Genomic DNA, 144179 nt, shown 5'->3' with positions numbered 1-144179 from the left:
TCAGAAACAATAAAAATATAATAAAAAAGAAGAAGCTATGACTTGCAGGTCAAATATTGCCAGCTATCTGTTTTTGTACTTTAAAACATTTTAATACATTTTTATGATATTTTCAATGAAGATTTTATACATCATTTCTTAGATTTAATCTTAAATACTTGTTTTTTATGCTATTTTAAAGGGATTTGTATGTCATTTTTCTGTTTGTGGTTGGCATATAGAAGCACAATTGATTTTTGTATATTAATTTTGCATATAATAACTTTGCCAAACTTTAAAATGTTATCTTTCTATTTTGTAGATGGTCTAGTCAGGCAATCATATTATTTGTGAAAAATTAGAGTTTTGTTTCCTCATTTCCAAGCATTATAGATTTTGCATCTTTTTACTATCTTATACTTCAGGCTAGAATTGGCATTACAGTGTGGAATGAAAGTGCTGATAATTGGAATCCTTGTCTTATACTTGATCTCAAAAGGAAGGCTTGTTTTTTATATAATTCCTATGCAGAATGATGCTTCTGTCATAACTATACTTGTCATTATACAAAGTCCCAGACTACAGTTATTATTATGTAAACTATCTCTAATTCCTTTATATTTTGGCATTCTCTAAGACTCTTGTTACTTCTCACAGACACATAGGGCAATTGCATTTATTCTTGAGGCTTCAAGCAATATAATTTAAAAATTACAATAGTAATTTAGTCTGGACTTAAAGTCCAGACAGGATGGCATAGATTAATCTCTACATACACTTCCCTACTAAATAACACAGGAAGTTACCAAAGGAGAATCCTTAAAGGTAGTAAGAAGAAGTTGAACTGGTTTGGGACTCCAGGACTAGAGAAACAAACATCAGCAGAGCATCTTATGAAACGCTCCCAACAGAAGAGGGTGATACAGGCCTAACCTTTTCCAATCATTAACCTAGTGACAGAAGGTAACCCAATTATGCTTATTCCTCCCCTGGATCAAAAGGAAGTCCCACTGACACCACCAGAGAAGCCTATCTATCCGAACCAGAAAGGAGATGATCAGAAGCCCCACTGACAATATGCAGTCAGTAGAATCCCTCTCCTTTCCTGCTAGGCCTCAAACTCAGTTCCCCCTCTCAGAGAAATTGCATTCTGGGGTAGTAACTAGAAGATCCCGCCAAACCTGTCTGAGAAGTACTCTTCTTCCCCCCCGGGTCTACAACCCTTCTTCCACCTAGAGACACCATGTGCAGAAAACATTAGAAGGGAGAGAAAATCTCAGATCAATAATTTTACTGCCTACCTCAAAAACTAGAATAAGAGGAGCAAAATTAACCCAAAGTAAGCAGAAAAAGGAAATAAAAAAGAGCAGAGATCAATGAAATTGAAAATAAGAATACAATGGACCCTGGCCAGTGTTCTCAGTGGTTAAAGCATCAGACTTCACACTGAATGGTTGTGGGTTTGATTCCCACTCAAGGGCAGTACCTGAGTTGAGGGTTCGCTCCCCATCTCTGGGTCAGGGCATGTGCAGGAGGCAACAATGATTGATGTGTCTCTCACACATCTCTCTTCACCCTCTCTTCCACTCTCTCTGAAAAGCATTTGGGGAAAATATCCTCAGATGAGGATTGACAACAACAACAAAAGAATACAATAGAAAAAAAATCAATGAAACAAAAGCCCAGTTCTACACAAAAAGTCAATATACTCAATACATTTCTGTCAAAACTGATAAATCATATATATTAAAAGGCTAATATGCAAATAGACAGAATAGTGGAACAACTGACAAATGAACAATCAGTTGCTATGATGTGTGCCGACCACCAGGGGCGTGTGTGGAACATGGTGGGCATTGGCCACCACCGCGAGATGGTGGAGCAGGTGAGCGGGAATGCCAATCCAAGGTGGGGCACCAGTCGCTGTCATCGGGGCGAGCCTCTGGTGGTTACTGAAAATTCTTTGTTCCCGCATGCCGTGGTCCAGCCCGGCACTTGCACATGTTGCTGGCACCAGAGCCACCGCTTGCACCCACTGCCAGTGCCAGCCCTGCTCCCACACACAGCCCATGCCTGAGCTGCCGCTCACACCAGCTGCCGGTGACTGGTGCTGGTCCCAATCACTCGGCGCCATCAGTGGGTGCGAGCAGCGGCTGCCGGCCCTGATTGCTCCTGGGGGCTTCTCCACCTCCCCCTGCTCCTGAGGGGTGATTGGGGCAGCAGCTGCTGCTTGCACCCGCTGCTGGCACCAGCCCCAGTTGCTCTGCGCTGTCAGCAGATGCGAGCGCGGGGGTGGGGGGTGGGGGTGAGGAGGGGGTGTCAGTACGTGGGAGTGGTGGTGGCGGGAGCAGGGCTACTGGCAGACAGGGGACCAGGGCTGCAGCAGGAGGGGTCAGGTAGGGTCGTAGAGAATGGGCTGAGACCCGCCCCTATGCCTTCTGCAGCCTCGCAGCCCACGGTTTCTTTCAAGGTGCATGAATTCGTGCACTGGGTTCCTAGTATAAAAATAAAGACATAGCGCCCTGGCCGGTTTGGCTCAGTGGATAGAGCGTCAGCCTGCGGACTGAAAGGTCCCAGGTTTGATTCTGGTCAAGGGCATGTACCTTGGTTGCGGGCACATCCCTACTAGGAGGTGTGCAGGAGGCAGCTGATCGATGTTTCTCTCTCATCAATGTTTCTAACTCTCTATCCCTCTCTCTTCCTCTCTATAAAAAATCAATAAAAATATATATTAAAAATATAAAAATAAAGACATAGCTCTGGCAGGGTAGCTCAGTTGGTTAGAGCAGTGGTTGGCAAACTGCGTCTTGCGAGCCACATGCAGCTCTCGAGCCACGGTTTGCCAGTCTGTTGACTAATGAGTTTGCTGACCACTGGGTTAGAGCATCATCCTGATATGCCAAGGTTGCGGGTTCAATCCCTGGTCAGAGCACATACAAGAAACAACTAATGAATACATAAATAAGTGGAACAACAAATTGATCTTGATCTCTCTCTCATCAATAAATAAAAATGTAAAAAAAGTCAAATCAGCAATATCAGGAATGAAATAGGAGGTATCATTACACATCCTGTTACCCATTTAAAGGATAACAAGTAAATGTTATGAACAATTTTACACTCATAAATTCAACATAGGAGAAATGGACCAATTCCTCAAACTGCAAACCACAAACTATAAAACCACAAACTATCAAAACTGAACTAAGATGAGCCGGGCTGGTGTGGCTCAGTGGTTGAGTGTCAACCTATGAACCAAGAGGTCACAGTTCAATTCCCGGTGAGGGCACATGCCCAGGTTACGGGCTCAATCCCCAATTTGGGGCATGCAGGGGGCAGCTGATCAATGATTCTCTCTCATCATTGATGTTTCTATCTCTCTCTCCCTCTCCCTTCCTCTCTGAAATCAATTAAAAAATATTTTTTAAAAACTGAACTAAATGAAATAGATATTTTGAATAATCCTATAACCATTAAATAAATTGAATTCATAATTATAAAGCTCCCAAAAATAAATCTCCAGGCCCATAAAGTTTCACTGAATTCTACCAAAAACTTAAGAGTTTGCATCAAATTACACAATCTCTTCCAGAAAATAAAACTTTCCAACTTATTTTATGAGGCCACTATTAATGTGATACAAAAGTTAGAGACAGTACAAGAAGAAAGAGAGAAGATAGGAACGAAGGAAAGAAGGAAGGAAAGAGAAACAAAGAAAGAGATAAAGGAAAGAAAGAAAGAAAGAAAGAAAGAAAGAAAGAAAGAAAGAAAGAAAGAAAGAAAGAAAGAAAGAGAGAGAGAGAGAGAGAGAGAGAGAGAGAGAGAGAGAGAGGGAGGGAGGGAGGGAGGGAGGGAGGGAGGGAGGGAGGGAGGAAGGAAGGGAGGAAGGAAAGAAAGAGGAAGGAAGGAAGGGAGAAAGGAAGGAAGGGGGAAGGAAGGAAGGGGGGGAAGAAAAGGGAATAAAGAAACTACAGGCCAGTATCTCTAAGGAACTTAGACAAAAAAATTATTCAACAAAATATTAGCAAATTAAATACAATAATTTATATAAAAAAAACCCAGGTATATACCATTACCAAATGAGGTTTTTTCCAGGTATTCAAGACTGGTTCAACACTCAAAAAATCAATCAATGAAATCCACCATATCAATAGGTTCAAGAAGAAAAATCTTATAGGAACATAAAAATCATTTGAGAAAATTCAACACCATTTATGATTAAAAAAACAACAATTCTCAGTATGTTGTGATAAGGGAATTGCCTCGACTTGATAAAAAATATCTACAAAAAGATGACAGCGTACATCACAATTAATGTTGAAAGACTGCTTTCCTTCTAGTCTACAAATAAGCCACAGATGTTCATTCTCACCATTATTGTTCAACACAGCACTGAAAATACAACACATTAAGACAAAAAGATATAAAACGAATATAGTTTTAAAAGGAAGAAATAAAATTGTCCTTATTTATTTATTTTAAAAATGTATTTTATTGATTTCAGAGAGGGAGAGGGGGAGAGAGATAGAAACATCAATAATGAGAGAGAATCATTGATCGGCTGTCTCCTGCACAGCCGCTACTGGGGATCAAGCCCACAACCCAGGCATGTGCCCTTGACCAGAATCGAACCCGGGACCCTTCAGTCCGCAGGCTGATGCTCTATCCACTGAGCCAAACCAACTAGGGCACATAGTCCTTATTTAAAACAAACATGCCTGTCTATACAGAAAATCTCATGGAATCTACAAAAAATCTTCTAGAACTAATAGGAGAATTGAGAAAAGTTGCAAGATACAAGATAAGTAAAATTCAAATGTATTTCTATATATTAATAAATATGTGGAAACCAAAATTAAAAATACTCCCCTCCCTACCCCAACTGTCTCCTTCCATGATACGTAATATGGCCACATACTTTACAAATAAATATTCAGAAATATTCTTTTGTTTCTCTTTCTCTATTATATATTATTAATAGGATAAGAAGTTTTAAAAGTTGTACAGTCAGCCCTTAAATGTTTATTTGCACACTACACATGTTGATTCTTCATATTCACATCGGTCCTCAGTCAAAATTAAAGCAGACATACTCTCATGTAACATCTTCTTCAAATAATAACTAAATTTAAAATTTTCAGCTTTTTTATTGTTTAAAGTATTACACATAGTAGTACATATATTTCCTTTTTCCCCCATTGACTTTCCCCCAGCCTCCCTTAACCCCCGTTGCATGCCCTCATCCCACCCCCCCCCCAGTGTCTTGTGTCCATTGGTTGTGCTTATATGCATGCATACAAGTCCTTCGGTTGATCTCTTCCCACACACCTCCACAATACTCCCCAGCCTTCCCGCTGTAATTTGACAGTCTGTTTGATGCTTTACTGCCTCTGTATCTATCTTTTTGTTCATCAGGTTATAGTGTTCTTTATTTTCCATAAATGAGTGAGATCATGTGCTATTTTCCTTTCACTGCCTAGCTTATTTCACTTAGCATAATGTCCTCCAGTTCCATCCATGCTGCTGCAAATGGTAAGAATTCCTTCTTTTTTATAGCCACGTAGTATTCCATTGTTTAGATGTACCATAGTTTTCTAATCCACTCATATGCTGATGGGCATTTAGGCTGTTTTCAAATCTTAGCTATGGTGAATTGTGCTGCTAAAACATAGGGGTGCATATATCCTTTCTGATTGGTGTTTCTAGTTTCTTGGGATATATTCCTAGAAGTGGGATTACTGGGTCAAATGGGGGTTCCATTTGTAGTTTTTTGAGGAAACTCCATACTGTTCTCCACAGTGGCTGCACCAGTCTGCATTCCCACCAGCAGTGCACGAGGTTTCCTTTTTCTCCACATCCTCGCCAGCACTTGTCCTTTGTTGATTTGTTGATGATTGCCATTCTGACAGGTGTGAGATGGTACCGCATTGTCGTTTTGATTTGCATCTCTCGGATAATTAGTGACTTTGAGCATGTCTTCATGTGTCTCTTGGCCTTCCTTCTGTCTTCTTTAGAAAAGATTCTATTTAGGTCATTTGCCCATTTTTTTATTGGATCATTTATCTTCCTTTTATTAAGTTGTATAAGTTCCCTGTAAATGTTGGAGATTAAACCTTTATCCGTGATAACATTTGCAAATATGCTCTCCCATACATTGGGTTTTCTTCTTTTGTTGATGGTTTCTTTTGCTGTGCAAAAGATTTTTATTTTGATGTAGTCCCATCTGTTTATTTTCTCTTTAGTTTTCATTATCCTAGGAGCAGTATCGGTGAAGAAATTGCTTTGGCATATGTCCGAGATTTCTCTGCCTGTGGATTCCTCTAGTACTCTTATGGTTTCCCATCTTATGTTTAAGTCCTTTATCCATTTTGAGTTTATTTTTGTGTATGGTGTAAGTTGGTGGTCTAGTTTCATTTTTTTGCATGTATCTGTCCAATTTTCCCAACACCATTTATTGAAGAGACTGTCTTGACTCCATTGTATATTCATGACTTCTTTGTCATGTATTATTTGAGCATAGTGGTTTGGGTTGATATCTGGGTTCTCTATTCTATTCCATTGGTCTATATGCCTGTTATTGTGCCAGTACCAGGCTGTTTTGAGAACAGTGGCCTTGTAATACAGCTTGAAATCTGGGATTGAGATCCCACCTACTTTGTTCTTCTTTCTCAGGATTGCTGAGGCTATTTGGGGTCTTTTTTTATTCCAGATGAATTTTTGGAGAGTCCTTTCTAGGTCTGTGAAATATGCCGTTGGTATTTTAATGGGGAGTGCATTGAATCTATAGATTGCTTTGGGTAGTATGGACATTTTAACGATGTTGATTCTACCAATCCATGAACATGATATGTTCTTCCATCTGTTTACGTCTTCCTCTATCTCTTTTTTCAGTGTCCTGTAGTTTTCCGCATATAGGTCTTTTACCTCCTTAGTTAAGTTTATTCCTAGGTATCTTAATTTTTTTGGTGCGATGGTAAATGGGATTTCTTTTTTAGTCTCTCTTTCTGTAAGATCACTATCGGTGTATAGAAATGTCATAGATTTCTTGGTGTTAATATTGTATTCTGCTACATTGCTGAATTCATTTATTAAGTCTAATAGTTTTTTGATGGAGTCTTTAGTAGGGTTTTTTATGTACAATATCATGTCATCTGCAAATAAGGAGAGTGTTACTTCTTCTTTTCCAATTTGGATGCCTTTTATTTCTTCTTCGTGTCTAATTGCAATGGCTCATACTTCCAGTACTATGTCGAACAGGAGTGGTGAGAGTGGGCATCTCTGTCTTGTTCCTGTTCTTAGGGGAAATGGTTTTAGATTTTGCCCATTGAGTATGATGTTGGCTGTGGGTTTGTCATATATGGCTTTTATTATGTTGAGGTATGAGCCTTCTATTCCCACCTTGCTGAGAGTTTTTATCAAGAAAGGGTGTTGGATTTTGTGAAATGCTTTTTCTGCATCAATTGATATGACTATGTGTATTTTATCTCTCAATTTGTTTATGTGATATATCACGTTTATTGATTTGTGGATATTATACCATCCTCGCATTCCTGGGATAAATCCTACTCGGTCATGGTGTATGATCTTTCTGATGTACTGCTGCATCCAATTTGCTAGAATTTTGTTGAGGATTTTGGCATCTATATTCATGAGGAATATTGGCCTGTAATTCTCTTTCATTGTGTTGTCTTTATCTGGTTTTGGTGTTAGGGTGATGCTGGCTTCACAGAATGAGCTTGGAAGTGTTCCTTCCTCTTGAATATTTTGGAATAGTCTGAGGAGGATAGGTTTTAGTTCTTCCTTGAATGTTTGGTAAAACTCCCCTGTGAATCCATCTGGCCCCGGGCTTTTGTTTGCAGGAAGCTTTTTGATGACTGCTTCAATTTCTTTCATAGTTATTGGCCTATTGAGATGTTTAGATTCTTCCTGAGTTTTGGAAGGTTGTATTTTTCTAGGAATATGTCCATTTCCTCCAGGTTGTCCAGTTTGTTGGAAAAGAGTTGTTCATAGTGTTTTTTAACAATCCTTTGTATTTCGGTGTGGTCTGTTGTTATTTCACCTCTTTCATTTCTGATTTTGTTTGTTTGGGTCCTCTCTCTTTGCTTCTTGGTGAGCCTGGCTAGAGGTTCATCAATCTTGTTTATCCTTTCAAAGAACCAGCTCTTGGTTTTGTTGATCTTTTGTATTGTTTCTTTGGTCTCTAGGTCGTTTATCTCTGCTCTGATCTTTATTATTTCCTTCCCTCTGCTTACACTGAGCTTTTCTTGTTACTCTCTAAGTCTTTCAGTTGCAGGATTAGGTAATTTATGACCATAGATTTTTGGTTTTTGCAGTAGGCTTGTAGAGCTATGAATTTCCCTCTTAAGACTGCTTTCCCTGTATCCCATAGATTTTAAATTGTTGTGTTTTCATTGTCATTTGTTGCCATGATGTTTTTTATTTCTTCCTTGATTTCTCTGGTAACCCAGTCATTGTTTAATAGCATGCTGTTTAGTCTCCATGTGTTCGATTTTTTTGGATGGTTTTTTATTGTAGTTGATTTCCAGTTTTATGCCACTGTGATCTGAGAAGGTGCTTGATATGATTTCTATCTTCTTGAATTTGAAGAGACTTTGCCTATGACCCAACATATGGTCTATCTTTGAAAATGACCCTTGTTCACTTGAGAAGAATGTATATTCTGTGGCTTTGGGGTGAAATGTTCTGAAGATGTCAATTAATTCCATCTGGTCTAGTGAGTCATTTAGGATTGATGTTTCTTTGCTGATTTTTTGTTTAGAGGATTTGTCCAATGGTGATAGTGGGGTATTAAAGTCCCCCACTATGACTGTATTGCTGTCAATCTCTCCCTTGATATCTCCAGAAGTTTTTTGATGTATTTGGGTGTTCCTGAATTGGGTGGGTATATGTTTACCAGAGTTATTTCTTCTTGTTGGATTGCTCCCTTTAGTATTATGAAGTGGCCTTCCTTATCTCTTGTTATGTCCTTCACTTTGAGATCTAATTTGTCAGATATAAGTGTTGCTACCCCAGCTTTTTGTGCATTTCCATTTGCCTGAAAAACCCTTTTCCATCCCTTCACCCTCAGTCTGTGTGCGTCTTTTTTTCTGAGGTGGGTTTCTTGTAGACAGCAGATATATGGGTCATGTTTTCTTATCCAATCCATTACCTTATGTCTTTTGATTGGGGCATTTAATCCGTTTACATTTAAAGTTATTATTTATAGGTACTTATTTGTCACCATTTTTATTATTTACCCCTGTGTTCCTTCTTCGCTTCCTATTTCTTCTTTTTACAGCAGAACCTTTAGCATTTCTTACATTGCTGGCTTGGTGGTAATAAGTTCCCTTAGTTCTTTTTTGTTTGTGAAGCTCCTGATTTCACCCTCAGTTTTGATTGATAGCTTTGCTGGGTACAGTATTCTTGGATTCAGACCCTTCCGTTGCATGACTTCGTATATTTTATTCCATTCCCTTCTGGCCTGATGTGTTTCTGTTGAGAAATCAGTCGCTTGTCTGATGGGGGATCCTTTGTAGGTAACTTTCTGTCTCTCTTTGGCCGCTTTCAAGATTCTTACTTTGTCATTGGTGTTTGCCAATTTAATTATGATGTGCCTGGCATCGGTCTTTTGGGGGTTATTTTGTTTGGGACTCTGTGAGCTTCTTGGATTTGTGTGAGTTTTTTCTTCCCTATATCAGGGAAGTTTCTTGTCATTATTTTGTCAAACAGGTTTTCTATTCTTTGCTCTGTGTCCTCTCCTTCTGCGACCCCTATTATGCAGATGTTGTTTTGTTTCGTGTTGTCCCAAAGTTCCCTTAGGCTCTCCTCCTCCTTTTTAATTTTTTTTTCTAGAAGCTGCTCTGCTTGTGTATTTTTTCCAACCTTGTGTTCTAGCTCACTGATGTGGTCCTCTGCTTCTTCTAATTTACTATTGATGCTTTCTATTGAGTTCTTTATAGCAGCAATGTCATTTTTCATTTCTTCTTGGTTCTTCTTCATGTCCTCTTGGTTCTTACACATATTGTCGAATTTGTCTTCCATTCTTTTCAGCCACCTTATGACCATATCTCTGAATTCTTTTTCTGACAGGTTGCTAGCCTCCATTTCTTTTACTTCCTTTTCTGGTGATGCCTGCTTTTCTGTCATATGTGGGCCGTTTCTTTGTCTCCCCATGATCTCTCTTCTCTGGGTGTTTGGTATGTAGTTCTCTCTCTCCTGAGTTGATTTAAGGGCACAAAATACAACACAACAAGGCACAATGCACACAGTACTGAACACAAATGTATTCATGATACTAATAACCCGAAATAAAGGTGACCACCAGAGAAAGAGAATTAGAGAATAAGAAAGAAAGAGGAAGAGGAAAACAAAGAGAAAAGAGAGGAAAAAAAGGAGTGCAAAAATGAAGTTTGGAAAAGAAAAAAAAGTAATAGAAAAGAAAGAGAATAAAAAAGAAGAGGGGAGGGGAGGATCCAAGATGGCGGCGTAGGTAAACACCTAAACTGCTGCCTCACACAACAATTTCAAAACTACAAATAAAAGACAAAACGTCTATCACCCAGAACCACGGGAAAGCTGGCTGAGTGGAAGTTCTACAATTAGAAGGAAAGAGCAAACAGCATTGAGGGGTGCACAAGCGCGGAAAAGCTGAGGTACGGAGACGCGCGAATCAGGAGCGCTGCTGTTTTCAACCTGAAGGGAGATAAGCTCCTGATTACTCCCAACTCCAATTTTTGGGGAGATGCGGGGTACCCAAACTCCTACGGGGAGAAGCTGGACTGTCTGCCGTGGGGTCGGAAAGTGAGGGAGGCTTGCTTGCAGGGCTGCGCGCAGGAATAATTGTTTACTGTGCTGGGGCACGGGACGCGGGGACATGGTCGGAGATGCAGAGCCGACTTCTGGCAGCCATCGCTGTTTGCCATGCCCTAGCCTAGTGACGCCCTGAGACCCCGCCCTGCACAACCTACAAACCCACCCAAGCTCCAAGCAGCGGCTTTAGCATATGAATGGCCTGCCCTATCGCAGATTAACATAGCAAACTTGCAGCCCAGGTCAGACAGCTCCAAAACCTCCAAACCCCAAGCAAAGAGGAGAAAACTGTAGTTCTTGCTGTAGCGCCTGCTGGGTGGCCTCAGACAGTAGCTGACCTGCACCCCATTGGAGATCCAGAAGCCAGTGTACCTAGTGGTCAGTGTGAGACACCAGATTTCAACTCCTCACATCCATAAGTGACACATTCAAGAGGCAGACTCAGTGAGCACCAAAGCCCCACTGAAACAAGTCCTGCACCATAAGCGTGTCTTCAGCGCAGCAGTTCTTCCATTATAGACACAGCGGGTCCTCACAGCCAATTGGCCTGGAGGTCAATTTCTCCCAGTGTACCAACAGCAATCAAGGCTTATCTACACCAAGACTTTGCACTCAGCCCACAAAGGGGTGTACCAAAGACGTCTACCTCAAGTGATTGGGGAGACTGAGCTATTGGCCCCTATAGGTCACCTACCACACAAAGCCACTCCATCAACACAAGGAAGCAGCAAAATGCGGAGACCAAGAAACATGTCACGAATGAAAGAGGTGGAGGAAAGCAAACTACTGGATGACATAGAGTTCAGAACCACATTTATAAGGTTACTCAAGAATCTTCTAAAAACCGCTGAGGAACTTAGTGAGACCTTTAAGGATCTTAATGAGAATACCAAAAAAATGGAAAAGGACCAGTCAGAAATTAAGCATACACTGTCTGAAATAAAGAATATACAGAAACTCAACTGTAGATCAATGTACCCCAAGAATCAAACCAAAGATCTGAAATATGAGGAAACAAAAAACACCCAACCAGAAAAAACAAAAAGAAAAAATCCAAAAATATGAAGATAGTGTAAGGAGCCTCTGGGACAACTTTAAGCGTACCAACATCCGAATTTTTGGGGTGCCAGAAGAAGAGAGAGAGCAAAATATTGAAAACCTATTAGAAGAAATAATGACAGAAAAATTTCCCTACCTGGTGAAAGAAATAGACTTACAAGTTCAGGAAGCATGCAGAACCCCATACAAGAGGAATCCAAAGAGGACCACACCAAGACACATCATAATTAAAATGCCAAGGGCAAAAGACAAAGAGAGAATCTTGAAAGCAGCAAGAGAAAAATGGTTAGTTACCTACAAGGGAGCACCCATACGACTGTCAGATGATTTCTCGGCAAAAACTATGCAGGCCAGAAGGGAGTGGCAAGAAATATTCAAAGTGATGAATAGCAAGAACCTACAACTAAGATTACTCTACCCAGCAAAGCTGTCATTCAGAGTTGAAGGTCAGATACAGAGCTTCACTGACAAGAAAAAGCTAAAGGAGTTCATCACCACCAAACCAGGATTACATGAAATGCTGAAGGGTGTTCTTTAAGAAGAGGAGGAAGAAGAAAAAGGTAAAGATAAAAATTATGAACAACAAAGTGACATCAAATACATACCTACCAACAAGTGAATCTAAATATCAAGTGAATAAAAAATCTGAAGAACAGAATGGACTGGTGAATATAATAGAATCAGGGACATAGAAAGGGAGTGGACTGACAATTCTCAGGGGGGAGGGGGTGTGAGGGGTGCGGGAAGAGATTGGACAAAAAGCTTACACCTATGGATGAAGACAGTGGCGGGGGGTAAGGGCATGGGGTGGGGTGGGGAATCAGGTGGAGGGAAGCTATGGGGGAAAAAAAGAGGAACACCTGTAATAATCTGAACAATAAAGATTTATTAAAAAAAGAAGAGGGGAAAAAACTATTTATATGGGGAGAAAACTCCAATAGAACAGCCACTAATACCAACAAATGCCAGCAACAAATACCTAGAGATAAATGCAAATTACAAACAACAACTAATACCAGGCGAGGCGAGGGAAAACAGAAGCAAAGAACAAACAAAAACAAAACAAAAAACAAAAAGAAAAAGCGAAACAATCTCACAAACAAGCATAAAAAAAACCAATATAATCAACAATCAAGCAAAGAACAAAAGGACAGAGAGAAAAAAATTTGGATAGTGAAGAAAGAGAAGAGAGAGGTGTGTATTGATTTAGAGAAGGGGATTGGAAATTAGATATATAAGTAGGGTGAAATATTAACGGGGCTAAAAAGAAGGAATAGGGAAAATCCAAAGCAGGAATAGGGTAAGAGAAATAGGACAACAAAAGGGGAAAAGTGAGGAAGAGAGCATTGGCATAAAGGTAAAGTTGAGATAGAGTAAAATGGTGCTAAAGAAAGATGAAAATAGAATATAGAACACTAATCTGAAAATAAAATAAAGAGAAAATAAAATGACACTTTAAAAAAAGGCAAAATAGTAGTAGTAATAATACTGATTAAAAATAAAAGTGTAATAATTAAAAAGGTAAAATCAAGTGAGGAAAAAAGAAAAAAATTTAGTTTCTCAAGTAAATGATGAAATAAAAATAAAAATGTGCAGTAGTGAAGGTCATTCACTTCCTCTACTGTTCTGTTTGGCATGCCTGTTTTCTAGTCAGGACTGTATTGAAGTTCCCTGCGTTTCACTGCTCCTCAGTGTTGTAGGCCACAGTCCTGATTTTCAAGCAGGGTCGTACTTCTCTGTTTCTTATACTCCTTTATTTGTGTTTACACAAGAGTCAATTTGTGATTCAACCCCTAGGTGTCAGTGTTTCTGGATTGACCTCTAGGTCTATAGGTCCTCTCTAGCTAGTGCTTAGATTTTGTTTTCCCTGTGACACTTAATACTGGTTTGGGGGAATGGGCTGCCCCAGAGCTGGTTCTCTGATCATTATTCCCACTCTGAACCCCAGGTTCCACAAAAACAACTTTCCCCTGCAGTGTCCCAGAGTGTCCCCAATTGGGTGATCCTATGTATTGGGCTTAGCAATCAAAAGCAAGATTTAAAGAGGGAAAAAAAAAAAGATCCAGCGCACGCGCACGCTTTCCAGCGCTGTGACACAAGTCTGTGCAGTCTTTTTTTCCTCTTGGGTCCAAGCTGGCACACTGTTAAAATACCTAGGCTGCCCTTTTATGCCCAGTTCAGCTATGGGCCGCTTTCTAGAGTTCTCTTCTGTTATCAGCCTTGTGGATCCCCTTCCACGCTCGCGGATCACTCCAGCCCCAATGGCCACGGATTCTTTCTGAGCACAGACTTCCCTGCATGTGCGTTTCTCTTTCCTGCCCAGACCACAGACCTCACCTTAACCAGGCAAAATCTGACCTTTCCCTGAGGAGGCACAGAGCACCTACGAATCCGCATGCTCCCGCCACTTGGGACCGGTGTTCCAGGGTTCACCACTGTTCACTGGGTGCTGGTGTTGTAGATTCTCGGATTTTCAGGTTTCCGACAACATCCACTTTCCCCTTCAAGATGGCGTGGTCTCCACGTCAGAGCTGGTCGCTCCAGGAGGGATCCCAGCAGCAGTGGAGGCTGCCCATTCAGGGAAACCCCATCCTGCTATCCCCCACAGTCCCCTGGAGTATAGCTGTCCTTCAACTCACAAACACTCCCCGTGCGACTACACACCCTTTCTTTGTTCTCTCACTCACGCACTATCTTGCAGTCTGCCTTCCCATTGGCAGCCATCTTCCTCCCTAAAATTTTCAGCTTTAATGAGATATAACTGACAAACTAAATTGTATGACATTAACATGTACATTGTGGTGATTTGATATATGTATACACTGTGAAAGGTCTCCCACTGTCTAGTTAATATTAATGCATCTATCACCTCATATATTTATTTTTTATTCCTTTTTTTGGTGAGAACATTTAAATTCTCTCAGCAAATTTCAATTATACAATACAGTGTTATCAACTATAGTCACCATGTCTTACTCATTTTATAGCTGAAAGTCTGTTTTTTTCTGTTTGACTTCTTTCATTTAGAATAACGTTCTCAAGGTCCATCCCTGTTATCACAAATGGCAGGATTTTCTTCTTAATCATGGCTGAATAATATTCCATAGATTTCAACTCAAGACTAAAGGTCAGCAATGGGCAATTTCTACTGGACAGATTAGGAATGTTACCAAAGGCCAGGGCAGTGGGAAGTGCCTAGCAGCTGGGGGATAAAATCCAAGGGCTGGGGTCACTTGAATTTTGACCCTTCATAATCCCACCAACAGAGCAAGTCATCCCCTTCATTACCTCACCCCAGGCACATACACTTTGGCCATTAAGAAGGTCCAACCCTTGCAAAGGCTCCTATCATTAGCCTGTAACAAATAAATGTAGAAATAAAGGTACGGTGACATGGAAAAAGCATTGGACTTAGACACACAAGCTCTTAGTTTACTTCTATCTCTATTATTACCTAGTAGTGGGACCTTGATAATTTCTGGGCTTCACTGCTTTCATCTTAAAATGGGGAAAATAATTTTCTTACCTTCATTCACGTGATTGTTGTGAAGATAAAATTAGATAACAGGGGAGGCACACTGGTGTAGTGTAATAGGCATGTCAGACCCAACAAATGATACTTCCAATTCCAACATAAACACTTCAAAGTTGTGTGACTATGGGGAAGATACTTAACCTTTCAGAGCTCTCATTTCCTAACCTGTAGAATTGGATAAATAATATAAGTCTCACAGGTACATTGTGGCTTAAATGAGATAGTATTCAGAAGTGCCAAACCTCTAACAGGCACTCAAGAAGTAGTAATAGCCTGGCCGATCTGGCTCAACAGTTTAGCTTTGACCCAGGAACCAAGAGGTCACTGGTTCAATTCCTGGAACGGGCACATGCCCAGGTTGTGGGCTCAATCTCCAGTAGGGGGCATGCAGAGACAGCCAATTGATGAAATTTCTCTCTCATTGATGTTTCTATCTCTCTATCTCTCTCACTTCCTCTCTCTCTAAAAACCAACAAAAACATAAAAAAGTAGTAATACCATTACTAAATCTAGATAACAATATGTTGTAAAAGCCTATACAAATAGACCAAGGTGGTGCACAATGGGGAGGAATTCACTGCTTTTTTTTTTTTTTTTTTTAAGGATGTGGCCCTTCTTCATAAAGATTTATTATCCTGGCTCTTTGCCATTACATCTTTAAATTCAAGATTTCACATTAATTGTTTTCAGAGAAACTCAGGATAGCAGTGTGTCATAAAAGGGTTGAAAAAAGATGTCTGGAAAGTGGGCAAAAACCTGTAGCTCCACCCTGTACCCTGCCCCCTGCCCCCAATAAGGTACTCTAGGAGTTAGCTTAGGACTCTCATTTCCTTAGTAAAAATTACATGGTTCTTATTCTTTTGATCATCTTAGGCACAGCATTCTTCACACGTTGCATGATCCAGTGTTTGCCCATTAGAATGTTCACTGCTCTTCAATTATCCATGTATATTTTTGTGCAACACTGGTAATTTTCATATATATTTATTATAATTTCATTTCTATTGTATCCCTATGATTTTTCCTACTGGAACTTTCAACACTCTCACTGCTTTTGTATGTATCAGATATATGTTAATAATGTTCATTAAACTGCTCAAACCTAAGCAAAATCACTGCAAACATGTCTGATGAGCACCAATTCCAGAGACCAAAATGAGAGTCAATAACTATCTGCTGGTGGCAGAGACTTGATGACATTTGCTCTCCATATAGCTGTGGCTCTAAGAAATATCTCAAGTAAAGGCATTTTGGCATGTCTAGGGAACTTACCATTTGCAAGGCATTGTGTCAGTAGCTGGAAATGCAGTGGGGGCAAGACAAACCTAGTCTCAGCTCTCCTCAAATTTTCAATCTAACAGAGGGCACAGATCAGTAAATGGGCACTTGCCATGCAGTGTGCTGAAATGATGGGGAACTATAGAAGCACAGAAGCAGGTTATTTAATCCAGACTTGGAAAGCGGAGGAGACTTCTGGAGGGAATAATGTCCAAGCTGAGACCAGAAGGATGAATAGGATTGACTCAGATAAAGATGGAGGGAAGAGGATCCTATGCAGGGAATATGACCTGCTCAAGGAACTGAAAGTACTTCTGTCCTGCTGTACAAATTGTGATGAGGAAGACTGGAGAGGTAAGTGGGAGCCAGGCTTCACTGGGCCTTATAAGCCATGGGGAGGAAGTTAGGAGTAGTTGAATACTCTGAAGGGAGACACTTAGACTCTCAACTGTCTCTTTCACTTAGTAGTGTAAACTTTGGCAAATTATTTAAAACTAGAGGCCTGGTGCACAAAATTCATGCACTGGTGGGGGGTGGTCCCTCAGCCTGGCCTGCACCCTCTCACACCTTAGGCCCACTCTCACCACTGCCACTGTGCTTGCCAGCCATGATCCAGGCTCAGTGTGTGTCATAGCAACCAGTCGTTCCGCTGTTCGGTCGATTTGCATATTAGCCTTTTATTATATAGGATTTTAAGCCTCAGTTTTCTTATGTGTAAAATGAAGACACTTCTCTATACCTACCTCATAGTCTTAAGTGTTAATGAGGTAGTGTAAGATAACTAACACATAGAATATGCTTAGTAAATATTGCCAATTATTATTTCTATATAATTTCATCTAATATAAACTTGATATACTTTGGTTGTTGGAAATTTGTGGTCTCGTAGATTTGTATAGGATACTAGAGGCCTGGTGCATGAAATTCGTGCATGGAGGGGGTGTATCCCTCAGCCCAGCCTGCACCCTCTCCAATCTTGGACCCCTTGAGGGATGTCTGACTGCCCATTTAGGCCCAATCCCAGTAGGATCAGGCCTAAATGGGCAGTCAGACATCCCTCTCACAATCCAGAACAGCTGGATCCCAACTGCTTGCCTGCCTGCCTTCCTGATTCCCCCTAACCACTTCTGCCTGCCAGCCTGATCACCCCCTAACCACTCCCCTGACAGCCTGATTGATGCCTAACTGCTCCTCTGCCAGCCTGTTTGCCCCTAACTGCCCTTCCCTGCAGGTCTGGTCACCCCTAACTGCCCTCCCCCACAGGCTTGATCGCCCCCAACTGCCCTCCCTTGCATGCCTGGTCCCTCCCAACTGCCCTTCCCTGCTGGCCATCTTGTGGTGGCCATCTTGTGTCCACATGGGAGCAGCCATCTTTGACCACATGGGGGCAGCCATCTCGTGTGTTGGAGTGATGGTCAATTTCCATATTACTCTTTTATTAGATAGGATTAGATAGGATAGAGGCCTGGGTGGGGGCCAGCTGGTTTGCCCTGAAGGGTGTCCCGGATCAGGGTGGGGATTCCCTTGGGGCGTGGGGCGGCCTGGGCGAGGGGCCTGTGGTGGTTTGCAGGCCTGCCACGTCCCCTGGTGACCCAAGCGGAGGCCCTGGTATCTTGGATTTATTTATCTTCTATAATTGAAACTTTGTAGCCTTGAGCAGAGCCAAGCCTCCTGCTTGCTCCGTGGCCACAGCCATTTTTGTTGGGATTTATTTATCTTCTATAATTGAAACTTTGTAGCCTCGAGCGGTGGCCAAAGCAGTCCAGGGTGTGCAGAAAGTTTGGCTTCCTCCATCGCCGGGGGTAACCCATGCCTCCTGCTCTGTCCAGCTCCATGGCTGCCACCATTTTTTTTAATTGATATTTTACAGAGAGGAAGGGAGAGGGATAGAGAGCTAGAAACATCGACGAGAGAGAAACATCGATCAGCTGCCTCCCGCACACCTCCCACCGGGGATGTGCCCGCAACCAAGGCACATGCCCCTGACCGGAATCGAACCCGGGACCCCTCAGTCCACAGGCCGACGCTCTATCCACTGAGCCAAACCAGTTTCGGCAGGCTGCCACCATTTTTGTTGGGATTTATTTATCTTCTATACTTGAAACTTTGTAGCCTTGAGTGGAGGCCTGGGCCCACCAGGGTGTGTGGAAAGCTTGGCTTCCTCCATTGCTGAAGAAACCCAAGCCTCCTGCTCTCTCCGTGGCCGCAGCCATCTTGGTTGGGTTAATTTGCATACTCGCTCCTGATTGGCTGGTGGGTGTGGCTTGTAGGTGTAGCGGAGTGATGGTTAATTTGCATATTACTCTTTTATTAGATAGGATATGTATGTGTGTATATATACATACACACACATACACACGTATTTTTTCACATTACTTTTTAAAAAAATCCTCAACCGAGGATATTTTTTTCCATTAATCTTCAGAGAGATAGTGGAAGGGAGCCAGAAGAGGGTGAAAGAGAAAGAGAAACACACCAAATGGTTGTCTCCCACATGCCCCCTGACTGGAGCTGGAGATCGAACCTGCAACCAAGATACATACCCTTGATTGGGAATCAAACCACTCAGCAAAACTGGCCAGGGCTCACATTACTTTTTAATGTTAGTTTTTTTAAATTATGAAACAGAAGTTTTATACATTGATATAGTCCTATTTGGCCTCCTTTCTTTTCTAATTTGTCTCCCATGATTTTAATGTTATCACTGCCTCTATTGTGACAGTGTCTTCTGCCTTCCTCAGTCTTATTTTCATTATTTTGTATTGAATTTATTGAGGTGAGATTGGTTAATAAAATTACATAGCTTTCATGTGTACAATTCTATATTACATCATTTATATATTGTGCTTACCACCCCAAGTCTTCTCCTTCTGTCACGATTTATCCCCGATTTAACCTCTTCTACCTCCCCCAGCCCTTTCCCCTCTGATATTCACCATACTATTGCCTATGTCTATGAGGTGTGTTTTTTCTTAATCCCTTCACCTTTTTCACCCAGCTTCGCAATCCCCTTCCCCTCTGACAACTGTCAGTCTATTCTCTATGAGTTTGTTTCTATTTTGTTAGTTTATTTTTAAAATTAGAATCCACATATGAGTGAAATCATATATGATACTTGTCTTTCTCTGACTGGCTTATTTCACTTAGCAGAATATTCTCTAGGTCCATCTATGCTGTCGCAAAAGATAAGATTTCCTTCCTTTTTATGGCCAAGTAGTATTCCATTGTGTAAATGTGCCACAGCTTTTTTATCCACTCATCTACTGATGGGCACTTGGGCTGCTTCCAAATCTTGGCTATTGTAAATAATGCTGCAATTAACATAGGGGTGCATATATTCTTTCAAATTAGTGTTTTGGGTTTCTTTAGATATATTCCCAGAAGTGGCAAAAAATTAAAAACGGAACTGCCTTATCACCCAGCGATTCCTCAATCTTCTTTTTAAAAAATTGATTGATTACATTTTTTGTTAATCCTCACGGGAGGATATTTTTTCCATTGATTTTTAGGCAGAGTGGATGGGAGGGAGGGAGGAAGGCGAGAGAGGGAAACTCAATCTTTCCTAAACTTGCCGCTTATGTACCTTTCTGTCCTTTGAATCTAAATTGATAGCCTAAGGAAAGTGCGCCCTCTGGCGTTCAATATTCATCACTTCAATAAGGACACATATGTAATACCTTAATCAATAAAGAAATTAAAAAAAGAGGGAGACATTACCCCATTAACTGTGGTCTATGGTCCCTGCCATACCTGATACTTTTTTCCATTGATTTTTAGACAGAGTGGGAGTGAGGGAGGGGAGAGAGAAGGAGGAAGGGAGAGAGGGAGAGAGGGAAACTCAGTTTTCCTGAAACTTGCTGCTTCTGTAACTTCCCACTGCTTGAATCTAAATTGATAGCCTAAAGCAGTGGTAGGCAAACTCATTAGTCAACAGAGCGGAAACACGGCTAGCGAGCCGCATGTGGCTCGCCGGTTTGCCGACCACTGGCCTAAAGTAAGAGCGCCCTCTGGCATTCAACGCTCATCACTTCAAGAGACAAAGTCCCTAGTGGGGGAGGGGGAAGGGGGGGAGACAGCTATAGTACTCTGAACAATAAAATATTTTTAAAAAATTATTTTTAAAACACTAATAAAGTTTCAGTGATATTGTTCATATACTGTATACTGCTAATTGAAATTGAGTTAAAACTCAGTTAATTTGAAAGAAATTTAAACATATGCATCCATATTTTAAGTGCATCCAACCTTTTACCCAGTGATTCTATTCTGAAAATTATGCAGAGAAGATATCCATTGCAACATTATTAATGATGATGAATTTTCAGAAATAATGGATATTCAACACTTGAGAGATGACTAAATAGTGTGGCATTCCAATATGAAATATTATGCAGCTTTTAATAAAGATATTTATAAATAATATCTTATTGAGATGGAGAATGTTCATGCTTTAGTGTTATGTGAGAAAAGAAGAATATAGCATGTTCTCTTGAATATTCATAAACATATTTTTTGCACACATCTCAAGTAAACTCATAGAAGTATAATTACTGTGTATACACATTTTAATGCTTTTCATACATATCAGCTATGGATGAAAAGGAGCCACATACTAAACCTGACTAGCTCAGGAGAGGCCTGCATGGTGGTCTTACCAACTCAGAGACCTAAAGTAACCACATAGGATGGTGGGATTTTAAACTTTTTAATTAAAGGCAGTTCATGGCAAGTAGTCATGTTCTCTGGAAGTATTTTTTCTTAACTAAGGTCAATCCTCACCTTAACTAAGCTTGTCATTTATTTTATAAAATTCTCACCCGAGTATATGTTTTCGTTGATTTTAAAAAATATATTTTTGTTGATTTCAGAGAGGAAGAGAGAGGGCTATAGAGATGGCAACATCAATGATGAGAGAGAATCATTGATCAGCTACCTTCTGCATGTCCCCTACTGGGGATCAAGCCTGTAACCTGGGCATGTGCCCTCACTGGTAATTGAATGCTGACCTCTCCTGGTTCATAGGTTGATGCTGAACCACTGACTCACACCGGCGGGGCTGATTTTTGCTGTTGTTTTGTTTTGCTTTTTAGTGAGACAGGGAGAGAGAGAGAGAGAGAGAGAGAGAGAGAGAGAGAGAGAGAGAGAGAGAGAGAGAGAAACACCAATGTGGAAGAAACATTGATGGGTTGTCACCTGTACACACCATGACTAGGAACTGAACCCTAAAACTATATATGTGCCCTAACCAGGAATCGAACCCACAACCTTTTTGTATATGGGATGACACTCAAATCAACTAAGCCACCTGGCCAGGGCCTGTTGTCTTTTTGAATTTAGGATAACATACTTGTTAAAACATGCCTTTGCGGAAGAACCAAGATGGCAGCATAGGTAAACACCTGAACTTGCTGTCTTGCACAACCACTTCAAAACTACAACTAAAAGACAAAATGGATATCATCCAGAACTACGGGAAGGCTGGCTGAGTGCAATTTATACAACTAGAAGGAAAGAGAAAAGCACACTGAGACTGGGAGGAGGTGTGGAGGTGAGGAAGTAAAGTGCAGAGGTATGGAGGCACACCCGGAAAAGGTCTGGCAACTGAGTATGCTGTTGTCTTTTTCAATTGGGAGGGAGATACAAGCTCCTGACTGCCCTGAACTCCAGTTCTGGGAGAGACTCTGGGGACAGACTCATACGGGGAGAAACTGGACTGTCTGGCATCAGGCCGGACACGAGGGCGGCTTTCTCTCAGAGGTGCTTGCAGCATTCATTGTTCTTGCATGGGGCCACGAGACACAGAGACCCGGGGAACTCTTTGGGGCAGGGCTGATGGTCAGCCATTGCTGTTTGCTCCACCCTGGTGATTCCCTGAGACCCCGCCCCATCCAATTTACAACCCCACCCAATCTGTGTGCAGAGGCTTTTGCATATGAATGGCCTGGTCCTTTGAAATCTAATCTTACCTAACAAACTGCAGCTGGGTCAGAGAGCCCCAAAGCCTCCAAAAGAAGGCCCAAAGCTGGACAGCAGCTTCCATTGCTTCACAGCTGGGCCTCATCTGGGCCCCTCCAAAACCCCAAACAAAGAGGAGGAATCTGCAGATCTCTCTGTAGCTCCTGCTGGGTGGCCTCAGGAAGTGGCTGACTTTGCACCTCCTTGGAGATCCAAGAGCCAGTGTACCCAGTGGTCAGAGTGAGATTATCCAGATTTCAATTCTTCACATCCATAAGAGACACACTCAGGGGGCAGACTCAGTGAGCGCCAAAGCCCCACTGAAGCAAGTCTTGCCCCATAAGGGTGTCTCCAACACAGAAGTTCTCCCATCATAGACAAAACTGATCCTCACAGCCAATTGGCCTGGAGGTCAATTCCTCCCAGTGATACCAACAGCAATCAAGGCTTAAGTACAACAAGACTGTGCCCACAGCCCATAAAGGGGTGCACCAAGAGTGTCCATCTCAGGTAATTAGGGAGGCTGAGCCACTAGGCCCTATAGGACACCTAGCACACAAAGCCACTCTATCAACTCAGGGAAGCAGCCAAAATGTGGAGACAAAGAAACAGGTCACAAATGACAGAAATGGAGGAAAGCAAACTACTGGATATAGAGTTCAAAACCACTGTTATAAGGTTACTCAAGAATCTTCTAGAAACCTCTGAGAAATTTAGTGAGACCCTCAAGGATATGAAAAAGGACCAACTAGAAATTAGGCATACACTGACTGAAATAAAGAATAATATACAGAGATCCAACAGCAGACTAGAGGATCCCAAGAATCAAGTCAAAGATTTGAAATATGAAGAAGCAAAAAATACCCAACTGGAAAAGCAAAAAGAAAAAAGAATCCAAAAATATGAAGACAGTGTAAGGAGCTTCTGGGATAACTTCAAGCATACCAACATCCAAATTATGGGGGGTGCCAGAAGAAGAGAGAAAGCAAGATACTGAAAACGTATTTGAAGAAATAATGACAGAAAACTTCCCCCACCTGGTGAAAGAAATAGACTTACAAGTTCAGGAAGTGCACAGAACCCCAAACAAAAGGAATCCAAAGAGGACCACACCAAGACACATCATAATTAAAATGCCAAGAGCAAAAAACAAAGAGAGAATATTAAAAGCAGCAAGAGAAAAACAGTTAGTTACCTACAAGTGTGTACCCATACGACTGTCAGCTGATTTCTCAACAGAAACTATGCAGGCTAGAAGGGAGTGGCAAGAAATATTCAAAGTGATTAATAGCAAGGACCTACAACCAAGATTACTCTACCCAGCAAAGCTATCATTCAGAATTGAAGGTCAGATAAAGAGCTTCACAGATAAGGAAAAGCTAAAGGAGTTCATCACCGCCAAACCAGTATTTTATGAAATGCTGAAGGGTATTCTTTAAGAAGAGGAAGAAGAAGAAAAAGGTAAAGATAAAAATTATGAACAATAAAGTGACAACAAATAAATATCTATCAACAAATGAATCTAAAAATCAAGTGAATAAAAAAATCTGATGAACAGAATAAACTGGTGAATATAATAGAATCAGGGGCAAAGAAAGGAAGTGGACTGACAATTCTCGGGGCAGGGAGGTTTGGGGGGGGTGCGGGAAGAGACTGGACAAAAATTGTACACCTATGGATGAGGACAGTGGGGAGGGGGCATAAGGGCAGAGGGTGTGGTGGTAACCGGGTGGAGGGAAGCTATGGGGGGAAAAAAGAGGAACAACTGTAATAATCTGAACAATATTTATTTTTTTAAAAAATGCCTTTGCAATAACACTGTTATTTCCCTTTTTCCCTATTCCTCAAAGCACAGGCATTGTACAAGACTGGAGACCACAAACCCCCTGATTGTTATTATATCATGTTTTTATCAAGAAAGGGTGTTGAATTTTGTCAAATGCTTTTTCTGCGTCAATTGATATGACTATGTGATTTTTTGCCCTCAATTTGTTTATGTGATGTATCACATTTATTGATTTGCAGATATTGTACCATCCTTGCATCCCTGGTATAAATCCTGCTTGGTCATGGTGTATGATCTTTCTGATGTACTGCTGGATCCGATTTGCTAGGATTTTGTTGAGGATTTTGGCATCTATGTTCATGAGGGATATTGGCCTGTAATTCTCTTTCATTGTGTTGTCTTTATCTGGTTTTGGTATTAGGGCAGGGGTGGGCAAACTCTTTGACTCGAGGGCCACAATGGGTTCTTAAACTGGACTGGAGGGCCGGAACAAAAGCATGGATGGAGTGTTTGTGTGAACTAATATAAATTCAAAGTAAAGGAGCAGAGGGGAGTGCAAGAGAACCCTCCGTTCTTTCGGCTCCGCAGGCCGGATAGAACAGCCGAACGGGCCGGATCCGGCCCGCGGGCCGTAGTTTGCCCACGGCTGTATTAGGGTGATGCTGGCTTCATAGAATGAGTTTGGAAGTGTTCCTTCCTCTTGAATTTTTTGGAATAGTCTGAGGAGGATAGGTTTTAGTTCTTCCTTGAATGTTTGGTATAACTCTCCTGTGAAGCCGTCTGGCCCTGGGCTTTTGTTTGCTGGAAGCTTTTTGATGACTGCTTCAATTTCTTCCATAGTTATTGGCCTATTGAGATTTTTAGAATCTTCCTAATTGAGTTTTGGAAGGTTATATTTTTCTAGGAATATGTCTATTTCCTCCAGGTTGTCTAGTTTGTTGGAAGAGAGTTGTTAATAATATTTTTTAACAAACCTTTGTATTTCTGTGGGGTCTGTTGTTATTTTGCCTCTATAATTTCTGATTTTGTTTGAGTCCTCTCTCTTTGCTTCTTGGTGAGCCTGGCTAGAGGTTCATCAATCTTGTTTATCCTTTCAAAGAACCAGCTCTTGGTTTTGTTGATCTTTTGTATTGTGGTTTGTGGTTTTTTTTGTCTCTATGTCATTTATTTCTGTTCTAATCTTTATTATCTCCTTCATTCTGCTCACTCTGGGCTTTTCTTGTTGCTTTCTTTCTAATTCTTTGAGTTGTAGCATTAGATGATTTACTACCATTTTTTTCTTATTTTTTGAGGTAGGCCTGTGGAGCTATAAACTTCCCTCTCAGGACTGCTTTCATTGTGTCCCATAGGTTTTGGGTTGTTGTGTTTTTATTGTCATTAGTTTCCAGAATGTGTTTAATTTCTTCTTTGATCTCATTGGTAACCCAATCAATATTTAATAACATGCTATTCAGCTTCCAAGTGTTTGAGTGTTTTGTATTGTTTTTATTGTAGTTTATTTCTAATATTATGCCATTGTGGTCTGAGAAGATGTTTGGTATGATTTCAATCTTCTTGAATTTGGGGAGACTTTGCTTGTGACCCAGTATGTGGTCTGTTTTTGAAAATGTCCCATGTGCACTTGAGAAGAACGTATATTCTGCAGCTTTGGGGTGAAATGTTCTAAAGATGTCAATTAAGTCCATCTGTGGATCTAGTGAGTCATTTAGGATTGTTGTTTCTTTGCTGATTTTTTTGTCTAGAGGATTTATCCAGTGATGTCAGTGGTGTATTAAAGTCCACTGCTATTGTTGTATTGTTGTCTATCTCTCTCTTGATATCTTCCAGGAGATTTTTTATGTATTTGGGTGCTCCTGCATTGGGTGCATATATGTTTATCAGTGTTATATCCTCTTGTTGTATCGATCCCTTTAGTATTATGAAGTGGCCTTCCTTATCTCTTGTTATGGCCTTCACTTTGAGGTCTATTTTGTCAGATTTAAGTATTGCTACCCCAGCTTTTTTTTTCATTTACATTTGCCTGAAAGATATTTTTCCATCCCTTCACTTTCAGTCTGTGTGAGTCCCTTGTTCTGAGGTGGGTCTCTTGTAGAAAGCATATATATGGGTCATGCTTTTTTATCCATTCAGCCACTCAATGTCTTTTGATTGGAGCATTTAGTCCATTTACATTTAAAGTTATTGAAAGGTACTTGTTTGTAGCCATTTTTATTTTTTGAGGCTGTGTTCCTTCTTACCTTTTTGTTTTTTCTTTTTACAGCATTCCCTTTAGCATTGCTGGTTTTGTAGTGATAAACTCCCTTAGCCTTTTTTTTGTCTGTGAAGCTCCTGATTTCCCCTTCAATTTTGATTGATAGTCTTGCTGGATAGAGTATTCTTGGATTGAGTCCCTTGCTTTGCATCACTTTGTATATCTCCTTCCATTCCCTTCTAGCTTGATGTGTTTCTGTTGAGAAATCATTTGATAATCTGATGGGGGATCCTTTGTAGATAACTCTCTGTCTCTCTCTTGCAGCCTTTAAGATTCTCTCTTTGTTGATAACATTTGCCATTGTAATTATGGTGTGTCTTGGTGTGGGTCTTTTGGGATTCATCTTGCTTGGGACTCTTTGTACTTGAGTAACTTCTTTCTTCTCCATATCAGGGAAGTTTTCTGTCATTATTTCTTCAAATAAATTTTCTAATCCTTGCTGCTCTTCTTGTCCTTCTAGCAGCCCTATTATACGTATGTTGTTTCATTTTGCATTTTCCCAAAGCTCCCTTAGGCTCTCCTCCTGCTTTTTAATTTTTTTCTCTAGTTGCTGTTCGGATTGAGCTTGTTTCTGTCCCTGATCTTCTAACTCACTGATTCGGTCCTCTGCTTCTTCTAGTCTACTGTTGAAGCCTTCCATGGTGTTTTTGATTGTAGTTATATCATTTTTCATTTATTCCTGATTTTTGCATAGGTTGTTGATTTTCTCGTCCATCCGGTATATGAACTGTATGACCATTACTCTAAATTCTTTTTCTGTCATGTTGCATGCTTCTGTTTCACTTATTACCTTACTTGGCGATTCCTCATTTTCTTTCCTCTGGGGATTGCTTCGTTGTCTCCCCATTCTGACTATCACGAGAAGGTTCAGATGTGGAGTTGTGGGAACCTGGACCGTGTGCAGTGGGAATTTTGCACCCCCCAAGTGTCACTGAAGAGCTCTGATACCAAGACGTGCGGTTGCTGTGGGTTAGTGGGAGCCATGCTCACCCTGGATCAGTGTCACAGGTGCTTAGTGTGGCCTTGTGTGTGCACCTAGAATCAGGGATCCTGCCTGCGCCACGTTGAAACAGAGAACCCACTGGCGTGTGCCAGTAATCAAAGTCCCCTATTGCGTGTCAGGAGTCAGAGGCTCCCTGTGTCCATGCTGAGAATCGAGTATCAGAGTCTCCATTTCTTGGTGCTACCTCACACTGAGAATCAGGTCCCTGTGTGCACATGCGCCAAGAATTTGAGTCACTGGCTATTAGTGTGAATGAACTGGGAATCAGGGATCTCAGGCGCACGTAATGAGGAACGGATTCTAGTCACTGGTGGTCAATGCTGCCTCTTGTGTGGAGATTTAGGGTCCCCGATCTGCCTGGGAGTCCGGGTTGCTCAGTCACACTGTGTTGGCAGGAGGTCCACTTCTGCCCTGCGGTAAACAGCCTTCTGTGTGTGCTTGCCTTGAATCAAAGTCAGGTGGCTCTGCCCTAGTGTGGTTGTGAGTTCTGGTCATGCGGGTGTGCACTGTAGAAAACAAACTCCCTGTGTCCATGTACCCATGCTCAAATTCAGCGCTGCCTTCCTGTGTGGGCACAGGGTCTGGTCGTGGAGAACAAACTCCCCGAGACCGCACATCCAGGTTCAGGGTCTGGTCATGGAAAACAAACTCCCCAGGTTTGAACCCCCAGGCTCAAATTCAGTGCTGTCTCCCTGTGTGGGCATAGAATCTGGTCGCAGAAGATAATCTCCCCAAGCTCGTGCATCTATGCTCAAATTCAGGACTGCCTTCCTGTCTGGGTGTGGAGATGAGTCGTGGGAAACAAATTCCCTGAGTTCGCAAGTCCGGGGTCAAGTTCAGTGCTGTCTTCCTGCCCTGCATGGGCGCGGGATCTGGTCGCAGAAGACCACCTCCCTAGGGATGAGCGACTAGGCTCGAATTCCACTCAGTCTCCCTGCCTGGGCGCAGAGATGAGTCACGGGAAACAAATTCCCTGAGTTTGCAAGTCTGGGGTCAAGTTCAGCGCTGTCTCCCTGCCCTGCGTGGGCGCGGGATCAGGTTGCAGACCACCTCCCTAGGGATGAGCGGCTAGGCTCGAATTCTGCTCAGTCTCCCTGCCTAGGCGCAGATACTAGTCACAGGAAACAAACTTCCCATGTCTGACACCAAGGCTCAAAGTCAGGCAGAGTCGCCACTGCTTTGTGTGAGCAGAAAGCCTTATTGTGCGGCTGGGGTCTGGTAGTTTCTATGTCGTTGCCGCAGGGGCAGCGGGGAGGGGGATTGGCTTTGTGACACAGAAATCTGCAGCCGGGTGCCTGGAGTCCTGGTGTCCCTGGGTCTGTATAGCTGTGGTGGCAGGTCTTATACCAGAGCGGCTGTAGGGTCCTGGTTTGCTTCCGAGACCAGACTTGGTGGTGGCGAGGCTAGGATCCTAGTCTCAAGCAGTTCTGTTCTTCAAGATGGTGTGGTCTTTGTGCTGCCAGTGTCCTCCCCGGAGTGTTTGTGGCGGCCATGGGGTTTTGCCGTCTAAGACTGCCCAGATTGGCAGCCCCCTGGAAGAACTGCAGGGTCTAACTGTCCCTATTTCACTCACACACACACCTACACATGTCCACACACACCTCTATCACTCTCTCACACACTCTCCCTCCCTACCTTCCTGCCGGTCGGCATCTTGCCTCCTATGGTGCTGTGACATTTTGCTTCTTATCTTTTTTTGAGGCATGATGGCTTTGTGTTTACTAAGGTGTCACAGCCATCCTATATAATAAAAGCCTAATATGCGAACTGTCCGACCTTTCATTCGACCATTCCACTAGTTGCTATGACATGCACTGACCACCAGGGGAAAGATGCTCCAACCAGTAGGTTAGCTTGCTGCTGGGGTCCGGCTGATCAGAACTGGGTGAGATGGGCCAGACACTCCCTGGGGTCCTCCTGTAGGCCCTCCCCAGCCCCAATCGTGCACTGGTGGGGTCCCTTGGCCTGGCCTGTGCCCTCTCGCAATCCGGGACTCCTCAGGGGATGTTGGAGAGCCAGTTTCAGCCTGATCCCCACAGGCCAGGCCAAGGGACCCCACTGGTGCGTGAATCTGTGCACTGGGCCTCTAGTAGTAAATAAAATATTAATGATGCCCTGACCGGTTTGGCTCAGTGGATAGAGTGTTGGCCTGCAGACTGAAGGGTCCCAGGTTTGATTCTGGTCAAGGGCATGTACCTTGGTTGTGGGCACATCTCCAGTGGGAGGTGTGCAAGAGGCAGCTGATCAATGTTTCTCTCCCATAGATGTTTCTAACTCTCTGTCCCTCTCCCTTCCTTTCTGTAAAAAATCAATAAAATATATTAAAAAAAAAGAAATATCCTCATTTAGGAAAAACTGTACAAGTAAAACCATGTGCCTATATATACAGAAATATAAAGCTTTAAAATATATCAGTGTTAACTCACCAAAAAAGATAATAGTTATTATTTTTCATTAGTCAATGACTTAGATAAAGGAAATATATTGTCATATTTTATCAATTAATTATTTATTACTTAATCCTCTGAATTTTTTCCTTTTATATAGACTTATTGATGTCCTTCAACAGATGAATGTATAAAGATGTGATACACACACACACATTGGAATATTACTTAGCAATAAAAAAGAATGAAATCTTGTCATTTGTGGTAACATGGATGGACCTTGAGGGTATTATGCTAAGTGAAATACATCAGACGAGAAAGACAAATGTATGATTTCACTTATATGTGGCATTTTAAAAAACAAAACAAACAAAACAGAAACATTATGAAAATAAGCTGATGATTGCCAAAGGGGAGGGGGAAAGGTGATGGATTAAATAAAGAGGGGAAATGTGTGTTATAAATAGTGATCAACAAGCCTTACACCTTCACTTATTTCTTTGGCCCAGAAGTCATAAAGAAAAAGATTGTCAGATTCTTTTTCAGGTTCAAAATTTCTGATTTTACAAGACACATCCTATATAATAAAGAGGTAATATGCAAATTGACCATCACACCCTCACATAAGATGGCCACCCCCATGTGGTCACAAGATGCCTGCCACAAGATGGTCAGCAGGGGAGGGAAGTTGTGGGCGATCAGGCCATCAGGGGAGGGCAGTTAGGGGCAACCAGGATGGCAGGGGAGGGCAGTTAGGGGTGACCAGGCCAGGAGGGGAGGGCAGTTGGGGGTGACCAGGCCTGCAGGGGAGGGGAGTGGAGGGGGACCAAGCCTGCAGGGGAGGGCAGTTGGGGGCAACCAGGCCTGCAGGGGAGGGCAGTTGGGGGCGACCAGGACTGCAGGGGAGGGCAGTTGGGGGGACCAGTCCTGCAGGGGAGGAGAGTGGGGGGGGAACAGGCCTGCAGGGGAGGGCAGTTGGGGGCAACTGGGCCTGCAGGGGAGGGCAGTTAGGGGTGACCAGGCCAGGAAGGGAGAGCAGTTGGGGGCAACCAGACCTGCAGGGGAGGGCAGTTGGGGGCGACCAGGCCTGCAGGGGAGGGCAGTTGGGGGGGACCAGGCCTGCAGGGGAGGGGAGTGGGGGGGGACCAGGCCTGCAGGGGAGGGCAGTTGGGGGCAACCAGGCTGGCAGGGGAACAGTTAGGTGTCAATCAGGCTGGCAGGGGAGTGGTTAAGGGGTGATCAGGCTGGCAGGCAGAAGTGGTTAGGGGCAGTCAGGCAGGCAGGCAGGCAAACAGTTGGGAGCCAGCAGTCCCAGATTGTGAGAGGGATGTCTGATTGCTGGTTTAGGCCTGATCCCACAGTTGGACATCTCCTGAGGGGTCCCAGATTAGAGAGGGTGCAGGCTGGTCTGAGGGACACTCCACCCACGCACGAATTTTGTGCACTGGGCCTCTAGTCATAAATAAAAAGTAAAATAATAGTCTGTAGACACTATTTACTGTAATTATAACGAATTATTACTTTTTAGAATATATAAAGAGGTCCTACAAATTAATAATAAAAATTAACAAAGATGTGAACAGTTACTTCACAGTAAAAAGAAAAGCCTTAGTGAGGTATAATAGACATTCAATAAATAACACATATTTAAAGTGTATGATTTTATAAGTTATGTCATTTGTAACTGCATGAGCTTGTTACTGCCAAGACAAGGAGACCTAGGTTCTTCTTGAAGGAAAAAATTCAGTCAAGAGACTGTGCAGCAAAGCAAGCAAGAATTCATTGGCTGCAGCAAAAGCACACTCAGGACAGTGAAACAAGGAAGGGCTTAGCATAGAAGAAGCAACAGGAGAGCCTAGGGTGGGCTGCTTTAGCTCCTGGGAAGTCAGAGAATAGGGGGCCTTGGAGACAGTTTCAGAGGGTTAGCCCAGCAGGAGCTGCTGCTGCCCATTGCTGCCCTGGTTACAAGTCTCCTGGGGGTCCCTTTGAAGTTAGGGGATGTGTGCCTGTGGGGGAAAGAAGGGGGGGATGGGAACGGTGTGGGTGTGCTCCCCAGAAGGAGAGCACAGGCTGGGTTCTTTGTACTGAGTGTTTTTCTCTCTAGCTTGTAGGTTGAAATGTTAGGGGAGCGCTCAGGGGAGGTTTTCAGTAGAATGCTCATCAAATTTCAGAGTGTGCTCTTTCAGGGTTGCGGTCTCCGATGATTGGTCGGTGCCAGGGCAGGGGGGTCATTAGTCAATGCAGCTGGTCCTGGCATCACCCACCGGGTTTTGCTGCTTTTCTAGGCCTGGAGCTGAAACACAACTGAGGCCTAGATGTTATCTCTAAGGAGGAATGGTGGTGGTGGTGGTGGGGAACCTAAATCACATTACCAGTGATATGCTGGCAGAGGAAAGGTTACCCTGGGGGCAAGGTCCTTGTTTTGCCAATTTTGCAAGTTGATAGGCACCCAGGGCTTTCTGCCCTGGTGACCTGTACCTGGGCCACCATCCTTGCTCTGCTCGTGTCTATCTGACTGCCTATAACAAAATGATGGTGGTGTCTATTGTGTCGAAGTCATCTATCTATAGCCAACCCAGGAAAGCATCAGGCTTTGGTGCAGGTTCCTGCGGTCATAAATGCTAACAGGTGAGTCAATACTGTGGAGAAAAACTTCAAAGCAACTACTGCCAGTGAACTCAGAAGTACCAACTTTAGACATAAAGGACAGCACTTTATTGTTCTTTTCTCCGAGAGGCCATCATTAACTGGTAAGGATTACATGCTACCCTTGGTGCCAACGCCAAGACTAAAGCAGCATCACACTGCAAAAACAAATTGCATTTACAGGTCAGGCCTCTAGGGGGAGAAAGCTCCTGGAAGAATGCCTAGAAGCGGCAAAGTCTCCCAGTCACTTTGTAAGAGTGCAATAAGTTGCTTTGCGGAGCAAAGTCTCCTTGACCCTGGCAGACAGTGCGGTCTCTCACAGCTGCAGCCAGCCCTCCAAGGGTAACAAAGGCAGGAGACACAAAAAGCTAATGTTTCGCCCAGATCGATGTGTTCTCGTTCCCGAAACGCTGACTGACAGTCCACTGGCGCGGCTTGCCGGCCCAGATCCCCCTCCTTCCACTACCCATTCGCTCTGGCCGGCCCAGGTCCGCCCAGTCCAGGATCCAAAGAATAGATTGAACGGAGGCTCTGGGCGCAAGTAACAAAACCAAGAAAAGGTGGGAAGGGCGGGGGGGGGGGGGGAGGGCGGAGCCAACCACTCTGGTTAAGTTTCGTTTTTACTAAAACTTCACGTGACTTCCCGACTCTCAACTCAGCGATTTCTCCATTCAGCCGCCTTTATTTTATTTTATTGGTTTGTCATCACCGCCTTCACCTTTTCTTGTACTAGTATAACTCTACCTACCAGTTTTGAACATTTAAGCAGAATTTCCCACTTGATACAAATAACAAATAAATCACATGTTTAATTCATTTCAAGCCCACAAAATGATATAGGGGTTTAAATAATCACTTGACACAGTCTCCTCCCTCATTCCCCAGGGGAGGAACTGCCACACATTTCCTTAAAAGGATCATCAGGTGTGTTTCCCCCACCCCCCATTCTTCTACTTTAGTTCTGGATTATTATAGACCCATTCGTAAGCAAATAAACAAATTAGATAAAGAATTGATAGACAGTTTTCTTGGAATTGTTTTCTGTCTCCCCCACAGGTATACCCCAATAATGACAATTCTGAAAAGTTCTGTGCATATTGAATTTTTAGAACTTAAACCATGATTTTTGTTTTTAAAAATTTATTTTAATCTTATAATAAAATAATACATACTTATTTTAGAAAATGTGACTAAGCAGACAATTCAAAAGATGAAAAGGTAATTATTTATAATTTCAACACTTGGAACTTATCCCTATTAATAATTTGATGTCTTGCCTTCCAGTCTTTTTATTATGGATTTTAAAAAACCATTGTCAATTTTCCCCTTTTTACCCATCCCCCCACCTCCTCCCCTTTGGCAACCATCAGCTTGTTCTCTGTATCTTTGGGTCTGTTTCTGTTTTGTTCCTTTTTTTTTTTAGCTTTCTAGTATAAGTGAAATCACATGGTATTTGTCTGACTTATTTCACTTAGCATAATACCCTAGAGTCTAGGTGCATCCATGTTGTTGCAAATGGCAAGATTTCATTCTTTTTTATTGCTGAATAATATTCCATTGTGTATATGTATCACATCTTTTTGAAATTTTATTATTTATTTAATCCTCACCTGAGGATATTTTTCCATTGATTTTTAGAGAGAGTGGAAAGGAGAAGGAGAGAGAGAGAGAGAGAGAAACATCAATGTGAGAGAGACACATCGATTGGTTGCCTCCCACATGCACCCTGACCAGGGCTGGGAGCCTACAACAGTGGTACAGAGGTACATGCCCTTGGCCAGAATGAAACCCGGGACCCTTCAGTCCCCAGGCTGACACTCTATCCACTGACCCAAACCAGCTAGGGCTATGTATCACATCTTTATCCATTCCTATATCAATGGACACCTAGGTTGCTTCCATATCTTGGCTATTGTAAGTAATGCTGCAATGAACTAGGAGTGCATATATTTTTTGAAATTCATATTTTTGTTTTCTTTGGATAAATACCCAGAGGTGGTATTGCTGCATTGTATGGCAGCTCTATTTTAAATTTTTTGAGGAATCTCCATACCATTTTCCAGAGTGGCTGCACCAATTTATGATCCCACTAAAAGCATACAAGGGTTCCCTTTTCTCCACATCCTCACCAGTGTTTCCAACTTATTTTCCTTCATTAAATGTTAACATTTTCCCATTGTATTAAGAGCATAACTTCTTTTTGAACTTTTTTTTATTTCAAGAAAAATGATTTTAAATATAATAATGTTACATGCAATAGACATTAATATTTCAAGAAAAAAGATATTAAGTAAAATAATATTACCAAAACTGTACTAACATAGTATGATATCACAAAAGTTGTAGGAAATATTAAAATCTGCAAATAACAGGATTACTTCTATTATATTATAGAATATTTTTTTCTCTCTGGCTCTATTTTTTTTCATCAGTTTATGTTGTTCATTATATTCCACAAATGAGTGAGATCATGTGATATTTATCTTTCTCTGACTGGCTTATTTCACTTAGCATGATGCTTTCCAGGTCCATCCGTGCTGTTGCAAATGGTAACAATTTCTTCTTTTTTACAGCAGCGTAGTATTCCATTGTATAGATGTACCACAGTTTTCTAATCCACTCATCTGCTGATGGGGCACTTAGGCTGTTTCCAAATCTTAGCTATTGTAAAATGTGCTGCTTTGAACATAGGGGTGCATATATCCCTTCTGAGTGGTGTTACTGATTACTTGGAATATATTCCTAGAAGTGGGATTAGTGGGTCAAATGGGAGTTCCATTTTTATTTTTATTTTTTTAATAAATCTTTATTGTTCAGATTATTACAGGTGTTCCTCTTTTTTTTCCCCATAGCTCCCCTCCACCTGATTCCCCACCCCACCCCATGCCCTTACCCCCCCCCCCCCGCCACTGTCTTCACCCATAGGTGTAAGATTTTTGTCCAATCTCTTCCCGCACCCCTCATACCCCCTCCCCCCTGAGAATTGTCAGTCCACTCCCTTTCTATGTCCCTGATTCTATTATATTCACCAGTTCATTCTGTTCTTCACATTTTTTATTCACTTGATTTTTATATTCACTTGTTGGTAGGTATGTATTTGATGTCATTTTGTTGTTCATAATTTTTATCTTTACCTTTTTCTTCTTCTTCCTCTTCTTAAAGAATACCCTTCAGCATTTCATGTAATCCTGGTTTGGTGGTGATGAACTCCTTTAGCTTTTTCTTGTCTGTGAAGCTCTTTATTTGACCTTCAACTCTGAATGATAGCTTTGCTGGGTAGAGTAATCTTGGTTGTAGGTTTTTGCTGTTCATCACTTTGAATATTTCTTGCCACTCCCTTCTGGCCTGCATAGTTTCTGTTGAGAAATCAGCTGACAGTCGTATGGGTACTCCCTTGTAGGTAACTAACCATTTTTCTCTTGCTGCTTTCAAGATTCTCTCTTTGTCTTTTGCCCTTGGCATTTTAATTATGATGTGTCTTGATGTGGTCCTCTTTGGATTCCTCTTCTACGGGGTTCTGTGCGCTTCCTGAACTTGTAAGTCTATTTCTTTCACCAGGTAGGGAAAGTTTTCTTTCATTATTTCTTCTAATAGGTTTTCAATATTTTGCTCTCTGTCTTCTTCTGGCACCCCAAAAATTTGGATGTTGGTACGCTTAAAGTTGTCCCAGAGGCTCCTTACACTATCTTCATATTTTTGGATTTTTTCTTTTTGTTTTTTCTGGTTGGGTGTTTTTTGTTTCCTCATATTTCAGATCTTTGGTTTGATTCTTGGGGTACATTGATCTACAGTTGAGTTTCTGTATATTCTTTATTTCAGACAGTGTATGCTTAATTTCTGACTGGTCCTTTTCCATTTTTTTGGCATTCTCATTAAGGTCCTTGAAGGTCTCATCAAGTTTCTCGGCAGTTTTTAGAAGATTCTTGAGTAACCTTATAAATGTGGTTCTGAACTCTATGTTGTCCCGTAGTTTGCTTTCCTCCACTTCTTTCATTCGTGACATGTTTCTTTATCTCGGCATTTTACTGCTTCCCTGTGTTGATGGAGTGGCTTTGTGTTGCTTCCCTGTGTTGATGGAGTGACCTATAGGGGCCAGTAGCTCAGCCTCCCCAACCACCTGAGGTGGACGCTCTTGGTACACCCCTTTGTGGGCTGAGCGCAAAGTCTTGGTGTAGATTAGCCTTGATTGCTGTTGGTACACTGGGAGTAACTGACCTCCAGGCCAATTGGCTGTGAGGACCCGCTGTGTCTATAATGGAAGAACTGCTACGCTGGAGACACGCTTATGGTGCAGGACTTGTTTCTGTGGGGCTTTGGTGCTCACTGAGTCTGCCTCTTGAATGTGTCACTTATGGATGTGAGGACTTGAAATCTGGGTCTCGCACTGACCACTAGGTACACTGGCTTCTGGATCTCCAATGGGGTGCAGGTCAACTACTGTCTGAGGCCACCCAGCAGGAGCTACAGCGAGAACTACAGTTTTCTCCTCTTTGCTTGGGGTTTGGAAGTTTTGGAGCTGTCTGACCCGGGCTGCAAGTTTGCTAGGTTAAGCTGTGATAGGGCAGGCCATTCATATGCTAAAGCTGCTGCTTGGAGCGTGGGTGGGTTTGTAGATTGTGCAGGGCGGGGTCTGAGGGCATCACTAGGCAAACAGCGATGGCTGCCAGCAAGCCGGCTCTGCGTCTAGGACCGTGCCTCCACGTCCCGTGCCCCAGCACAGTAAACAATTATTCCTGCGCGCAGCCCTTCAAGCAAGCCTCACTCACTTTCCGACCCAATGGCAGACAGTCCAGCTTCTCCCCGTAGGAGTTTAGGTCCCCCGCATCTCCCCAGAAACTGGAGTTTGGAGTAATCGGGAGCTTGTCTCCCTTCAGGTTGAAAAAAAGCAGCGCTCCCAGTCGTCCGCCACCAGCCTGATTCGCGCGCCTCTGTACCTCAGTTTTTCAGCGCTTGTGCACCTCTCAAAGCTCTTTTCTCTTTCCTTCTAGTTGTAGAACTTCCACTCAGCCAGCTTTCCCGTGGTTCTGGGTGATAGATGTTTTGTCTTTTAGTTGTAGTTTTGAAATTGTTGTGCGAGGCAGCAGTTTAGGTATTTACCTACGCCGCCATCTTGGATCCTCTCCCCATTTTTAATTTTCCACAGTGGCTGCACCAGTCTGCATTCCCACCAGCAGTGCACGAGGGTTCCTTTCTCTCCACATCCTCCTCAGCACTTGTCCTTTGTTGATTTGTTGATGGTAGTCATTCTAACAGGTCTGAGATGGTACCACATTGTTGTTTTGATTTGCATCTCTGGGATGATTAGTGACTTTGAGCATATTTTCATATGTCTCTCTGCCTTCTGTATGTAAATTCTTTCTGTGTAGTGAGGCAGCCTTTGAAATGTGAATAATTACTCCAGACCTGTTACTGGCAAGACAACAAGGAGATCAGTTCTTGTCTTCTGGAAGGAAAGATTTTAATCAAGAGACAAAGTGCAGCAAAGCAAGCAAGAGTTTATTGCCCACAGCAAAAACACACTTAGGACAGTGAAACAAGGAAGGACATAGAAGAAGTAACGGGAGAGCCTAGGCTGGGCTGCTTTGGCTCACTGGGAAGTCAGAGAAAAGGCGGCCTTGCAGACAGGTTCAGGGGGTTAGCCTGGGATGAGCTGCCACTGCCCATTGCTCCCCTGGTGGTAAGTCTCATGAAGTTCCTTAGACTCTAAGGCTTATAGGGAAGAAGGGGAAGGGGAATGGCTCAGGCATGCTTCCCTGGAGGAGATTGCATGCGGGGTTTTTCATCCTGAGAGTATTTATCTCTCTTGCAGGTGGAATCTTAGGGGAGGTCTCAGTGGAGGGACTCATAATTCATAAGCTTTCCAGATGTGTTCTTTCAGGGTTGTGGTCTCCACTGATTGGTCAGTGCCAGGGGGTCATTAGTCAATGCAGCTGGTCCTCAGGCAGCCACCTCTTCACTTGTCTGGTTTTGCTGCTTTTCTGGGCCTGAAACTGAAATACAACTGAGGCCTAGGTGTTATCTTTAGGGAGGAAAAGGTCAGGGGGTCTAACTACATGACTAGTGATATGCTAGGGGAGGATAGGTTACCCTGGGGGCAAGGTTCTTGTTTTCCTAGTTTTGCCCCTTGCTAGGCATTGGGGCTTTCTGCCCTGGTGACCTTCTGTACCTGGCCCATAGTCCTTGCTCTGCTAATGTCTGTCTAACTGCCTATAACAAACACTTATTTTTATAAGTGTAGGGTGGAAAACTTTTCCCTTCTAGGTTCTTTGGCTGGCCTAATAATCAAATTGACATAAGACAGATTAACAGGAGAAAAACATTTAATTTTACTAGTATACATAGGTGTCCTATAATATGAGACCCACAGGCAGTCAGGCAGTTGAGCTTTATATGCCATCCTGAGCTAAGGAGAAGTGGGGAGGGGTCTGGGGTTTCAAAGGGGGAAGAAAACAATTCACAGGAAGATGGAAAGTGCAGATGTTTGATAAACAAATGTTTGCCATGCCATGCAGATAATTTTTTCTGATATAAAAAGTTATCTCTGGTAATAGCCCTCTTCTGGGTACAGGACCCATATCTAGATTATTTTAGGCAGTTAAGGGGGAGGTAAGAAGCATTTCCTGAGTCTGCTGGGTTTTAAGTACCTTCAGCTCAAAGCAATCCACATGTCAAAGTGGCATATTTGGGGGTGGCAGATTCTGCTCCCCTGCAGAAGTTTCTGAGTTCTCATTTATTGGGTTTGCTTAAGATAAAGAACACTTGAACTTTTTTTAAAGTTTGGGAGTTGTTTGAGGGTTTCCTACAAATGTATGTTTGAAAAAGCCCCAAAACTATAAACTGTTGTTCAAAGCATCTTTTGTGTTTTTTCCAAAGCACTTCAACATCATATATATCCACAAGTTCCTCCATCAGGGAAAGGAATGATTTAACTCCCTTCCCACTCATTCCTCTCCACTGAGTAGAAGCAACTTGAAGATAATGGGCAATCACTAGCAATTAGTATTTGGAGGGGGCGCTGAGCTCCAGGGGACTGGAGGAAAGTAAGAGTGTTTGTGCCCTCAAGCGTTTACAGCCCAGCCCGTTACAATAAAATCAAACCCATGTGCAATATTGGCCAGGCAGATTCTAAGTCACATAGTGTCTTATTCTTTTATAACTCTACCGTAGTATCTGGCCTAACATTAGCACAGAAAAGATAATTAATTCACTCATTTAACAATAGTTACTGAGTATTTACTATGTACCAGACACTGTTCTTGGTGCTCAGTATTATCAGCATTTTAATGGGGGGGGGGAAGAGACAGACCCTAAACAATCCTATCTAATAAAGAGGGAATATGCTAATTGACCGTCACTCCATTACAAAGATGGCTGAACCCACAGCTGAGGCCAAGTTCCCATAAGGAGCCTTAAGGAGCAATCAGCAGGGACCTGAGTCTACACCCTCCCCCACCCCCATGGGTCTTGACAGGGGAACTCAGGCTGTGTCCCCCAACCGGCAGGGCTTGACAGGGGACCTCAAGGTGCGCTTCCCATGCTGGTGCTGAGCTAGGGGACCTCAGGCTGCTCCCCCTGCCCCAGCGCCAGGCCAGGGGACCTCAGGCTGTGCCCCCCACCAGGTGGGGCTTGACAGGGGACTTCAGGCCATGCCCCTCACCTGGCAGGGCTTGACAGGGGACCTGAGGCCATGCCCCCTGCCCCAGCACTGGGCCAGGGAACCTGAGGCTGTGCCCCCCTGCCTGGCTGGGCTTGACAGGGGACCTCAGGCCGTGCCCCCCACCCAGTGGGGCTTCACAGGGGACCTGAGGCTGTGCCCCCCTCCTGGTGCTGGGCCAGGGGACCTGAGGCTGCGCCCCCCCACCTGGCAGGACTTGACAAGGGACCTTAGGCCGTGTCCCCCACCTGGCGGGGCTTGATGGAGGACCTCAGGCCACACCCCCCATCCTGGCACCGGGCCAGGGGACCTGAGGCTATGCCCCCTGTCTGGCAGGGCTTGACAAGGGTGGGACTGGCCGGGTCTAGATCTAGCCCAATGAGGGGGGCCAGCCAGGTCTGGGTCTCACGTGATTTTGAGGTGCATGTGGGTGGGCAGAGACTTGACTCTGGGTCCCGTGGTGAGCCCCAGACTCTGACAGGAGGAAGGTTTTCATATACATTTTACTAATTTTCTTTCATCTCTGACACTTCTATTATAGAGAAAGGGCAAATAGCAATATTAAACTATTTCCTCTAATTAATCCCCTTTTAATGTGCATGAATTTCGTGTACCGGGTCACTAGTAAGCATAATAATAAGTAAACTATATTTTATGTTACGAGGAGATAAGTTCTATGAAAGAAGGGCAAGAAAAGAGAGTTTGAAAAGTGCATGCATGTGTATGTTTCAGTATAAAATCGGGTAGTCAGGGTAGGTCTCATTAAGAAAGTGACAGGTAAGCAAAGACTTGGAGGAAGTGAGAGAGTTAGCTATCTGGCCGTCTAAGGGAAGAATGTTCCAGGCAGAGAAAGCAGCTGGTATAAAGGCCCTGGAGTGGGACTGTAACTGAAGAACAGCAAGGCAACAGACATGGATGAAGAGGAGCAAAGTTTATTGCTTAAATGAATAAACGGCTAGATATGTGATTACAAAGCAAGATGTTAGCAAGTATGAAAAAAACCCATACTGCAAATTGAAAGTATTGAGTGCATGAGCAGCTGCTGAGTTAGAAAGAAGTTATCAGGTGAAGACAGTTTTATTATTTTTTTTAAACTTTATTGTTGTAAGTACTACATATATCTCCCTCCCCGCCCCACTGACCCCTCCAGTCCACTCCTGCCCCCTGCCCCAGGCCTTCACCACCCTATTGTCTGTGTCCATGGGTTATGCATATATGAATAGAAGGTCTTTGGTTAATTACCTCCCATCCACCCACTCTCCCCCTCCTTCCCTCCAAGATTCCGCACTCTGTTCCATGCTTCCATGTAGATGAAGACAGTTTTAGATAGGCTTTGTGGAACTTCAGTGTTCCATGGGAGGGTAAGGTGGAGAAGGCTTATAAAATGGAGCCAGGGCCTCAAAGCACCCTACAATCATTGTCCAGGCTTGCAGGTTTCTATAGGGCTAGATGAGAAGCTCAAGTGTTGAGACCATTGAAAACTGGCATATATTCTTTTTTTTTTTTTGCATATACTCTTACTTTAGGACTTTTAAGAGTTTGTTGCAAAGGAAGCAACAAACCATCCAAAAACCGAAAACAACAAACTACATTTTTTTATCAAAATCATATAAATGCTGACTTTGGGGGCAAAATGCTCAGGGATCTACCTCTTCTTCCGTAAAATCTGCCAGTCTTCCATACAAGGGTTGTTGCATTAGTTTTCTTTTTAATTTGATTTAATTTCTTATTAAAATATAGTTAGAATATAATAGTATATTAGTTTCAGATGTACAACATAGTGATTCAACAATATGTACCTTACAATGTGATCACCACACAAAGTCTAGTGACCATCTGTCACCATGCAAAGTTACCACACTATCATTGACTATTTCACTTATATGTGGAATTAAAAAACAAATGGACAAACAAAACAAAAACAGACTCATAGAAACAAAGAACAAACTGATAGTTTCCAGAGGGTAGGTAGGTGGAGGGATGGGTGAAAAAGGTGAAGGGGAATATAGTCAATAATAGTGTATTAGTTTTCTACTGATGTTTTAACAGCTCACCACAGACTTGGTGACTTAAAACAACACAAATTTATTATCTTACAGTTCTGAAGGTCAGAAGTCCTGAAATCCAGGTGTTGGCTGGGGTGCGTTCCTTCTGGAGGCTCTGGGGGAGAATACGTTTCCTTGCCTTTTCTAGTTTATAGAGTTTGCTTGCATTCCTTATCTCATGGTCCCTTTCCTTTTATATCACTGTCCTTTGTATTTTCATTCACTATAAATTCCTTCCTCTAACAACTACTGGGGCACAAGGAATATCTGAAAGCTGTGTGATGCAAGTTGATAGAGTGCTTAGAGGTCATCTTATCTAACTTTTTCCCAACATTAAAACTCATTCAACATTTTCTGGACAAGTGCTCATTCAGCTTCTCTTTAAACACTTCCAGTGACTTGAAACATATCAGTATGAGTTACTAGCTTTTCATGTCTTATTGTTAGAAATTCTTCCTTCCTACTGAACTGAATCCTGTCTCCTTGTAACTTCAAACTAATCTTCCTAATTTTTCTAAGGAGCTCCACAGAATGACCTCATTACCATGTGAGAACACAGCAAGAAGGTGGCTGTCTGTAAACCAGGAAGCATGCTCTCAACAGACACTGAACCTCCTAGCACCTTGATCTTGGACTTCCCAGCATCCAGAATTATGAGAAATAAAAGTTTGTTGTCACTCACTCTATTATAATGTCATAGCAGTTCAAACTGACAAAAACAAGCAAGTTATTTAATATTTCCGTACCTCAGTTTCCTCATCTGTAAAACACAGATAGTGATAATTATTTTATAGAGTTTGTGAGAATTACCTGAGATAATACATGTAAAGGGCTGTAACAGTCCCTGCTATATATGATGTGCTAGCTATTATTACTTTAGGGTGTCACCAGTGAAAAGGTAGGTAATCCTAGATGCCTGTCATGGATATGCTCTTTGAATGTTCTCATTTGAGCTACTATTTTTAGAGCAAAATATGTCATACTGTTTCATTATAAGACAGGGCCATCTTGGAAACCCAGAAAGAACCTAGGATTTTAGACTGTTAAAGCTGAAAGCAACTGTGGTGATTCTTTAGTCCAAAGTTTCATGTAATGTTTTAACCATGAAGCCCCTTATTCAAACAAAATTTCACCCAAAAATCATGATCTAAAAACAGAGAAAACTGGATCCATTCTGGTTGGTGTGGGGTAAAAAGCAGGATGTCCTGCCCACACAATCACTTCCATACACACTCAAAGATACCTGATCTAAACCCAAGGACTCCATGGAACATGCTTTGAGAAACACTAATGGAGTTCAAACTCTTAGATAGTAGAGCAAGCATGTCAAACTCAAAGGCTAACATGGGCCAAATAAACAAGGTTAAGTTTATGTGGGCCACAAAAAAACAAAAGCTTCAATTTTCATAGAAACGTAGGTTTATTTCAATAGAGACATGCTGAATACAAAGGGCTAAAATAAATGAGAAATTGTTAACATAAAATAATAGAACATTTTAATAAAAATTAATATTTTTCTTGAACATTAACTTACCAGACACTGAATAACTGGACAAATTAATAAGCATAATGCAAATAAGTCTATTTTTCTTGTTTTCCAAAAGTGAAATATTTCCTGTTGCACACACCAAACAAGTCAGTCCAAGACTAATGACGTGGCAATTGGCTGCTAAAATATTCGCTGCTAGTATAGTGGAGAGAAATGGTGTGCCTGCGCATAAGGCATGTAAGGGAAATGAATACAACATGATTATAGTAATCAATCATTAGCAAACGTTGTAGTTCCTTATTAATAATCCTATATAATAAAAAGGTAATATGCAAATTGACTGAACGGTGCAATAACTGGTCACTATGATGCATACTGACCACCAGGGGGCAGACGCTCAACACAGGAGCTGCCCCCTGGTTGTCAGTGCGCTAGTCAGAAGCTGGACTCACGGCTGGCAAGTGCAGTGGCAGTGGTGCTAAGGATGTCTGACTGATGGCTTAGGCCTGCTCCCTGCGGGCCTAAGCCATCAGTGAGACATCCCCCAAGGGCTCCCAGACTGTGAGAGGGCACAGCCTGGTCTGAGGGACCCCCATGAGTGCACAAATTTTGTGCACCGGGCCTCTAGTTATGTATAATAGGATATTGTAAAAATTAAGTTACAAAATTTTTATTAAAACATTTCTTACATACCATTATATTGGCTGGGCTGCAAAAATATTCATTGTGGGCCACACACAGCCCGTGGGCCACGATTTTGACATGCTTGCAGTAGAGGAAAGTGTGATTAAATGGACAAAGAGATTATGTGACCTGAACAGGCTACAGAGTGATTGGCGACCAAACTGGGATCAGAAACCTGCTCTTTTGTTTTGTTTTAATATATGTTTTTATTGATTTCACAGAGGAAGGGAGATGGAGAGAGAGATAGAAACATCAGTGATGAGACAGAAACATTGATTGGCTGCCTCCTACACACCCCCAACTGGGGATTGAGCCCACAACCTGGGCATGTGCCCTGACTGGGAATCGAACCATCACTTCCTGGTTCAAAGGTCCATGGTCAACTACTGAGCCACACCAGGCAGGCTGCTCTTCTGATTTTTATGCTGAGAAGAGTGAGCGGCTGTTAGGTGCAAGTACTATGCTAGATGTGGCAGTATATGGGGAAGCCTCAGCAGGGCCCTACGACACCCATCACTTAGGTTTTATCTAGGTGGTCAGTGTGTCTATCCTGGTTTATAGGTCTTCAGGTGGATGTGTCTACCCCTGTAAGCCACCTTGACTTTCAGAAATCACTGTGTCTGGGGAGAAAATATGGGGAAATATGGATGGAAAGAAAGAGATGGAATCAAGTAAAGTGTACTTACTTTTATTAACTTCTAGTAAATCCCTAATGAAAGGGTTGGTGGGATGGACTATCTTCCTAAAAGCCCATTGTAAAGCCAGCAAGTACTTTCCTGAACAGTCAGGTAGAAAACAGAATAAATAATATTTGTAAGAATGAAGTTGCTAGAAAACTTACACATTTCCATTCACGTGAGTACTAAGGTCTCCATCTAATAAGTTCTATATTGGAACTGACCAGGGCCTTCAGTGTTTCCTGGCCTTTCTCACTGACATGAAACTTTAATGAAGGGGACCTTTTATTTATTTTTACTTAAAAAATATTTTTATTGATTTCAGAGAGGGAGATAGAAACATCAATGATGAGAGAATCATTGGTCGGCTGCCTCCTGCCACACCGGGGATCGAGCCCACAACCCAGGCATGTGCCCTGACTGGGAATCAAACCATGACCTCCTGGTTCATAAGTCGATACTCAACCACTGAGCCACGCCAGCTGGGCAATGAAGGGGGCCTTTTAGAGCACAGGGTTTCAGCCAACTGAGAATAGAGCTCCAGACAAGAAATACAGAGGTAAGAGTTGTATTGTCAGCTCTGCTGCCTACTTGGGCAAGTAACTTGACCTCCCTGAGCAAAATGAAGGGATTGAAGCAGACAAGGACTCTTCTGGTTTTAAAATGTCTTTTATTCCATATCAAGAGTCTGCAGCAAATGGCTGCCATCTTAAGCCAAAGAGCTGGCTGCAGCCTTCTCAGTTAAACCTGCAGAGTCAGGTCATTGTCATCATCAATAGTGTCATAAAGAGTAGGTAATGATTTCTGAATCTGAACTCTCTCCTCTAAACCACTAATGCAAAGGAAGAGAACAATATGATTATTTCCTAAGCAACACATCACTTCAGTTTCATGGGTCACAATGTCCTGGGATCACTGTCCTTTCATAATCTACTGAGTTGAAGGAGAAGGTGCAGATTACAATGGAGAGATAAGTAAGGCTGGCATACAAGTGTGTGTGTGTGTGTGTGTGTGTGTGTGTGTGTGTGTGTAGAGAGAGAGAGAGAGAGAGACAGAGAGAGAGAGAGAGGTGACACAGAAAAGAGAGAGTCAAAGAGAGACATATATTATAGACAAGGAGAAAGTGGTAGAAGCAGAAGTCAGAAGTATGTCAACGGTCAGCTGGCAAGTCTAGCAGAAAGAAGGCATATATCCTGCCACTTTCTCTGTTGTGAGACAGATGGGAAAAATTGCTGGGAAGGCCATTCCACCAGCTCAGCACTTAGGTAATATAGTCTCCGAAAGCTAGAACCTATTTTTATACCTGCCATTTCTTTATTAATTCAATTAACATTTTCTGAGCACTTACTATGAGAATAGACTGGTGGCCATGTTCTCTATCTTAAAGAAGCTCACAGGCTGCTATGGGTTCTGGCCCAGCGAACAGACAATTACAGTATGATGAATGCCATGATGAGGGAAGTCCAGGGATTAGGTAAAAACTCCCAAGTTTCATCCTTGGCTTGTTAAAGAAGGATTATTTGGAAAAAGTCATGTCACCTGAAGGAGAAGCAAAAGCCAGTCTGGTATTGGAGGAGGTGGAAGGAGAAAGAATGCTTTAGGCAGAAGTAGAACTACACGTTATTTTAATTATGTTCTTTGTGCTTAGCAGTGTTTTTCAAATGTTCTTCATTGGACATATATTACATTTATATAGAAAGAATGTTAAAATATAAAGGATAGCAATAGCTATCTATTTTTAAAATTTTTTAATTTTTAATTTTTTTCAATTACAGTTTACATTCAATAGTATTTTGTATTACTTTCAGATGTACAGCATAGTGGTTAGACAATCATACACTTCACAAAGTGATCCTCCTGACATTTTCAATACCCACCTAGCACCATAGATAGTAATTATAATATTATTTTTAAATTTATATTTATTGTTGACAGTATTATAGATGTCCCCCTTTTACCCTATTGACCCCCTCCACTCCGACCCCACCCCCACAATATTATTGACTATATTTTCTATACTGTATTTTACATCCCCATGACTATTTTGTAACAAACAATCTGTATTTCTCAATCCCTTCACATTTTTCACCCAGTCCCCCAACCCCTCTCCTCTGGCAGCCATCAGTCTGTTCTTTGTATCTCTGAATCTGTTTCTGTTTTGTTTGTTCATTTATATTGTTTTTTAGATTCCACATATAAGTGAGATCATATGGCATTTCTTTTTCGGACTGACTTATTTCACTTAGCATAATACCTTCTAGGTTCACCCATGTTGTCAGAAATAAGATTTCTTTCTTTTTTATGTCTGAATAATATTAACAATGGCCCTCTCTTAATCAGTGAGCACCAATGAGAACTTCCTTAGCTTTGTGACACACTGACAGGGAGAGAAGAGAACACTGCAATTATTACTAATAATAACAGTAATGATAATATTTGTTGAGTTCTTACTACATGTTAGTGTTTTCCAGGCACCTCATTTAATCCTTACAATAATCCTCCACGATAGGCACAATTATTATCATCTTTATTCATGGATGAAAAAACTAAGGCCCAGAGGTCACACAATTATTAAGTGGTAGAGGCAGGAATCAAATCCAAATAGCCCAATGGCAGAGCCCTGGCTTGTGACTACTACATTGTACTGCCCCTCTCTACAAGATTAAAGTGATACACACAGAGATCAACTAGTGTTTTAACTCCTTCCTCTTATAAGAAGCAACTGCTTGCCATCAGCTGACTATGTCTCTGTCTCCTCCAAGTGGGGGTGGGGGGTCAACGGATAGTCTTTTTAAAAAATATATTTTTATTGATTTCAGCCAGGAGGGGAGAGGGAGAGAGAGTTAGAAACATCAGTGATGAGAGAGAATCATTGATCAGCTGCTTCCTGCATGGCCCCTACTGGGGATTGAGGCCACAACCTGGGCATGTACCCTTGACTGGAATTGAACCTGGGACTCTATCCACTGAGGATAGTCTTCATGTGTGTGCCGAGAGGGAGATCAGATGCACAAAGAGCAGGAAGTGAGTTTCCTAAGGTTGCATGACAAGCTGATGGCTGAATGGGTTCCAAAAATCCACTTCAGCATCCCAACTGCAGGACCCCTGCTTTGATCTGGTCACACCACCAAAGCTTATTTTATGGGAAGTATCTGGTTTTCAAATCAGTGCCATAAATCCAAATGGTTTACTAAAAGTCCCCTATATTAATGGTGGTGTGCTGTCATGCAATCCCTATGTTAACCACATGGTTATGCTGCAGACAAATCTAGGAATTTGAGGAAGCAGGGGTTTAAGAATATTTGTGGTAATTTTATAAATTGTGATAGAGCTACATAATTAAAGCCATCCAAAAGAATGAGGTAAAGCCATATGACTTTTTTAAAAATATATTTTATTGATTTTTTACAGAGAGGAAGGGAGAGAGATAGAGAGTTAGAAACATCAATGAGAGAGAAACATCGATCAGCTGCCTCCTGCACACCTCCTACTGGGGATGTGCCCACAACCAAGGTACATGCCCTTGACCGGAATCGAACCTGGGACCTTTCAGTCTGCAGGCTGACGCTCTATCCACTGAGCCAAACGGTTAGGGCAAGCCATATGACTTTTAAGGAACATTTTCAAGATATGTAAATAAGTGAGAAAAGCAGGTCACTAAACAATATGAAGAGCAGGCTCACATTTGTCTAATTAAAAAAAAGAGTATACATACACATACACACACACACACACACACACACACACACACACTGAGTGGCCAGATTATTATATGTTCAGAGATCATAATAATCTGGCTACTCAGTGTGTATATATATATATATATATATATATATATATATGCGCAGATATATGCATATTTTTTTACCTGAGCATGTAAAAAAAGAGACTGTTAACAGTTATTGCTTTTTTTTTTTCTTGAAATACAGAATTTTATTTAGAAACTGCTTAAAGTAGAAAAGAAAAAAAAACCTCGTCGAGAAAGACCAGGTGGAAAATGGGTTCCCAATAAAATGGAATTTTAGGGCAACAAAAGTCTAAAGGCCACAAAAGAGAAATAGCACCACTGTTATTTGAATAATGGCTAGTTACTTGCATTTTTGGCATTGTTAATCTCTGAATCAGGGTTTCTCTCTGAATTTCACACAGAGCATGCACTGTACAACAATCTATAATAATAAAAGGGTAATGTGCTAATTAGACCGGACATCTTCCGGATATTCTTCCTGACAAAGCCGGGGCCGGAGGGAAGCAGCCTGGGTCCTGGTGCCTGCCAGCGGCCAGAGGAGGGAAGCCCGGGTCCCAGGTGCTGGAGGGAAGCCGGTGCTGGCAGCCAGGGGAAGGAAGGTCTACTCTTGCACAAATTTTCGTGCATCAGGCCTCTAGTTTATTATAAAATATCTGCTTTCACACACATTTTAGGACAAACTACCACCATCAACAAATCAATACAATCACATCAGGGGCTGAACAAGCTCAAAAGTGGGTAACACACATTTTGCAGAATTCTGCCAAACAAAGGAACTGAATAGGCTGTAGGCAAAGCAAATGAGGGGTGTTAAGGAGTGAAATAGTTTAAATATTAATAATTAATTCAGACATGGTACTGTATTTTCTGCAAAAGAAAATTAACATTTAGTAGCACGCTAACGAATTTTATCTCCAAAGAGATTAGTGCATTGGCAAAGTATTCTGATAACAGTGGAGGGCTGTGAACAGCAGGTACCAAAAACACCCAGCCTTACAGATCTCAAGGTAGCGATGGCCTTCACTGATCACTCCCTTTGTCAGAAGTCCAAAAAGAACTTGCAGCATGATCACCTGCCTGCTGAACTTTCACTCTAAGCAGCAAACTTTAAGGAGCCAAAGAGGAGTCCCCAGTGGGCAAGGGATGCAGAAAAACATGTTAAATGTAAACTTAAAAGACAGCAAAATGGGACACAAACCCCAATTCAAATCCCAGAGATGTGGGCAAGTTCCAAAAAGTAGTTGTTAGATTTTATTTTATTTTATTTTTAAAGAATTTTTGTGAGTTTATTTGAGCCAAACTGTCAACATATGCCGGGAAGCAGAACCTCATCGAATTGAGATAATGCTCCCAGTTAGATTTTAAAACTGAACACACCTGATTTCCCAAAAACACAATACACAGAAATTTCAGGGGTAAATGGAAAAATCATCAGAGAAATGCTCAATGAACATCAAGCTATTCAACTCAAATATCTTAGGGCTGAAACATACCCTCTATTCATTCAGCCAACAATGCCTCTTGTTTCTTAGCAGAGATGCAATTGGTCAAGGACACCAAATGGCTTTAGAGAGCAACTTTTTAAATTTTCCTTCTGGGCCAAGGTTAGGCCTATGAGATTCAAGCAGCCCTGCAAGACCTGTGAACAGCAAGTTCTAAAGGTCCCAAGTTCTGGCCCCTCCTTCCCAGACACAAGGACAACACACAAACTGTCCTGTCAGGTTACATTTTATATTTTGAAATATGAAAACGTAATTTAAATACTCTTAAGGCATTCATTTATTAAAACGTTCTCTGCCAAGATTTCACATTAGCTTAAAATTAAAATCAGTCTTTACATTTCGCTACTGAGGTATCCACCTCAGCGTATCTCATAAAAACACCTTCTCCAGCAATCAATGTTACCAGCATCCATATGGTGAGCCCATGGTCAGCCTCTTTGTTCCCTAAGTGAACCAACTAGATGTTAATACTGCTCTGCTACAAGGTAAAAGCTCCTAACTCAAACTTATTGAAAAAAGAGTGAAACTTCTGCAAAGTGCACTTTAAAGAAGAGGTACTTTTTGCTTATGAAAGGAAACCAGTGAGTCCTCTAAAAATAATAAAAGGGAGTATTTTACAGTCAAGCACATGATTTGGATTGAATAATTCAGATGTTGCTCTGCTGGTCCAAGCTGTTAATACTCTTCTTGTTCCTCCCGTGGGCCCCCTTCATCAGGTATCACAAAGCCTTCATCTGTGGCATAGAGAATGTCCACACTCCTCTGCAATACAGGGTTGTTTTCCCCCTAGTTCCCTTGGCAAATCAATTTAATGGTCCTTAGCTTTCCAAAGTAGAAATCGCTTTCTTTCTCCAATTCTTTGAGGGTAAGTTTCAATATGCTGACCTGCTGCATCAGTTCAGTTACTTTGTCGTCCCCATTGCCCACACCAGAATTCTTTCGCAGCACACCTGGGCCAGCCTTAGGGGTTGCAGTAGTTCTGTGTGTAGCAATGGGCCTCTGTGGAGCTGCACTGCTAGAGCTGAGAGGTTTCTTTGGTTTGTTCATAGCTGGAGCAACAAGGGAGGGAGCCACTGCAGTTTCTTGACCTTGTCTGGCAGCTACAGGGTCATAGTCTTTTCCATCATAGTTTGCATCAAAAAAATTTCTTGAACCACTGAACGAATTCAAAATTGTCCTGAAATTTTCCTTTTACTAATTTGTCCACAGGAATTATTTTGTCAACACCCATCCTCTTAAAACTTGCTTGTAGTATTTTGAAGTTCTGGGTGTATTCATGTTCTGGCTTAGCTTGAAATTTCACTTTCTTCAAGGCAATGGAGCCAGGGAACAGCATGTCCCTAAACTGACAATAGGCAGCCCCTGAGCACAACTGTTCCACCTTTGTCAGATTCAACTGCAGGGACTCATTGATCCAGGCCAGCATGTCATGTCAACTTAGGTTATCACTGGTGACTGAGGTTGAATATATGCTCACTGCCATCTTTGGCTCGCGGAGGAACCAAGTCCACTGCCGAGCCCAGCTTCGGTTCCGTCTTCCTCTCGTTCAAATCACCTGACCCCGCCCGCCCACGTGATGACTTCACTTAATTATTGCTTTTTAAATATACATATATTAATTGATTTCAGAGAGGAAGGGAGAGGGAGAGAGAGATAGAAACATCAATGATGAGAGAAAATCATTAATCAGCTGTCTCCTGCACGCCTCACACCCACAGCCCAGACATGTGCCCTGACTGGGAATCAAACCATGACCTCCTGGTTCATAGGTTGACACTCAACCACTGAGCCATGCAGGTCAAGCAACAGTTATTACTTTGAGGAGTGGGACTGTGGTCCAAGGGAGGGGAAAGGGCATTTCCTTTAGATTTTATATCTTTTAAAATTATTTCAATCTTTTTAAATTTTTTACTGATTTCAAAGAGGAAGGGAGAGGGAAAGAAAAATTGAAACATCAGCTGCCTCCTGCATGGGGTGCGGGGTGGGGAAATGGAGGGGGGGACCCCCGTGAGCCCGCAACCCAGGCATGTGCCCTGACCAGGAATCGAACCATGGCCTCCTGGTTTATAAGTCGATGTTCAACCACTGAACCACGCCAGCTAGGGAAAATTATTTCAATTTTTAATGATTTGTATCCATTAATTTAAAAATCATTATTACAAACACAGTCCAATTGCTGTAAAAATTTAAATACAGCAGAAGTTAATAAAAGTCCCTTCTCTCCCACCTCTTAATCCCATCCCTAGAGTACAGTAAACCAGGATATGAGTTTGGGGCCTGGTTACTCAGTGTAGTTTCCAGAACAGCAGCATCAGGATCATCTGAGAAATTGCTAGAAATGCAGATTCTCATGCCCCACCCCAGATTTGCTCAAACTCCATAGCGGAGCCTAGTAATCTGTATTTTAAAAAGCCCCTTGGTAATTTTGGTGCATGCTCAAAGTTGAGAATCATTTCATTTTTGCAGGTTAGACTAGATCTTTGGTGGTAGTGTTGGGGGCAAGGGGGATTTGAGAAGAATCCTCCTGGGGAAAACTAATAATTCAAAATGACATGTCCCCATTCACCCAGTGAGCTCTTGGTCAAGGGTTGGCAGCCCCTTGAGCTCACTGTGACCTCTACATTGGGGTTGAGTGATAACCGTACTGCCACAGTTTGAAGGCATTATCTAGAAAAGGGGAACATGTTAGAAGGAGAACCAGGCCAGCATGGCTCAGTGGATGAATGTTGACCTATGAACCAGGAAGTCACAGTTCAATTCCCAGTCAGAGCACATGCCCGGGTTGTGGGCTAGATCCCCAGTGTGGGGTGTGCAGGAGGCAGCTGATCAATGACTCTCTCTCATCACTGATGTTCCTCTTTCTTTCTCTGTCTCCCCTCATCTCTGAAATCAATAAAAAAAAAGGAGAAAGGTGAAAGGAGTATAGAAGAAACTAAACAAGGATGAGTCAAGAAAGGAAAAATGGCAGAGAGAGAATGAAGATAAAAAAGTCATAAGATGGCAAGTACATGACACCAACACCTTAGGGCCACTCATTCATTGAGTTAATTCATATTTATCATTTTAAAATTATAAATCTCTATATCTTTGTTAATTTCCTTCCTCTGACTCACACATTTCATTGTCTATGAAACTGAGGGTCCTTATGACATTGATTAAGTTTAGCTTGAAATCATAGCTCTAGAAATCATATGTCTCTCTCTTTATGTGTATATATACCCCTCAGAGATCTATCCTCCCTCCTGCCCCCAAATCAGTAACCCAGGAGGCAGCAAAAGATAGAACTCAGTCCTGACTAATGGTGTCAAGGTCTGGACCTCTGGCAGGCTAAAGATAACATCTTGACCTAAGTTATGTTTCAACTCCAGGCCCGCAGGTGGAATGATCCCCTGGCTACTTTCCAAATAAACCAGACAGAAGGACACGGGAACAGACCTCAGAACTATCCTCAAGACTAGAAGAAATGATTTATTACCTTTACCTCACCTCTGACCAATCAGCACCCAGTACAACCCCAAACCCCTAACACACAAGTGTCTTGTGATTTTGCCCTTTATTACCTGTAACCTACATGCCATCAGGCAGTTGGGGGTATTGAACATCAGCTTCCCATTCTCCTGGGTGTTGTCATCTATAATAATAAAAGGGTAATAGGCAAATCTACTGAACGGCCGAACAGTGGAACGATCATCCGGACGACCTTCCGGACAAAGCCAGGGCTGTGAGGGTGGCTGGGGCTGTGAGAGCGGCCAGGGCTGTGAAGGCCTACTCTTGGATGAATTTCGTGTATCGGGACTCTAGTTTATAATAAAATAACTAATATTTCTCCACTGTAATTTTCAGTGTTTAGTGTTTGGCTCTGCTAATGCTGGATGGACAGACTTTCTGTTCCTCTGACCTACACATTTCATTGCCTATTATTTACCAAATGTGATAAGTTCATTATTTCTTACACCATTCAGTGTCTTGACATTTAGGAAGTGTTTGCTAGTGATACCTGCTCCCTGGCCAAAGAACCATGAGCTCTCAAAGGGTTCCAAAGACTCATAATCTAACTGGGCATGTGTGTGTGTATGTGTGTGTTTGCTGAGGAATTTCGCCCACTGTGGAGGTGTGAGGTATGGTAGGAGAGGAAGTGCACATGAAAGCAGTCTGGATGCAGCACTATCAACAATCTAGTCAACACATATGAAGCTCAGACTGGAAGGGATCTTCTAGAGTTCCTCAAACATCGACCCTAGTCCCACAGGCTTGACTGTACTGCAGAAGAGCCTGGGGAAAGCTCCTTCAACTGGGCTGGGGTAATGAAAGACAGTGCACACAAAAGTAAGTAGTTTTCAGCGCTGGCCTGTGTGACTCAGTTGGTTGAGCATCGATGGTTCAATTCCCTGTCAGGGCTCATACCTGTGTTGTGGGCTCAATCCTCAGTAGGGGGCATGCAGGAGGCAGCCAATCAATGATTCTCACTCATCATTGATGTTTCTCTCCCCTCTCCCGTCCTCGCTGAAATCAATAAAAACATTTTTTTAAAAGTAAGTAGTTTTCACAAGGTTTGAGATGGGGGGAACATTAAACAATTCTAAGTATAGAAGCTCAGACCAAACAAAGCTTTAAGTATTTTTAGCCTATTTTCTTTTTTTACAAAATACCCACCACTTACCTATGACTTCCAAAACATTGTTCTGTCTCATGAACATGCCTGTCCCAGTCAAGGAACCAGCATTTGTTTTATCAGGGGAAAGGTTGCAATGGTGGATTTAGTATAAAATGCTGATCTATCTTACTGTGTTCCATTTTTTAATTTGATGACATCTGCAAGAGTTTAAGGGCAACAATTTATTAAACCAGATCTTTGACTCATTGAGGCACTTTGCTTCCTTATCCTATATAATAAAAGGCTAATATGCAAATTGTCCCCCAGGAGTTCGAGCAGGGGGCAGGGCTGGCTGGCCAACTGCCTGAGGCCCCTCCCCCAGCTGGCCCCACCCCCAAAAGCCCCCCCCCATCAGGGGCGGGGTGGCCAGCCAACCTCCCACGTCCCCTCCCCCTGGCTGACCCTGCCCGATTGCCCCAATCCAGTCCAGCTGGCCAGACCCCACCCGTGCACAAATTCATGCACCGGGCCTCTAGTATTTTAAATAAAAGAGCATTTACTCTAATAGATTCCTGGAATTATAAAGCTGGAGCCACTTAGAGATAATCTCTGACCCATTAATATTGCCTTGAGGAGTTTTGAGAAAAATACAATGCCCATGCCCCACTCTATACCAACTGAATTTGAATCTCAAGGGACAGGACCAAGGGGGCACCTCTGGTTTTAAAGCCACACAAGTGATTCCAACAGGATTGAGAAACAGCTCTTGGTAAAAATATATATATAATCCTATCTAATAAAAGAGTAATATGCAAATTGACCATCACTCCAACACACAAGATGGCTGCCCCCATGTGGTCAAAGATGGCTGCCCCCATGTGGACACAAGATGGCCACCACAAGATGGCCAGCAGGGGAGGGCAGTTGTGGGCGATCAGGCCAGCAAGGGAGGGCAGTTGGAGGTGATCAAGCCTGCAGGGGAGGGCAGTTGGGGGGGACCAAGCCTGCAGGGGAGGGCAGTTAGGAGTGACCAGGCCTGCAGGGGAGGGCAGTTAGGGGCAAACAGGCTGGCAGGGAAGCAGTTAGGCATCAATCAGGCTGGCAGGGGAGTGGTTAGGGGGTGATCAGGCTGGCACACAGAAGTGGTTAGGGGCAATCAGGAAGCCAGGCAGGCGAGCAGTTGGGAGCCAGCAGTCCTGGATTGTGAGAGGGATGTATTTTTAGCCTATTTTGCCTAGCAACCATTTTTACTCCATCCTACTGGGATCGGGCCTAAACGGGCAGTTGGACATCCCTCGAGGGGTCCCAGATTGGAGAGGGTGCAGGCTGGGCTGAGGGACACACACCCCTGTGCATGAATTTCGTGCACCGGGCCTCTAGTAATAATAATAATAATAATAATAAATAAACAAAACACAAAAACAAAGATAGGACCTACTATTTCAGAATCTCTGTGGGAATAAAATGCAGGAATCTTTATGTTATTAAAAATACCCAGATGATTCTTTTGGAAACTTACATTTGAGAAGCAGTACTTTATTTCAATTGGAAATTTTTATAGCTTTTGAATGCTTTCATTTGTTGAATATTGTAGGTTTCATCTGTTCAACTGTTAAATATACCAAATAGTATGTTTAGTATGAATTCATTAAAGGATATTTACATGTATATATATATGCATAGGAAAAGCAACTGGAAGGATGATGGATGGATATAGATAGATAAACACTGTCTCTGGGTAGTTGGTATATGGATGATCTTTGTTTTTCCCCCCTTTCCATTTTATTTCTATCTCATTTTCTCTCTCTATTTAAAGAGGAGTCTTCCTCTTTCTTTTCTTTTTTTTAAAAAAATATATTTTATTGATTTTTTACAGAGAGGAAGGGAGAGGGATAGAGAGTTAGAAACATCAATGAGAGAGAAACATTAATCAGCTGCCTCCTGCACACTCCCTGCTGGGTATGTGCCGGCAACCAAGGTACATGCCCTTGACCAGAATCGAACCTGGGACCCTTGAGTCTGCAGGCCGACGCTCCATCCACTGAGCCAAACCGGTTAGGGCAAGTCTTCCTCTTTCTGAGTTGAATTTCCCCTTCTGAAAAACAGGGTGTTGTAACTTAGTGAACTTCAAGACCAGGTCCTGTTCTGGCGGTCAGCGACTTCGTACTACCCACTAGCTCACTTGCCCATTTAATAGCATGAACTGCATAGGTAACAACAGTGTTTGGAGAATCATCGTATGTGATTCTTGTATGTATTACGTCGTGATGCCTAGCAACCGTTTTACTCCAGCAAAACTATACTCTTGTTCAAGGAATAGGAACTGAAATAATCTCTACCATCTACACCACCCAAAAGTTCATCCTCTCTCTTTCGCCTCAGATAAGGCCGTCCGCGCTTATCTCTTAAGAACTTAAGAATGACCGTGAACCAAAAAGCCAGGGCGTGGTCGTTCCTCCCACCCGCCCTACATCACTACCCTTTTCGCGGCTTTGAAGCGCAGAGATTGGCTGAAGGCAAGAAAGAGCCCCGCCCCTAGTCTTATGACCCGCGCTGAAGCTCCCAGTCCCGGCTTTTATCGCGCTGTGGTCGGTGGTCAGCAACTGTCTTCCTCAGCTTCCCGGAGCCTTTTCCGTGGTGTTGCTGCTCTCGCCGCTGCTCTCTTCCGGATCATGGTGTGCTTCCGCCTTTCTCCAGTGCCGGGCTCGGGGCTCGTTCTGCTCTGCCTCATTCTGGGTGAGTTGTCGGGCCCTCCTGCTTAGTACCCGCCCCGCCTGGGCCCAGGGCGCCCAGTTCAAAGGCCACAACTTGCCGTACTGGTCTCAGGGGTGGGGGTTGAGAGGCTGAACAGCTGACACTGGGCGGTGGCGCTTGCCTCAGGTGACAAGCAATGACCTAGACAAGACCCGACGGAAGGGATGGCGGAGGAAGAGCCAGTGAGAGTAAGAAAGGGCAAGTAATCAGGGTGGGCTGGATGCCAAGAGAGTAGGTAGGAAAGAGCGAGGAGTGAAGCGGATGGGGTAGGAAGAGTCATTTGGGGAAAATACGAAGGAGTGAGCTTAGAAAGTCGATACGTGCTGATTCTAGGGTGGCAGAGACAATTAGGAAAGCTCTGGCTTCCTAGGATCAGGGAAGAGTTTTGAAGATGGTGGAAAAGTAAGGGGCGAGAGACAAAATTGGGGAAGGAAAAGACTGCCTGCGTGAAGAACTTGAGGGAAGTGGGGCAGATATGACAGTTGACTCTGAGGGACAGTGAGAGGGTTGGGGGCTTTGGTGGAAGGGTGATTAAAGAGATGAGGAATGATTCTGGATTTGACTTTGGTAGTTGGATTTCTGAGGGGGAAGGGACCTAAGGTGGCTGGGCAATTTCCAGGCAAGAAAACTCAGGCTCAACCTTTGGAGAGTAAAGGGATGAGTGGAAACTTCGATAGGGAGTGAATATCTGACTTGGAGGTGTTGAAGGTCAGTTTTCTACTAGTTTTGCTACTTTTCCCAGCCCCTAAATCCTCAAATGTTTCAATTGGAAGGACCTTCCAGATCCAAGGTTTTGAGAGTGTATCCGAGTCTTGTATGCTTCTTTGCTTTCAGAAGCTCGTTTTCTTCTTCCTTATCATACAACTGGCCTATTACTTGGTTTTCTGAGGAGGAAAAGGTGGAGGAGGGTTGGTAAGTTGCTAAGGACTGGGTTGTTATCACTCATTATGTGGCTTCTGGAAAACTCCACTGAACACTGGTGAGAGGATGAGAGTGAAAAAGACAAATAATATCTTATTATCTTATCATCTCAGAATGGCTGGGTGAATGTTGGCTGATTGTGTTCCCCCCCACCCCCCCACCCCCGCCCATAAGCACTCAGTTTAATGCCTGAAAGGTGAACTTTGACTAGAATGTCTCTTCCTGACCTGATTCATCCTGTTTGTTGCTACCCACTGACTCTTGCTGTTTGTGACCTAATTAAAAAAGAAACAAAAAACTGAAGGGACAGATCAGATGGGAGCGGAGAGGAAATCGATATATTAGGGGCCTGAGAAGACAGTGAGGAGTACACATCTTATAATTCACACTTCAGGAGAATAAAATCAGCCCCCTAAAACAGTGGATTCTCAATCAGGGGATATTGGCAATATCTGGAGACATTTTTGGTTGTCACAGCTGGGAATTGCTTTTAGCATCTAGTGGTTAGAGGCCAGGTATGCTTCTAAATAACCTACAATGCACAAGACAGCTCCCCCAAACCCTAAACAAAGAATTATCTACCTCAAAATGTCAGTAGTACCAAAGCTGAGAAATCTTGCTCCACATCCATAGCATTGAAAGGATTCTTGATTATCTGATGTAGTGATTCTCAAGCATCTTTGCAGGGAGTCTGTCAGATCAAAACTATTTACAGAAAAATACTAAGATATTATTTGTCTTTTTCACTCTCCTCCTCTCATCAGTGTTCAGTGGAGTTTTCCAGAAGCCACATAATGAGTGATGACATCACCCTGATGGCTCTGATATGTTTTACTTCTCAGTTTTAAATTCTATGGCAAATGCCTATAGATATAACTCACATAAAAGCTCTTTGAGATCCTCGGTGAATAAGAGAGTAAAGGGGGTCTTGACACTGAAACATTTCTGAATCTCTGATCTAGTCCAGCTGTCCACAAAGTGCAGGAAACTCTTCTGTAGCCTTTCTGAAAGGGGGCCGTTGAGGCTTTGCTCAAGCACAGTTTGAAGCTTTCATGCTACTGAGAACTGAGCGATCCTAAGAAAGGATTATTTACCAGAAAAGCACCTTATCAGTGACTAGAACGCATCTAACCACAGCATCTGTTAACCAGTAATTCGCTGCCAATTGAATCTGCACAAATACAACACTGTTATTGTTTAGAGAAAGTGAAACTAATAAATAGTCTTACTTATTGGTTTTCATGTCATTAATTTTTTTTAATGAATGCTCTTTTGTTTTGATTTTACAAAAGCAATGCTTGCTCATTGCAGAAAATAAACATGCAGAAGAAACATAAAAGAACCTATCAGCTCATCTGCTAGTTTGCCATTTATTGATTGGGACTAACTAGATTCACCCTCTGGGAAGATTTCCTAGATTGATTACCTCCACTTGCAAGTTCAAAACAGGATTTGGAGGAGTAAAAGTTTTCTTAAAAGGTACTTTAAACAGATTTTTAAAAGGTACTTTAAACAATGAAATAAAATTTTAAAAAAAATGTAAAAAAATAATAAAAAGTACCAGGATGAAATAGAAACCATGTCTTCTATATAGCTGCTTTTTCCTGACAGCTGTTGGTTAAGTGTGACACTAACTCAGGGGTGGGCAAACTTTTTGACTCGAGGGCCACAATGGGTTCTTAAACTGGACCGGAGGGCCTGAACAAAAGCATGGATGGAGTGTTTGTGAGAACTAATATAAATTCAAAGTAAAGGAGCGGAGGGGAGAGCAAGAGAACCGGATAGAATAGCCGGATCCGGCCCGCGGGCCGTAGTTTGCCCAAGGCTGCACTAACTCCTTCCATGTGGTTTTGTCTTGAAATTTTAGCAGGTCTTCAGTTGCTTGGTGCATTTTGTATGTTGCTTTTATATATCAAAATGGCTACCAAGAATAAGTTTTTGAAAACTCAATAAATATTTGTAAAGTATCTGTTATGGATCCTATGCCGTTCCTGGGTACTAGGAGGGTGGTGAAGGATGATCTGTTCTGAATTTATAGCCTCATTAGCATTAGTGTTTTAGCTGTGCCACCTTGTGACTTTATAACTATCCCAGCTTCACCAGTAACTTTACTTTTTAAAAACAGCTGCTTTAGAGGAAGTGCAGAAAAGAATTCTTCGAGTCTGTCTATTGGCCTTTTCCACAGAGTTAAATATGCTGATATTTATTTGAATTGTAACTGACTAGAGCACTTTCTGGAGAAGAGCTATATAGCAACATTATAAAGAGAGTACTAAATGAAAATCCTTTCCTAGCATCATTGCCTAACTGTATTCCCGTCATGTGACATCAGAGATTTCAGAATTTTGTGGGTTTTGATTCTTATAACTAGTGACTTCTGGTTTTTATAGGGTTGAAGCTTTTCTGGGAGGGAAAAACCTCATAGAAATACCCTGTGTGTTTCACTGGTTGGAGCCCCTCCTTTCCACAAGTGTTTCTTGAATGCCTATTTGGTACCAGCCGCTATACTAGGTGAAAGGTATAGTGCAAAGGGAAAGACAGATGAGGTCCCAGCTCTTGGGAAGCTTACATTTTAGTGGCGGAAGACAGTCCAACATGTAAATAATAGAATTTCAGATAGTCCTAGGCAGTGTGAAGAAAATGCAGCAGGTAATGTGGAAAAGGAATGAGCAGATGATAGGGGTGTTTAATGGAGTCAGAAGGCCTTTCATTGTTGTTTGACATTTGAGCAGAGACCTGAGTGTTGGAAGGAGATCAGCCAGGTGAACATCTGGAGGAACAGGAGTAAATCTTGACTTTCCCAAACTCTTAGTTTATTACGCTAGCCTATTTTCTACTCTTTTTTTCCCTAACAGTACCAGAGGTGTTCATTTCTGAGAGTGGAGACTATCTTATGTACAGTTATTTCCCTATACCTACATAGCACAGGGCTTGGTACATATTTAACTCTCTGTAAATTTTTGTTGAGGGTACTCATTGATGGGCACTGGGGATATGATGGTGAACTAGACCAACTTGGTCTTCTTATTCCTCTTGAATCTTAAACTATGTTTTGAAAGAAGTTGTTTTTGTGTGTCTTTGAATTGAGAACATCAAGATCAGTGCTAAGCAGTACAGATAATTATAAACCTATTTACTAAAGTATAATCCCATATAATAATGCTAGTATCTTACCTGTACCCCTTCAGATATACCTACATAGTAGTGAAGGTTAACATGAAGAACGAGGAAGTCTGGTGAGAAAGAGAATATGGTTTTAACAAAGAACCAACTTCTCTCCTTTTGTGGGTGATCTAAAAGAGAACGTAAGCATTGAGATTTTTCTGTAGCCTAACCAGATTTGGTTAAACTGATAATTTTGATTTCAAGGTTCTGCTAAAAATTATTCTAGCTATATTAGTGTGACTTGAAAGGACAGGCTATCATTGGTTATCACATCTGATAGGATTGTAGATACTCAAATATTTCATATGAGTGCAGCTTTCTTCCTCTGTATCCTTGGGTGGAATTTATGATCAAGGTTTGTTTCACAGTACTATGTCTGACTTAAGTGATCCATTGGTGCAGGAAGGCTACTTTTCCTCGTGTAGTAACAAAAGCATTCTGGTCATAATTTTGTATTACAGTGATCAGAGATCTTCTATCCAAAAGTACTTGTTGGTATCCTGCTATGTGTTGCAAGAGAGTTCTGGAGGTCTGCCAAATATCACTCAGCAATAAGCACTTTCCACTAGTTGGATAATGTTGAATCTTATTTCCTTACCCACTCTGTGACCTTAAAAACATTAAATTATTTTGTAGCTTGCAATCATATTATTACTTTTATTTTTAAGAGATTTACCAGAAATCAAGAGTATCAGCGACTGAATGTGATGATTGTACCTATATTAGAAATTATAAGTGAGGAATTGTAAATGAGGAATCTGCCTTAAACCTGTGAATAGAAAAGGAAGAGTAAATAGGTAGTATATGCCTATGTCCTGTTCTTTTGTTAAGACTCTGCTCAACGTCATTTTGAATTGGTGAGTGTGAGGACAAGAATCCATAACTTTAATATGATGAAAGTAAACATAAACCTAAAAGTTGGGAAGGGTTCCTTTAGGTGCTGTGTTTACTAGAAGGGAAGCTTGTAAGCTGGAACCTCTAACTTGCTTGACAAAGTTCTCTTAGCTCTGAGGGTTTATATCCTTTTGAAGAACCTATTAGAGAAATATGCACACTACAATTCTTCGCAAGGTTAACTTACCTAGAGTCTCACAGCTAGTAAATTGGATGGCCTGATTTGAATTCTAGTTCTTCAATTCCAGGGATGGGGCTCTTAAGCACCTCATAATATTGCCTCTTAGATCATTGTTTGTTTTACTACCAGTATTATGTTCCCACCCACCCCATCTTCTTTACAAATGCATATTTTTCAGCTACATTGGGTCAAATAGACTTGTAAAAACCTAGCCATTTTTTTGCAGTATCTTATGCTTTGAGAAATAACTTCTGATTTCTAAAAGAACCTATACATGATCTCTTTAAAAACAAATTAGAGAGGATATTTGAATTTGAGAAAGTTGATTTTGAGGACTGCCCTTTTCTTTTCTTTGGAGAATGAACTCTCAGCTCTATAATTACATACTCTAGGACAGTGGTCGGCAAACTGCGGCTTGCAAGCCACATGCGGCTCGCGAGTTGCGGTTTGCCGCTCTGTTGACTAATGAGTTTGCCGACCACTGCTCTGATATAGTCAACTGTGGTTTTTTAATCACATAAAGCCTTTAAACAAAAATGGTTTGGTTGGTCTAAAATCAAACACCGAAATCAGGATGGAAAATGCTGGAGATTTTTTACCAAAGTGTAAATATTTCAACTATAAACATACCTTATGAGAAAAGCATTTTTCCTAGCCCAGAATTTATGTCAAAATTTGTTGAGGAAACTGACATGGGGGTTGAAGGAGCATCTAGAAAACTGACAGGTTGGGTTCATGATTTGGAAGAGCTAAAAGATTGGCCTTCCTATAATTAGATTAAGCTATATTTCAGGTCCTTATTGCAGTGTATTTGTACCTTGATATAATCAATCAGTTTTTATTAAGAATCTAATATATATTCAGCACAACTAGGAATGATAGAAGATAGAATAAAGGTAATAGACATACTTCCCACCACCATGACACCCATGATGGATGACATTCATATAAAAGACACACTCCTAGGGGCTGTAGCATAGATATGATCATTTGTTTAAAGGAGTATATTGGAATTCAAAGGAATTGCAGAGACATTATCAAAAGAAATCTTGAATTCATATATATCATTCAGTCATAGACTTTGGTATTTTTTTATTAGTTAACAAATTACTTGTTGCATGCTATAATTTACCATAGCACATAAGTTTGTTGGGAAGTGATAGTTGAAAACTGTTTTTGGAGCTTATGACAATAAGGAAGACAGGATTTGCAGACATAAAATAACTGAATAATTCAGGATAGTATGAGATATATTGAAATTTGGGGATGTGCACTGTGACTGCTCCCCCAGGGCGTTTATAGTCAAGGAAATCTTTGTGGAGAAAATGGCTGCTGGAAAAATGGATAGCATATCAGTCCAGGTTCTTTAATTGTAAGCAACAGAAATAAAATCCAATTGATTTTAAACAGAAAAGGAGTTTATTAAAAAGATATCTGGGTATATGCATACCCTTTGACCCCCATACCCAATAGATGCACATACACATGGGTTCACTGATGTGTTCATTTGTAATAGAACCAAACTGGAAATTATGCAAATGCCCATCAACAGTAGTATAGATGAGTAGTAGTCACCCAATGATAGAAAACTATACATACAACGTGAGAATGGACAAACTGTAGTTACATACAACTGGAATGAACCTCACAAACATATTGAGTGAAAGAAGCCAGACATGAAAGAGCATAGAATGATTCCATTTATATCAAGTTAAAAAACAGGCAAAACTAATTTCTCCTGTTAGAAGTCAGGATAGTGGATAATGGTTAACCTTGGGAGGGAAATGGTAACTGGAAGGAGGAACTGGAAGAACTGTGAAAGTACTGGAATATTCTGTTTCTTGACACAGGTGGGTTCAGTTTGTGAAAAATCTTTGAGCTGTATAATTAATGTTATGCATACTTTTATTTATATACTAGAGGCCCAGTGCATGAAATTTGTGCACTCAGGGGGGTCCCTCAGCCCAGCCTGCACCCTCTTGCAGTCTGGGAGCCCTCGGGGATGTCCGACTGATGGCTTAGGCCTGCTCCCCCATAAGCATCCTTAGCGCTAAGCTCATCAGCCGTGAGCCTGGCTTCTGGCTGAGCAGCACTCCCCCTGTGGGAGCGCACTGACCACCAGGGGGCAGCTCCTGTGTTGAGTGTCTGCCCCCTGGTGGTCAGTGCGCCTCATAGTGACCGGTCATTCCGCCATCGGGCCAAATGTGAGAGGGCTCAGTCCAGGCCGAGAAGCCCCTCCAGTGCACGATCAGACCTGGGGAGGGATCCGGGAGGGCTCCAGGGTTTGTCTGGCCCATCTTGCTTAGTCCCAATCTTCTGGACCCCAGCAGCCAGCTAACCTACTGGTGAAAGCGTCTGCCCCCTGGTTGTCAGTGCACATCATAACAAGTGGTTGAGCAGCCTTAGCATATCATTAGCATATCATGCTTTGATTGGTTGAACAGCTGACCAGATGACTGGACATTTAGCATATTAGGCTTTTATTATATAGGGTATATACTATATATTTCATAGAGAAAGGGAGAGGGAGAAAGAGTTAGAAATTCTGGGGGGGGGGTCAATGATGAGAGAGTATCATTGATAGGCTGCCTCCTACATGCCCCACACTGGGGATTAAGCCCATAACCCAGACATATCGAACAGTGACCTCCTGGTTCAAGGGTCAGTGCTCAACCACTGAGACACACCAGCTGGGCTATGCGTACTTTTCCCTTCCATATGTTATGCTGCATACTTTTCCATATGTGTGTTGCACATCAATACAATTTTCCTTTATAAAATATGCATATTAGGTAATGCAGAATTACTGGAGGTCCTGGCTACATATCCCCAACTCTGACTCAGTATCCCAAATCATGTTCTTGAACTGCATTTCCACTGCCAAGCATTGAACTGAAGCTTGCACCACTGGCCACTGCCACTACCAGCTCTGCCTGCCTTGTTCCCTGGGAGCTTAATTCTGCTGTAGCTACTTCCGCCTGAGGGAGACAGTTCCATTCCTGGCTCCTATACAAATTCTGGTGTGCATGCCTTTGTTAGGTGGAGCCTAGCACAGGATCCCATCCTTGCTGCAAGGGAGGCTTGGGAAAACAAATATCTGACATTTTTAGCTTTTAAAGTAGGCAGTGATGTCTGTTAGAAATTGTAAAAAAAGAAGGAGAAGGAGAAGAGGAAGAAGGAGGAGGAGGGGAAGGGGGAAGAGGAGGAGGAGGAGGAGGCAGTGGAGGGGGTGTTTCAAAGTGAAATCTTTCCTGAGGTGAACATTTAGGTCAGTAGAAGAAAGTAAATTTCAAATGTTAGGTACAGTGTCTAGGGGTAGAGATTGAATACAACATAGCATTTGGGTCCAGTGGAACAAGTTTAACCAGATCAAAGGGTGTGTTCTGGGAAAATGGCTAGAGAAAAGTTGAAGGAGTAGGGTGGGAAAGATTAAGGATTAATTTGAAAGCCAGGCAGAGGAATTCAAATTTAATATGGGAATTTCAGAGCCAATAAAAGTTTGTGAACAAGAATGTGTCCTGAGAGGAAGAGGTATTCAAGGACCATTAATCTGACAACACTTCTAGGAGCAACAGCTAGGAGGTGTCTAGTAATTTAGGGAATGGATGGTGGATTGCGAGTAGAAATAAAGGACAAAGACTGGATTTAAGAGAGCATTTGAAGGGAAAAAAATCAATAGGACTTAACCAAGAAAATGAAGGAGAAGGTAATTCTCCTACTTTTGAGCCTGATGTGGTACCGCCTTTCATTCAGAGCTAGAGAGGGTGAGAAGGGGGCCAGTTTGGAGGAAGCAGAAGAATGAATTTTCATTTTGGAATTGTTGAGTTTGAGGTAATAGGTCTTTGGGTAATAGTAAAAGTAGTCCCTGTGCAGTTGGAGATAGAGGCCAGACAGTGAAGTAAGCTCTGCGGAAGGAATACTAGTAGCTCTCACAGGAATAGAGGGTGTGAAGGGACTAGAACAAATGTGCCAGAGCTCAGGGTGCTTCTCAGATCTCACATTTAATGTAGTGGTAAATATAATGTAGTGGAAAATTTGGACTACAAATTGTACCTTCTGCTTCGTAAAGCTTCACCTCGGCCCATATTGATACTATTATTATTTGATGCTATTTTCTTTCTATTACTCTAATATCTTTGAAGTGTATATAATTAATCCATATGAGGCTTCTCTTGGTTATTTCTAATAGTTTTGAATGCTTTGAATACAAGGAGAATATGTTCAAGCTAGGGACTTTAAACAAGACTGAGAGAGGCTGCATATAAAAAGCAGGCCTCCAGTTGATTAGAAAAATTACGAGCTGGAATTCTCAGCACCACTATCGGGTAGCCTTGGATCAGTGATGACAGCTCCATTCCATATTGTACTTAGAAAAGAATGGCTGTAAAACCTACTTAGGCCTCACAAGGTCTTTTCGAGCCTTAGCCAATACATTTAGGCACTGTCAGTAACCACAAGCTTTAGCACAATATTCAGGCTTGGCAAGGCAGCCTGGACTCTGGAGCCTGACCACAGGCTTTTGTGTACAGCTTGTAAGCTGTTGCTGAGACACGCCTTCTTAGTATTCCTCTTAGGACTTTATTCTCTATAGTCTGTAACATGTTCCTACTTGTAGATTATGCTAGATTGCTCAGATATCATTAAAGGATTTGCAGCTATCTTAACAGAAAACAGCTCATCCCTTGGGTGATGTGTGAAATAGTGAAGAAAATCCTTAGATAGTTACCCATCATTGAAGCTGCTGGTGTGTTTGCTGGCATATTGTACCTTGAGTCCTCTGTCTCTCCAGGGTAATAGGTAATATCCTCCCTATATTTAGCTTAGTGTAGATCTTAATCAAATTAGCAGAAAAGACTCAAGGGTTTGTCTGTTTCCCCCATGGTTTCTCTACCTAAAGAGGTAGCAGGTTGACAATGCAGGAAGTGATTTTGAGTCCATGTCAAAGGATCCATCAGCCTTTCTAATTAATAGAATTTGTAAGTGAAACAAAAAGTGACGAACCAATATTGCATTTATAAAAAATAACCTTTTGCTTATGGATCAGACGACCTTTGCAACTCTGCTCCTTTGCTCACATGGTTGACATGCATCGAAAGAGTTATCCCACCTCTTCACATCAGAAGAAAGTAGTTTGCCTAGACATCCGTGTGTCATAGTTCATGTAGTTTCTGACAGGCTTTAAGGCAACAAGACCATTGAATATCAGATCTATCATTATTTTTGCAGAGAGAGTTCCCTGAGTTGGTTTGAGAGAAGCAGGAGTTTAATACCCTTTCCAAGCTCCCCCTTACCTCGTTTATCCTAAAGGGCAAATATCTGAACAGGCAAACTATAATTGGTTAAAACAGAGCCAGCAAGGCACAGATTAATGTCACCAACCTGTGCCATTACCTATACATCCTAGGTCCAGCAATCATTCTTTTGGGAAGAAGAAATGCTAACTTTATCAATAGCATTCCACTAAAGATAAAAAGAAAAACAATGACCAAGATACCATATCTATTAAAAATACTGTTTCATTTTAGAGCTGGTTGAACTTCAGTGGTGGATACAGCTTGTTCTTATATATGTTTTTGTAGTACAATTTAAAAATCTTATTCTTTTTTAATCTTTTTAGGAGCTGTCTCGTCTTATGCATTAGAACTTAATTTGACGGATTCAAAAAATGCCACTTGCCTTTATGCAAAATGGCGGATGAATTTCACAATCAGCTATGAGACTACAAGCAAAAGTAATGTAAGTATTTTTCTTTTTCTTTGAGTTTTATAGCAGGAATTTAATTCTATTCTTTTTATCCTTTACATGCATTTATACAAATAAGATTTCTTATGTTAACTGACTTAAATTCTGTGGGTTTTTAAAAAAACTTGTATCCTTGAATATATTCTGATCAGTGTTGGAAGGAATATTTTAATTGGTTCTTTGAAGTGTTTTTGGAGTTGCTTAAGGGCAAATGATCTGAAGACTCTATGGTGTTCTAACTACTTCTGTAATGTTTTTAACATGTATTAACATCAAAGCTTGTCCCTTTTAAAATAGCTTGCTATTAAAAATCTCCCTTTTTGGCAGTACTTCTCAATCCCTTTGCCTTTTTATTTTCTTTTAGTTAAGGTCTTGCCTGCTTACAACCTGATTTTTAAAAAATCAACTTAAGAACAGAAGTTCAGGCTAGTTTTCCTTTTCCTTTCAGACATAGTCATTTGTCCAGAAGACTGGTGTGTAGCTGAGAAATCTGAGACTGGTTTACACAGCAAATCAGGCAAAGGGCAACCTAGCCATGGGGGATGTGTGATGTAGACTGAAGTGGCACATCCTGCGAAAATGCTTGATGCTCACTACTGTCTGTTTGTTCCTTACAAACTTCTTTTTTATTTCAACTTCATCTTGTTTGTTTGTTTGTTTATATTACTACTAGAGGCCCAGTGCAAAAAATTCGTGCACCGGGGCGGGGGTGTCCCTCAGCCCGGCCTGCACCCTCTCCAATCTGGGACCCCTCGGCAGTCGGACATCCCTCTCACAATCCGGGACTGCTGGCTCCTAACCGCTTGCCTGCCTGCCAGTCTGATTGCCCCAACTGCCCTCCCTTGCAGGCCTGATCGATATCTAACTGCCCTCTCCTGCAGGCCCGATGGCCCCCAACTGCCCTCCCCTGCCGGCCTGATCTCCCCCGACTGCCCTCCCCTGCCAGCTCGATCGCCTGCAACTACCCTCCCCTGCAGGCCCGGTCACCCCCAAGTGCCCTCCTCTGCCAGCCTGGTCGCCCCTAATTGCCCTCCCCTGCCAGCCTGATCTCGCCCCCCAACTGCCCTCCTCTACCGGCCTAATGGCCCCCAACTGCCTTCCCCTGTTGGCCTGGTCACCCCCAACTGCCCTCCCCTACTGGCCATCTTGTGGTGGCCATCTTGTGATGACGTGAGGGCATCATGTGAGGGCGCGAGGACCACCTAGGCTTTTATTAGTATAAATTAAATTTATTGTGGTTTATTGGTTAATAACTTGTAATTTTCAGGTGTACAAAATTATAATACGTCATCTGTATATTGCATTGTATGTTCAACACTCAATCTACTTTCCATTACCTTATATTTGACCCCCTTTACCTATTTTGCTCTCCCCACCTCTCTTTCCCCTGTTGTCTGTATCTATGAGCTTGTTTTTGTTTGTTTTGTTAGTTTATTGCTTTTTATTTTATATTTCATATATGAGTGAAAGCTTATGGTTTTTGTCCTTTTTCAACTTAGCATAACACTCTCAAAACCTATCCATATTGTTGCAAATGGCAATATTTCATCTTTTTATGGTTGAGTAGTATTCCATTGTATGTATGTACTACATCTTCTTTATCTAATCATCCACAAATCAAACTTCTTTTTCTTTTAGAAAACTGTAACCATTTCAGACCTTGGCAATGCAACATACAATGGAAGCATCTGTGGTGATGATCAGAATGGTTCCAAAATTGAGGTGCAATTTGGATATGGTTTTTCCTGGACTGCGAATTTTACAAAGGAGGTCTCTACTTATTTAATTGAAAGTATCTCATTTTCCTATAACACTAGTGATAGCACAACATTTCCTGATGCTAAAGAGAAAGGTAACCTTAATAATTGGATTTGTGTTATGTTCTCTTGCTGTTCATTAATAATAAAAATGTGAATAATTTAAAAATTATGCTCATGCATGTATGTCTTCCTATCTAGACTGGAAACTATGCTTTTGTATCCTTCCACACCCATGTACACCCATGTTCAACACAGCATTGATATTTGCTATGCTTTGTACCAGATAATACCTTAATCCTTCCCAATAAGACTGAGAAGTAGGTATTTTCCCAACTTTACAGGTAAAAGGAATGAGACTTGATGATATTAAATTACTTTCCCAAACATCACACAGGCTAGTAAGTGGGTGAGCTGTTTTTTGAACCAAAGTCTATTGAGCTACACACTTAACTATTACTATTTATTTCATTCAATGGGCACGCAATAAATGTTGAATCAATGAACAAATCCTTTATTAATAACTATTTTAAATGTGTACAAGTTCAGTAATCTAAGAGCAGCAGAAATGCTTCATCTGCAAATCTTTTTAACATTTCAATAGGATTTTGCCAAAAAGTACATGATGATTAATTAAAGGTAAAATGACTGGAGTCAACATTTGCTGCTATTTTGAGACAATATCAGGTCAAAATGAACTTGGAGAAAGCATTGGCAATTAGGTCACCATTATAACTACTAGAACTGAAATGTGTATTAAAATGTTTTGAAGGCATGGATAATGGAGATTTCCATTGTGTTAGGGATATAATTCTCTCCTTTCTTCCCCCTCTGTTGAGGTTGAGTTAACTTGATGTTTGTAGTAGCTTAGCATTTCTCACCAGTATTATTTCATTCTGACCCCAGAAATAGATACAGAGACTTCAGTTGCCTAGACCTGGAGATAAATGACTCATTTGGATATATGGATATCAAAAGATCATATTTTAAGGACCCAGAAGTGAATGTGGTCATATAAAATGGGAGTTATCGCATTTGGAAATATGAGATTTGGAAATCAAATCCTAGTTTTCTTTTTTACTAATCTCTTAGTTTGAGGGGATAAGTAAAGCAAATTTGTTATGAGATATTGTATATATTTAGTTTTGTGCCCTACATTGTATTTCAGAGCTAGTATAAGATTTGCCCCTCACTTTCAAGGAGCTTAAACACTAGTTGGAGAGACAAAGTGAAATTATTTTTTCAAGTTATATGGGAAAATTAGAAGGCATTGAGATCTGTGTGAAGTTGTTGTTTGTGCTTGGGAGGCTGGAGGGCTCATAAACCTTTTCTGACAATGTGAGAGAACCCCTCTCTCAAAATATAGAGTGACTTTTGCATATTGTACATACTCCCTGAGCCCATCTGTGCATGCCTGCAGTTAAGAGGCCAAATTTAAAGTGTTCTCATAAGGGGTCCCGATTAAGAAAGAGCACAGAGAAAGGAGAGGTCAGTGTGTATTGAATTGAAAAGTAGGACCTGAGCTGAAACTCTGCTAATGTAGAATTAGAGTAAGCAGGGAATTTTGAGCAGAGTATTTCCAGCAGGGGGAATCATAGTGTGTGCAGCAGTAATTGGAGAGCTGCCTGATTAAAATAGAGGCTGTGTGTGTAGCAGCAAGAAAATCAAGTTGGCTAGGTGGCAGTGGGTCTAAATTATAGGAAGCCTTGGAAGCCAAGGAAAGGCATTTAGCTTGATGGGGTAGGCACTGGGGAACCATTTTAGGTTTTTACCAGGAGAGTGATATAACAAAAGCAGAGACTACTAGTTTATAAAGAATGTTCTGCAGGATTAATTTGGAAGTGAGGAGACTGTATGCAGAGAAGCCAGCTTCAAAGGCTATTATAGTAATTAAGGTATGATGTGATGAGTGCATGGACCAAATGGGTGGCAAGAAAAGGAGGCGGGGTTTAATCTGACAGATTTGATGGGAAAACTTTGGACTCTAAAAGTTAACACCTATTTCATCCAGCTTTTATTTTAAATAAGGAGATGAAGTTTTTTTTTATTACTAGTATCTGTGTAATATTTGAAACTATTTGGAATTTAAAAGGGCTTCCTTAAATGGACTGTTGATGGTTTTTGAAATAATTTTGTGTTTTCTTTTTAGGCTTCTGATAATTGAAGTGACTTGGAAATTGCTGTTTTCTTTAAAAAAATTTTTTTCTTCATTAAAATACAGAAAAGTACCAAGAATAATATAATAAGCCCACATGTAGCCATTACCTAGAATTAGTAAATGCCATTGTTTTCACATTTATCTTATCTTTTAATTTTATTTTTAAATATATATTTTCTCTTTTTTTCCCCTTTTTTATTGTTTAAAGTATTACATATAGTAGTACATATATCTCCTTCCCCCCCCCCCCATTGACTTTCCCATTGATTTCAGAGAGGAAGGGAGAGGGAAAGAGAGATAGAAACATCAATGATGAGAGAGAATCATTGATTGGCTGCCTCCTGCACACCCCACACTGGGGATTGAGCCCACAACACAGGCATGTGCCCTGACCAGAAATTGAACTGTGACTGCCTGGTTCATAGGTTGACGCTCATCCACTGAGCCACGCTGGCTGGGCTAAAGAAATAAAATCTTACAAATACACTTGAGGTTTCCTTTGTACCCACTCTCTAGAGCCATTTTCCTCTCTGCCTCCTGAGAAGTAACCACTCTCATGAATTTGGAGTATAGCCTTCCTGTCTATTTTTTCATTCTTGACTAATACATATGTCAATATATATGTTCATGAACAATACATAGTTTTAAAATGATAGTTTTATAGTATAATTCAACATTTCTACAACTTGTTTTTTCATTCATTTGTGTGTTTTTAAAAATTTCTTTGTTGATTAAGGTATTACATATGTGTCCTTATCCCCCCATCCCCCCACTCATGCCCTCACCCCTGTTGTCTGTGTCCATTGGTTAGGCTTATATTCATTTGTTTTTTGAGGTCTAAATACAGCGAGTTCATGTAGCTGTTCACTTACTTTAAGGGTAAAAATTTTGGAGAAACATGTTCTAGTGTATTGGTAATTTTTTTTCTTTGGCCATTAGGGGGCGCCAAGGCAGCATTAACTGGCTGCCTAGCTATATGATGGAGAGACACAGAAAGCAGCCTATATTATGGACCTTGAATAGTACCTTCCTCCCTTACTGCTTCTCCAAAAGAAACTAAGCCTTTTGGGTGGATAAGTGTGATCACAGTGTTTTGAAGTTTTACTATAGGAAGTATAATAAATACTCTGTACAGAATGGCTATAACTTACTGCTTTCACATTCTGAAGATTTCATGAAATGGAATAGTCTTGGAATTCTATCCAAGAAGAGGTTCCAAAAATTCATATAGTTACTATAACTTACTTTGGGATAGTAGCACAAAAATAAGGATTTACTATAAAATCCCTGATTAGTGCATCTCTCTTCCATTTTAGTCACTGTCCTGTTGATTCTACCTTAGGTATATGTTTTCAGCCTTGCCTCTTTGCTCTCTTCCTCTCACCATCTTAGTTTAGGCATCCCGCTCCTTGCTTTTTAAAAAATTACTTTATTGATTAAGGTATTACATATATGTCCTTATCTCCCCCCATTACCCCCCCCCCCGACCCCCCACTCATGCCCTCATCCCCCTGTTGTCTGTGTTCATTGGTTAGGCTTATATGCATGCATACAAGTCCTTTGGTTGATCTCTCCCCCTTACCTCCACCCTCCCCTACCTTCCCTCTGAGGTTGGACGGTCTGATCGATGCTTCTCTGACTCTGGATCTGTTTTTGTTCATCAGTTTATGTTGTTCATTATATTCCATAAATGAGTGAGATCATGTGATATTTATCTTTCTCTGACTGCCTTATTTCACTTAGCATAATACTCTCCAGTTCCATCCATGCTGTTGCAAATGGTAAGAATTCCTTTTTACCGCAGCGTAGTATTCATTGTGTAGATGTACCATAGTTTTCTAATCCACTCATCTGCTGATGGGCACTTAGGCTGTTTCCAAATCTTAGCTATGGTGAATTGTGCCGCTCTGAACATACGGGTGCATATATCCTTTCTGATTGGTGTTTCTGATTTCTTGGGATATATTCCTAGAAGTGGGATCTCTGGGTCAAATGGGAGTTCCATTTTTAGTTTTTTGAGGAAACTCCATACTGTTCTCCACAGTGGCTGCACCAATCTGCATTCCCACCAGTAGTGCACGAGGGTTCCTTTTTCTCCGCATCCTTGCCAGCATTTGTCGTTTGTTGATTTGTTCATGATAGCCTTTCTGACAGGTGTGAGATGGTACCGCATTGTTGTTGTGATTTGCATCTCTTGGATAATTAGCGACTTTGAGCATGTTTTCATATGTCTCTTGGCCTTCCTTCTGTCTTCTTTCGAAAAGATTCTATTTAGGTCATTTGCCCATTTTTTGTTTGGGTCCTTTAGCTTCCTTTTGTTAAGTTGTATGAGTTCCCTGTAAATGTTGGAGATTAAACCCTTATCAGAGATAACATTGGCAAATATGTTCTCCCATGCAGTGGGCTTTCTTGTTGTTTTGTTGATGGTTTCTTTTGCTGTGCAAAAGCTTTTTATTTTGATGTAGTCCCATTTGTTTATTTTCTCTTTAGTTTCCATTGTCCTAGAAGCAGTATCAGTGAAGAAATTGCTTCGGCATATATCTGATATTTTGCTGCCTGTGGATTCCTCTAGTATTTTTATGGTTTCCCGTCTTAGGTTTAAGTCCTTGATCCATTTTGAGTTTTTTTTTTTATTAATAAATCTTTATTCAGATTATTACAATTGTTTCTCCTTTTTCACCCCATAGCTCCCCTCTACCCGGTTCCCACCCCACCTTCTGCCCTTACCTCCCCCCCACTGTCCTCATCCATAGGTGTATGATTTTTGTCCAGACTCTTCCTGAACCCCCCATACCCTTTTCCCCCTGAGAATTATCAGTCCACTCCCTTTCTATGCCCCTGATTCTATTATATTCACCAAATTATTCTGTTCCTCAGGTTTTTGTTTTTTTTTAATATATTTTATTGATTTTTTACAGAGAGGAAGGGAGAGGGATAGAGAGTTAGAAGCATCGATGAGAGAGAAACATCGATCAGCTGCCTCTTGCACACCTCCCACTGGGGATGTGCCCGCAACCACGGTACATGCCCTTGACCGGAATCGAACCTGGGACCCTTCAGTCCGCAGGCCGACGCTCTATCCACTGAGCCAAACCGGTTAGGGCTGTTCCTCAGGTTTTTAATTCACTTGATTTTTAGGTTCACTTGTTGACAGATATGTATTTGTTGTTCATAATTTTTATCTTTACTTTTTTCTTCTTCCTCTTCTTTAAGAATACCTTTCAGCATTTCATATAATACTGGTTTGGTGGTGATGAAGTCCATTAGCTTTTTCTTATCTGTGAAGCTCTTTATCTGCCCTTCAACTCTGAATGATAGCTTTGCTGGGTAGAGTAATCTTGGTTGTAGGTTCTTGCTATTCATCACATTGAAAATTTCTTGCCACTTCCGTCTGGCCTGCATAGTTTCTGTTGAGAAATCAGCTGACATTCGTATGGGTGCTCCCTTGTAGGTAATTAACTGTTTTTCTCTTGCTGCTTTTAATATTCTCTCTTTGTCTTTTGCTCTTGGCATTTTAATTATGATGTGTCTTGGTGTGGTCCTCTTTGGATTCCTTTTGTTTGGGGTTCTGTGTGCTTCCTGGACTTGTAAGTCTATTTCTTTCGCCAGGTGGGGGAAGTTTTCGGTCATTATTTCTTCAAATAGGTTTTCAGTATCTTGCTCTCTCTCTTCTTCTGGCACCCCCATAATTCTGATGTTGGTACGCTTGAAGTTGTCCCAGAGGCTTCTTACACTATCTTCAACTTTTTGGATTTTTTTCTTTTCTTTTTGCTTTTTCGATTGAGTGTTTTTTGCTTCTTTGTATTTCAATTCTTTGACTTGATTCTTGTGTTCCTCTAGTCTGTTTTTGGGTCTCTGTATAATATTTTTTATTTCAGTCAGTGTATGTTTAATTTCTAGTTGGTCCTTTTTCATATCTTCGAGGGTCTCGTTATATTTATCGGCCTTTTCTAGGATATTCTTGAAAAGCCTTATAACCGTGGTTTTGAATTCTATATCCAGTCGTTTATTTTCCTCCATTTCTTTCGTTTGTGATCTGTTTCTTTGATGCCGCATTTTCACTGCTTCCCTGAGTTTGTAGGATAGATTTGTGTGCTAGGTTTCCTATATAGCCCAGTGGGTCGGCCTCCCCAGTTAACCTGAGGTGGACACTCTTGGTGCACCCCTTTGTGGACTGTGTGTACAGCCTTGTTGTAATTAAGTTTTGATTGTTGTTGGTATCACTGGGAGGAATTGACCTCCAGGCTAGTTGGCTGTAAGGATGAGCTGTGTCTATGCTGGAATAAGTTTGGTGCTGGAGACAGCCTTATAGGATTAGACTTGCCAAATTGCAATAGCCTCTGTGCTCAGCTTAGATGGGGTGGAGTCTCAGGGTGGAGCAGACAATCTTGGCTTCCCGTCAGCCTTGCCCTTGAGCGCACGCGCGCACCTTCAGTCCTCTGCCTTCCCCGGCTCCCGAGTCTCCACCCGAGAGTCTAGACTCCTCCCACAAGAGCGTGGGTCCCCACGGACTCGCCTGGGACTGGGGTTCAGTGCAGTCAGAACTGGGGCTCAGTGCAGTCAGGAGCCTCTGACTCCCTTCCACTAGGGAAAGCCTGTGGCAACCTCCGCAGCCTTTGTGCGCACTGGCACACGCGCGCCTTCAGATTTCCGCCTTCCCCAGCTCCTGAGTCTCCGCCCGAGAGTCCAGACTCCCCCCGTAAGAGCGTGGGTCCCCAGGGGCTCGCCCGGAACTGCGGTTCAGTGCAGTCAGAACTGGGGTTCAGTGCGGTCGGGGGCTTCCTTCCCCCTTCCGCCAGAGAAAGTCAGCCAGGCTCTCAGCCGCCCTTCCTCTCTACACGCACAAAGACCCTTTGCCGTACCGCCAATTCTCTGTGAGCTTTTCTCTTTCCTTCTAGTTGTAGAATTTTCACTCGGCCAGCTTTCCTGTGGTTCTGGATGGTGTCCGTTCTGTCTTTTAGTTGTAGTTTTGAAATTGTTGTGCGAGGCAGCAGTTTAGGTGCTTACCTATGCCGCCATCTTGGTTTCTCCCCATTTTGAGTTTATTTTTGTGTATGGTGTAAGTTGGTGGTCTAGTTTCATTTTTTTGCATGTATCTGTCCAATTTTCCCAACACCATTTATTGAAGAGACTGTCTTGACTCCATTGTATGTTCATGCCTCCTTTGTCGAATATTAATTGTGCATAGTGGTTTGGGTCAATTTCTGGGTTCTCTCTTCTATTCTATTAATCTATATGTCTTTTCTTGTGCCAGTACCAGGCTGTTTTGAGAACAGTGGCTTTGTAATACAGCTTGATATCTGGTATTGAGATCCCACCTACATTGTTCTTCTTTCTCAGGATTGCTGCAGGCATTCGGGGTCTTTTTTTTATTCCAGATAAATTTTTGGAAAGTTCGTTCTAGGTCTGTGAAGTATGCCATTGGTATTTTAATGGGGAGTGCATTGAATCTATAGATTGCTTTGGGTAGTATGGACATTTTGATGATGTTGATTCTACCATTCCATGAACACGGTATGTTCTTCCATCTGTTTAATTCTTCCTCTATCTCTTTTTTCAGTGTCCTGTAGTTTTCTGCGTACCCCTCCTTGCTTTTTACCTTGACCATGTCATCAGCCTTCTAAGTGGTTTCCCTCTTAAATTATTTCCCCTAACATTTTTCTCCCCTGCCTATCCTCTATACTTTTGCTATTTCCTTCAAAATAAATTATACATGTGTTATTTATTTCCAGCTTTAAAAACTGGAGCTGACCTCCCATTGCTAAAAAAATAAAGCCCCACTAACATGTCCTTAAATCAGATAAGATAGTTCAGAGTGTGACCACTTGTAGCTTGTCTTGTCTTTCCTAACCCCCATTTCTCTTATACCCTGTGTTTAAGCCATAGCAAATGTGTTGTTCCCTGAAGATGCCATGTCCTTTGTCACTTTGGAGATGGGGTGGGGCAGGCAGAAGAGAAGAAAATGTAATGTATATTTATATTATCACTTTTTTTTTCCTACCTTCCTGAAAACAGCTATTGTTAATCTTTTTTTTTTTTTACAGAAAATTTTATTGTTCATGAACCTGTGGCATTCAGAATTCCATTGGATGAGATCTTTAGATGCAATAGTATATTGACTTTAGAAAAGAAAGATGTTGTCCAGCACTATTGGGATGTTCATGTACAAGCTTTTGTCCAAAATGGCACAGTGAGCACAAAAGGTGACTACTTAAAGTATATGTTTCTGTACTTGGGTCCTAAATTAAGATGAGTATACCAGGTAGCTTTGTTGAAGTTGTTACCTGCAAGCAAGCATATGCTAAGATTTATTCATAGTTTACACTGGACTGTAAAATTTTTATAAATAATAACAATTCTTATGGAATTTGTAATTTTAAGTTTATAATGTACCTCTTGATTTCAGAGAGGGAGAGAGAGATAGAAACATCAATGATGAGAGAGAATCACTGATCGGCTGCCTCCTGCACACCCCCCACTGGGGATTGAGCCTGCAACCCGGGCATGTCCCCTGACTAGGAATCGAACCATGACTTCCTATTTCATAGGTTGATGTTCAACCATTGAGCCATCCCGGCCGGGCTGGAATGGTATATTAAAATGCTTTATTCATAGTGTTTTCAGCCAATACAATCTAGTCTTTGTTTGATCAAATCCTCAAATAGTATTTGATCCTCGGCTCTTTCGATTTTGACGATGCAAGTCCAAAGCATAGAAATTATATTTCTGAGTTCTAATCTTGAATTTTATAAATTGGTTTTATATTTTTCATATAACTTTATGGAAATGTAACAATTTCTCATTCATCACTTCTGGGAAACTACCAACACTTCCTAAAAAGAGTTTGAAATGCCTATGATTTGCTATAGGGGTAACAAAAATAAAAAGTTCATTTGTATTTAAATCCTTCAATAATTTGTAAACCTTTGGGTAAACACTATCCTTCTTTATAGTGGTTGTATATGGAAGAGAATGGGGCAGGCCTACATTGGAGCAAAATGTTTTCAAACTTAAATCTCTGATTTTCACATAAGAGGCAGTGAAGTTTTGGGGAATAAAGGGACCTAAGGGTCTGAAATGATGGATGTGCAGCCGGCCATGTTTTTTTTTTTTTCTTTTTTTTTTTTTTTCTTAAGCCGGCCATGTTTGAGTAGATAAAGCATTTGTGTGTCGAGCCTGTCTGCTGTCTCATAACTCTCAGAGATTGTCTGCATATGAAGCAGCAGTTTGAGAAATCTGTCTCATGTATTTTAAAATATCTATCAAGGTATTCCCTCCCCTTCTTTTGGACTTCTATTATGATAAATAGTTTGCTCTTCCTAGTCCTTATGAGTTAAGAAAAAGTCTACTTTAGTTTATTTTGTCCTTTGTTTTAGAGTTTCTGTGTGATAAAGATAAAACTTCAACCACTGTCGTGCCCATTGCTCCCACAACTTTACCATCTCCTACTACAACACCTGCTCAAAAGGAAAAACCAGAGATTGGATCCTATTCAGTTAATAATAGCAATGGTACTTGTCTTCTGGCTACCATGGGGCTGCAGCTGAACATGACTCAAGATAAGGTATAGTTGTCTATAGACATCACTCAATATAATGTATGGTTGTTTATTTTTATGGCTACATTCTATTTGCATCTCCTTTCAAATAGTGTATCCTACATTCAGCTCAAGAGTAGTGTTACTTGAATGATGGCATTTTAAATGGAGATTTGATGTTGACTCATTGAGTTTTGATGAGTTTGGAGTTACTATAACCATGAAGAGTTAATGTCACTCTCGAGGTGTTATATCGGGCAGTGGGAAACCTAGCAGTTTAAAGGACTCTGGGTTTAGATTCCATTTGCCATCAGTAGATCAGGCAATATCAGAGTTGATCATTATTTCAGTCAGTTTAAATATAATTCCTTCACACTTTTATTGAAAACATGCACTATAGGTTGATGTATGGGAATAGTGTAGCTATCTATTTCTCCTGCTATTTGATTACTGGAATCATATAGATATGTCCACATACAGCATGGCACTTCTAGTTGCAGTGTTCCACTGAGGGTACAGAGGGTGTACCACCAACAAACAAATCCTATTTCCAGAGACCCATGACTTAAGCCAGACAGCTCTTGCTGCATAAATTATGTGTATTTTCATTTGGCTCCTTACTAAGGAAGCTTCCCTCTTGTTTTTCTTTCTTTTTTTTTAAAGTCATCTGTGTTACAGCTTGAGGGCCTGTGCCAACTTTGTTTGAAAGTAAGACATCATAAACTTAATTATCCAGACAAAAGAATTTTTTTGTTCTCCACTAAAATTGGTCTTATTAGATTATAAGGTTTTGTTGTAGACATTTGTGGCTAATCTGTACCTTCCTCCCTCCTTCTTCCCTTAAAGGTTGTTACAGTTATTAACATCAAACCCAATACAACTCACTTCACTGGCAGCTGCCATTCTCAAACTGCTCTACTTAGGCTGAACAGCAGCAACATTAACTATCTTGACTTTGTCTTTGCTGTGGTGAGTAATAGATTTTTCTAAAATTAGGCTTATTCTCTCAGAAAGACATCTGAAAGTATAAATAGAGGTGTGTGTGTGTGTGTGTGTGTGTGTGTGTGTGTGTTGGGGAGATATTTAGCTCTATTTTCCATTTCAACACTACTTAATTATAGAGTATAGTCCATTGATTCCTGTTAATCCCTCAGGGTCACCTCAATGGTCTGTGGCTGGACTCTTACATTAATGTTCACCAATTGTGGCTATTCTGCATTTATATAGATCTTAGAGTAGGAGCATGAATTAACCCACATCAAAAAAACTGTCTAGCCCAGCCAGCGTGGCTCAGTGTTTGAGTATCGACCTATGAACCAGGAGGTCACAGGTTCAATTCCTGGTCAGGGCATATGCCCAGGTTGTGGGCTTGATCACAATAGGGGGCATGCAGGAGGCAGCTGATCAATGATTCTCTCTCATCATTGATGTTTCTATCTCTCTCTTCCTCTCTGAAATCAATAAAAATATATTTAAAAAATAACTGTCTAATCTCTCCATATATAAAAAGTATATATACATATGTATGTGTATATATATATATGCACATGTATTCTTATAATTATCTATGTATATAAAAGCCTAAGCACCGTTAGGACCGGATGACCAAACAACTGGCTGGTAGCAATGATGTGCACTGACCACCAGGGGGCAGACGCTCAATGCAGGAGCTGCCCCCTGGTGGTCAGTGCGCTCCCACAGCCAATCTCCCATGGCTGGCCAACCTCCTGTGGTCCCTCCCCCGGCCGGTGGCCCAATTGGCCTGATCAGGACTGGGCGAGACGGCCCCGATCGGCCCTGATCGCCAGGCAGGTTGAGGGACCCCACCCATGTGCAAATTCATGCACTGAGCCGCTAGTATATATATAAAAGATAAAGTAATATCCATACTATTTTTCTCTATTATTGGTTAGAAAACTCTCATGTTTGTGGACTATAATATTTTAGGCATTTTGGAAGCTATACTATTTGTAATAGTACCAGTAATAACAGTTACATTTATTGAGTAATTGATATCTATAAGGCTCTGTATAAGTACTTTACATGCATTAATTCATTAAATCAAGACAGTTTATAATGGCAGCATTCAGGTTTTTGTTCATATTTGTATCAAGTGCTGAACCTTAAACAGAAAGTTCCAAGTTACACACATTCTCTACTTCTTGCTAGCATAAATGAATCATCGGGAACCTTTATTTTCACCTTCTCCAAAACAATTATTATCCCCACAATTTTTGGAGGGGTGTGTGTGTATCTAAGGGATGGGAAAATAGTCTCGACATCCGATATAGAAAAAATCAGTCTGTTACTATTTGTTTTATATCTGAACTTGGTTTACTGAATCTAAAACCTTTTTTCTCTATGGAATATAATGCCAAGAAATTTAGGATTATATTAGACAATTACAATTTAGAAAGGTTTACAAAAATCTTCCTTTTTCTAACATTCAAATCATTCCTCTGTTATACTACATATATGATCAGTGAATTACTATTAAAACCATTTAGTTACACTTGTCCTTTTCAATGTGGTAAGAGCAGGCCTCCCCAGACACATCCTCTTTTATTTTTATAAATATATTTCTATTGATTTCAGAGTGAGGAAGGGGGAGAGAGAGAGAGATAGAGATAGAAACATCAATGATGAGAGAATTGTTGATTGGCTGCCTCCTGCATGCCCCACACTGGGGATCGAGCCTGAAACTCAGGCATGTGCCCTGATCTGGAATCAAACCATGACCTCTTGGTTCATGGGTCTACACTCAACCACTGAGCCACACCAGCCAGGTGACACATTATCTTTTAAAGTTGCATGGTGATTATACTATAGTCACTAAGAATGAGGAAATTAATATTTTAGGTTTATTCCCTTTTGAATGATTGAGTTTGGTCTTTCTATATATGGTAAGATCCTAAAAGGACCATGGTTTCTTCTGACTCTCATGGGAAAATATTTAATAATTACAATATTTAATTTGCCTAGCAGACTATTTTAAAGTGCAATCCCAAATAGTTGTATTTTAACCATGCTACAGGCACTTTGAAAATTCAGAAAACACCTGTAATGTCACTAGAGTTCAGTGGGGCCCATCTCACCTTCATGATAGATGCTTCCAAAGGAGAATTTATTGAATTCCAGTGTATTATTTGCAGGATGCTATGGTGGGATACAAAGAAGGCATATATTCTTAAGGTGCCCACAATTTAGTGGTAAAGATAGAAATAGACAAATAATTACTGTTTTGTGGAAGGCCTTGAATGCCATGCTAAGACTTTTGAACTTGATTCTGTGAGCAATAGAGTACTGTAGAAGGTACATACAAAGTGAGATGAGTGTTAGACCAGAGGAAAATACAAGGTGCTATGGGAGTATAGAGGCTGGAGTGGTTAATTCTGGCTGTTGGTGAGTCAGGAAAGTTTAATGGAATAGATGACATTTGAGCTGGACCTTCAAGGATGGGTCATATTTGTACACAAGGGGAGTGAGTACAAAAGTACAGGTTATCTCTGGATAAAGGAACCCAGTCAAGGGAATGTAGCATGTTTAGTAAAAGATAAATATGGAAGAGTCATTGGGACAAATTGTGGAGAGCCTTGAATGCTGAGCCAGGACATAGCCTAAGCAGAGGAGAGATGTGAGGAGGTGGTCAAGTATTCCTTTATGCTTCCTTCTGAAATTTCTGAGTCTGTCCCCTCGTTTTCATTCCCTACTGCCTTTGCCCTGATTCCAGTTTGCATTACCTCATACCTGGACTATTCAGTCTCCTTAATTAATCCCTTTTCTTCCTCCCCTCCCTCAATGTTCTGCATCAGCTAATCTTCTTGAAGCACATCCCTTCCTCAGAAACCTTCAGTGGTTCTGTTTTGCCAGTAAGATAACATCTAAATTCCTGGCAGGATAGTTCTAGCCTCCCTCCCCAACACTGTGCAATGTAGTCTGCAATCCAGCTTTGTTTCCTTCGTTCCCTCTTCATGAATCTCATGCTTTCCTCACCTTGTTTTCTGTACACAATCCAGTGAGGTAGGAGATAGGTAGTAACCAGCACACAGGCTCTGCAGCCAGACTTCCTGCATTCAAATCCCAGCTCACTGACTACTAACCATATAGCCTCTGGGAAAGTTACTTAACATCTCTTCACTTTGATTACCCCATCTCAAAATGGGGTGGTGTAATCCTATCTAATAAAAGAGTAATATGCAAATTGACCATCACTCCAACACACAAGATGGATGCCCCCATGTGGACACAAGATGGCCAGCAGGGAGGGCAGTTGGGAGGGACCAGGCCTGCAAGGGAGGGCAGTTGGGGGCGATCAAGCCTGCAGGGAGGGCAGTTAGGGGTGACCAGGCTGGCAGAGGAGGGAAGTTGGGGGCGACCGGGCCTGCAGGGAAGGGCAGTTGCGGGGGACCCAGGCCTGCAGGGGAGAGCAGTTGGCGGGGGGACCAGGCCTGCAGGGGAAGGCAGTTAGGGGTGACCAGGCCTGTAGGGGAGGGCAGTTAGGGGTAATCAGGCTGGCAGGGGAGCAGTTAGGCATCAATCAGGCTGGCAGGGGAGTGGTTAGGGAGTGATCAGGCTGGCACACAGAAGCGGTTAGAGGCAATCAGGAAGGCAGGCAGGTAAGCAGTTGGGAGACAGCAATCCTGGATTGTGAGAGGGATGTCCAACTGCCCTCGAGGGGTCCCAGATTGGAGAGGGTGCTGGCTGGGCTGAGGGACACCCCCCACCCCCGTGCACGAATTTTGTGCACTGGGCCTCTAGTTATTCAATGAAGCTTCGTATGTAAAGCTTAAAGAACAGTGCTTGGCACTTAGTAAGTTCTCAGATGCTAGTATACTTGTGTTTACACTTATTTTTTAAAAATATATTTTTATTGATTTCAAAGAGGGAGGGAGAGGGAGAGATAGAAACATCAATGATGAGAGAGAATCACTGATCGGCTGCTTCCTGCATGCCCCTCACTGGAGACTGAGCCCATAACCCGAGCATGTGCCCTTGACCGGAGTCGAACCCGGGACCCTTCAGTCCCTAGACTGACGCTCTATCCAATGAGCCAAACCAGCTAGGGCATGATTGCACTTATTTTCTACCTTTACTCATGTTGTTGCCTTCTTGAATACCCTTTTCTGTTTGTTTTCTAATTGAATCCTACCCAATTCAAATGGCCCATCCCTAAGCTTGCATTACTTTTGCTCCTCCCTTAATTGGAAGTAATTTTTCTCCTTTTTATTTTCATAACTTAATCACTTTCTTTTTGTAATATGGTTATTTATGTACAGTACATATATAAATTTAGGGCTGTTAATTGTTTAATATCTGAACTTGGTTTCTTTTTTTTAAAATAAATCTTTATTCAGATTATTACAATTATTTCTCCTTTTTCCCCCCATAGCTCCCCTCCACCCATTTCCCACCCCACCTTCTGCCCTTACCTCCCCCGCACTGTCCTCATCCATAGGTGTATGATTTTTGTCCAGTCTCTTCATGAACCCCCCATACCCCTTTCCCCCTGAGAATTATCAGTCCACACCCTTTCTATGTCCCTGATTCTATTATATTCACCAGATTATTCTGTTCCTCAGGTTTTTAATTCACTTGATTTTTAGGTTCACTTGTTGATAGATATGTATTTGTTGTTCATAATTTTTCTCTTTACTTTTTTCTTCTTCCTCTTCTTTAAGAATACCTTTCAGCATTTCATATAATACTGGTTTGGTGGTGATGAACTCCTTCAGCTTTTTCTTATCTGTGAAGCTCTTTATCTGCCCTTCAATTCTGAATGATAGCTTTGCTGGGTAGAGTAATCTTGGTTGTAGGTTCTTGCTATTCATCACATTGAAAATTTCTTGCCACTCCCGTCTGGCCTGCATAGTTTCTGTTGAGAAATCAGCTGACAGTCGTATGGGTGCTCCCTTGTAGGTAACTAACTGTTTTTCTCTTGCTGCTTTTAATATTCTCTCTTTGTCTTTTGCTCTTGGCATTTTAATTATGATGTGTCTTGGTGTGGTCCTCTTTGGATTCCTTTTGTTTGGGGTTCTGTGGGCTTCCTGGACTTGTAAGTCTATTTCTTTCACCAGGTGGGGGAAGTTTTCGGTCATTATTTCTTCCAATAGGTTTTCAGTATCTTGCTCTCTCTCTTCTTCTGGCACCCCCATAATTCTGATGTTGGTACGCTTGAAGTTGTCCCAGAGTCTTCTTACATTATCTTCAACTTTTTGGATTTTTTTTTTTTTTTGCTTTTTGCTTTTTCTGTTGAGTGTTTTTTGCTTCTTTGTATTTCAATTCTTTGACTTGATTCTTGTGTTCCTCTAGTCTGTTTTTGGGTCTCTGTATAATATTTTTTATTTCAGTCGTGTATGTTTAATTTCTAGTTGGTCCTTTTTCACATCTTCGAGTGTCTCGTTATATTTATCGGCCTTTTCTAGGATATTCTTAAAAAGCCTTATAACCGTGGTTTTGAATTCTATATCCAGTCATTTGTTTTCCTCCATTTCTTTCGTTTGTTATCTGATTCTTTGATGCCGCATTTTCACTGCTTCCCTGAGTTGGTAAGGTAGATTTGTGTGCTAGGTTTCCAATATGGCCCAGTGGGTCTGCCTCCCCAGTTAACCTGAGGTGGACACTCTTGGTGCACCCCTTTGTGGACTGTGTGTACAGCCTTGTTGTAATTAAGTCTTTATTGTTGTTGGTATCACTGGGAAGAATTGACCTCCAGGCCAGTTGGCTGTAAGGATCAGCTGTGTCTATGCTGGGAGAAGTTCGGTGCTGGAGACAGCCTTATAGGATTAGACTTGCCAAATTGCAATAGCCTCTGTGCTCAGCTTGGATGGGGTGGAGTCTCAGTCTTGGCTTCCCGTCAGCCTTGCCCTTGTGCGCACGTGCGCGCCTTCAGACCTCTGCCTTCCTGGCTCCCGAGTCTCCGCCCGAGAGTCCAGACTCCCCCCACAAGAGTGTGGGTCCCCAGGGGCTCGCCTGGAACCGGGGTTCACTGCAGTCAGAACTGGGGCCCAGTGCAGTCAGGAGCCTCTGACTCCCTTCCACTAGGGAAAGCCTGTGGCAACCTCCGCAGCCTTTGTGTGCACTGGCATGCGCGCGCCTTCAGACTTCTGCCTTTCCTAGCTCCCGAGTCTCCGCCCAAGAGTCCAGACTCCCCCCGTAAGAGCGTGGGTCCCCAGGGGTTCGCCCGGAACTGGGGTTCAGTGCAATCAGAACTGGGGTTCAGTGCGGTCGGAAGCTTCCTTCCCCCTTCCACCAGAGAAAGTCAGCCAGGCTCTCAGCCGCCCTTCCTCTCTGTGTGCACAAAGACCCTTTGCCGTACCTCCAATTCTCTGTGAGCTTTTCTCTTTCCTTCTAGTTGTAGAATTTTCACTCAGCCAGCTTTCCTGTGGTTCTGGATGGTGTTTGTTCTGTCTTTTAGTTGTAGTTTTGAAATTGTTGTGCGAGGCAGCAGTTTAGGTGTTTACCTATGCCGCCATCTTGGTTTCCTGAACTTAGTTTCTTGAACCTAAAACCTTTTTTCTCTATGGAGTATATGCTGAATAATTGAGGATTATATCTAATTATATTTTAGAAAGGTTTACAAAAAATATTTCCTTTTCTAACATTCAAATCATTCCTCTGTTATAGTACACATATGACCAGTGAATATAATATTAAATTCCAAGACCCACTGGAACATTCCAAGACCCCCAGGGGATGTTTAAAACCACAGATAGTACCACACCCTGTATATACTGTGTTTTCTCCTGTACATGCATACTGATGATAAATTTAATTTATAAATTTGCCACAGTAAGAGATTAACAATAAATAATAAAATAGAACAATTAGAACAATATACTGTAATACAAATTATGTGAATTTGGTTTCTCTCTCTACAAATATCTGGAATTTTCCATTTAAGATTTGTGTGCTGTGGTTGATCATGAACAACTAAAATCGTGGAAAGTGAAACTGCAGAAAGCAAAACTGGATAATGGGGGACTACTGTATTTATCTTATCTTCCCTGGCAGATTGCAAACGGGGGGTGGAGGGCGCAGGATTCAAATCTGGTTCATTTTGTTACCTCCCTGGAGCACTTCAATATGTTACCTTGTACATACTAAGCACTGACATAATTGGAATGACTGGCTAGTCAGCTGAGTGCTTCAGAAAAATAATAGCAGAGAAGGAAAGCTTGAGCTTGAGAGGCTGAAAGGCAGAGAGCTCAGTTAGAGGCAATTATGATCCAAGCTAGAGGTGGGGAGGGCTTAGCAAGTGACAGGAGGAATAAAATGGAGGAAATTAATTGTGGAGTGTCTGAGAACCATATACTATATCTCTGGTCCAAAAATTGGAAACAAAATGCAGAGGAAAAGGGTTTCTGTCCTGTTTTGTATTCTCTACTTAGTTACAATTTATTCTAATATTAAATTCCAATACCCACTGAAACATTCCAAGACCCCAGGGGATTACAGCTCTGCTGAGCACAGCAATTAGACCTGTAGAATACTTTCTGTTGAATAAAGGTCTAATTCATAGTTTTATCTTTTGGGTAATGGTATTAGATTGCTTTTATTCTGTAGAAAGTAACTACCTGTAAAATTATTTGCAGTGTAATATCAGTTTCAGCCTGTATATCTAGTCAGCTGTAATAGAGATGAGCTCTGTAAATTATCTGATATGAAACAGTCCTTATGATGTGTTGATTAACTGCAAACTCATTTTTTTAAATAGAAAAATGAAAACCGATTCTATCTGAAGGAAGTGAATGTCAGCATGTATTTGGTTAATGGCTCTGGTAAGCAAAATATTGGCCTCGGGGTAAAGAGTGTGTGTTACACTGAAGGAATAGAAACCATAATTGTCTTGTTACCAAATAGTGTCTTATCTAATGGGACAGAAGATTTTGTGTGAAAAATCATACTTTGACTACAACTTAAAATCAGTAACTTAGCACTATAGTAGTCTATCATTGTGGGTAATAGTTAAGGATGTGACTGATTTTTAGACTATAGAAACATCTATAGAAAAAGCAAGGAACAGTGATAGATAATGACTAGAATTAGTGAGTTGATTATATTGTAAGGTACAAAATGTTGAATCATTGTATTGTACACATGAAACTAATATAATATTGTATACCAACTATACTTAAATTTAGAAAAAAAGAAAGATAGGGAACCTAGTGATGGGAAGAATTGCTTTTTTTAGGTAGACCTTATACCCCAAGCTCTTATACTTCACTGAAAAATCCTGAGGACAGTCTCACTTTTTATGTTAATAGGATAAGAAGTTACTAACGTATTTTTTTTCTTTAAAGTTTTCAGCATTGCAAATAACAATCTTAGCTACTGGGATGCCCCCCTGGGAAGTTCTTATATGTGCAACAAAGAGCAGACGGTTTCAGTGTCTGGAGCATTTCAGATAAATACCTTTTATCTAAGGGTTCAGCCTTTCAATGTGATAGAAGGAAAGTATTCTACAGGTAAGAGTCAAACCAGTTTTATTAATAATTGATAGTCTTTTGTTGATTTTTCCTTTGAGTCATGGAAACTTAAGCATTGAACTAAAGAAATATAAACTCCCCTCTCGACTCCATTGTAGAGTTCTCAAAGCCTTGAGCAAGTTGTGTCACTCTATATTTGGCTCATCATTTTGCTCAACGTAGATTTTCATGTGATCTGAAAACCATTTGCAACAAACTTCTTAAAAAAGCTAAAAACTGATAAAAGCTTCACATGAGCTTTACTTAAGGTAGGGACGTTTCCCCAAGGTTTTAGTTTGTGAGAAGGATGGCACTTGAGAGCAGCAGCTTTGAGCATCTGGCATCTGCCTTGGGGCCATCTTCTAGCTGGAAACATTTTCATACTTGAATAAAAGCAGTTTGGTCATATTTTGTTGAGACAAAAGATTATGGTAGCAAAGCCTCAAATATCAGGAACTATGCTTTGGCCAGCCAGAATGAGCTGGAGAATTTAAAAAGCATGTGCCAGTGTGAATGAGCCTTTTTGAAGATCTTCTTAGTCCTTATGATAGTGTTTATCAGATTTTTAATGAAACCTTTGCAAGCGGCTCATTACAGTGTTTATATGAGTATGAAAGATGCATTTGGCATTACAAGATTAAAATTTGCATGAAGGAAAAAGTACATAAAATTCTTTAATTGACTTGACCTTTTAAACCATTTACTTAAAATGGTTGGTTTGTGGATTGCAGCTCAGCTGAGCACAGCTATCCAGTCATCCACAGCATTTTAAACAATTAATTCCATGGTTTAGAACAGGGGTGGGGAACGTTCAGCCCGTGGGCCTTATAAGGCCCACTAAATCATTTGGTCTGGCCCTGCCGAGGCATTAGGGTGAATTAAATAAATGTTTTACCAAATATAGTAGGCTCATTTTTAAGTTGATAATTTTGTGTGGCCCACGAACGTTATAAATATCCATCTGGCCCTTGGCAGAAAAAAGGTTCCCCACCCCTGGTTTAGAAAGAAATGTAGAAGATGTGTTTAAAAATCAATATGCTTTGAGCCATTCAGCTACTTTTTCAGTAGTGCTGAATACCTAGCCTGACTTGGTTAGGTCACAGTAAATTGGGTTCTTCACCCTACTACCATTCTTATGACAAGAGAGGTTAATCACACTTTAAAATTTTTAAAAACATTTATTTTTCCCTTTTGTTTGTTTTTCTTTTTTACTTCAATTATTTTGATCCTTTAATAATTTTCTTCTTGAGTCTTTATCTAGCTCCTCTACATTATTACCTTAATTTTAGGTCCAGATTTGTGTTTAGAATTTAAAATTATTTGCAGTGTAATATCAGCTCAAGCCTGTATATCTAGTCACCTGTAATAGAGATAAGCTCTGTAAATTCTCTAATTTGAAACTTTGCTTTTTATGTACATAGAATTTAAAATGTCACCCAAAGGAGTATACAACATTTAATATAAGGGTAGGCAAAATAGGTCTATAGTTATGAGTACACGAAACAGTTTTTTCTTGTATTATTATTTTGTATTTTTCCATATGAACAACTTTAATCTGCTTTTGCCAATCCCTGTGTTGATAATGAATGCATCACCAATTTGTTGGGCTATGCTCTTGACTGTGGGTGCCTATAAATACAACGCACTGGTAATACTTGACTATATAGGAGAAAGAAATAGACTTGTAGTAAGGTAAAAGAGTGTTGATTGGATTTTACTGGATCAGACTACTCCCTAGGAATAGAAAAAATATTCTATCGACTGCCAATCCTGACCAGATTGATAAATGTATGATAAATGTAATAAACACACTCAAAGTAGTAAGAGGTCCCAGTTTCTTGACTTTTGCAGCCACTAAAATCATGTACTCTAAGTCAGGGATCTGTATACTTTTCTATAAAAGCCCAGACAGTAAATGTTTAAGTTTTAAAGGCCATATGGTCTCTCTCACAACTAGTCAGCTCTGCTATTGTAGCACGAGAACAGCCACAGACAATAACCAAATGAGTATGCCTGTATTCCAATAAAACTTTATTTGTGGGTACTGAAATTTGAATTTCATATAATTCTCATGTCTCAAAATATTCTTTTTTGTTTCTTTTAAACCATTTAAAAATGTTTAAAAGCCATTTTTAGCTCTTGGGCCAAATTTGGCCCATGGGCTAGTTTGCCGTTCTCCGTCTAAAGGATTCCAGAGCTAGTCTGGCCATCCTAATCCCATGATTAAACCATCCTGATCTGGTCCCAGTCTCCCAAAAGACATTCAACTCTACCACCAAGAGGCTCATCTGGCCATGTGAAATGGGCTAGATTAGCTTGCTTCATTTTAAATAAAGTAATACTCCTGTTTTGGAAAGGATTTTGCATATAAATAAAGAAACATGTACTCACGTATGCGTTTACTCATAAATACGAATATATATGTATTCATATATATTAATATATGTACAAACATACATGAATGAAAGAACAAATGAGTTTCAGGATTTTAATTCTAGAGCAATCTATAATATTCTGTAGCTTTATCTTTAAAATATACCTGTCTTAATTACTTAAAGTTGAACTTGTAAGAGCACTTCTAACTTTTGAATCAACATCTTTTACTTTTGGACATTCTTTTTTTATTATACTCATTATTTGTTACACACTTTTTCTCACCTACAGCCCAGGAGTGTTCGCTGGATGATGACACCATTCTAATACCAATTATAGTTGGTGCTGGTCTTTCAGGCTTGATTATCGTTATAGTGATTGCTTACCTAATTGGCAGAAGAAAAAGTTATGCTGGATATCAGACTCTGTAACACTAATGCATATGTGATCTCTGTTTCAAAGTAATAAAGCAAGTACAAGTTCCAACATGCAATACTATTCAATTTAAGGTATATTTACTTTTAGTTCTAATCTTAGAACCAGTGGTATGGGGGGGTTTGTACTTAAATAAATACAAACACCCCAAAACTATGAACTACAAATTGGTCATGTGAATTTGGTTTTCCTAACCAAGGCATTTAAATCTGTTGTTTTACAGCCAAAGGCATGTGAAAAATTACCTGGATTATAGGTTCTATTTTATTGGCTTGAATTAGTGTTTCAGTGTTTTTACTTTAGTCATTCTGACTAGAAATATACAGTTTAGGAAAAACAGGTTTTAAAAAGATTTGTTTTCTTGCATGTGGTTGAATTGAGACAGTACATTCTACAGTGGATTTGTACTTGCTCCTTTTGCATTTTTTTTCTGTGATTTTGTTTGCAGGTTAACTTAGCTGCTTTGACATTACTACACATTTGACCTAATAGAGATATGCCAGCAGATTTGAATAGGCTAATATTATGTTCTTAGCAATGACTGCTTTCCTAATGCTTTTTGAATACATTTGTATTTAATGTGGCTGTAATGACAAAAGATGCAAAGCTTTTGAAATTTTAGAATAGGTGTTAAGCTTATTGTTTAATCCCTTCTGGGAAAAAAAAAAACCCTGAATATTTCAATCTTTTAAATTGCAAGATATAAGACTATTCCAGCTGGGCATTTTAATTTTCTAGGTGCTTTAGAGATAATTGCTAGGCAGTGCCAATTTCGGGCCTTTGTCATTTTACCTGTAAATTGGTCTCTACCTGCAGAGCTAAAGTTAATGTAGACTTCTCTTTAGACTTCCAGTATCCTTGATGGTAGTAGTATCTTTTATTCCATTTTTATCTTTTCTTTTCCTTAAAGAAGAAATGCCAGTATGTCCTAGAACCTAGATAAAGTAGGGCACTTACACCTATAAAGTAACTTGCACCTAACCCAAAAGTCTCAATCTTCTCCATTAAAATGTTGTTCTTTTTTTTTTTTTTTTAAAGAGTTGTTCTTTGTTTCCAGCTTACAGTGATTGCTACAACATTTACTAATTTGGCTTTCCTATTTAAATGGTTATATGCTAATCAAAACTTACATTATTATTGTTCATTATGGTAGAATCATTATTAATTTATGTATTTTGTGTTCAGTTTTATCCTCTGGGGAGATGAACCAGTTGTCCATCTACCGTGAACCACCTAATGTTTATATGAGAAAGCAAAACATTTCAGCTTCATAGTTAACATATCAAGTATTTCTTGCTGTTTCTAGCTGTTTTTTATTGGAATGGCTGATCAAATATTTAGAAATTGTTAATATACAGCCATATACCAAAGGTGCCTGAGTTGTTTTTTTGGCGGGAGGGGGGGGGGTAGGAGATTGTATAACCCTGTTCACTGGAAAATGACATATCTGGGTTCCGAAGTATTATTGATGTTGAATTAATTTGGTAGTATAACTAAAAACACATGCACAAACACACACAAGCAATTGCCTGTTAGCATGTGTATACCTATAACTATCTTTCCAGTTATATTGGAGTGCTGAATATTTTTTCCCACTTAAATTTGCTCTGTTTAGAGTAGCCTGAAATTCTTACTGGCTCAGAATCAGATTCCTGATCAACCCCTCTCTTAAAGCTACAATGAGCTGCATTGTCAGCTTAAGGCACTTATAAAAGACAAAATATAAATCTGATTTTTAAAAATATTTTTATTTAAATAGTATGTTATTTTAAGATTGTTAACCTTAAAAGAATGGATAATGCTTATAAGAATGTAGGTCTTAGATGTTTCTAATGAGTCAAAACAAAGCAGCTTTTTTAAAAAAGAGATTAAAGCATAAGTGGGTGGCACTGGCTTAATGCTGTTAATGTTTCTAAAAGTTTCTACATTTAATTATATATCTGATTCATATGAAAATATCTCCCATTAACACTGTTTTCTAGAAAATCTGACTTCATTGAATATTTTTGTATCTTACGTGGGCCAGTTTATATACGGTTATTTCCTACAGCCACATGCTCTTTGTACCTTTCGTAGTTTCATTTGCTTTACCGGGTTTACACCTTGATGGTCTAACACTCTAGATGGTTCTGAGTGTTTTTCATGTGTTAGCATTTATTTAAAGAAACTGGTCCATGTAAATACTTCTCATGTTTTTCTTTCAAATGTTTAAGCCACTAGTTGATGTATGGTATTTCTCTAGATATTTGCTTGTCCATTTGCTCAACATATTGCTTCTAAAACAAACAATAAAGGTTATTTTATTTCTTAAGGAAATTTGTTCACGTTATTTCCCATTGGTTGAAGTCAAGATTTTGTACATCACATAATGGCAATTTCCTCCAAAAGGAAAAACTTTACAAATGCTTAGAAATAGAACTAAATTATTTCCAAAATGTTCTGTTGTGTTATTACTATCTGGAAGAGTGGTCCAATACATGGGTCTTTACTGATGCTGGGCTGGCTACAGTATAAGAATCACCTGGGAAACTTGTTATAAAAATTCAAGTTCCAGGCACCATTCCTAGAGTACTTAATATTTAATTTAGCAGGTCTGGGATAAGGTGTGTGTGCGTGCGTGTGTGCGTGCGTGCGTGCGTAAGCAAGCTCCTCAGCCAGACCTGGTGTGTAGCCAATTGTGGAACCAGCAATCAAGAATATTCATTTAAGCCATAGCTGGTTTGGCACAGTGGATAGAGCGTTGGCCTGCAGACTGAAGGGTTCCAGGCTCGATTCTGGTCAAGGGCACTACCTTGGTCACAGGCTTGATTCCCCAGCCCTGGTCAGGGTGTGTGCGGGAGGCAACCAATTGATGTGTCTCTTTCACATCGATTATTCTGTCTTTCTCCCTTCCTTCCGCTCTCTCTAAAAATCAATGGAAAAATATCCTCGAGTGAGGATTAACAACAACAACAAAGTAATATTTATTTAATAGTGAAAAGCATCAGAGTATCTTGTGCATTTTTCTCAACTCCTAAAATGAGGCTGATATTTCATACCTATACATAGCAGCTATGCATTGCAGCCATATAATCCAAACTATTGATTTGAACCAAAATAGGATTGTGTGCAATCTCTCACTCTAAAATATTTGAGCCTTAGTATATCACACACACACAAAAAATTTAGCAATCTGGCTCATAACTTTCCTCTGGATTACCCAGTTAAGCCATGTGACTGCCAGTTAATCATCACAGCTCCCACCTTTGCTATTAGCTTCCATGTCACTTTGGCCAAGCTGCTTAACTTCTGGGGTCTTAAAGCTGTGAGCTTTATTTCTCTATTTCTTTTGAGTGGTAGTTTTCCATTTCAGTGAAGATTTGAGTATATTTACCAGTAGAAGGAATCTGATAAGAAGCTCCTTATTATGTATCAAGAACATAACTTTACATACAGTGTAAAATGCACCATCTTGTTTCTTTTCTTTTTTAGGAGGAATTCTCATAAGACACACATATTTTTTAAGATTATAGCATTTCATCTCTGTTTAGGTCAATAATGTTAAATTGGCTTGGGGTCATCTCTCTCCCACCCTTTTCCTTATCTATTACCTTGGTAGCTAACTTTCTGCATCAAAATTGCCATATTTTGTTTTTGAAAGTAGTATAGACATATTTGGGTGATACTCAATAGCTTGAGGTATCTTTTCAGATTCATGTGATATAGTTCAGTTTGGTTATAGATCTAAAAGATATATAATAAAAGAAGATGTCACATAAGAATGTAATTCCTAACACTGACTTTTACAAAGAGAAATTTGACACAATTGATTTTAAGAGGAGTTTTTGTTTTACATTTTTAAATAAATGTTTATCTCAAAAAATGTGTATCTCAGCTTTCCAACTCACACTGAATATTATTTTTGAAAGATTTCTGCACAGAAATTTGAAGATAACAGGTTTTTTTAATCTATAAGAAACTTCGTTGAAATTTCAATGCCCATGAATAGTTTTTAATCTTTAAAAATCTTTCCTGCTTCTCTGACTATTAAACTCTTCCAAAAATACACTTTTCCTTTCCCCCAAAATATTTTCAGTACCGTCTCAAGTGTACATTAGGCAAATAAATCAGTTCAAAATGACTTATAGAGTGCTCGCTTCGGCGGCACATATACTAAAATTGGAACAAAATGACTTATAGAATGAGATTTTATTTTCTTCAGGATGTGATCCTATTAAAATTCCTGTTTTACCAAAATATCTTCCCATTACTTAAAGAATCCTTAAAGGCTGGATGCACAAAATCATTATTTATTATAAATTAATACTTCACATGCTAATTGAGAGCATTTTAAATAAGTAACAACATCTAGAAAGATCTTTGTAAGAGTGGAATTGCCTTTTTGATCTACTTTGGGAATATTTGTCTTACATGAAAGCTTTATTAGCACTATTTGTGAAAACTGTTTCAGTACTAGGTCAAATACCCAATTTGGGAAAGATGACTATGAATCAATTGCCAGAATTAGAAATTAATCTAATGAATTTTTTAAAAATCCAATTTATATTAAATTCAAGGCATAATACTATAAGGTGTATGTTACCTAATAGTTTATGTGCTGGGTGATAATTTGGGAAATTGAAGGGGAGGATCTAACTGGGTGCTCTTAACAAACACCATGTATTTACAAGTCACATCTAGCAACCTCAGCTATCTGGATTTTTAACAGGACCAAGAAGCAGGTAAAAAAAAATCATTGAGCTGGTAGCCACAGTTGATGTCATAAAGTCCATAAACTCCAGGACTGCATCTTGTTCCCAGTTATTGCCCCAGAGGCTAGTGTGGCACATTTCTTAAATACAAGCACAATCAGAATTGCCTTGCAGCCTGTTCATTCTTATTTTTGACACAAATTCTAATAAGTTTAATTATCTGATTTGTATATCCCTGGTAGATTGCCAGCTAGGAGGAGATCTAGGGCAGTGGTTCTCAACCTTTCTAATGCCACGATCCTTTAATACAGTTCCTTATGTTGTGGTGACCCCCAACCATAAAATTATTTTCGTTGCTACTTCATAACTGTAATTTTGCTACTGTTATGAATCGTAATGGAAATATCTGTGTTTTCCGATGGTCTTAGGCGACCCTGCTGGTGACCCCACAGGTTGAGAACCGCTGCTGTAGAGCCTAAGACCATCGGAAAACAGATATTTCCATTATGATTCATAACAGTAGCAAAATTACAGTTATGAAGTAGCAACGAAAATAATTTTATGGTTGGGGGTCACCACAACATGAGGAACTGTATTAAAGGGTAGAGGCATTAGAAAGGTTGAGAACCACTGATCTAGGGCATTAAGAGACAAGGAAATGGAAAAATAGTAAGAAGTGGTGATTCAACATCCTAGCCTTCTTCCCTTTTTGCAAACGTATCTCTATCTGAACCACTTGTTCCTTCCTCTTCTTCAGTCTCAGTAAGTGTTCTCTTCCTGGTCAGTGCTTCTAGAATCCCATTTCTACCTCTTAGGAAACCTTGTACTATTCAGCATCTCCAACCTGTCAGATACTAATGGCCCTTTCCCTCATCCTATAAACACCTTGAAGTATCCCTTCTTGACCTTGTATCCCCTTATAATTACCTCCCCACTGTCCTTTCTATTATTCTAAACTTCTTGAAAGGAGTATTGTGTGTTCCCCATCCCAAGTTCTTGATCTTCTACCAGTCACTCCTTGTTCACTCTTAAACCTGCAGCAATTTGACTCATAGCCCTCACCTTCCATATTGCTAGATCCAATTGCAATTTCTCAGACTTCTCTAATATTTTACACTATTCTCCCACACTACCCGAAACTGTTTCCTTCATTGACTTCTGTGGCACTATTTTCTACCTGCCTTTTCTACTTTTTTTCCTGCTCCTTGATCCCTCAAATAGTGGTGTTCCCAAGGGCTTTGCCTCTGGTCCTCTTTTTACTACTTTCTGTCACTGAAAAATATCTTTGTGGTTTAACTACCACTTAGGTTCATCAACCACTTGACTCAGACATAGGTATTTTAAACTCAGCAGATCTAACACTGAACATCCCCATCTTGCACATATCCCTCTCTACCCTCCCCCATACACAAAATTTAAAAAATTAACCCCCACACAAAAATAACTACAAACAGAACTGAAAGGCATATATTCTTCCTCCTGTATTCCCTATCGTCATGAACTAGCACTGGCATCTACATAGTCACTCAAGCTGTGTGGAATTGGAATCCATTCAAATTATCTCCTATCACACCTCTGACATCCATTTGGTCAATTCTGCCTTCTAATCGGATCTCTAGCCTGTCCCTTATGCATTTCCACTTCGTTAACCCAGTTCAGGACCATATTATTGGACATCTGAACTCTAGCAATAGAGGTGCTTTCTAACTTAATAATACCAGTCTTCCACCTGCCATAACTTCCTGACTAAAATCCTGCTGCACTTTTTTTTTTTTGGCCATCAGATAAGGCCAAAACTACTAGAGCATACAATGCCTTTGTGAGCTGGTCCTAGTACCCCTTTCCTGCTGCTTTTCCAGCCAAGAGTACCTCTTGATCTGATGTTCTAGCTATGCCAACCTTTTTGCGTTTCTCCTAAAGTGCCATGTTTTCATACCTTCCTTATTTTTGTCTGTGCTGTTCCCTATATCTGGAGTGCCTTTTCCCCATTACCTGCATAGTTAATTCCTACTCTTCATTTTAAAATTTATCTTTATTGTTGAAAGTATTACAGATGTCCCTCTTTTTCCCCCCATTGACCCCCTCTACCCATCCCCTGCCCCAGACCTTCACTCCCCTATTGTCTGTGTCCATAGGTTATGCATACAAGTTCTTTGGGTAATCTCTCCCCACCCACCCACCCCTGCCTTCCATCTGAGACTCATCAGCCTGTTCCATGCTTCTGTGTCTCTGGATCTATTTTGTCCATCAGCTTATTTAAAAACAGCTCCAGTGTCACTTCTTTTTAAAGTATGTCTTGTGTAACAAGGCTGAGTTGAGCGTGCTTTTGAACACTTCCATGACACTTCGTGTGTTGCCTGCCTCTATTACAGCCCATTTTAAAATTATAATCACTGATTTTTTTTGTCTGATTCTCACACTGGACTGATCATCTTGAGACAGACAGTTATACCACCAGGGCTAGTTTGCATCTTTTCCCACTGCTAAATGACTCCAGATTGCTATGCAGTGAGTTCTTGTGTCCGCATAGTATAGTTGTTCACTTGGTTCATTTCATTAATCCACTGTGCTTCAACATCATAACAGTTTGCCTCTAAAGGCTCACAGCATGATCATCAAGGAAAGGCTTAATTATATTTATCCATTATCTTCTGTTTAAGAAATCTGGGAAGTATGTGATTGTTTTATATAACTTTCATCCAAAATGACTGCATTTTGGGGGTGCTTAAAAATGTGTGATTTTGTTATTTGGAAAATCACTTTTGTGGGACATCTCATTTGCTGGTAATGAATGCCAATGACTTGTTACTTTGGTGTAAAAAGCAAATATGTGTTGAGAAGTGCTGTCATTTTAACTTAGAATTTACAGATTTGAAGTTCTGTCACTTTCTGTCTCAATTTCCTTTTTCCACATCTAGCTCAAGACTGCAGTGCAGATGAAGACAACTTCCTAGTGCCCATAGCAGTGGGAGCAGCATTGGCAGGAGTACTTATTCTAGTGTTGCTGATTTACTTAATTGGTCTCAAGCACCATCACACTGGATATGAGCAGTTTTAGAACCTGCAATCTGATTGATTATATAAAAATACATGCACATAAGATTTCTTGCCTCTTAATTTTGAAACACTTTGCTCCTTAAAATTAATTATTAAATCAGTGCTAGCATTTTGAGATAAATCTTTATAAATAAAAAACTGTTATGTTTGATCAGCTTAAAATAAAAAATGTTTTTGCTGGTCCTGAATATAAACTTGTTAAAAAGAACATTGGTGTGCAATGTTTTAAGATCTGTCTTAAGCTTTGGCCAAATTTTGATCCTAAAATGCCTTAAACTTGTTAACATGGTCATTATCAGAATAAAATATGTAGCTATCTCTTAATAGAATTAATAAGTACTATTTCACCACTAGTATTCTGTTTCAATGTATAAGAACTATACTGATTTAAACTCATCACAGTGTCTTTGCCTACAGTTCATTAAATATTGATGTGGCATGAATGTCCATCAGATATACCCAAACTTGCTTTTCGACTCAAGCAAGTTCAACGAGAGTTGAATGTCCTCAGGGCCGTCAATTTGAGTCCAGGTTACAGATGAAGTCAGTTTCTCAGGCTTGTGACTTTTACCTTCTAGGTAAATAATAGAACCAAAAGGTCACAACAGAACTTAACCTGGCCTGAGAATTAGGTTTTTTTTTTTTTAATGTTTCCTTTTCCTCAATAGACACTGAAAAGATTCAAGCATATTTAACCACTTGCCTTTTTTTTCTTGTTATTCTTGTCTTTGGATGCCTGATTAGCATTGAAAGATAGAAATATTCTATGAACTAATTAGGACAGATTGTGTTGTGTTTCTGTACCTCATTTTGTTGACCTCTAGAGCATTAAAATCTATTTAGTGTTGTCATCAGACTGGTACCTATGAAATGTAAGCTAACAGCAATCTTAGAAGGGATGCAGTGAAGCATAGCAACTAGGCACTTGCTTCTTCATGATTGTCCCTGGGGCGCAGAGCATAGATGGAGGGTAGAGAGAAATTGTTGGCATTATTAAAATGCTTCAATAGGGGCTAGATAATCCGCCCCTATTGAAGCATATTCCTTGTTAGAAGTGCAGCACGGATATTGAATGTAAAAACAAGAAGTACTCTTAATCAATAGACTTGAGAAGACTGTCACTTTGAAATGATTATTTTATTAATTCTATGTGTATATTGGCTTGTTCAGAATTTCTGTAACTCACTGATTACAGTATTTTGGTACCCAGCTATCAGTCTCTGAAGGCTTTCATTACGTAACATACAGGAAATCCTTTCAACAAAGGCTACTGTAATTACTTAGAACTCATATACTCAGAACCTTAGCAACTGTTTTTCTTTTTTTATGAATGACAAAAGTACAAGAGAAGGAAAAGATAAACTTAGAGGAAAATGCAAGTTATTTAATCATAAATCATACCAAATATCACATTTTATTAATTGCATTAGACTTACACTGGAAAAGACCTTAAAGATTATTTACTCTAACCCTATAATTTTACAGAAAGGGAAGTAACTTCAATGAAGTTACATATCTAGTGGTCAACAAAACTGTTATTAGGATTTTTATAAAAATTGTCCCAGTAAAACGTAGTCACTGAATAGTAAAACTAGTTTAAACTTGAAATTATATGATCAGAATGGGGCACTTTGAACTTCTGTACTACTTTCAATAAATAACACGATCTCAACTTCTTTTAAGTATTTTTAGAGCAGTGAATATTTTCTTTTTCAATAATAATAATATACTGGAACACTCCTATTTTGATCTCTATTTGCTACTTAAAAACCTAAACCTCCTTGGATGGGATCTCAAACATGGGAGGAAAACAGAAGGGAAAGGACATTTGTTGATCACCTGATGTGTATCAGATGCTTTAGAAATGCAATTATATTTAATCCAAATACCTTATAATAGGTATTATTATCCCCCTTTTACAGATGAGAAAAGTGAGGCCAAGTTTAAATAACTTGACCAAGGTCCTTTATTTAGTAATTGATGGAGTCAAGATTCAAACTCAGTTCTGTCTGAATCCAGAGCTCAAAATCTATGTGGCACACACTGCCTTCTGGGTGGTCCAGTGGAATGAACTGAAATGTATAGGATTCTTCTGTTATTCTTCCAGGCCACTGCTCATCTAAAAATAACTGTATATAATCCTGTAATTACCTATTGCCTGTGTGAAAAAGTTTATACTGCATTTTTTTAAATCCTAAGTTCTTTTCAATTTAAATTTTATTATTCATACAGAGTTCTTATTTATATTTCAACTAGAGGCCTGGTGCACGGATTCATGCACCGGTGGGGTCACTCGGCCTGGCCTGTGGGGATTGGGCTGAAACTGGCTCTCTGACATCCCCCGAGGGATCCCAGATTGCGAGAGAGTGCAGGCCAGGCCAAGGAACCCCATGGGTGCACAATCAGGGCTGGGGAGGGACCATGTCTGGCCCGTCTTACCCAGTCCCGATTGGTCGGACCCCAGCAGCAAGCTAACCTACTACTGGTCAGAGGGTCTGCCCTTTGGTGGTCAGTGCGTGTCATAGCGACCGGTCAAATGGTCAAATGGTCGGACACTTAGCATATTAGGCTTTTATTATATAGGACTAGAGGCCCAGTGCATGAAATTCGGTCCCTAGGCCTGGCCAGTGACAGAAGTGCGAGCATCTGGCATGGAAGGGCAGGTCCCAGCTGACCTCTGGGCCCTGGGCAGCAACTGGGTTCCTGTGTCCCTGTGTGTCCCCCTCCACCTGAGTCACGGTGCCTGAGTCCCCACCCGGAGATGCAGTGAGCACAGCTGGATGCTGCAGGCTGGGGCACAGCGTAAGCCTCTGGGCCACCCAGTGGTGCCTCACAGAAGCCAGGTGGGCAAGTGTGCTCTCTCCCGGCCAGCTTCGCAGACCATTTCCTGTGCCAACCCATGGGGAGCCCAACCGGCCCATGCAGTCCCGGTGGCTGCAGCCTGGCTCACCCGGAAGAGGCCGTGCGGGTGTGGGGCGGGCTCCTCACAGGTGCCCCGGCACCTGAGCATGGGGCTTCCCCAGTGCACAAGCCCTGGCATCCCAGGGGAGGGTAGCGGGGGGAGTGGGAGCGAGCTCAGCAGACACCCTGCATCTCACCATCTGCAGGGCCATCGATCTGGGCTGGGATCCGCACCCCCCCCCCCGCCACCACCGCCACTGATCACCATCTGTGAGGTGATTGGGGGGCAGTCGGGCCCCGGCTCACACCTGCCTTGGCCTGGCATCGCCTGCTCACCTGCTCCACCATCCCACTAGGGCTCCGCTCTCATCGGGAGCCCATCAGGCCAGCAGCGCCTCCACTGCTGCCCGCTGCCAGCACTGTGTCGCTGATGCCTGCCATGTTCCGTGCCGCCCCCTGGTGGTCAGTGCATGTCATAGCGAGTGGTCGAACTCCCGGTCGAGGGGACAATTTGCATATTAGGCTTTTATTATATAGGAGATAGTTGTGGCAAGGGAGAAAAGGAGTGGGGCAATACTCAGGCAATGGTCTTAAATGTAGATGATAATTCTTTTCCCCAGTGCATTGCACAATGAAATATCAAGTCTCCCCATGTTAGGAAAACACAATTCTGTGTTTTGGACCTTTCCCCCTTCTTTTCTTAACTTCTCCTTTGTGTACTGAGACATTTGGTATGATCTGAGATGAACTGATGAGAGCTATAAGGGGATCAGCTGATAGAAATCTTTGGGTGGATATAGAGAAAATAAGAGAATCGGGGTAATGCTCTAAAAGACTAACCTACATACACTTTCAAAATGCTTATTTCTTATTTGCTTGTTTCTGCTTAATTGCACTCCTTACTAATTTCTGTTTCTTGCTTTCTGTCCTTTTCTAACAGCTGAAGAATGTTCTGCGGACTCTGACCTCAACTTTCTTATTCCTGTTGCAGTGGGTGTGGCCTTGGGCTTCCTTATAATTGTTGTCTTTATCTCTTATATGATTGGAAGAAGGAAAAGTCGTACTGGATATCAGTCTGTGTAGCCAATTAAATTTAGTACAATTGATTGTTTGAGATATGCAGACTAACCTCAGTGAATTGCTAGCTAACTTGGGCATGAGTAGCATTTATTTAAGAAAAAAAAGTTTTAAAACCAATTTCCTTTGTTTTTTTATTTTTCCTTCCTTTGTTAAAGTATAATTGAAAGAAAAATTGTGGCTTAGAATATGTTTTTTAATAAGAAATAATTTTAAGCCTCTGGATCTAATTATGAAAGCATGTCTACTGAAGTATAATTTTATATGTTGCAGTTACTTGTATTTTGCTACTTTGACATTATTTGCAGAATCAAAGCTGTTAGAGAATTTAGCTTACTTCAGGAAATAAATTCAAGAAAATAATGAATTCATTTTCGTGGGAGGCAAACATAAAATTTGGTTCATAATAAGACTTCCTTCCCCAACCTCCTGATCAGGATTATTTAAATCTGTGTTTTTCTGCTAGTTAATAAAGGAAGGAAAGAAATGGCTTCACAAAACTGTGTTCAATAGCAAAAGTCTGGCTCTTTTCTTCACTGTTAGTGGCTACTATATTTTAATGAGGATGCCTTTTTTTTTTCTTTTCCTTTGGAGTTTAGACTATACTGATTATACAGACTTGACATTTATGCCAAAGGATGAAGTAAGATCTTCGGCTTTTTTAAAAAGGTGTTGATATAGAGTGGGTTATGGTTTTTTTAGGGTTATGACTTAGAATGTTTTTTCCTTTAGAGCCTTAACTTGTTCAGAAAGTTAATCCATCCTTCGATAAAAACAAACGTCTGTACTTTGTGTGCCTCCTGTACTCTCCCATTCCCTATGAATAAGTTCTAATGGATATTTTTAATGTATTTCTTTCTTCTCAAAGCAGCAAGTGCTAACTCTAGAGGCTAGTGGGCCCTGACGTGTCATCAGTTAGATGGCTGCCTAGCCAAAGCTGGACTGGGATTATTCTGTAAATTTGTTGATCTCGATATAGATTTATATCCTGGTACAGACCTCTAGCTTTTGGGGTAAGATTCTAGAGACTACTCATCCCAGTATCTGTTTGATTGGCAAGGCTGTTGAATTGCCCTTTGATTTACAAGCACTGTGTTGTATTTCTCTAGAGCCCAAGTAGCTGCTTTGCACACCTGTTACTAGTATAAGGCAGATGTTTATTTTATCAAGCTATTTTTTCTCTATATAACTAAAAACAAAGGTTTCCAAAGATCTGCTTTCACTTCAAAAATGTTCCATGGAATAATTAAGCTTAAACCTCAAGTTAGTTTGTTATTAAAACCAAGGATCAAGTCCCCATCTACTCTTAGCGCAATGCAGATGCTCACCACTGTATTGTTGCCATTAACTGATGCCAGAACTCTGCCAAAAACTGGAACTATAACATTTTTTTTTTAAAAAAAGAAAATTCATCGGCATCTTTCTTTACTATCTTACCTATATGTGCATCTCAAAAGCATATTTCCAAACTGGAGTAGAAAGTCAGATTGCTCAATCACTTCTCCCTTTGAACACTCTAGTTCTGACTTGCAGAGTCAAGCTCTCCCCTATTTGCTAAGTATATCAAGAATATTTTCTTGCCCTAGCCAGTTTTGCTCAGTGGATAGAGCGTCAGCCTGCAGACCAGAGGGTTCCGGGTTCGATTCCAGTCAAGGGCATGTACCTTGGTTGCAGGCTCCTCCCTGACCCGGGCCCTGGTACAGGAGGCAACCAATCAATGTGTTTCTCTCACATCAAGGTATCTCTCTGTCTTTCCCTCTCTCTTCCACTCTCCCTAAAAATCAATGGAAAAATATCCTTGGGTGAGGATTAACAAAAAAGAAAGAATGTTCTCTTTTCAAATGTTCTGTAAAAACAATTGCTTGTTTGTTATTTGGCCAAAATGATGGCACCATAAAGAACAGTAGCTTCATTTCAATAAACATTTTTGAGATAATTATCTAGAAGCCAGATTATTTAAATCAGATTGTGACCTTGGTAAGTATAGGAATTGGAAATTCAAATACATTCAAAATTATAGGTTTGTTTAAAAGTGCTTTACTTTTTGGGTAGGAAACTGATATCGCTATTTCTTCATTAAGTTTCATGGCTTTATTTTAGATAATTACCAAATGTGTGTTTAATCTTGTTTGAGAATTAAGTTTAAAATACAAAATATTAATAGAGGGTTAAAACAAGCACTGCTTCAACTCCAGTAAAATACAGGAAGCCCCACATCTATGATATGAGTGTTCAATTAGCTTTGCTTATTGAGTTCATTTTTATATCAGTACAACAGTACATCAAACAGTAGGACTTTGAGCTCATGAATAAAAAGAATTGTTTTTCACCTAAGCTTCTTTGGAAGAACTGATGCTTGCAGCTAACTAAAGTTTTGGATATATCAATTTAAGGAACTAATTAATACCTGCAAAATAAAGCATACTGTGGTACTCCTGTTTGATCTGATGTGTGATTTTTATAATCAATGGATTATAAAATAATAAAGTTCATACAATCCATATCACTGTGGATAACTTCATTTTTATTCATATACTCGGCCGTAAGATCTTGGATTGATTTGTGTGATCTAAGTTCCTCGAATTCTAGTCTCTTGAATTGTCAATAAGAATCATATGATCTCATAGGTCTGCAAATGAACTAAGTGCCATCATTAAGAAGGCATTAGAACCTTTAGTTCAGATACCTAAAGTATGAGAGCCTGTCTGATCATGAATATTCCTAGAAAGCATTCTGAATCAAATCTGGGTCTGATAAATGTAACAGCTTCTATATAAATGTACTTTTAGCGTGTATCTATCTGCATTGATGAACTGTATGCATTGTTGAAGTTCATGCCATCCTGAGCAAGATACTGGTAGACCTCAGTGATGTGGCCAGGCAGAGGAAGAGCTGTTCATTTTCTGAAAATGTCTTCAAATTCCTTACAACACAGTCTAATGCTCAAGTGTTATATAATTGGATTAAATGGCAACACACTCCATTTTAAATAAGGGACACTTTTGGTGGCAGAAAGAATTAAACATTGGCTCTCTCTATAGTTTCTGAGTAATAGGGTTTTGTATTCTGATTGTTAGACACTTACTGGCTTTTAATTAAGAAAAAAATGGCCTTACCTTGCTTTGTGGGACTGGGGAGGAGGATCTCAATAGAACCTGTCTTTATTGTCTCAGCTAATTCACTGAATATACTTCACAAGTCCATGCACCTCTCAGGTCCTCTGAAAGAACCACTTTAAGATTACTGATAGCAAGAAGAGTGGTTTGGTGGGTCAAAAATGGGATTACAGTTGTTTGTATGGAAAATAATACAATAATTAATAAATAATAATACAAGAGTAAACTCCTGTGTTTTATGTACTTACATCTATAAACTACTTTTGCCCCCACCCTGTATATTGCTGTGAGGGTTACCATGTATCTGAAAAGTCAATTTGGTGGTTTGTCTTAAGTTCAATGCGTACACTCTGAATGCTAGAACTACCTTTAAAACTCTAGAGAAATGTTCTACTTTCTCTTTACTTTTACTATCTGTATTTTTTTTTATCCTTACCTGAGGATATGTGTTTTATTGATTTTAGTCAGAGAGGAAGGGAGAGAGAAGAGAGAAACATCGATTGGTTGTCTCCCATATTCGTCCCAACCGGGCATCAAACCTGCAACCTTTTGGTGTACCCAACGACATTTCAACTAACAGAGCCACCAGGCCAGGGTTCTTTGCTTTTATTATTTGTATTTTGATGACAGTGTCAATTTCAGTCCATTTGTTTTAAGACCTATGCATAATGAACAGAAGAAATCTTGGTAAGCAATGCATTTTTAGTAGGAAAAAGCAGCTATAGTTTTTACTGAGCAGTTACAGTGCTGTGCACTTTACACATATTATTTCACTTAATCCTCACAGCAACTCTGAGGTTGGGCAGTATCATTCCAAGTTTACAGATAAAGTAACTGAGGCTTGAGTTGGTTACTTAACCAAAGTCGCACAGGGACTAAGTGACAACACTGCCATTTGAGCCAAGCTCTGCCTGCCTTCAAAGACCATGCTCTTAACCATTCTGCATCCTGGTTTCTAAGAAACAATTTTTTTAAAAATTATGCCTTATATTAAATGGTTATAGAAATCGGACTTTTGTACTCTTCTGTCCTGTATGATGTAGTCATCCATAAATGTTCTTAAGTATTCTTAAAATAACTTGAGTTTTGTTCAGCCCACTGGAGGGGCAGACGGATGTTGTGGTAGCATGCCTTTTGAAAGAACAAACCAAGGCCAGTTTGTACTGCGCATCATCAGTAATGCTTAAGCCCTGAATGTCACTTTTCTCAGAGTAGCCTCATCTAGTTATTCTGATCACGTACCATTTGATTCTACCCTCAAACTGTCCTGCACCATGAGTCATTTTGACAGTGCATTAGTATGTTTAAGAGACTAAATGGAACTATTTCTCTCCTCACTTTCCCTAAATTAATGCACCCCTGCCCCAAGTCATCCTGTGGCTTTAAGTGCAGTATAGCCATGACAGCAATCTTTGCTGGGTGGTTCTGAGTCCCAATATGTAGTTTCTACACTTAGATCTAGAGCCTTTTGGAAAAGATTTCAAGGAATCCTTACCCACATACTTAAAGTTTCCAACCCTACTCTGCAGTGCTACCCTCCCCACCTCATCTACTGCTCTCCTATACTCACTCCACTCCAGACATACTGGCCCTATTGCTACTCCTCACAAATCCTAAGGCTGCTCTCACTTCAAGGCCCTTGTACTTGGACTGCCTTCTACTTGGAAAGATAGTGCAGCTATCATGCTTACCCTCTCATCCCATTCAATACTTTTTTTCAAATGTAACCCAGTCAGTGAGGCATTCGCTGACCACCCTATTTAAAATAGCATCCTCGCTCCCAGGACTGTCCATTCCCCTTACTATTTCATTTCTTATCACCTATCACCATCTGATACACTATGTATTTTACTTAATCTGTGTTCCATGTATGTTTCCCACTAGAAGGTAAACTTCATGAGAGCAGGAATTTTTCTGTGTTTACTACTCTGTCCAAGTCCCTAGAACAGTGCCTGGCACGTGGTTCACACTGAATAAATATTTGCTGAATGGATGACCAGTTATCTTGTGTAATAACTAAACATTTATTAAGCACTTAATACCTTATTTCATCAAATCTAAGATGCTATCAATTGTAACATAAATATTGCCAATTAAACTGTGGTTATGAGAGGCCTACTGGTTTCAACCCTGTTAAAATGTGAAAAAATGTACATCTTAGAGTTGATGTGTGCCAGGCACTGTGGAGATTGCTGTGTATGGATTATATCATCTACCATTTATTCCATTTAATGCAGTTGGGATTCAGAGCCAAGCTGTCGGAGGTGAAGTCTTTAAGCACTCTAAGATTCCAGACTCCCTTTAGTATGACATACTGGTTCTTGTGTCAGTTTCAATTCCAAAAATAGAGTTCTGTATCTGTGGTTGGTATAATTTTCAACTTTAAAGCAGACAATATGTACTATTCCTTCATCCTTCTTTGAAGTGCTAGCTAGTATAGTTTGACAGGTATATCAGAATAGAACTTGAATCCTGGCTTTTACTACACCGTAGCAATGTGAACTTGGACAGTTATTAACCTCTCTAAGCTTAGGTTTCTCCATCTGTAAAATGGACATACTACTTCTCATCCTGTAGAGTTTTAAGGAGAATTAAATAACATAATGCTACCAAGTACATGGTAGTAAGTAATAACTGTGAGCTGTTTTTAATGATATAGATCAGGATATTTTTCCTAAAGACAATAGATGTAAAATGTTTAGACAAAATCACAAAAGGAGGAAGTGAAGAAACAAGAATAGGGTTGAGATAAAACCCCAAGGAACAGAAATCCACTCAAACTAGGTTTTACAAAGGAAAGAATTATAAAGTTATATGGTAAGTGTCACAGTATCCAATTGAAGGAAGTAGACCCGAGGCTCTAAGGGATAGAGTGTTAAATTATAAAGCTTCAACTGAGAGAATAAACAGGTGATGACTACCAGGAAAGTTTAGAAAAAGATGAATAATGAGTGATGACAACTTGTACTGCATTTATTAAAATGTTATAAAGCCGTAATTAAATGTTAGATGAATATAAGAATACACCAAGTTTAACAGACAACACAAAGACACACACACACACACACACACACACACACACACACACACACTGCTAGGTATTTGGCATTTGATAAAGATGTTCTTTTCAGATCAATGGGGAAAGAATGGAACATTGAAAAATAATACTGAGATACAAGGTTAATTATTGTTTAGGAAAATACATTTAAACACCACCATCACAATAAACACCAAAATAAACTCAAGGATGATTAAAGAGTTCAAATTTTTTTAAACTATAAAAGATATAGAATCAAATGTAGATGGTTGTATATCTTATCTATACTAATAAAAGCCTAGGTGGCCCTTGCACCCTAGTGTCATCACAAGATGGCTGCCCCGATGTCATCACAAGATGGCCACCCCCATGTCACAAGATGGCCACCACAAGATGGCCACCACAAGATGACTGCACCCACCACACATCATCACAAGATGGCCAGCAGGGGAGGGCAATTGTGGGCAATCAGGCCAGCAGGGGAGGGCAGTTGGAGGCAAACAGGCCGGCAGGGAAGGGCAGTTGGGGGCGATCAGGCCAGCAGGGGAAGGCAGTTGGGGGTCATCAGGGTGGCAGGGGAGCAGTTAGGCATCAATCGGGCCAGCAGGGGAGTGGTTAGGGGGTGATCAGGCTGGCAGGCAGAAGCAGTTAGGGGCAATCAGGCAGGCAGGCAAGTGGTTAGGAGCCAGAAGTCCTAGATTGTGAGGGGTTCCATATTGGAAAGGGTGCAGGCTGGGCTGAGGGACACCCCTCCAGTGCACCAATTTCATGCACCAGGCCTCCAGTCCTATATAATAAAGAGCTAATATGGCCGTCGCACCCTCACGTTCTCGCGCTGGGGCTGGGGGACCTGAGGCCGCACCCCCCCACCCCGGCACTGGGGCCTGGGGACCTGAGGCCATGCCCCCCACTCTGGCACCAGGACCTGGGGACCTGAGGCCGTGCCCCTGCCCAGCACCAGGCCGGGGGGGCTGAGGCTACACCACCTGCCTGGTGGGGCTTGACGGAGGACCTGAGGTTGCGCCCCCCCGCCCAGTGGGGCTTGACAGGGGACCTGAGGCTGCACCCCCCGCCCTGTAGGGCTTGATGGGGGTGGGGCCAGCCAGGTCTGGGTCTCACGCGATTTCAAGGCGCACACGGGTAGGCAGGGACTTGACTCTGGTTCCCACGGCATGCCCCAGACTCTGACAGGAGGGAGATTTTCATATACATTTTACTAATTTTCTTTCATCTCTGACACTTCTATTATAGAGAAAGGGAAAATAGCAATATTAAAATATTTCCTCTAGCCGAAACCGGTTTGGCTCAGTGGATAGAGCGTCGGCCTGCGGACTGAAGGGTCCCGGGTTTGATTCCGGTCAAGGGCACGTACCCTGGTTGCGGGCACATCCCCAGTAGGAGGTGTGCAGGAGGCAGCTGATCGATGTTTCTCTCTCATCGATGTTTCTGACTCTCTATTCCTCTCCCTTCCTCTCTGTAAAATATCAATAAAATATATTTTAAAAATATATATATTTCCTCTAATTAATTCCCTTTTAATGTGCACGAATTTCATGCACTGGGCCAACTAATCTTAAAATAAAGGTCTTCCTAAGAATATAATGAAATGACAGTAGAAAAAAAAGATCTCAATATATAAAAGTTTAGTACTTCTAACCATCAAAATGCCACCAGATACCAATTTAAACTATAAACAAAGGAAAATACTTGCAATCTTAAGTATGACAAAGGATTAGGTTAACATCCTTACAATCAAATATAAAACAAGATACGATGAATATTCCATGGGTAAACTTGAATAAGGACATGAATAGCTAAATCATGACAGAAGAAATACAAATGAATAGGTTGAGCCCTGGCCAGTGTTGTTACATGGTTAGAGTTTCAGCAGGAGCACCGAAGGGTTGCAGGTTTGATTCCCCATCAAGGGCATGTATCTGAGTTTTGGGTTTGATCCCCAGCCCTGGTTGGGGCACATTCAGGAGGCAACTGGTAGGTGTTTTTTTCTCTTTCTCTCTTTCTTCCTCCCTCGTGCCCAGGGATGATCCCTTCCATCCCCTGTAAAAAAAAAAAAAATCAATGGAAAAAATATCCTTGGGTGAGGATTAACAACAACAACAACAACAAAAGTAAGTTGAAAAAATGTTCCATCTTCCTAGTAAGCAAAGAAATATAAATTAAAATGAGATATCCTTCAAACTAGATAAGGTCTTTTTAATGATGATATTTACTCTTAGCCACAGTAAAGAAAACTGTACGCTAACATAATGTTGAGAGTAAAAATAAAAATTGGAAAACAATCTAAATGCCCAATAAAATAGAACTAATTAAAGAAATTGAAACATTGACATGACAGAATGTTACATGGCCATTTAAAATAACTTTCTCAAATAATACAAATATGAGACTATGTTTGTGTCTTACTGTTAAGAATGTTGGAAAGAAAATTTACCATTATTCTGTTTTGGCATATATATACTAATATATATATATATATATATGGCTCATCTGCCACCCAAGAGGTATTTCTCCTTATTCCTACCCTTCCTCCATGCTAGGTAAAGACTCCACTGCAGGAAGGGTCCACATTGGAGCCACTACTACAGTCCGGGAGGCTACAAAAATGTATGTGCCACATCCTGTCTTGGTGTATACGTATACATGTACATGTGTGTATATATATAAAGTAAGTACAGTAAGATATAAACAGCAGTCATCTCCAGGTTTGGGGGTCATAGATGATTTTGTTTTTTTATATTTCTGTTTTGGTAAATCCAGTTTACTTTGATAATCAGAAAGGGCCATAGGAAAATGATTTCCCAAGAGAGTGGGTTTTGAATCTCCTAGTTCTCTCCTGCATTCTACTCATAAAGGACAGCTGGCTCCGAGAGAGGACAAAGCCTCCATTCCTACCGGATGTGAGGGCTTTCCCCTCATTTGAAACATGTTTTTATAAAGAAAAATTACATTGCTCATTAGTCCAGTCACCTTGCCTTTACCATGCATCATGCATAGCTCTCTGACTCTCAAAGGGATGCAGAGGCACACTTATCACTGGTCTGTTGTTGCTTCCTGTGACACATGAGAGATGCTTCTCCCCATCCCTACACTTTTTACACATGCTCCTGCAGAGGTCCCCATAAGAAGGGTCAGGATTGGAACCACTAGTTAACACCTGAGATAAACAGGAGTGGAAGTGTTGATGGCAAGGGGCTCTGTGGAGGTGTGGTGGGGAACCTACCAGCCACCATATGCTGCTCTGTTTTCTGCATCTCTATCTCTGCTGGCTTCACCAGGCTGACATCTCTAGGAGCCATGTCCACAATCATCTTCTTCCAAGATCTTCTTTTTGAGCACCAACACTCCACAGTGACCAAGCCTGCCTGATTCTTTTGCCATCTCCACCCACTTTCCTCTCCCCACTGCCTCTATAACTCAGAATCCTTCCATTATAATCAGTTTTATTGGGGCAGGATCACTCTGTGCTCTGCCCCATTGCTGCCCTTATACCCAGCAGATAGCCATACACCCCCATTTGCCTCAGGGAAAATTTCTTGTTAGCAGACTGTCTAAGCCTGGCTGTTTTCCAGAATCCTGAGCACCTTGATAGGTTTGTGCACAGGAAGGAGGGGACAGTGCCTTGGAAAACAGAAATGCAGGAGAAAAATTTCTACCGAGAGGGACAGAGCCTCAAGGAAATGGTGCACATAGGAAGGCTGGACATCAGAAATGCAGGACATCAAGGCTGGACATCATTAGGTCTCTTAGCCTAGGCAGAAGCCCCCTCCCCACCTCACCTTTCATGCCCCACGGGCCCAGGACCAGCAGAGATGCCCACCTTTGAGGGACCATGTGGACTTGGACAGCAAGGAGAGCAGAGACTGTAAGTAAATGATTGAAGGCCCCACAGTCTCCCCCTCCCATTCTTGAGTAACTCTCAGGAATGAATGAGATTGACCTTTCACCTTAGTGGGATGGAGGGAAGATGCAGATTTAAGCTGCAGCCTTTGAGCAAACCTGCCCTGAGATGCACACTACCCAGAAGACACAGCAGGAAAGTGCACACGCTTTATTTCTAGTTTGAATCAGAGAAACCTCGACAAAGGGTGAGCTTGGTGAACTGGGAAGATCTCAAGGGGGAAACTCTAGGACATCTTTTGTTCAAAGAGGAGGCTGATCTAACTCCTCCTCCCTGCCCCCACCCAGGCTCCACCTTGGCTGCCCCCTTGCAGCAGCTGCCTCAGGAGTGGAGAGCCTGTCCAGAATACACAAAGTGGAAGGAGCATTCTCAAGAGTGCCTGTCCCACCCAGTCCAGTCTATTTTTAATCCAGTTAGCCTTCCCAAGAGAAGTGCAATGTCTGTCCTTAGAATTCCTTTTGCTCTTCATCCACTCTTGACTGGAAGTGGACTTGTGATGAAAGTGGCCGAGGCTCAGGGCTTGAGTGAATAGCCAACACTCCCGAAGCACTGCCCTTCTTTAAGACAGTCACCCAGTGGCCTTTCAGGCAACCAGGACAGCTGCCCCTCTCAAGGGAGGAAATCAGAAGAATACTAGAAAAGTCCCGCTTACATTCTTGTGAGGCCATTTTTCTGATCTTTGCCACTGCCCATTCCTCTCCATTGGGATTAACGTGATGAGTGGTTCAGTCATTCAAGTCCTTCTATGAAAGTCTCTTTGACTTTGTCCCCAAAATCGTAGAGATGGATCTTGACATTATTTCAGTTGGATTCACCCAAAAGCCACAGTACATGCTAGGCAAAGAAGACACCCCTGGTCTACACTGTATCTCAAATTAGGCTCTCTCCTATCATCTATTCAAACTCATCCAACTAGGAAATAATGTGTACATCATATAACATATAATTGTAGTTCCTTACAAATATTAGACAACTATTTGTTCCTTACAAATATTAGACAACTATTCATCAATGAATTAATGAATAAAACTCAATAAAATTGCTATAATCTCTAAAATTTAATACTACTCTCCCAATCCCCTTTGAACTGTGCTGTTAATCCATTTTCACCAACAGAAGGATTTAGTTCTAACAAAATCTATCTGCTCTCCTTTGTTCTAAGATGTGTGCCAGAATATCTCCTATTCCCTGATCCCTTCACATTCTTTTTATCTCCAGCCAGCTGAGGTGTCACTGAGGTGAAGGCTGCTTACTGAGAGGCAGAAGGGTTACTTCGTGAGGGTTCACGCACTGGGAGCCAGAGCTTCTTCAGCTTCACAGAAGTTCCTGGAGCTTAGAGACACAAAGAACATCACCTATGGATGTTATAAAAACCAAATCAAGAAACAAATATGAATGCTGTTGTAGTTTATAGCATAATAATCACATTTTCAAGGAAAAGCATTGTTCCTGGAATATACTGTATCTTATGTTCTAAAAGCATCATTATTCTCAGCCAAATACCTGGTATTATGGGAAAGAGGAGGTTACAGAGAATACAGAAAGGAGAAAAAGAGAGTGTTTCATCATGTCAGCCTCCACAGAGTGTCAACCAATTGGTAGCAGCCATCTAGAATCCAACACCTGTGAACTTAAATGCAATTGGAGAAATTTTCCTTTAAAAGATTAATAAATATTCCTTAAAAATTTACAAATGGAACTTCCTTTTGATCCATCAATCCCACTTCTGGGAATATAAACCTAAGAATCCCCAAAACACCAATTAGAATGAATATATGCACCCCTATGTTCATAGCAGCATTACTTACAATAGCCAAGATCTGGAAACAGCCACAATGCCCATCAGCAGATGAGTGGATTAAAAAGCTGTGGTACATTTACACAATGGAATACTATGCAGCTGTAAAAAAAAGAAGGAAATCTTACCTTTTGCAACAGGATGGATGGGCCTGGAGATTATTGTGCTAAATGAAATAAGCCAGTCAGAGAAAGACAAATACCATATGATCTCACTTATATGTGGAATATAATGAACAAAACAAGCTGACAAACAAAATAGAAACAGAGCCCTGGCCAGTGTGACTCAGTTGGTTGGGCATTGTCCTGTGCACAAAAGGGTTGCTGGTTCAATTCCTGGTCAGGGCATATGCCCCAGTTTCTTGCTCCATCCCTGGTGGGGGACGTACAGGAGGCATCCAATTGATGATCCACTCCCCAATCGATGTTTCTCTTTCCCTCTCCCTTCCTCTCTCTCTAAAAATCAATAAAAATATTTTTAAAATACTCTAATTAAAAAAAAATAGATACAGAGGCATGTATACATGGAACAGACTGACAGCTGTCAGAAAAGAGGGGGTGCGGGGACTGGATGAAAGAAGGTAAATGATTAATCAAAGAAAATATAGGCATAACCCATAGACACAGACAACAGTGTGGCCAGAGGAAAGGGGGGGGGCGGGGGCTGGGTAGAGGTGAGCAAAGGGGGGGAAATGGGGACATCTATAATAGTATCAATAATAAAAGTAAAGTAAAAAATGATTAATGAACATATTCAATAGAATCTCATCTTTTTTAAAAACAATACACACTATATACACATATATACATACATGTATAATATGAAATTGGGGAAAGAGATCAACATGTGGAAATAGATATATTAATGTTAAAATGGTTATTGCTTAATGGCAGGATAATGACAATTTTTGTTTGCTATGTTTTAAAATTTTCTATGATGTAAATAAAAGTTTTGTTTTTATTTTATCAGAAGGGAGCTTCTAGAAATTGCTTTCTCGTTGGAGTATGTGTCCATTCTTTTTCTACATCCCTGAACTCAGTGAGGAGCTTGTTTTGTGCCAAGGCTTACCACCTCACTTAATATCTAGATTCTATCACATTTATCTCAAGCAAAGTGTCTGGAAAAATTATTCACACCCTGTACCACAGACAGTCCCAATACCTACCCCTGAGGTCTAGTTTTCTCCTCTTGCTGGGATTCAAAGACTTTCTTACCTTTTAGTAGACTGGGCACCTGTCCCTGAGGTTGCTGCTTCTCTGAGGTTCCATCTCTGCTCCAGCTGTGCCCTGAGGGGTTTATGAAGTGGGACTTCACAGGACCCTTCTTTTGGCCTTGGCTCTCCTCATCACACTGCAGGGCTTTCTTCTTCTTGGACCCAACTGCAGGGTACCTGCCAGGTGGGTGGATCACCCCAGTAGGCATCTGGAGGCCTGGGGGGTCTGGCATGTAAAGCACATCTGTTGTCGAGACCATCTCCCTCTGGGAATCAGCACCCAAACTACGCTGCCTCATTTTGGCTAGCATCTGGCTCCGCTCCCCTACATTCAGAGGCTGCGTATCATACCAGAGCCTTTGCGCTAGAGGCTTGGGTACGACCTGCTGACTCCATTTCTCAGCCAGGAGCAGCTGCCGTCGCGTGGCTTCGCGCTGGTCCAGCGTCCATTGCAGGTCTTTCTGAGCCCGACTGCACTGCCAGACCAGCCAATCGCGCTCCTTGATCAGCCGCTGCAGCTCGGACGCCAGAATCCTGGCGGCTGTCTCCTGCTCCTCTATTTGCTCCTGCAGTCGCCAGACCCCGCGCGCGTAGTCATCGCGCTGCCTCTCGGCTGCACGCACGCCCAAGGCCAACGCGCTCCAGGCGAAAGCCCTCTTGCTGGTGTCTGGCACCTGAGGGTTCATCACAATGCTTCGCAGCTGGTCCTCTATCTCGTACCAGGGCCGCGTGCTGAATGTCGAGTAAAAGCCCGGGCCGCCGCCGTTTTGGAGCACCTCTTCGTTGATGAACCGGACAATCTCGCTGTAGCGGAAACCGCTCCGGGCGTCCCCTACGGATATTGCCATGGCGGCCCAGTCAGCAGACCGCCCCCGCCGCTGCTGTAGAAAGCGGTGGCCACCTACCGATTGGCCCCTCAGCCCCACTTCAGTCCTTGCCCAGTCCTGGCCTCCTTCTTGGCCTCTTTCCTTGTTCACCCACTTGTTCTAACGAAGAGTGAGGCCAAGCCTCTTAATAACGGGGTATAGCACCACACAGATTTGAACTCCGAGTTCTGTGGAAAGGCGTGTCGCGAGCCACTGGCCTTGGCAGTGCGCCCCCTGCTGGACGGGCAAGTTGGGAGGTGCTCTGAGCTCTGCGGGGAGGCGGGATGGGGGCGCTACTTTTCTTGGTACAACGCCTCCTTCAGGGCAAGCCTGCTGGGACACTGTGCCCGGGACTTCAATGAGCCCAGAGAGGATTGGATTCTTGTTTCAGAGAATTTCTGAGTTTTTGACAGACAACACCCAGACACGCTGAATGAATTTCTAACCTGGGAGTAGGATGAGTAGGTGCAAGGGGGCACTCTGGTTCAGCTCCCCGTCCCATAACTCTCAGTTGTTATATCAAACTTTCTATACGGTCTCAAGCTGTTTGCACTCTTCCCTCCTCATCTTAAGCAGATGACCTTGGAGTTCCTCTCGTTAAGAAAATCCAGCCCAGCCGAAGCCGGTTTTGCTCAGTGGATAGAGCGTCGGCCTGCGGACTGAAGGGTCCCGGGTTTGATTCCGGTCAAGGGCATGTACCTTGGTTGCGGGCACATCCCCAGTGGGAGGTGTGCAGGAGGCAGCTGATCGATGTTTCTCTCTCATCGATGTTTCTAGCTCTCTATCCCTCTCCCTTCCTCTCTGTAAAATATCAATAAAATATATATTTAAAAAAAAAAAGAAAAGAAAAGAAAATCCAGCCCAGTGGTGTTGCTCAGTGGTTGAACGTGAACCTATGAAACAGGAGGTCATAGTTTGATTCCCCTTCAGGGCACATGTCCAGTTTGTGGGCTCGATCCCCAGTAGGGGGCGTGCGTGATGCAGCCGATCAATGGTTCTCTCTCATCATTGATGTTTCTATCTCGCCCTCTCCCTTCCTTTCTGAAATCAATAAAAAAATATTTTTTAAAAAGAGAAAATCCAGCGATTTCTCGGTAGTTAGAGCATTGGCTTCTGCACGGAAGGGTCTCAAAAATATATTTTAAAAAAGAAAGTTCATGAACAGGAGTGAGGTGGGGGGCAATGGGGGGGGAGCTAAGGACACATTTGTAATACCTTAATCAATTAAAAAAGGAAGTAGTCTATACTATGTCCACTTCATTGTGCTCCCTTCATCATTCAATCTGCTGCACTTTGTTTATTGCCCCCTACCAAATTTAGTAAAAATTCACTGATAAGGTCACCAGCAGTCCCTACCCCAGTACAAAGCTAGTGGATACTTTGAAAGTTATTTTTCACATGATGTTTCAATAGGTTTTGATTCTGTTGACCATTTCATCCTTGATATTCCATCCTGTATTGGTTTCTGTGACACCACATTCTACTGATGTTCTTCTTATTCCTCTTCCTTATCTTTCTCAGTTTCTTTGAACTACTTGTTCTTCTGCCCAAGGCCCCAAAGTTGGTGTTTCCTCCGTTTTGTTCTCAGACCCCTTTCATTCTATATGCTCTTCTTGGATAAATATATTCACTCCCATAATTTTAAATACTATCTCTATCACAACTGTGCACTTACACATTAGAGTTTCTGTCTTTTTAAAATTTTATTTATTTATTTATTTTTAAAATATATTTTATTGATTTTTTACAGAGAGGAAAGGAGAGGGATAGAGAGTTAGAAACATCGATGAGAGAGAAACATCGATCAGCTGCCTCCTGCACACCTCCTACAGGGGATGTGCCCGCAACCAAGTTACGTGCCCTTGACTGGAATCGAACCCAGGACCTTTCAGTCCATAGGCCGACGCTCTATCCACTGAGCCAGACCGGTTCCGGCTAAAATTTTATTTTTTTATTATAGTTTACATTCAGTATTATTTTGTATTAGTTTCAAGTATACAGCATAATGATTAGACAATCATATACTTTACAAAATGTTCCCCCCAATATTTTCAGTTCCCACTTGGCACCATACATAGTTATTATAATATTAATAGGGGCCCAGTGCACGAATTCGTGCACCTTGAAAGGAACTGTGGGCTGCGAGGCTGTGGTGGGCACAGGGGAGGTCTCAGCCCATCCTCCATGCCCCTGCCAGCAGCCCTGCTCCTGCCACTGCCACTCCCACATGCTGATGGTGCCGGCCCTGCTCACACCCGCTGACAGCGCAGAGTGATTGGGGCTGGCACCGGCAGCGGGTGTGACTGGCAGCAGGTGTGAGAGGTGGCTGCTGGCCCTGATTGCCTCTCAGGAGCAGGGGGAGATGGAGAAGCCCTGAGGGGTGATCAGGGCCAGCAGCCACCACTTGGACCCGCTGATAGCGCTGAGCGATCAGTGCTGGCACCGGGCACCGGCAGTGGGTGCGAGTGGGGCCAGTGCTGGCAGCAGGTGCGAGCACCGGGCAGGACCGCAGCATGTGGGAGCAAAGAATTTTAAGTAACCACCAGAGGCTCGCCCCGATGACAGTGACCAGTGGCCCACCTTGGTCTGGTGCCCCCCCTCACCTGTTCCACCATCCTGCCATGGCCAATGTCTGCCATGTTCTGTGCTCTGCAGCCTGCTGCTGATGCCCACCATGTTCCGCGTGTGCCCGCTGGTGGTCAGCACATGCCATAGCAACTGGTTGTTCAGTTGTTTGGTTGTTCTGCCGTTCGGTCTATTTGCATATTAGGGTTTTATACAGATAAACTACATTTCCTATGCTGTACTTTATATTTTCGCTTTCTTTCTTTCTTTTTGTTCTGTTTTTGTTTGTTTGTTGTTAATTCTTACCCAAGGATATTTTTCCATTGATTTTTAGAGAGAGTGGAAGGGAGAGGGAGAGACAGAGAGAAATATCGATATGAGAGAGACACATCGATTGGTTGCCTCCCATGTGCACCCCGACCAGGACCGGGGAACCTGCAACCAAGGTAAGTGCCCTTGACCAGAATTGAACCCGGGACCCCTCAGTCCATGGGCCGACACTCTATCCACTGAGCCAAACCAGATTAGGCTATATTTTCACTTTCTTTTTTAAAAAATATTTTTATTGATTTCAGAGAAGAAGGGAGAGGGAGAGAGAGATTGAAACATCAATGATGAGAGAGAATCATTGATTGACTGCCTCCTGCACGCCCCTACTGGAGATCGAGCCCACAACCCGGGTGTGTGCTCTTGGCTGGAATCAAACCCGGGACCCTTCAGTCCGCAGGCTGATGCTCTATCCACTGAGCCAAACCAGCTAGGGCATATTTTCACTTTCTTTTTTTTAAAAAAATATATATTTTATTGATTTTTTTTTTTTTTTTTACAGAGAGGAAGGGAGAGGGATAGAGAGTTAGAAACATCGATGAGAGAGAAACATCGATCAGCTGCCTCCTGCACACCTCCTACTGGGGATGTGCCTGCAACCAAGGTACATGCCCTTGACCGGAATCGAACCCGGGACCTTTCAGTCCGAAGGCCAATGCTCTATCCACTGAGCCAAACCAGTTAAGGCTATTTTCACTTTCCTGATGGTGTCCTTAGAAAACACAAACGTTTTCAATTTTGATGAAGTCAAATTTATCTATTTTTCTTTTTGTCACTTGTGCTTTTTTTATATTTTATTGATATTTTACAGAGAGGAAGGGAGAGGGATAGTGAGCTAGAAACATTGATGAGAGAGAAACATCGATCAGCTGCCTCCTGCACACCCCCTACTGGGGATGTGCCCGCAACCAAGGTACATGCCCTTGACCAGAATCGAACCCGGGACCCTTCAGTCCGCAGGCCGACGCTCTATCCCCTGAGCCAAACCGGTTTCGGCGTCACTTGTGCTTTTGATATTATATTTAAGAAACTTATAAGAAACTATTACTTAATCCAAGGTCACAAAGATTTATGTCTATGTTTTTTTTTTCTAAGAGTTTTATAGTTTTAGCTCTTACACTTAAGGTTTTGACCCATTTGGGTTAATTATTATTATTATTATTATTTTTAAAATATATTTTATTGATATTTCACAGAGAGGAAGGGAGAGGGATAGAGAGCTAGAAACATCGATGAGAGAGAAACATCGATCAGCTGCCTCCTGCACACCTCCCACTGGGGATGTGCCCGCAACCAAGGTACATGCCCTTGACCGGAATCGAACCCGGGACCCCTCAGTCCGCAGGCCGACTCTCTATCCACTGAGCCAAACCGGTTTCGGCTGGGTTAATTATTGTATATGGTATAAAGTAGGAGTCCAAATTCTTTTCTTCCTTTCTATTTATTTATTTACTAGAGGCCCGATGCATGAAGATTTGTGCAAGTATGGGCCTTCCTTCCCCTGGCTGCTTGCACCACCTTTGCTCCAGCCAGAGCCGCCTTTTCACTCCAGCCCAGAGCCGCCTTTCTGCCTTCCCACACTGCCCAGAGGTCCGGAGCAGCTGGGGTGGGGAGGGCCATCTTTGTTGGGTTAATTTGCATACTCACTCCTGATTGGCTGGTGGGTGTCGCAAAGGTATGGTCAATTTGCATCTTACTCTTTTATTAGTGTAGATTTATTTATTTATTCATTCATTCATTCATTCATTCATTCATTCATTTTGCATGTGGATTGTCCCAGCACCATTTCTTAAGGACAGTATTCTTTGACTATTGAATGGAGAAAGCACCATTTTCAAAAAGCAATTGGCCATAGTTGTGTGGGTTTATTTCTGGACTCTCAATTCCATTCCATTGATTTATATGTCTACCCTTATGAGAGTACCATACTGTTTTAATTACTCTAGCTTTGTAGTAAGTTTTGAAATTGGGGTGTATGAGCCTTCTAAATTAGATTTGTTCTTTTTCAAGATTATTTTGGCTTTTCTGGGTCCCTTGTATTTCTATATAAATTTTAGGGTCACCTTGTCAATTTCTGAAGAAAAGAGGAAGTTGGGACTTTGAAAGGATTGTATTGAACCCATAGCCACAGAGCAGAGTATGCATGAAGATAAAATTTCCCAATCACTGGAGTTGGTTCAGTAGATGTTTCCAGTACTGTACCAGGTTCCAAGGAGTCTACCCACAAAACCTCCACTTAGTGGCTGTGTTAGATATCTCCTGTTTGCCCCTCCAGTTGTACTCTCCACCCTTCTCCACTCTCCTCCTTGGGAGACTGATATGTATGGACATCAATGAGCTTCCTTGCCCTCTGGCTTTTGGTTGGGTTTGGTGAATTTACCATCAGAGGCGACCAGAGGGAGGCAGAAAATTAAGTAGGGTATTTATTTTTTTGTTTCCCTCACTACAAGCCCACCTTGAGCAGCTTTAGCTCTTCGACAAATCACTACTCCTCTCAAGGTAGTCAATTGTACTCGACTCAGTCCTTCAAAGCTCTGGGAACCACTAGCCTTGGTTACTGTGCTAATCTCTGTGGTTCTCTACATCTGCACATTCATAAGTAACCTCGTTATCAATAACCCCCTTTCCAAATATTCCATTTTGTCAAGTGTACTATTTCTTGTAGGAACACTGAGTGATATTATGCCCATACAGGAGCCTACAAGGAAGTATATCCCGAAGATTCAGCTGCTAGATTGAGAGCCTATTATATCCTTCTTAAACTTTTTGGATACCGCTATCAGCTTTTCTTCCCTCCTACCCTGAAACTAAATAAGTTTGTGAAGTAGGCAGGGCTATTCAGTCTTCCAGCTCCTTTTCCCTTGTCCTGTACCTCCATCCATCCTATTCCTCCCCCACCTCTCAACACACACACACACACACACACACACACACACACACACACACACACACACACACCTCTATTTTCTGCCTGCATAAAATCATAATGTAAATCACATTTTCGTATTATTTGGAAAAATTACTTTATCATGTTTGGATATTTTAAAAGGAAGTCAGTAAGGAAGATTACTCTAACAAAGAACCTAGATGGGAGAAATATATTGGGGTCACGGACCTCTCCCCAATGCAACTATATTATCCATGTAGACCTTAGGCCAGGGCAGCTTCCAAGGAAAGAAGAGATTCCTACTGCATCCTAGTCTCTGAATCAAACAAGGGGAGAAATATTTCTGTCATGAATTGTAATTACCACTACAGATTTGCTCTGGGAGACAGTTTGGCCAGATGTGCACTGAAGTTACTTAGCCAATCTTTCCTCAAGCAATAGAAGTTTCTTTTGGATTTTGGTTCATTCTCCCCACCTCAACTTTCACTTAGTGTTCTCTTACACAAACACATAGAACAATTTATACCTGGACTCAACTTTGATGAAGAAAGGAAGTTTACTCTGAGAAAGTAGTCTTCTTAGAAACTAGAGCATGGAGACTGCAAAATAAAAAATGCTCAGAATGAAACAACTTAGTTTCATCCTCTCGTGGCTAAACCCCAAGAGTTGAAAGAAGGTGGGGGGAGAGAAAGTATTTAATGGGCTGTCAGTTGTCAAGTTTTCCACCTATATAGATGCCCAATATTCCAGTGGGAAAATCAGTGGTACAGTCTAGAAAGAGGAAATCATACACTTTAAAAAAATCTATTTATTGTTGTCAACAAGTTACCAAGACAATACTAATGATTTCTACATGAAGATTCGCAGCAAATAAATGCCTAAGAGGTTACTTTAGGATAATGATTTCAGAGAGGGGAGGGGTGAAAAATCACATGTCTAAGCATGGACAAAACCATGAAGGCATTTTGAAGTAGTATTTCTCATTGACAATCAAATATTTCTCATTGACAATCAAATAAAACCAAGTGCATTGCAATAAATTATATACAGATAAAACACTGGTATAGCACAGTGTGGGGGACTATTTGAATTACTCAACTAGAAGTTATTGAACTGTTAAAATTCAATTTAATAATGATTAAATTATAATATCCAATTCTGTATAAAAAAGGTATTTGTTCATGTCCCAGCTGACAACCCAAACTATCCAAGTACTTTTCAACACCTATTTGAAACTGTGGAAACAATGGGTTCCTTTGAATGAGAAATACTGTATGACAAAAGATTCATAATTCCTTGTTTAATAGTTAACATATTTAACAGGATAATGTATTATGTATAAACTATAGCACCAGTAATTGAATTCCTGTGAAATGTTAACTATTATAACTCAAATTTGACATATGTTTCAAAATGTTGGGGATATCATCCATTGTTTTTTAAAAAGATGGTACTCCCTGGTAAGCAGCAGCTCAGAGTAGAAAGAGCACTGGACCTGGAGTCAGATGCAATGCAGGTTGTTTTCCCTAAATGCTCTCTAATATCCTTTCCAGATTTAATGTGATCTTTTACTACTGAATCTTGAGAGTTTATTTGAGGTGATTTTTAAATGGTTTAAAAGTTATTGTCTTTAAGTGTCTTGTCTAATTTTTGTTAAGGTTAGTTTTTAAAATCGAGTTTGGTAAGAAAGTGTTGGGAGGAGACAGTTTTATTGTTTTTCATATTTTCCACGGATCTGCTGTTGTATATCTTCTATTACTTATTAATAGTGGTCAACCCCCCTCCTACTCTGTTGTTAAGAGTTGGCAGAAATTGGAAGGTGTCTGGGAAGGAGATTCCAAAGAGCAGCAGCCTTTCTGCCACAAAGCCAAGAGAAAAACACTATCTGAGAGACTACATTGGTGTGATGTGTTTACATAACTGGCTCTAATTCCCGAGATTAAATAGCTTAGAATTTCTTAAGAGAGTTCGCTTAAGAAAATCTTGCTTTTGTTCTCAGATTTCCTTCTCCCCAACCCAACTAGTGTTTACATCTCCACACCAATATCTGACCAATAGAAATCACAAGCCTAAAATGTCCAAAATTGATCTCAACATCTCCTTCTCCAATCCTGATTCTCTCTTGTATTCCCAGTCGTGATCAACAATATCACCATCTCACTGGCTCTAGCCAATCTCAAAACCTCAGAGTTATTCTCAACTCTTCTTTATCCCTCATTGCCCATTCCCCAGTCTTGTTCCTCTCCAATCCACTCTTCACATTATGGCTGCCAAAGTGCTCTTTCTAAAATGCAAATATGGTCACAGAGATTCCTTGCTTTAATGACTCCTTTTCACCTACTGTATAAAATTAAAAGTCCTCTTTTGGTACCTGCATACCTCTCTAGCCCAACCCCTGGTCACCCCCTGCCATTTCCCTGAGCCCTTTATACTCCAATGACATGAACTGCTCACAAGTAACCAAACACACCATGATCTTTCCTGATTGTGACTTTGCATGTGAAATTTCCCCTGCTACTTTCTCAGCTCAAGTTAGTAACTTTTCCTCATGTTCCAATAGCATTTCCATATACTAGTTTTAGAACTCTTGTCACACTATATTGTAGTTACTTCTTCACTTGTTTGTCTTCACTACCAAACTGCCAGTTCCTTGTTTGGAAAAAAGGTAAACATTACAGAGTAGTTTCAGACTCTGGATGCTTCTAGGTGGCATTTAAGCTAGCTTTGGATCCTGAGACACTATGCTATTCTCTAATGTTCCCTTCTTCTTGTCCCATCTCTCCCCCTGGTGGAGGTGTTAAGAAGCAGTGGCCAAAGATATGACAAAGCAGCTGGGCTGATCCATAGCCTGGATAAACATCTGCTTCATATCATTTTTAAGCAAATGAAAATCTGACTAATGGGTCTTGAATTAAGGTTTCCTGTAAAAAGCTTTCTGTCTTATAATGTATCAGTTGGCAGACCCTGATTTCAATCCCTAGAGCTGTAGCTGGGGGTCAACACACCCATCCCTCATGGTCTCAAAGAACATCACACTACTGTCAAACAAATAGCCCAAGAAGAAATAGTGGATAGAGATCTTCTTCTTTGTTCTCTCCTCTTCCTGAAGCTGAGACAACCCTGTTTGCAGGAATGTTTGGATAATTACACCATAGATCAAGGAATCAAATACCAATCACATCCACATAATAGGTGTTCTCCTCAATTGCAGTGGGCCTTACCTCCCCCAAAAAAGGTCATAGGCGAAGTCTTCATCTCTATCCAGAGCAATATCCAGTTAGCATGCTTTCAGTTGAAGATACCCTAGTCTTTGAATCAGTATTTAGTTGCCCACATGAGACAGCCAGTTTTTTCAAGCAGCCCTGGATATAGAATTCCTTAAGTATGATGGTCCTAGATATATTCTGGGTTGGTCTAACGGGTGATTCCCAAAGAAGAACCTTGTCAAGCAGGTTATCATCCTAGTTGGGAGGAATATCACCTCTAGAAACAACAAAGCTTTAGAAAACACAATGAATTTATAATCATCATAGAAATTCTCCTTCATGGCTACTGTGAATTTTATCATACACTATGTTTGTACTACACTGAGATTTCTAGCAGCAAGAATGGGTTTTAGTTTTAAGTGGGGGGAAAGGAAATTAATATAGCCTGTCATCAGGAGAAACCACCTTTAAAAATCAAATAGCTCCCACAATGTCATTTTATACATATGTCAAAGGCAAGGAAAGAGGATCTGCTCTTAGGTGTCCAACTGGCTGTGTCCTGATTGAAGAAAAAGAATTCAGGTGCTACCAAGGATAACATGAAATAAAACAGAAACAGAACTGGTGGGTGTGGCCCCCTGACATTCTTAGGTTTCTATGTTCAGAGTAAAGATTACCCTACCCACAAAACGATCATTGATTACATCATTTATGATGCCTTTGCCCTTCAGTTGGCACTGCACAGGCACCGCTTGGTTCTTCACCACGTCTGTAAAGTGCATTGCCACCAGCGGGGAGGTGTAGTTAACCTGTAAATGGAAGAACAATTAATTCTAAGTGTGAGGAGGGGTGGCTGTGTGGGAGAGTAATAGGATGGAAGTGATCAGATATTCAGTGCAGGATGGGATAACCTCCAAAAGAGAACTGAGTAAATCCCATGATTCTAAGACACAAATGGCTAAAGCAAATGACATGCTCTCTCTGCCCTCAGGCAGTGAGGAAATTACATATTTCTCTCATAAGTCACTGTCAGATTGTCCTCTGGGGAAAACCAATTCTAACTCAGTATGGTAGGATTTCCTGGGTATCAAACCATGAATCAAATGGGAACTATCTGTCAAGTCTCTATGCTAGAGAAGAAGCTTTCACTACCCCAAGGCCTCAAATGGGAGGAAGAGGGAAGTGAGATTGTTGGGCATAATTTAGTGCAATGGCAGTGATTTGTTTGCTCCTGGCTCTGTCACAATGCTATGTGACATTGGGCAAATCACTTCCTCTCAGAACGCTAGTTTGTCTATCTGTAAACTGAGGGAGTTAGTCCACACTATATCTGAGACTCCTTTAGATATGGAAAGGAGTACTTATGATAGGAATTGGTAGAATGGGCTCCTGGTCTTGGCCAGCAGCTGTTCACCTTTCTGTTACTACTCCCTGCTCCCTAACTCCCATAGATCCCAGCCAGCTTTTCCTTTGCCTCTGAGCCCTTTTTGACAGCAAAGACTGAAGGGGATACAGGCTTACGTGAGTCATTTTGCCGTAGTAAGGGTAGTAGCGGAGGTCAAAAGAAGCTGACTCTGGATAGTAATTGATGGATCGGATGTCGTTTTCATCACCTCTCTGTAAGTAAAAGCAGGCATACATGGGGTGCTGTGTCACTTGGTTGGAGCCTGAGCTAAAGGGACCTATGCCCCAGGGGAAATCACTGTGAGACCCACAACCACCTCTCCCAAGAAGACCATGGAAGCAGAATGAGACAGAGCTCAACCCAGACCTATCCGATACCAGAGAACCATTTCCAGGAAGAGATTATGCCTTGGCTTTTCAGTTCAAAAAATACAGCCTGAACTTAGGAGGCTGAAGATGCTCAGTATGGCTCTGTGCTGGCTCCTAGGAGACCCAGACAGAAGGGCACCAAAGGGCTTGCAGTATCTGGTGCTGCTCTGGCAAGAGGACTTAACCAGGCGAGGCCCTGCCAAAAGAATCATATGGGCCTGGCTCCCAATGTTGGACTTTGGAGCTGAGGCGGCTGTAAGCTGGAACATGTTTATTAAATCCCACCCACAACAATTTTCTCACTGTGGATTTGGTTCTGTTGGAAGTCAGACCAAGTACACAGGGATACAGCCTATAGTTGGCTCACCTAAACTCATGTCTCTGATCACATTCTCTGTAGTGCTTAATTACATTAGGTGAAGTCAAGAGGATAAGCAAGTGGGGCCCAGTACTAGATTAAATAAACAAGTCTACCCTTATCATATCATGCCAGGTAGGGGATTGCCCATTTTGCCTATGCATTAGTCTTGCCCTGAATAGTAGAAGTCTGGTGACTAATAAGGAACAAATTGTGTATCACTACTAGGAAATCACTCACTAGGGCCATGTGATGAATTCTGTCAGAGTATAATCGATCTTAGTATAAACAGCTTTCCTTAATGTATTCTAGTAATTACCTCATCCTGCTTGATTTCCACAAGTGGGTGTAGATTGACCAATATTGATTATTATAGAATGCATAAAGACCCTTAATATTTCTTTTTTTAAATAAAAGAACATTTTCAGCAAGGTTTGATGTAAGCTGAAAAAAGAATGGCTTCCATTCAATTAATACACTAGTCTCAGACAGAGCTGGTCTTTATGGTTTATTTACATATTCTTCTAAAGGGCTATGAAATTCATTTTTGTGAATGGTATGTGGAATCAATTCTACTAGTTTATGGTCATGCCTTGCATGTGTGTATATTTATTTACACATACTCACGTGCATGTAAACAAAATGAATATTTTTCTACCTGTTCACCTGGCAAACACAGCCTGATCTTTCAAAGCTCATCTTCAGCATCACCACCCTCCATGTGAAATCAACCTTTCCTTGGTCAAGGGCCCCACTGCACCTTTCATAGCACCTATAATACTTGACTGTCCTGATTTCAGGGAGTTATATTTATCTTTGCACTCCCAACACCTAGTAAAGTACCTGATCTATAGTAAGTGATCAATAAATGCTGCCTTTACTGCTTTCTGATCTGCCACCATCAAGACTAGGGTTTTGAGCTGTATTTCTAGTACTGAAAATGGCATTACCTGGCTTCACACAATTGCAAGACAATTGTCCAGGGCTTGGGGTACAGTTGGTGCTGTCAAACAGGAGGGAGCTACTGCCAATTTAAGAAGCAAATCCCAGATCTAGGGCTTTTTCCTACAAAGGAGCTAATTAGGGCAGATGAGATAGGAGTTAATGGTCCCTCCAAGGACAGTTAATTAGCATATTAATGGAGTTCTGTTTACACTCCCTTGTAGCCATTTGTTATTGCAACACCAGTGCCCTGACCATTGCTACAAAAAGTGAAATTCAGTTTTAAAGCAGGGACTAATGACTCTAATGAAAGCTGTTTGTTTAGTTCAAAGAAACAAGTAATTAGAGCAAAAACCAAAAGTGTAAACAGAACCCCAATTAATGACTTGGCACATTATTGTTCCCTGCTGTGGCCCTTAGCTGAGGTTCAGTCTTTGGCTTTCACAGGTAAAAATCAGCACACACACACACACACACACACACACACACACACACACACACCACAAACACACAGGAAATGAATGCTTTCTGGAAATAGGGAGGCCTGAAGTTACTAAAGGGAGGTGTAGTTTTGAAAAGATTAACCCTTTCCCTAACCCATAATCAACCATCCATGGTAAAGCCTTGGAAGGTATGAGCCACCTTTTTGCATGAAATAGATGTGCTAGCAATGCTTACTCAAAAAGTCACTTTACCTGAACTTTGCAGGAAACTTTCACAGGATCTCCAAGCTCAGGACGAAAACCTACAATCTGTCAAAAGAAAATCAGCGTTGTTTTTTTTTTTTTTAAAGAACAAAAACAAAAAAGCAAAACACATTTGACAGTAAAAATGGGGCTTTTTTTCTGAGTCATCCCTTCCTTAGGCATAAGCTTAATGTAGTCTGCCCTCTCACAAACGTTACAAAAAGCAAAAAATGTAAAATATCTTTAGAGCTGTGCAGCTCAGCTTACGTCTTATATTTGTGCCTGACATTCATACAGTGGTAATTGCAGTAAGATAACCCTGAAGATGTAAATAACTTTCTGGCTTCAATAAGGGAGTGCCTGGTAAGACTTTGCCACACCTCTAAGACATGGCAGGAGAGAAGGAAAATGCATTTATTGTGATATGAGAATTGTCCCTCAACCCACCCCATATCAACTTTTTGTTCCAAACAACTCAGGATCTCATTCCTGACAGAAAGCATCAAAGCAGGGGAGGTTTGGGGGTGTGGGAGAAGAATGGAAACGGGGAATGTCCAAGGAGAAAAAAAGAATTATTGCTTGATAGTTTGTCCGGTTGTTTATATTACTGATGCTGTCAGTAAAAATGGCAAAAATGGCAATGTGTGAAGACAGAGCCCAAGAGAAATGGAGTGTCCAGAGCCCTCCTACCCATCTCATCCACTTATCACCAGTGTGTCAAGGGCCAATATACCCGGTTCATCTTTAGAAGGATGCAGGGCTGTCCAGTAGAGTAGCCAAAAGTAGGGTCTTCCAGGCCAGAGCAATTCTTCAGGAAGGAGCGCTTAAATTGGCAGGCCTTCTTGTCCTCATCTTCATTTCCATCTTGGATGAAGTACTGCCCTGGAGGACAATCTATATTCATTTCCTCTTGAAGACTGTCATTATAACCTAAAGTGTGTGTGGGTAGCAAGGAGACATGTTAGATGGGTGCTATATGGGAAGACCATGTTTTCAGTAGTCCTCCTTCCTAATTTCCTTTCTCCAGCTTGCTTGTGCTCCTCTGAAAGCCTGTTCAATCTGTCCTAGGCCCTGTAACATGGCATCAGGTCAAGGCCCTTCATCAGTAACATGTCTCCAGGACACTTTCTAGGATATTTCCCTCAGCCCACTTTGATTGACTGCCCTCTTGCTTCTCATTTCCTCAGAACTTTTGGATATCCATCTCTGGGTCACTTTATAACTTCTACTTTTCATAATTTCTTTTCAGATATGGTAAATTGTAAATGTGGAACTCTACCTCTTCTACTTCTGGGAGAGGAATAGGTACATAGTAGGCAGATTTTGGAAGAGGGACTGGATCAGGTCAAGGCATGGCATATAAGAGGCAGCAAAGCTCCTGCGTTAAATCTCTTTAAGCTCAGCCTAAGAGACATATCCCTTTGAAGTCAATGAGAGGCACCTGATGCAAGAGAGTGAGAAGTGTGTGTTGTGAGACAGATGAAGGGGGAGGAAGAAGAAGAGGAGGAGGAGAAGGATAATAATGAGGAGGAGGAGGAGGAAATAAAAAAGTTCCTCATTCTTTACAAAGGGAAGTTAGCACTGCAAAATAGAAGCTTAGGTTGAAAGACAGAAGCCAGTGACAACTATAGCATCTTCATTGAGAGGGTGAGGGGGTGAGATCTTGCCTACTGAGACCTACATTGAATGCAATGTAACATGTGTCCAAGGTACACTTGTCAGGGAGAGAGCTGAAAGGGGCTATCTATGAGCTGACTTTTTGGGCTACTAGATGTCATAGATCTAGGCTTTGGAAGTTACTGCATTAGTTCAAATTTGGTTCTAAATGATAATGTTAGTCCTGTTAGATCTAGCCCCTGTGCATTCATGTTCCAAGTAGCTCATTTTTTCAGAGAAGATTATGTATTTATGATCTACCAGAGGTAAAACTCCAAATGTACTGCTGGATCTTCATCTAGACATGTTGTGACCTGGGTTTGGTATTACTAGGAAGCAACTGGGAATTTTAAATCTATTCTAGTTATGGCTAAGCCTTTATTATTCCTCGGACAAAGCTACATTCAATTCAAGGTTTTGCTTTAATTTTTTAGAGCAAGAACTATGTTCAAATAATAACTTTCTAAATAGAAGCTCTAATCATATGCTCATTGTTTCTCTTGAGGTAGTTCCATAAAAAATAATGTGACATGGGCATGATCCGTATTGCAAAATCCCAGTCCTCGTGGGAATGAAATTGATACTCTGGGATTTCTATTTCAGAGATGTGTTCCTTTTAAACAGGGCACATTATCTATGCTTAGGAACAAAACAAAAAAAACCCAAATGCTTTTCTTAATGTTCCCCACCTCTGTCATCAGGTCAGAAGTGGTATTTCTCCAACTACTAGCTTCTCAGGAATTTTCTCAGCAGAGATTCCCAGCAGTACATTTGCAATAGCTCACAAGCATTTTGAAAGTAAAGAAGCTATTGTGCTGGCTATGATGTCCAAGACATTTGGGGGGCCAAAAATTGAACTACATGGACTCAGAAAGAACCCAGCCATCTGAAACTTAGAGTTACCCAAAATAACACCAGTATTACTTATACAAGGCTGAGTTTCTAATTCTTGGTCATATGCCAGCAGCAAAGAATTATGAAAAGCAGCACTTCTCAAGCTTTAAAGGTCATACAAAGTGACCTGTGGATATTGTTAAAATGCAGGTCCTGATTCAACAGGTCTGGGGTGGGCCTGAGATTCTGCCTTTCTAACAAACTCCCAGGTGATGCTTATGTAACTGGTCCCTGGATTACACTTTGAGTACCAAGGGTGTCAAGAACATGGACGTGGGTTTAAACACTGGTTCTGCTAGGAGACTTTGATCATGTTACTCCCCTTTTCTAGCCGCAGTTTCCCCATTTGTAAAATGAGACAATACACTCTGCTATGTAGGGTTAAAATTAAATGACAAAATTTATTCATTTAATGAACACTTCCTATAAGAAATTGTTTTCCTCTTAATTCAGTGCACATTCTACTGGCCACTCCCACCTCACCCCCTCCCATTTCAGCCAGGCCAGGCCAATGAAATTAGTCTAACTGGATTTTCCCCCACAAATCACAGGTCAATAATGTAAACTCACTGGAGCTCCTCTTTCATAGCTGGATAAATACAGAGGTTGTGTGCTCTGTGTTTAACTTTAACCAAGTTGCTACCTCAGTTTTCACCCTGTGGAAGGGCTTTTCAAAAAGTCATTCATTAGTTACTGAAAATGTATATGATGACACTATAGCCATAAGCATCTTGAAAACACTTCTGATTAAAATGTAGGAGTGACTGTCACCCAGAGTTTCTTTCTCTAACTCCCTCTGGAATGCTGTTAAATAAATACCCTTGCTTTCTTACTTAAAGATGGCCCATCTCCAAGAAATGAATTATCTTACCTTGAGAAAGTGTAGGAGATAGGGACCTTCCAGTTCTGGAGAACATTCTTCTTTTCTCACCACTACCTCCCCCCCCCAAATTATATTTTAATAATCGATCATTATTGAGCCATTTGGATGTGCCCAAGTCATAACTAGGTGCTATAAGGCAGTGGTCGGCAAACTGCGGCTCGCGAGCCACATGCGGCTCTGTTGACTAATGAGTTTGCCGACCACTGCCTTAGGGAAAAACACTTAAAAAACATTTTAATAATGTACTAATGTCTTTAACCTGAAGTCAAAACTGGGTAAGGGTAATGCCTTACAGCAGTGGTTGGCAAACTCATTAGTCAACAGAGCGGCAAACCGCAGCTTGCGAGCCGCATGTGGCTCGTGAGCCGCAGTTTGCCGACCACTGCTATAGGGTGTTCAAGAAGAGAAGACGGGTTCTCTGCCCCAATTGACTTATCAGATTGCTGGAAAGTTGGCTTATATGTTTTCAAGGAAACATACAACCATAAATTAGAGCAGTTTTGAATGTATCTACAGGTTCTGAGGGAGATGCAAGGTAAGGAAAGACCAGGATGGGCTGGGGTTAGTAAGAGTAGGTCAGGTGAATTTTGAATTCCCACCCAGAACCTTTCCAAAGAGATATGCACCATTCAAAGAAATTTACTTACCCTGGAGAAAGCCATTAAGGCTAATCACATAATGCTGCCAAGTGTCAGGTTCAGAAACGTTGAAGTTGAAGTTAAGGCTATGGGCGAAGGGTCTGATCATAACTCCTGGCAATGAAAACAGGTCTTGGATATATTAACCCATCCTTGGGATAATTTTTTGGTATTGATTCCCGTGAAACCATTTCCCCCCAGGCAATCGAAATGAAAAGGATCATAATTTGCCAAGTACCAATTTACTTTTACTCTTAATAATTGAATCCCTAAGTCATTACTGGGAAGAGCCAAAGTTAATTGAGGCTGAACATGCTGTGCAAGCAGTTTTCTGTCCAGCAAGTTCTGATAACACAGGGCATTTGGGCACTCACCAGGAGGCTTCACCCTCTCAGTGAATGTTGGCATGTAAGGACCGATGGTCAGAAAAAGCGTGTACATGCAGAGGGTGATCACAGCAGCCAGGGAGGCGTAGAAGAAGAAGTAAATGACTAAGATCAAGCCTGCAGAACAATCAGAGATGAAAGTGGTCAGTGCTTGCCAACAGATTCTGCCTCCTCACTTGAATTTATGAACCAGAACCAATCCAAATATATGAGATGGCTTTTTTTTAATGCCCCAGATTCAGTATATCCTTCCTTGCTCATTCAGATTTCAACAATTTGGAATTGGTGAAAATTGTGTCTTTGATGGAAGGGCTTGCTGAGCAAATGATAGCAATGAACAAGATTACAGAATAGAGTTTAAAGTACTGCAGTGAGTAAATTGCTTAGGAGTCCTCTGGGCAACAGTTGATGTCCTAGGTACAAATCATTCTTCACTATTCATTAAAGCAGGTGCCCTGAAGAGTCCTAGAAGCTTGGTTCCAGTGATTATATGTATTTACAATGGATGGAAACAGCATTTATTTTCACATAGCCTATAAGTCAAACTTTTGATTAATTTCCATGGGACTTGCCCCTAATCAAAGTAAAATGAGGTTTTACCCTACTTATTTTATATCTTATTCATCTTTAGCAAAAGTTTAAGTGGCTCTGCTTTTCAAAAAGAACACTAACACAGTACAGGAAAGGGAAGAGTAGGAAACTATCCTTAATTATTGACACTTGCTACCTGTGAGTTCTACCTGTGAGCTTGGGCAAGTTAAGGTACCTCTCTGCACCCAAGATTCCTCATAGGTAAAATGGGAATAAGGTTAGCACTTACCTCATATCCTTCTTCATATTTGTACCAGTACAGTAGTTCCCACTTATCCACGTTTATGCTTTCTGTGGTTTTAGTTACCCACGTCCAACACCATGGTCCAAAGATATTAAATGGAAAATTCCCAAAATAAACAATTCATAAGTTTTAAATTGTGCGCCATTCTGAGTAACATGATGAAGTCTCACACCATCCGGCTCCATCCTGTCCAGGACATGAATCATCCCTTTGTCCAAGCTATCCACGCTGTATATGGTACCCACTCATTAGTCACTTAGTAGCTGTGTTAGTTATCAGATCATCTGTCACAGTATCAGGGTGCTTGTGTTCAAGTCACCCTTATCTTACCTAATAATAGACAAACATGTAAATTGACCATACCTCCACTGCCACCAGCCAATCAGGAGTGATATGCAAATTAATCCAACAAAGATGGTGGTTAATTTGCATACACAAGCACAGAGTGATGGGGGCGGGACACTTGCGTGGTCACCATGGCTACAACACAGGCATTCTGCCCCACCCCCCTCTCTCAGGGCCTCTGAGCAGCATGGGAAGGCAGGGCCGAGCGGAAAGAGGTGGCTCCAGGGCCTGAGCAGAAAGGGGCTGGGCCGGAGTGGAAAGGCGGTGCCAACAGCCAGGGAAAGGAAAGCCCATTCTAGCACCAATCTTCATGTATCAGGCTTCTAGTTTTATTTAATAATGCCACATTCACATAACGTTTATTATAGTATATTATTATAATTGTTCTATTTTATCATTAGTTATTGTTGTTAATCTTCTACTGTGCTTAATTTATAAATTAAGCTTTATCATAGGTATGTATGTACAGGAAAAATTTTAGTATATGTAGGGTTCACATCCACTGGGGGTCTTGGAATGTATCCCCTGAGGGTAAGGGGGACTACTGTATCTGAAATTGTCTTTCCTTATATCCTATCCTGACCTTACCACTTCCTAACTATTTAATCTTAGACATCTGAACCACAATTTTCTCATATGTAAAATGAGGACAATAATAGCACTTGAATAATGCACATAAATAGCATAGCACTGCCTGGCAGATACCAAGTATTCTATAAATGGCAGTCTTCATCATTACTATTATTAATATTATTATTACTATAGGACCAGAAGCATAATTGTGTGAATTCCTCCTCTGTGGGCTATGTTAGAATTAGTTTTACCCAGAATTAGGCAGCACAGAGTGAGGTAAATAAAAGTGAAATTGTTGCTGAGAAGCTCTTTCCAAGTCCTCCTTGGGCTCTTTCAGCCAACAATATCTGGCTCTGCTCATAACAGTGACATGATGTTGGAACTACACATTTGAACTGAATCATGAACCAGAAACTGGAACAAACCACGTAACTTTGCTATACCCAAACCTGATTCCAAATATTAATTTTTTAATTGAACCATGAACCAAAAAATTAACCAAAAATGATTGGAGAAGGAGAAAAAATCCTTAGTAATCCAACTAGAAATGGAATGTTTATGCTTTATAAGATAAACTAAAGCAGAACTAGAACATGAATACATTCATTCAGCTGGAGTCTCTGGAGAACAAATAGCAGCACCTGTGTGCCTGTGATACTTGGCTACTGACCAGTGGCTGTCCTAATAGGATGTGCCCTGTGCCATCTCCTCCATTCCTTTACCCTCATCCCCATCCTAGGAATGGATCAACAGCTGAAGCCAGGGTCCAGGACTAGAATACTTAGTTTCATGGATGAAAGGAAAGCAATAGAATACAGGTAAACTCCCTTGGAAATATCTTCCTTCCTGCCTACGATGTGTGGCCAGGAAGCTGTAGATGGGAGAATGGCACTAGCAATGAGTCCTCTCAGCCTTACCCAGGAGTCTGTGCCCTGGAATCTCAGCCACAGGCAAAACCAAGCACCATACCCATCTGAACTCATTGACCCCATCAATCCTTTCCACTCTGGACGTCCAAGTTTTAATTGGCCACTCCTGTAGGTAATCCAAGGCTCTCTTCTGAATGCTCTACCCAAGGTTGGGTAGACCTGGATGTCTTGGATAGACTAGGTACCCATGATCACAACTCTTCACTCCTCCCACCAAAACACCCTCATCAGTTCCTGAGGCCCTACCCATTAGGGACTTGCTCATTGCTACAGTTCATGAAGATGGTGCAGTATTCTGGCAAGAGAATGAACCCTAGTATTCATCCAATCTAAGTTTGACTCCCAGTACTGCCGTGTAGAGAGCACCTGGGAAGGCACATGGGCATTTATTTAATTATTGTCAGCTGAATCCAGTGGTGTCGGCAAAGACATGTCCTGGAAACACACTTTGCCAAAAGGCAGGAGTGTTGTCAGCTTGACCTTCAGCCCAGGTGCCAGGGAGTGGGTTTTGTTATTTAAATCCAGCCAAGCACCAGGAATGAATACGACTTGGGGCCCACCCAAGAATGCACATAATCTCCTTTGTCTTCACTTTTAGTAAAACTTCCTGTTTTTTTGCTGTATAAAATAAACACGCTGTATTGGCTCAGGGTCACTGTCTCTGTCTCTGTCCATGTCAGAGGACAGTGGTCCCACTCGGCCCTGGCTTTTTCCTTCTATCTCTGTATCTGTCTTTTCTTTCATTTTCTCAATCCCCAGCCACCCCTACTCAGGAACTGGACTGCTCTCTAGCCACGCTGGACGAAGAAAAGGGAAATATTTACACTGCCACTTATTAACTCTGTCACTTTAAACAAATTACTTACCCTCTCTAAGCCTGTTTTTGCATCTGTAAAATGGGGATAATATTACTATCTCAAATGGTTCTTGTCAGTATCCAATAAAATAACATGTAGTTCCTGAGAATAGAGGTTGCCCAGCTACCGAAGGAAAAGCTCATCTAAAACCCTAATATGCAAATAGACCAAACGGCAGAACAACTGAATAACCGGTTACTATGACGTGTGCTGACCACCAGGGGGCGCACGTGGAACATGGTGGGCGTCTGCAGCAGGCAGCAGAGCACAGAACATGGCAGGTGTCGGCGTGGGGTGGTGGAGCAGGTGAGCAGTGGCGCCAGACCAAGGCGGAACGCAGGTCACTGTCATGGGGGCGAGCATCTGGTGGTTACTGAAAATTCTTTGCTCCCATGTGCCACGGTCCCTCCTGGTGCTCGCACCTGCTGGCCCCACTCCCACCTGTTGCTGGCCCCAATCGCCCCTGAGGGCTTCTCCATCTCCCACTGCTCCTGAGGGGTGATCGGGGCAGCAGCTGCTGTTTGCACCTGCTGCTGGCGCCAGCCCCAATCACTCCGCAGGGTCAGCAGGTGCAAGTGGGGCTGGCACTGTTAGCACGTGGGAGTGGCAGTGGCAGGAGCAGGACTGCAGGCAGACAGGGGACCAGTGGCTGCAGTGGAAGGGTCTGGGCAGGGGCACGGAGGATGGGCCGAGACCTGCCCCTGTGCCCACCACAGCCTCGAGACCCACAGTTCCTTTCAAGGTGCAGGAATTCATGCACTGGGCTCCTAGTACTATAATAATAGGTGGGTGATTATGTTGGTCATTTTGCTGTACAAGCTCAAGTGGACACCTAGTTCTCAAGCAAGAGGGCAGCAAGGCATATACTTGGTGGCCTAAACATTAGGATCACTATTTTCCCTTTGCTCAGGGGTAGCTGAACAGAAGAAGCCAGAATTCCTGGACTGTCCTTAGACCTGCACCCAGAGGCCTGAATAGGGCCTACTGTGCAGTGTCCCCACTGCCATATCTTCCCTGGGCACTTGAACCTTCCTCCCTCATCCCTACTTACTGGCCTATCACTTGTTCTCCACGGGAGCAATTTGAATAAGCTCATCTGATTAAGATGCTGGCTACTTGGGGGTTAATGTAGGGCACCCTCTCCCAGAATCACACTTGCTTTTCACAAGGCCTGATTTTTCAGTCCTCTTTAGGCAAGGGAGAAACAGCTGTGCCCCCTTTTGAGCCCCAGTGAGTGTCCAGCATTTGTTTGCAGCTTCAGAATGTTGGAATGTTCCCTGAATGGTACATTTGTTCCAGTTGAGCGTTTGAGGGATGTACAGGGGTGGGGTTGAGAACTGAGGAAGGGTGAAGGGAGGTGGATGTTGTTTAGAGTCCCACACTTGCTATTCCTAATTCCAGGAAGCAGGACTAGCTTCACCCTGACTGCACCCTCACTGAGCTGAATTAGAAACATAAATGATGAGGGAGAGAATTCTCAGCCAAAGGGCCTCTAGAAGGCATGACCATCAACTTCAGCAACCTAGACCCTTGGCACTAGGGAACTCTTATTTCATCCATGGTGTCCTCTATTTTTTTCTTCTCCAAACCAGCAGCTGCTCTTTTTCTGGGCTGCACAGAAGAATGTAGCAAGTGTGAATTTGACCACAGGCAAAATCTCCTGAGGAGAAGGCTCAGCACTAATAGTTTAAGAGGTGAGTAGGACCCTGGGAGAGGAGTGCTGGGGAAGTTGTGAAGTGGAAGTGGTGGCAGCATGTGGTACAAAGAGGAAATACTAAAAATGTGACTCCTCTATTGATCAAGTGATTTGGGGGCTCAGCCTTAATCTCTAGAAATTATCCTTTCAAACCTAATTTCTCTGTGTACATCATGGGAGTGTAAACCACCAAAAAGCTGGGTTTAGGGGCAGGCCTCCTGACTCTTTCTCTGACATTTCTGGGTGAAATTATGAGGCTTTATAAATCCTTGGTCAGGTTAGCAGGGATTTGAGTATCATATCCTAGAAGTAGTTTTCAGAGTACTTTCAACTTTACAATGCTAACATCTTGTTGGAGCCTCAGGCTGATCCTGTGAGAGAGGCAAGAAAGGGATTGTTCATTTGCTGGATGAGGAAACTGAGGTTCAGTGAGGGTAAATGTAAACCCAAGGTCACACAGATCGAAGGTGACAGAGTTGGGACTTTAAAAAATGTTTGTGCTTTCCAATTCATTCTTACTGTCTCTCTGCATTGCAAATGTTTTTGAACCCAGTAGATTTCAGCCATGTAGTCAATTTTGTTCACCCACTTGGAATTTGTTCTGATGGCATCTCCCCATAGTCCAGACATATCCCTAGGCATTGATCCTTTTACATGATACCTAAGAAAAGTTTACAGACATATGGTAAACGAGTCCTGTACACCAAGCCAAAAGGAAAGGACACTTTAGTGGGGCACTGGGACAACTGGGACTTACTCCAACTCTGACCTGTTCGGGCCAGAGACATCCTTTTCTCTGGATCCCACAGGTACTCATTCATGATCTGCAATTTCCGCCACCAGGTGTTGCTTGTTGGCTGACCCTGACCCTCTTCCTCATCCTTTTCCTCCTCTTCTTTCACCTCCTCTTCCTCCTCCTCTTCTTCCAAATTGGGTACCACCATCACTCGAGCCTCTTCTTCTGCTTCTTCCTCTTCATCTGCTAAGTAGTTCTGATTCACTTCATCCTGATCATCCTGGAACAGCCACAAAACACAATCCCCCTCTTTGAAAAAAAATTTCCAGTGGCACATCCCACCAGCCAAATATAAATGGAAAACGACTTAATATTTGGAGATGCTTCAAATTTCCACTTCCCCATAAACATACCCATTGTTACAAGAGATATTTTTTTCTCTTTGTTCTTTTGAAAGAAATATCCTTTGTATGACCATTTTTATTCAATATTCTTTCCATAGAGGTATAAGTTTTATTCTCAACTTTAGGTATTTGGGCTCTTCCTCCAGGACTGCTTGTGTCATTACTCTGTCCTGGGGCCTTGGCCTCCTGCTTCACTTTGTCTGGCTTGTCAGGACAGAGCTGAGCTCAATGCTGGAGGATGGAGTAGTTTTAGACATTTGTGTCTATGATGGTAAATTCTCAGTCCAAACTAGCTTTATTTTAACACCCTGTACACTTTCAGCTGCTCCACCTCACCATCCCAAGTTGTGGCTAAAAATAGCCTTGGATAGACATCAAGTGTAGAGGCCAACTGCTATACCCCTTCTCAAAATGTAGACTGCCTTCCCAACTCCCAACAGAAACAAGTGATGGGGGTGGGGGGGTTGCTATTTGCTGCTTCTCTGACTGTTGCCTGGTCTGGACTTCTTTCTGTCTTAAGCTGGTTTAAAAGACCACCTGAGGGCTAGTACCCCAACTGACACTTCCTCAGTCTCCACCCCTCCCAAACCCCATACACTAGGCAAAAATCTGGGCATGTAGTAAGTGCTCAGCACATATTTGTTGATTGACTGATTGCAGCCATTACTTGAGATGTGAAACTGTAATATTCTCTGAGTGGTTCTAAGGGGGAAAAATCCAGACTTCACCAAATGGTATTTCAAATGCCTCCCAGCCACAGGCCAGAGAGTTGGATCTTTGTTCTTTGTGGATCTGCCAAGGCTCACTGCAGCAGCAGAAAATGAGGTCGCCCTCCCTTCTCTCTAACTGTCCAAATCTGCAGAGTGGCGGGACCTGTGCACCTGTTGGGGTTGGATGTGTTGAATGATAGAGGCCAGGGGCTCCATGCTGCCCCCTCCCTGCTCGATTCCTCAAAGGCCATTTAGAGGACACTCAACTAAAAATTCTGCCATTCATAGGGAGGGGCCTCAGAAAATTAGATTGTTCAGAATCAATAAAAGTGATATAGAATGATAAGGCTCTACTCAGCATTCAGTCTGCCCAGCCCCATCTAACTCTTGATTATAAGCACTCTGGAATTACTCCCTAATTTGTTCAAATATGCAGCTTTATATCACACACTATATAAAAAATGATAGTAATCTTGTCCATCTGAGGCTCAAAGAGGGAACAGGCTCTAAACAGAGCCACACAGCAAGTTCATGATAGAATTGTCAGTCCCAGAACTTTTATCTCCTGATACCCTAGACCAGTGGTTCTCAACCTTTCAAATGCCGCGACCCTTTAATACAGTTCCTCATGTTGTGGTGACCCCCAACCATAAAATTATTTTCGTTGCTACTTCATAACTGTAATTTTGCTACTGTTATGAATCGTAATGTAAATATCTGTGTTTTCCCATGGTCTTAGGCGACCCTGCTGGTGACCCCACAGGTTGAGAACTGCTAGCAGGGTCGCCTAAGACCATCGGAAAACACAGATATTTACATTACGATTCATAACAGTAGCAAAATTACAGTTATGAAGTAGCAACGAAAATAATTTTATGGTTGGGGGTCACCACAACATGAGGAACTGTATTAAAGGGTTGCGGCATTAAAAAGGTTGAGAACCACTGCCTTAGACAATAATGTTTCCCCTCTGTCACATTGAGCACAAGTGCCTAAAGGTGTTTTATCAGATTTATGGAGAACAATAATGTTAGATTCTATGTTCCCAAAATATAGTAGGTGCTTATAATTGAGGATTTCTGACTCTGACATGGACTTACAATGTAAGGCTTAGGAAAATAAACTCCATTATTCAATGTTGAATGGATTAAGAAATGTTCTTATATCTCATTTGGGTGTGAACATATGTACACATTTGACCTCCCAAAATGTATTCTGAGCACCAGGGGCCAGGGTCTATATTCTAACACCTTGATGGCCCACCACAGTGTAAAGTCCACAGCTAGGTAACCAGTGGGTACTTAATAAATGTCAATAACAACTGCCTGACTCTGGGGAAATGCTTTCACAGAGCTTGTCACTCTAACCTCAGCAGTCATGTAGACTGCAGTGGGTAGTCATCATGGCCCCCAGAGAATCTACTGCAACTGAAAATGTCAGAGAATTTGAAATGTAACATTTCATTAGGGGGGAATTTATATTCCCTTTATATTTTCTTAACAACTTCCTTTTCTCACCTTGTGCCTATATGCCTGCCCTCCACCTCTGCTCCACAGAGGAGGCAGGTGGCCTTGACCTCAGCCTGATCTTATTTGTAGATAAGAGCTCTCATTATAATCCTATTAAAGTTGGCTTGTTATTAAAGCTTTACCCTCGAGGGAAGAATTAACCTTCTCAGAGCTGATTTCCCCACGGCTCTCACGATGCCTCAGTATCAAGAACCTCAATATCTTTTCCCGCTCCCCTGCTTCCAGGA

At 41.4% G+C, this 144179-nt stretch overlaps 3 protein-coding genes and 1 pseudogene across 8 annotated transcripts in view; 1 reads left to right on the top strand and 3 right to left on the bottom strand.

The window, feature by feature from the left end:
* Positions 1-51162: 51162 nt before the first annotated feature.
* LOC308239394 (microtubule-associated protein RP/EB family member 1-like) lies at positions 51163-51970 on the bottom strand (annotated as a pseudogene). The gene has a single exon. The product of its transcript is annotated as a microtubule-associated protein RP/EB family member 1-like (transcript).
* A 5648-nt stretch (positions 51971-57618) lies between these two features.
* LAMP2 (lysosomal associated membrane protein 2) lies at positions 57619-117022 on the top strand. 4 transcript variants are annotated; one of them, XM_080653417.1, is made up of 10 exons: positions 57622-57817; positions 68614-68732; positions 70377-70590; positions 78698-78856; positions 80030-80217; positions 81037-81159; positions 88904-88967; positions 89490-89654; positions 112900-112966; positions 115479-117022. In XM_080653417.1, the coding sequence occupies exons 1-10, from the start codon at positions 57625-57627 to the stop codon at positions 115495-115497; spliced, it is 1311 nt and encodes a 436-aa protein (XP_080509543.1). In that variant the 5' UTR covers positions 57622-57624; the 3' UTR covers positions 115498-117022. The 4 variants fall into 4 exon arrangements, with proteins under 4 accessions (XP_080509540.1, XP_080509543.1, XP_080509542.1 ...); XM_080653414.1 differs by lacking the exons at positions 112900-112966; positions 115479-117022 and adding an exon at positions 104052-106689 and having other exon boundaries at positions 57619-57817; XM_080653416.1 differs by lacking the exons at positions 112900-112966; positions 115479-117022 and adding an exon at positions 100072-101886.
* On the bottom strand, positions 114390-118121 carry LOC308240424 (testis-expressed protein 13C-1-like). The gene is made up of 2 exons (XM_080653418.1): positions 117273-118121; positions 114390-115592 (listed from the first exon to the last, which is right to left on the bottom strand). Exons 1-2 carry the CDS (start codon positions 118117-118119, stop codon positions 115510-115512), a joined length of 930 nt encoding a protein of 309 aa, XP_080509544.1. The 5' UTR covers positions 118120-118121; the 3' UTR covers positions 114390-115509.
* Positions 118122-127418: 9297 nt separating this feature from the next.
* ATP1B4 (ATPase Na+/K+ transporting family member beta 4) overlaps positions 127419-144179 on the bottom strand; it is a 19137-nt gene continuing 2376 nt past the window's right edge. Inside the window, exons 2-8 of one of the 2 annotated variants that reach the window (XM_080652120.1) lie at positions 141331-141589; positions 135327-135455; positions 134962-135066; positions 131615-131811; positions 130891-130947; positions 128644-128739; positions 127419-127931 (exon numbers count right to left, since the gene is read on the bottom strand). In XM_080652120.1, coding sequence (XP_080508246.1) covers positions 127770-127931; positions 128644-128739; positions 130891-130947; positions 131615-131811; positions 134962-135066; positions 135327-135455; positions 141331-141589 — 1005 coding nt within the window. In that variant the 3' untranslated portion in view covers positions 127419-127769. The remainder of the gene's footprint in view (positions 127932-128643; positions 128740-130890; positions 130948-131614; positions 131812-134961; positions 135067-135326; positions 135456-141330; positions 141590-144179) is intronic. The other variant, XM_080652121.1, reaches the window with a different exon arrangement.

The sequence above is a fragment of the Plecotus auritus genome (genome assembly GCF_963455305.1).
Source record: "Plecotus auritus genome assembly, chromosome: X".
NCBI lineage: Eukaryota > Metazoa > Chordata > Mammalia > Chiroptera > Vespertilionidae > Plecotus > Plecotus auritus.
This window is presented reverse-complemented; position numbering and strand designations above follow the sequence as displayed.

What these genes read in the sequence shown, in the direction of transcription:
- LAMP2 (XM_080653414.1), top strand. Translation starts at nt 57,625, where the DNA reads ATGACCCGCGCTGAAGCTCCCAGTCCCGGCTTTTATCGCGCTGTGGTC. An exon ending in TTGACTTTGTCTTTGCTGTG is followed by an intron (nt 81,160 to 88,903) that starts GTGAGTAATAGA and finishes TTTTTTAAATAG; the next exon opens with AAAAATGAAAACCGATTCTA. An exon ending in AGAAGGAAAGTATTCTACAG is followed by an intron (nt 89,655 to 104,051) that starts GTAAGAGTCAAA and finishes CTTTTCTAACAG; the next exon opens with CTGAAGAATGTTCTGCGGAC.
- LOC308240424 (XM_080653418.1), bottom strand. Translation starts at nt 118,119, where the DNA reads ATGGCAATATCCGTAGGGGACGCCCGGAGCGGTTTCCGCTACAGCGAG. An exon ending in GGTGCCCAGTCTACTAAAAG is followed by an intron (nt 115,593 to 117,272) that starts GTAAGAAAGTCT and finishes TGTGTCTCTAAG; the next exon opens with CTCCAGGAACTTCTGTGAAG.